Below are 144,179 nucleotides of genomic sequence, written 5' to 3'. Positions count from 1 at the left end.
GTCAGTGATTTATTTAAAATTCAAGGGACACTTAACCAGCATGGCTACCACAGCATTCTGCAGTAATAAACCATCTCATCTGGTTTGTGCTTAGTGGGACTATCATTTGTTTTTCAATAGTATAATGACCCAACACACATCCAGGCTGTGTAAGGGCTATTTGACCAAGAAGGAGAGTGATGGAGTGCTGCATCAGATGACCTGGCCTCCACAATCACCCAACCTCAACCCAATTGAGATGGTTTGGGATGAGTTGGACCGCAGAGTGAAGGAAAAGCAGCTAACAAGTGCTCAGCATATGTGGGAACTCCTTCAAGACTGTTGGAAAAGCATTCCAGGTGAAGCTGGTTGAGAGAATGCCAAGAGTGTGCAAAGCTGTCATCAAGGCAAAGGGTGGCTACTTTGAAGAATCTCAAATATACTTTGATTTGTTTACTTATTTGTTTACTAAATGATACCATATGTGTTATTTCAAAGTTTTGATGTCTTCACTATTATTCTACAATGTAGAAAATATATTTTTTTAAAGTAAAATCATTATTTATTTTTTTAAAGTGTGTCAACCTTTGACTGGTACTGTATATAATATCCATCATCTCAAAGTAAACTTGGAGTCACACGATGATATGGTGTGTGGTCTTCCCACTACCACTCAGGAAACTCCTAGGATACAGATAAAATAACAGGGTGGTGCTCAATCGGTGCTCAATCGGTGACATGTCTGGTGTGTATGCAGGCCATGAAAGAACTGGGACATTTTCAGCTTCCAGGAATTGTGTACGGATCCTTGCGACATGGGGCCGGGCATTATCATGCTGAAACATGAGGTGATGGCTGCAGATGAATAGCAGGACAATGGCCCTCAGGATCTCGTCACGGTATCTCTGTGTGTTCAAATTGCCATCGATAAAATGCAATTGTGTTCGTTGTCCGTAGTTTATGCCTACCCATACCATAACTCAACCGCCACCATGGGGCACTCGGTTCACAATGTTGACATCAGGAAACCGCTCACCCACAGAATGCCATCTGCCTGGTACAGTTGAAACTGGGATTCATCCTTGAAGAGCACACTCGAAGGTGAGCCTTTGCCCACTGAAGTCGGTTACGACGCCGACCTGCAGTCAGGTCAAGACCCTGGTGAGGACGATGAGCTTCCCTGAGACAGTTTCTGACAGTTTGTGCAGAAATTCTTTGGTTGAGCAAACCCACAGTTTCATCAGCTGTCCGGGTGACTGGTCTCAGATGATCCCGCAGGTCAAGAAACCGGATGTGGATGTCCTGGGCTGGTGTGGTTACATGTGGTCTTGTAAGGCCGGTTAGACGTACTGCCAAATTCTCTAAAACGATGTTGGGTGGACATTCCTGCAGTCAGTATGCCAAATGCATGCTCCCGCAAAACTTGAGACATCTATGGCATTGTGTTTTGTGACAAAACTGCACATTTTAGAGTGGCCTTTTATTTTCCCCAGCACAAGGTGCACCTATGTAATGATCATGCTGTTGAATCAGCTTCTTAATATGCCACACCTTTCAGGTGGATGGATTATCTTGGCAAAGGAGAAATGCTCACTAACAGGGATGAAAAAAATGGTGCACTATGTCATCACGCAGTGATTTTATCCACAACAAGTCCGTTTGGTTTGTATTGTAATTTGAACTGCTATATTAAAAATAAAATAACAAAATAATTTAAAATAAAATATATATAAAACATTTTATAAATCCGTTTGGTGGAAACACACCACTTGTTGGAAAATTCGAATATTTTCTTAATGCAGTTATTTTTACATTTGGATGAAAATCTGTTGACAGTTGGATGGAAACCTAGCGCATGTGATTAAAGGTCAGGAAATTGAAGTTTCGACTGCAACTAAAGATTATGGATAGACTGACAAGATACATGTCTCTCCACCCTAACAATGGGAGTCGTCCACAAAGTGACACGGTGTCTGTCTAGCTCCCGCCTATATTTTCTTTGGATTGGTGGATACATCTCTTTATTGTAATATTTTTGAATATTTGATGAGGGTTGTTGACGTCACCGCCTGTATTCAGTGGAAAGAGACGCTATGCTACTAGCCTCATATCATGAATATGCATAGTCATCTCAAGACTCCCATAAAATCATTTTTTTTAATTGCCGATGTCACGTGTCCTAGCTATATCAGAACGCTTAAGCATTACGAAACATATATTAGATCAAATAAACTTCACTTAGAAAATAAGCCATACTTTTGTTTGTTGACCCAATTCGACACTTTCATTGATCTCCATACAAAAACACCTTGCTTTGTTGGCGAGAATTTTTTTTAAAAACTTCACCTGCTGGAGGGAGATAGGGTTTCCGCCGAGTTAGGCCACTCTCGTCCACTCTGCCTACTTCAATTTCCTGCAGTTGCTCTTCACCAGCTGCAACTTGCACCCATCGCCTGCATTGTGGGAAGCACTATTTGCCAACCAATCATTAGTGTTTTTGTTTGACCCACGCGAACTGGACTGAAGATGTGAATGAAACAGGAAGTAACTTTGCCGCGATTCATATAGTGGATATGTACAATTGAATATGAATATTGAGGCTCCATCCTACCAATTGATAGTACAACATACACACACAGAACTCATTTATGGGTGTGTGATATGTGGGCTGGAGACATGTTTATTTCGACATTACAAAGAATAACGTTTATAAACAATGGCAACACTACTATGTTGCACAGAGCCCTGCAGTTAGAAAACCACATTAGTGTCCCACTTTCGGCTGTAGCAAATGCACGTCCTCGACTTCACTCCTCGGCTTTCGTCTGCAGTCGGTTGTTTCAGACTCAAAGGCTCTGCGTGGTCAATCCGATATCTAAAGTGGCCATACAGCATTTACTGCGATATACGGCCTCTGCAGTTAGGGCATGTTTAGGGCATGTATACTTCCTGCGCTTCGCTGAGCAGAGATGTTGTGAAGGAAGTAAGTTTGTGATTATACTGGACCTCCCGCCCCAACCTACCATCAACATTAAATAAAATGTTATTTGTCAAATGCGCCGAATACAACAGGTGTAGATACTGAGTCAATGTGCGGTGCTACAGGTTAGTCGAGGTAATTTGTACATGTAGGTAGGGTTAAAGTGACTATGCATAGATAATAAACAGTGAGTAGCAGCAGTGTAAAAACAAGTGGCCATTTGATTAATTGTTCAGTAGTCTTATGGCTTGGTTGTAATGTATTTCGTATTTATTATGATACCCATTAGCTGCTGCCAAAGCAGCAAATTTAAAGCAGTTTATACAATTTTTTCAATATTACAATACATTCACAGATTTCACAACACACTGTGTGCCCTCAGGCACCTACTCCACCACCACATATATACAGTACTAAATCCATGTGTATGTATAGTGCGTATGTTATCATGTGTGTGTATGAATGTGTCGGTGCCAATGTTTGTGTTGCTTCACAGTCCCCGCTGTTCCATAAGGTGTTTTTTATCTGTTTTTTTAAATCTAATTTTACTGCTTGCGTCAGTTACTTGATGTAGAATAGAGTTCCATGTAGTCATGGCTCACTGTAGTACTGTGTGCCTCCCATAGTCTGTTCTGGGCTTGGGGACTGTGAAGAGACCTCTGGTGGCATGTCTTGTGGGATATGTATGGGTGTCCGAGCTGTGTGCCAGTAGTTTAGACAGACAGCTCAGTGCACTCAACATGTCAATACCTCTCATAAATAAGTAGTGATGAAGTCAATCTCTCCTCCACTTTCAGCCAGGAGAGATTGACATGCATATTATTAATATTAGCTCTCTGTGTACATCCAAGGGCCAGCGGTGCTGCCCTGTTCTGAGCCAATTGCAATTTTCCTAAGTCCTTTTTTGTGGCACCTGACCACACGACTGAACAGTAGTCAAGGTGCGACAAAACTAGGGCCTGTAGGACCTGCCTTGTTGATAGTGTTGTTAAGGCAGAGCATCGCTTTATTAAAAAAGCTATACAGCTGCACATTAACAGCTGCACTGTTAAGGAGCCTTTTGGACCTAGACTTGGCGCTCCAGTACCACTTGTCGTGCGGTAGCAGAGAGAACAGTCTATGACTTAGACTGGGTGACTGCAGTCTTAGACAGTTTTTTGGGGCCTTCCTCTGACACTTAGTATATAGGTCCTGGATGGCAGTAAGCTTGGCCCCTGTGATGTACTGGGCTGTACGCACTACCCTCTGTAGCACCTTACGGTCAGATGCCGAGCAGTTGCCATTACCAGGCGGTGATGCAACCGGTCTGGATGCTCTTGATGGTGCAGCTGTAGAACTTTTTAAGGATCTGGGGACCCATATTTTCAGTCTCCTGAGAGGGGGGGAAAGTGTTGTCGTACCCTCTTCATGACTGTATTGGTGTGTTTGGACCGTAATAGTTTGTTGGTGATGTGGACAGAGATGGGTTTGGTGATGATTCAACACTGTTAAAAAGTTACAAAAGAGAGATAACCTTCAGTTTACAAAAGGCACAAATTCTGTCCTTGGTCACGTGCCCAGTTTTCGACCTTTATCATCACCTCAACCAAACTATAGGACGACGTCATACTCTATAACATCATTGATTGGACGCGACTACTAGGCGGATCTCTATCTGATAGGTGATTGGCTCAACCTCACTCTCCTGCCACTGGGGTACTCTGCTCCTTCAGCGTGCGTTATCAGTGAAAATGGCGAGCTGGTGTGTACGAGCTGTAAAACAGAGCTACTCTGTTGTAGTATCATCTCCTGCAATAATAAGGTAATAAATTACGAGGGTACATGTTAATACGGTTGTTTAGAGCATTGTCTGTAACGTTGTGCCATCGAGTTGGGTAACGTTAGCTTGTTATTAACTAACGACCTGTCATATAACGTTAGTTATTGTACTGCTTTCGTAATGACAGTTCAATAGCACATTTCTGATAGCAGAATCCCATTTCATTCAATTCCTATGCGCCTTCTTCAAAACTGTTAGCCTATCAACTAATCCAATGCTAATGCAGCTAACGTTAACTAGCTAGCTACAGTACCGCAGGTTTTAATGTTCCGCTATTTTGGGTGTAGTTTGGTGGCACACTATAGCAAAGGCATTTGGCTTCGCTACTAAAATGTCACAATGTAGTTTACCTGTATATTGGCCAAGGAGAGATTGCAGTCAGAGAGACTCGCCAAGTGGGAGATGACAACCTGAAAGATGCCAGCGGAGGAAACGTTTTAATGGCACGTTACCGTACATCATTACCTAGCCTCTTCCTGCTCTCCGGGAGACCTGTACATATAGGCGTCACTGAAAGCAAATCCGAAATGCCTGATCTGTCGGTACGGGCTAAATGTGTGAACTGTGGTTAAAAAAAACAACAACAACGTTGAAATCCACATTTTACCGACAGCAATATTCCGTAGTTTCCACATGAGATTACCACGTGATCCCAGATGGCAGCGCTATTTTATGGAGATTAGGCTATATGCTGTGAATTCTGTAAACTCCGGGCAAGTTTAATGTCAACGTTTCTTTTCACATATTGTATGGCCCGCACCGAAAGGTAAACCGTTCTTGATTACAGATTTGCCTTAGATGACTTGGAAAAAGTTGATCTGAAATGGGTAAACCCAGAGGGCTGGTAAATGTTTTTGGGGTATGGGATGTAGCCTTCAGCAACGGGATACCAGAGGCTAACCATTACCATGGTATTACCATGTTAATAAATAAATAAATAACATGTACCATATACAAATTAATCATGTTTGGATACCAGTACAGTGCACTAAAGTGACCAATGCATTAATCGCTAAACCCATGTTGTGTATCTAACCCATTTCTCTGTCTCTCTCTCTGCTCTGTTAGGGCATCCCCACGGCTCCTATGCACAGCAGCCCAGCAGAAAAGCGGCCAGGGCTCGGAGGAGGACCAGAATGCTGAGCAGAGCGCAGCAGAGAAGGTCCTTGCTGAGGAGAAGGGCCAGCTGGAGGAGCAGCTCAAAGAGGTTACGGTGAGTCTGGTTCCAGGGTGCAGTTTCCATATCAATCAATCAATCAAATGTATTTATTATAGCCCTTCTTACATCAGCTGATGTCACAAAGTGCGATACAGAAACCCAGCCTAAAACCCCAAACAGCAAGCAATGCAGGTGTAGAAGCACGGTGGCTAGGAAAAACTCCCTAGAAAGGACAGGACCTAGGAAGAAACCTAGAGAGGAACCAGGCTATGAGGGGTGGTCAGTCCTCTTCTGGCTGTGCCGGGTGGAGATTATAACAGTACATGGCCAAGATGTTAAAATGTCCATAGGTACAGATCTAGGATCACCCTCCCCTCCCCCAATCCTAACCTTAACCATTACTAGGGGAAAAAACCAAACTGACCCAAGATCAGCGTCTAGGGCAGGGGTGGGTAAACTTTTTGTCTCGAGGGCCACATCGGGATTTTGCAATTCAACGGAGGGCCACATTTTTGGGGGGACCAATTGTTTGTTAAAATACATTTTCGGGGGCTTCACAAGTGGTGCAGTGGTCTAAGGCACTGCATCGCAGTGAGTGAGGCATCACTACAGACCCGGGTTCAATCCCAGGCTGTGTCACAGCTGGCAGTGACTGGGAGACCCATGAGACGACACACAATTGGCCCAGCGTTGTCCGGGTTAAGAGAGGGTTTGGCAGGCCGAGATTTCCTTGTCCCATCGCGCTCTAGCGACTCCTGTGTCGGGCCAGGGGCATGCACGCTGGCACAGCGCCAGGTGTACTGTGTTTCCTCCGACACATTGGTGCGGCTGGCTTCTGGGTTAAGTGGGCATTGTGTCAACAAGCAGTGCGGCTTGGCTGGGTCGTGTTTCGGCTCTTGACGTTCGCCTCTTCTGAGTCCGTACGGGAGTTGCAGCGATGGGACAAGCCTGTAACTTCCAATTGGATACCATGAAATTGGGGAGAAAAAGGTCTTTATTTTTGTAAATATATATTTTTTTATAGCTCTCAGGCCGTACTTTGCCCCCCTCCCCTTGGTCTAGGGGCAACTTTACCCTAGTCCTGGATCGCCACACCAGTCACTATAAGTCTGTTCCAATATCCAAGCTAGAATACTACCTAGAATGAAACCAGTGTGTTAGGAATGGTTTCCTAGTGGTTAACCTCACCCTGTCTGAATCTCACTAGTCAGAAGAGCTTTGAGAACAGGATTGTCTCTTGGCCTCAGCTTTTCTGTCTGTGTCTACAGGACAAGTACAAGCGGGCCCTGGCAGACACGGAGAACCTGAGGACGAGGAGTCAAAAGATGGTGGAAGACACAAAGTTGTATGGTAATCTAACATTTGCATATTTGTTTGATTCTCACCAGTGAGACAGACATACTTGGTGGTATTTAAAACCATCCTTTTGGTTCATTGATGTCAAGCAACATGCAATATAAAGTTAATCTCTAGGTACAGTGAGCTCTGAAAGTATTGGGACAGTGCCATTTGTTGTTGTTTTGGCTCTGTACTCCAGCACTTTGGATTTGAAGTGATACAATGACAGACTGGGAGGTTAAAGTACAGCCTCAGCTTTAATTTGAGGGTATTTTCATCCATGTCAGGGGAACCGTTTAGAAATTACAGAACTTTTTGCACATAGTCCACCCATTTTAGGGGACAAATTTACTTATGTGTATTAAAGTAGTAAAAAAGGTAGTATTTGGTCCCATATTTCCAGCACACAATGACTACATCAAACTTGTGACTACAAACTTGTTGGATGTATTCGCTGTTTGTTTTGGTTGAGTTTCTGATTATGTTGTGGCCAATAGAAATGAATGGTAAATAATGTATTGTGATTTTGGAGTCACTTTTATTGTAAATAAGAATAGAATATGTTTCTAAACACCTCTACATTAACGATGCTACCATGATTATGGATAATCCTGAACTATGTACAAATATTGCTCTCATTTCTAAACGGTTCACCCGATATGGATAAAAATACCCTCAAATTGAAAGCTGACAGTGTGTGCTTTAACCTCAGTCATTGTGTAATTTCAAATCCAAAGTGCTTGAGGACAGAGCCAAAACAACAATACATTTGTCACTGTCCCAATACTTTTAGAACTGCATATTCGATGATGTTGTTCATTCTATGTTTTCTAACAGAATACTAACTCATCTCCTTTCTTTCCACACATTTCAGGAATCCAAGGGTTCTGCAAAGACCTGCTGGAGGTGGCGGACATCTTGGAGAAGGCGACGGAAAGCGTGCCCAGTGAGGAGGTGTCCTCTCAGAAGAACCCCCACCTGAAGAACCTGTACGACGGCCTGGTGATGACAGATAAACAGATCCAGAAGGTATTCACCAAGCACGGCCTGGTCAAGCTCAACCCAGACGGAGGGCAGAAGTTCGACCCCTATGAGCACGAGGCTCTATTTCACGCCCCTGTGGAGGGTAAAGAGCCCGGCACGGTCGCCATAGTAACCAAGGTGGGCTACAAACTCCACGGGCGCACCCTCCGGCCGGCACTGGTGGGCGTGGCCAAAGCCCCATGATTTAAAAAAAGATTCAGTATGACCGTGATGTCATTGTTGTTGCCTGGGTGACAGATCACCTTGGCTACTGCAGGCTGGTCAAAGCGCCCCACCCAACCCAACTACCCAACCACCTAACGTTGCCTCAAAGAGGCGGGAATCCAACTTGAACTAATATTATTACCATGGATGACATCACAGCCTGCATACCGATTCTCTACCCTTCTCCCGAAGTGTGCACTTGCTCACTCCCTGTCATGGATTAAAAAGCATTGGATTGGCTGGAGGGAGTTTATGGCATTGTTAAATCCATGATAGGAAGTGTGCAAGTGCATACTTTGGGGGAAGGATGTAGAATTGGGACACAACCCATGTATCTGCCAGGTGCAATTATATTTTAGCAGAAGCAACACTTGTGATGGCACGTATAGCACAGAACCAGTTTGACAAGTCATTTCTGTCATCAGGATCAGATTTCAGTCCATTCTTTGTCCAGTCATTGTAATTGTTATGGATGGGAGAATGTAATGTACCTCATGATTATATACCAAACTGCTGTCTTTGTTTTCATTGGACAAACAGTACTTTCAATGAATTGAATTGGAATATATATTTTTTTCCCAGTAAGTAATGCTGTCTTTGGCACAACCTAGCCCTGTATATTGCTGTGTTTGTATAGCTTCCAGTGACAGCTTAACATGTAGTCCAGGCCTCGCCAACCCTCTTCCTGGAGAGCTGCCCTCCTGTAGGTTTTTGCTCCAACCTCAGTTGTAACTAACCTGACTCACCTCATCAACCAGCTAATTATTATAATCAGGTGTGCTAGATTAGGATTGGAGTGAGAACCTACAGGTAGGTAGCTCTCCAGGAACAGGATTGGAGTGAGAACCTACAGGTCGGTAGCTCTCCAGGAACAGGATTGGAGTGAGAACCTACAGGTCGGTAGCTCTCCAGGAACAGGGTTGGAGTGAGAACCTACAGGTAGGTAGCTCTCCAGGAACAGGGTTGGAGTGAAAACCTACAGGATGGTAGCTCTCCAGGAACAGAGTTGGAGTGAAAACCTACAGGATGGTAGCTCTCCAGGAACAGGGTTGGAGTGAGAACCTACAGGTCGGTAGCTCTCCAGGAACAGGGTTGGAGTGAGAACCTACAGGTCGGTAGATCTCCAGGAACAGGGTTGGAGTGAGAACCTACAAGTCGGTAGCTCTCCAGGAACAGGGTTGGAGTGAGAACCTACAGGTCGGTAGCTCTCCAGGAACAGGGTTGGAGTGAGAACCTACAGGTTGGTAGCTCTCCAGGAACAGGGTTGGAGTGAGAACCTACAGGTCGGTAGATCTCCAGGAACAGGGTTGGAGTGAGAACCTACAAGTCGGTAGCTCTCCAGGAACAGGGTTGGAGTGAGAACCTACAGGTCGGTAGCTCTCCAGGAACAGGGTTGGAGTGAGAACCTACAGGTCGGTAGCTCTCCAGGAACAGGGTTGGAATGAGAACCTACAGGTCGGTAGCTCTCCAGGAACAGGGTTGGAGTGAAAACCTACAGGATGGTAGCTCTCCAGGAACGGTTGGAGTGAGAACCTACAGGTCGGTAGCTCTCCAGGAACAGCGTTGGAGTGAACCTACAGGATGGTAGCTCTCCAGGAACAGGGTTGGAGTGAGAACCTACAGGATGGTAGCTCTCCAGGAACAGGGTTGGAGAGCCCTGATGTAGTCGATGCTTCATTTTCAGAAATAGTCTGGACAGTATTAAGTGAATGGAGGTGAAATATGCAATATTACACAACACATTAATGCTGTATGTATGTAAAATACTTCAGAGGCAACCACAGACGTATTGTTCAGCTGCTGCACTACAGTAGGAGCCGGCCGGAGTATGGTTGTCAAAATGAAAATATGCTCTGGTGAAATCTACAGATTTCTCTCCAACCATGCCGTTGAGGCTCTAATGTAATCATGACAGCAGAACACTGTATCTCGCTGCTATGGCAGATGTCGCCCTAGTGGCGTGGGACATTGACAGTATAATGACGTTAATTAGTCTTTACTTAGACTGGATAGTCTGTGTGCCTGTAGCAGCTTCCGCGTCCCCAACAACCGGACGTTCTGGGTTTTCAGGGGAAGTGGAAAGCGAGCCTGTGACATGTTAACAGAGACGGTACAGTATGTTTAGAAACACTGTGTTAACCAGGAGACACTCCATAACTCCTCCACATGTACTGGATTGGTTGAACAGTGCAGAAGAGAACCTCCCCCAACAGTTAGTTTTTCGTCTCGTCCAGATCCTCTACATACTGGTCTTGTTCCAGTTTCTTTTACGACTGCTATGTCAGATTTAGTGTGCCTGTGGACAGTTGTCCTGTTCAATGCCACAGCAGCATCTAATAAACAGATTCACTTGGACTCGAAGGTCCACTGATTTTGTTTTTAATTGGCCCATTTCCCTGTATGTAGGACCATGAAGTGTATGACACTGTTGACAATATTACCACATACTGAACTCACCAAATGCTGTGAAAATAAACCAAAGAAGCCATACAGTATAAAGTATTTTCATTTTTAATACAGAACATACTAACACCCTTGAACAGTTGTTTTCGCCTTAAACCAGATAAGGAGATATGTAGTCTTTGATTGTAAACTACGCCAGTTGTTGGGACAAAAATAAAAAATCTTCAAGTAGATGATGGGAGAACCAAGGGGCCTTGTCAGTGTCCGGATACTCAGAGGCTTATGGGGAAGAAAAATATAGCATTTTTATTTCCTCTGTGGTATGGTAAATGTACTATGATGGAATGCTAATATCAAGGCCTATACGAATGCAGTCACAACATTATTTCACAGTGTCTAATGTAATACTGTTTCTATACAACCAACCCACATCTCTACTGAAGTTCACCTCAATTTTAAACAGGCTAACTGGACATCAGAGGGAGAAGATGCCCAGGGACATTTTAAAGCACCTGTGCTTAGAACAAACACATTTCACATAATGGAAAACAATGTCTAATACCAACTGCGCTTTTCTGTGGCAGTCGTCCTTTTTCTCTTCTACCAGAATATTTCTGCCCTTTGACAGTGTGCTTGCAAGGCCATATGTGAACACTAACCCAGTGTTTCTAAACACCAACAACAAAAGGTATTTTTCCCATTCAGTTTCAAAACCCCTGCTTTGAGAACCACTAGCCTTATTGAATGATGTGACTGTAAACAAACAATAAACCAGGAGGATAGATGAAGCAAATGTAGCAGGTATTCCATTTTTTTGTGTGAAAATGATGACTTAACTCCCTTTGAATAGATGGAACACTAGCAAACAAAACAGCAAGCAATGAGTCACAATACACTAATCATGCAGCCCGTATTCATTAAGAGGCTAAAACCAGTCTGGCAGGACGACACACAGTTAACGCCGCCGCCGCCACCCCCCCCAGGCAAACTTAACCGGTGGTGAAAAATCAAGATATGCAACATTTTTGATTTGTGCTTTAGGATCGCATGTCATTGGTTAATGCCGATATTTAAAGCTTTTTTTTTTCTTTAGAAGTCGAGTAGAGTGAAAAGCCTACTAGAATCAGAAAACGTGCAACAGAATAGTATGGAGGAGTTAGGCTAATCTGCTCCCCTCACAGTGCCACATTCTGAGCCTGACACACCACAAAGCTACAGCGTCATAATGGGGATTACCGCAGTGCTTTATGAAAGCGTTAGCTGCCAAATACTGACCCCTCTATGTTTAGCAGGCCATCTCTTCATGGTAAGAATGATGATAACCCCTGCTTTCCAACACAGTGCGACTGTATTGCTGTTTGAATAGGCACTAACCTGTGCTCTCCAAGACAACATCCTAACCTAAATGGAAGCTAGCCTGGTCCCAGATCTGTTTGTATCATCTTGCCAATGACCATAGGAGTTGGCACCAACTGATCTGGGACCATACTAAAAGGAAGCTGGAGACAAACTACACAACTATTTATACTTTGAGAACAGCTTTGAAAAACAGTGTTGTCTGGTTTGCCCAATAATATTAGGTGATCCTTCACTGCAATAAATCTATCATCTACCTATACATTATCATTCATATGGATTCAAATGCAAAAATATATATTTGTTCCACGTTCTCCTGTAAATGGTATCCAAACTTTTTTTTAAGAAAGGGGAAATCTTTTGCAATGTACATATTCACAAACAGTCCGGTGGTCGACGACTTGGGTCAGAACTTGACAAAAGGTGGTCAAATTCAGCTTGGTCCAATCTGGAGCTTACGACACATCTCACATTGTTTATAACAAGACACAGAGACGCAACAATCCAACAGAGAACAAGAGTCATTGTCCCTCTACAATCCTTAGTCCCCACAAACTCCATACACATTGTTAGGACGTGTCCCAGTCCCTACAAACCCAACGGATTGTTATGACCTGTCCCAGTCCCTATAAACTAAATGGATTGTTAGGACGTGTCCCAGTCCCTACAAACCCAATGGATTGTTAGGACCTGTCCCAGTCCCTACAAACCCAATGGATTGTTAGGACCTGTCCCAGTCCCTACAAACCCAATGGATTGTTAGGACCTGTCCCAGTCCCTACAAACCCAATGGATTGTTAGGACCTGTCCCAGTCCCTACAAACCCAATGGATTGTTAGGACCTGTCCCAGTCCCTACAAACCCAATGGATTGTTAGGACCTGTCCCAGTCCCTACAAACCCAATGGATTGTTAGGACCTGTCCCAGTCCCTCCAAACCCAATGGATTGTTAGGACCTGTCCCAGTCCCTCCAAACTAAATGGATTGTTAGGACGTGTCCCAGTCCCTACAAACCCAATGGATTGTTAGGACCTGTCCCAGTCCCTACAAACCCAATGGATTGTTAGGACATGTCCCAGTCCCTACAAACCCAATGGATTGTTAGGACCTGTCCCAGTCCCTCCAAACTAAATGGATTGTTAGGACCTGTCCCAGTCCCTCCAAACTAAATGGATTGTTAGGACCTGTCCCAGTCCCTCCAAACTAAATGGATTGTTAGGACGTGTCCCAGTCCCTCCAAACTAAATGGATTGTTAGGACCTGTCCCAGTCCCTCCAAACTAAATGGATTGTTAGGATGCGTCCCGGGATATCCAGCCGCTCTCTGTGAGGAAGCTGAGGATGCGTTTCTTGAGCACCTTGTCTAGGTAGCTGGGCAGCCGGCTCTTGGAGGGAATGCCCTGGCTCTTCTGCAGGTGGTCCTTGATGATGATTGTCTTGACAGTCAGGTAGCGCGTGGGGCTGAGGTTAAGTGAGTTGCACAGCACCTTCTCCCGGTCTGACAGCAGCTCGAAGCCCGCCAGGTTCTCTATGGCCGGGAACTCGCCATCCTTGCCCTCCTCTTTGATGACACCGCAGCCCACACCGCCACCTCCTGTCCCTCCGCCAAGCCCTCCTCCTGTGCCGAGCCCTCCGCCCCGGCCCGTTTTCGAGGTAGCTACGCTCTTGTTCTCCTTGCGTTTCTCCCGTTTGTGCCGCGCCGCCTCGTACTCGGCCGACTCGTCCAGTCGCGTGATGCCGTTGCGGCGGTAGCGCTGCAGCTCCCGTACTTTGGCGCGCAGCACGCGCTCCTTGTGCATGTTGTGGAACAAGTCCTCAAACTCCCGCTGAGCCATGAACTGGCACATCCCCCGTAACTTGACCCGCTGCTCCTTCTCGTCCTTGGGGATCTTACGCTTCGGCACTGTCGGGATGGCTGGAGCTCCCGGTGTCACCGCGGGAGTGGTTGGCGTCGGAAGGCTCCCCACCGCTCCGACGACGCCGCCACCACCACCACCACCTACAACTCCCAGCGTGCTTTGCTTCTCCTTCTTGTCGCGGCCTAGGAAGACGGGCACCAGGTTGTAGTCGCGGGCCACATTTTTGCGGCGCTGGCGCTCGCGGAGCTTGCGCACGTACATGTCCACATGCGCACGCTTCATCTCAATCTCCACGTCTTCATCGTCGTAGTTGACCGACAGGCCGCTGATGAGCTTCTCCGCCTCCTGGTCATACTCCATCTCATAGTCGTCGCGGAGTGGCATGTAGCCCAGCTGTTGCTGCTCGCCCAGGGTCACGTCCAGGGGAGGCAGGGGGGTGGTGAGGCTGGGGGACAGGGGGCCGCCGCTGGGGCAGGTGTGATCCGTCACCCGGTTGGGGATGCTGTCAGGAACGCAGGCCTTTCCCAGGTTGCCATGGATGTACATGCCGACGTAGTGGTCCATGACATCCTGGGGGGTCCGAGATGCCCCTACATGAGTGGCCATGTCCTCCTGAAAGACCAGCACACACACAGGCCAGTATTACTGAGAGGGGGATACCTCCCTGCAAGCATTTAGGCTACACAGACACACACATAATGCATGCATTGCTATACGTTCACTATTAGCATAGACGTGTGTTGAATTCCATTGATGGGAGATCTCAACAGATCCATTGAAACTGACTAGCCTACATTACACGAAACGTTTCCTGTATGCTCATAATGCATTGCACATTTGCAACATCGTGGATTGTAATGTGCGTTAGCATGGAAAAGTTGCATTCATCACAACTTAGCTAGCTAGCTGTATACAGGACTAAAGTACATTTCAAACATTGCAGAGTTGATCGATATGGCCAACTCTCGACAGGACCTGGCTGTCAGTCTGAAGTTGTCAAATGTATACAGGTCTATATTGTGTTATTTTTCAAGAGAACAACTTTACTCATTCACATTTAGTCTACATATTTTTATGGTCGTGTTTGTATTATATAGCTATCTGAAAAGTAGCTAGGCTATAAAGTGAAATACCCAGTTTCCAAAGCCATATTGCTCGATAGCGTCGAGGAGCGACTGCTCTTCCCTGCTAGTCCATCCTCCCTCCGCTTCGGGACCCCAGAGGGTGAAGCGCCCGCCGTCGACTTGCTGATAACCGTGCCATCGCCGGTGATTACCGATTTCTGCACCCGCGGAGAAGCACTCCGGACAAAGTTCGATATCTGGGCAGTCAGTACAGCGAAGCCGGAGATTCGTAACGTCTGCAAGGCAGTTTACGCAGTACTTCTTTCCTAGGTCGGCCATGTTGCTGGCTTCTGCTTGTTGTTGGAAGCAGCAGTGCCGCGGAGGGAGGGCTTGCGTACCGGAGTGTCTCTGGTCAGACTACTGCGTCTCATTAATATTAACGAACTTGGCGCAAACGCCTGTGATTGGCTTACATGCCCAGTTTCCAGGACAACTCAAAACACAAATGGTTTTTATTAACGAACAGTTTCTTATGTGTGAAGTTCTCGTTTATGATTTCTTGACATCGTATATCCTGTGTTGATATATTTGAATGTTGCCTTACGACCTGGGACTTAATTGACACACGTGATTTTCTAGCTTGTTTTTAGCCAGAAATACTTAAACTAAATTCCCATTCTCATGGATGGGAATGCAGAGCAGAAAGAGAATGACCCTGGGTCCAATCCCAGCACTGAAAACACAGAGCTGAAGAACGATGAGCAACTCCAGTATACACCAGCTGAAGAGCCCTCAGAAGAGGGCAAATCCACTAATGCTGATTACAGTAAGAATAAAGCTGACACTGCTGCAGATGAGGCTGAGGAGGTGGTAGCAGTGGAGCAGAGTGGGCAAGAGTCTGAAAAAGCTTCACCAGATACTGCAGGGGAACAGGCAACAGTGGGTATCTCAGCTGAGACAGAGGGAGGGAACCCAGGAGAGGGCGCTGGAGATGAGTCACCCACAGGGGCCAACCTACCAACGAGTGAGACATTCGAAGAGGTAGAGGACCCGGAGATGAAGCCTCTCTCCCGCGAGGTGAGCCTCACACTCGAAGATGACGACGACGACAACAATGATGATGAAGACGGACTGCCAAAACTAGACAAAGGGACTCCCGAAAGGGGGAGTTCCGTGCAGGTTGAGGAAGAGGGTCCCTCTCTAACCAAAGAGACGGGCCCCAGCATCGACTACAAAGAGTACATGAACTTCCTTTATGAGTTGCAGGCGGAGAAGGACAAACTGAGCCAGGTCAACGGTCAGCTCCAGATCAAGCTGGTGGAGTACTTCCGCAAGAAGACAGGTGATGACGCACGTCCTGAGAAGGAGAAAGCCGTGTCGGACCAGGAGCAGCGCTACCAGAAGTACATGGCCATCATGGAGGACTTGAAGTGGCAGCACCGGCTGGACTCGGAGGCAGCCCAGCAGCAGGCAGAGGAGCTGAGGCAGCAGAGCCAGGAGAAGCTGGGCCAGTTGGAGATCGAGTGGAGCGCCTTCATGGCACTGAAGCGCGACGTGTCCGTGACGGCGCTGAGCCGGCGCCTCGGGAAACAGGCGGCGGCGGTCGAGGTAGAGCAGATCCAGACGGCCGAGCAGCGGCGCCAGAAAGAGCTGGTCACCGTGCGCCTGGAGAATATCAAGCTAAAGAACAAGACGCGCAAGTTTGAGGCCACACTGCGTGCCAAGGAGATGCTCGCTGAGGGCTTGCACCTCATCGACTTCGAGCAGCTGAAGATAGAGAACCAGACGTATAATGAGAAGATTGAGGAGCGCAACGAGGAGCTCCTTAAACTGCGCAAGAAGATCACCAGCACAGTCCAGGTACTAACCCATGTGAAGGAGAAGCTCCAGTTCGTGCAGATGGAGAACCAGACCAAGCGGGCCCAGTTGGCTGAGGTGGAGGTGGTGGTGGCCAGGAAGAGGGATGTGCTGACCAGGACCAAGCAGGCCAGGGATGGCCTCCGCATGGACAACCTGAAGCTGCGCCAGCGCTGCGGCCTGCTGGGAAATGAGACCCTGCTGAGGGACTTTGAGGAGAAGGTGGACGCCTCAGACGACCTGGAGGAGAGGCTGGAGGGGCTGAAGAGGAGGCATGCAGAGCTCATACTGAAGTGTGCCGGGGTCAAGAAGAAACTGGAGCACACCAAATCCAAACCTTAATCCTAATCCAAACCTTAATCCTAACCCAAACCTTAATCCTAACCCAAACCTTAATCCTAACGCTAATCCTAACCCAAACCATAATCCTAAACCTAACTCAAGCCCTAATCCTAGCCCATACTGAAGTGTGCCGGGGTCAAGAAGAAAATGGAGCACATCAAACCCACAGTGCATTGAGGAGAGAAGAGGACACACACACACACACACACACACACACACACACACACACACACACACACACACACACAGGATGAACAAGTGATCACACATTTGCTGTCATAAAGGCACTCTCGTCATGCAGAATTACTTGCATGATCATTAATGCATAGATAAATGTAGGAATGATATGTTTTAACATTCATAATAAATATTCAGTTTATTCTACATGTCCTTATTTTATTATTTCTCAAAAGACAATAATAGGTTACAACTTCAGCTATGATGTGGACAGTGTTGCAGTGAATCCTTTCTGTCACCTAATTACAAAAAGACACCATTGCATTCACGTCACTCAAGTCATTTTACTATCAACTTGATGACTTGTGTTATGTGGGCTATTACAATAACTAGGGCAAGCCACCATCTATTTTTCTTATAAGAGAACCAACCATTCTCTCTAATGGTCAACAGATGGCGATATTGTAAAATAAACAATTCACACCCTGTGAGGGAGAGCGCTATGAACTTGGGGATGATCTCAATTGGTTTTACTCGTCTCCTACTGCCACTCTTCTCGACTGTTTTTGAGGAAACGTGGAAACAATGTGCTTTTAGGAAATGAGACTCCTCCACTCACGCGTCATCAGGCGAATGACATTTACAGCGGTGGATTGACAGAATGAAACGAGTAAAGTAATAGCGCTAGTTGTGAAAGACATGTTATAGATAAAAAGATAAGTAGCGTGTTTTTTTGGAATGTGTGCATGTAAACAACAGCTGATTCAAAGGGGGAGTGGCAGATTTCAACACTCTTCTCCAGAGCAAACACAGAGGATGCACTACAGTATCCTTCGCGAGAGGAGTTTAGAGGCAGGTAGGAGAGTCTTTGCGAAGTCTGGTGACGTGATAAGTGAGGGTAGTAACCAAGGGGACGGAACTCGGAGGCAGGGTTGGAGGCGGGGACTACTTGGGGGAACTTCATGTCTGGTTGGCTGGGGGTTACTCCTCGGTTCACCTACTAACAAATTGACACTCTCCTCGAACACTTATTGGTTTCCGGGTCACGGAGGAAAGAAGGACTGAGGAGTCGAGGAGAGGACAGACTTTTCCAATTGAGAATCTCCCAAGGTCTATATGATCAGTCAGAAATCACCAACTGGTCATAGAAGGAAACCATGTGTATTATAATAAGTAGTCTGTTGGGTTGTGCCGTGGCGGAGATCTTTGTGGGCTATACTCGGCCTTGTCTCAGGATGGTAAATTGGTGGATGAAGATATCCCTCTAGTGGTGTGGGGGCTGTGCTTTGGCAAAGTGGGTGGGGTTATATCCTGCCTGTTTGGCCCTGTCCGGGGGTATCATCGGATGGGGCCACAGTGTCTCCTGACCCCTCCTTTCTCATCCTCCAGTATTTATGCTGCAGTAGTTTATGTGTCGGGGGGCTAGGGTTAGTCTATTATATCTGGAGTATTTCTCCTGTCTTATCTGGTGTTCTGTGTGAATTTAAGTATGCTCTCTCTTATTCTCTCTTTCTCTCTTTCTTTCTCTCTCTCGGAGGACCTGAGCCCTAGGACCATGCCTCAGGACTACCTGGCATGATGACTCCTTGTTGTCCCCAGTCCACCTGGCCGTGCTGCTGCTCCAGTTTCAACTGTTCTGCCTGTGGATATGGAACCCTGACCTGTTCACTGTGATTACTATTATTTGACCATGCTGGTCATTTATGAACATTTGAACATCTTGGCCATGTTCTGTTATATTCCTACCTGGCACAGCCAGAAGAGGACTGGCCACCCCTCATAGCCTGGTTCCTCTCTAGGTTTCTTCCTAGGTTTTGGCCTTTCTGGGGAGTTTTTCCTAGCCACCGTGCGTCTACACCTGCATTGCTTGCTGTTTGGGGTTTTAGGCTGGGTTTCTGTATAGCACTTTGATATATAAGCTGATGTAAGAAGGGCTATATAAATACATTTGATTTGATTTAGTCTGTTACTTTATTTGCTGACATGTTTTAGTTGTTTTGCATTTACAACACCTGATAATATAATAACAGTTGTCATGAAGGAAATTCTCATACTCAAGGTTGGTGAGCAGTTTATTTGCAACGAGTTTAAGTTGTCGTTAAAATGTGAAATTCAAATTACATTAGCAAATTTCCCTTCCTTTCAGTGGTTTAGTTGTCCAAATAGCAGAAATCAGATGCCAAAAAAACATTTCCATTTCCTGTAAAATCAAGTACAGGCCAGGGTGGAAAGAATTAGTCACTTATCAAACATCTTTATCAAATAAGAAGTGTCAAACTGCTGACACATGTAACACTTTAATAATCAGCAACATCTACTTACTAACAACTGTTGGATCAAAGAAATACTGTGCTGAGCACACATCTTTCATGAAATATAACTTTATTTTCAGCCTAGCGTCATTCAGGAGGATGTGTTGAAATTAGGTTAACTCCTTCAAGGGGAGTCTGACTAAGTTGAATTTCTCCAGGATTTTGCGGACCCAGGGTGCAGTGACTTCCAAGCAAATCTCTTGACCTGACGTCTTCAGAGTTGCACTGTGCATAGAACAACAGGGGAGAGTCATAAGAAACTATGTTAACTCAAACATTCACAACAGGAAGTCAATGTTTTACCGTAAGAAGAAAATGTCCATTTGGGCATAGATTAGGTTTAGGAACGAGGGTTTGGGATAGTTTCAGATGTTAAAGGCAGGGAAAGGCATAAAAGTTAACATTGTTTAGCGTACATCTATTTTCTGCCGGTCAAATATACACTGCCTTCACAATAATGCTCTCTCTCTCTCCTCTCTCTCTCTCTCTCTCTCTCTCTCTCTCTCTCTCTCTCTCGCTCTCTCTCTCCCTCTCTTTCTCTCTCTCTCTCTCCCTCTCTCTCTCTCTCTCTCTCTCTCCCTCTCTCTCTCTCTCTCCCTCTCTCTCTCTCTCTCTCTCTCCTCTCTCTCTCTCTCCCTCTCTCTCTCTCTCTCTCCCTCTCTCTCTCTCTCTCTCCCTCCTCTCTCTCTCTCTCCCTCTCTCTCTCCCTCTCTCTCTCCCTCTCTCCTCTCTCTCCTCTCTCTCTCTTCTCTCTCTCTCTCTCTCTCCCTCTCTCCTCTCCCTCTCTCTCTCTCCTCTCTCTCTCTCTCCTCTCTCTCCTCTCTCTCTCTCTCTCTATCCCTCTCTCTCTCTCTCCCTCGCTCTCTGTGTGTGTGTGTGTCTCTCTGTGTCTCTCTGTGGGTGTGGTTGTAAAGAAAACTGTAAAAAAGTACTGTGAAACAAAGAGTGTGGTGAGTAAATTATGTCCAATAATACAGTAATGTGATGTCCAATAATACAGTATAAAGTACAACAGTGAAGCTTACATAACCTCCGCAACGTTGCAGCTTGAAGAGGGTGGGTAAAACTGTACTTTAGAGATGAGCCTTCCTATCCTTCTGCTCTCCGTCTCGATGCACATGCATCTCTGCAGACTAGGCCTGCATGAGATAGAAACAGAGAAATACACTTGATCAAAGTCACTACTGATATACACTGAGTGAACAATACATTAAGAACACCTGCTCTTTCCATGACAGACTGACCAGGTGAATCCAGGTGAAAGCTACGATCCCTTGTTGATGTCACTTGTTAAATCCACTTCAATCAGTGTAGATTAAGGGGAGGAGACAGGTTAAAGAAGGATTGTTAAGCCTTGAGACAACAGAGACATGGATTGTGTATGTGTGCCATTCAGCGGTTGAATAGGCAAGACAAAATATTTAAGTGCCTTTGAACAGGGTATGGTAGTAGCAGTGGTGGTTCTAGACCATTTCAACTGGGGGGGCCAAGCTGGGGCCAGTTGTACTGTTAGAGGGGCCAGTTACATTAGACGTTATTGTTGTCATATCGTTTTCTTCACTGCATTGCAGGCATTAGCAGGCAAAAGACCATGTTCATCATCGTTGCCACTGTGTAATAACGGATGTAAAAAAAGAACGCTAGCAAAAATTAGTTATGTAAAAATGATTTCATACTCCACATTTAGGGGGGCCATAAAGGGGTCCAAAATTGTTGTCACAGGGGCACTGCCCCCCCCCCCCCCAGAACCGCTAGTGGGTAGTAGGTGCAAAGAACTGCAATGCTGCTGGATTTTTCACACTCAACAGTTTCTCATGTGTATCAAGAATGGTCCACCAATCAAAGGACGTCCAGTCAACTTGACACAACTGTGGGAAGCATTGGAGCCAACATGGGCCAGCATCCCCATGGAACGCTTTCGACACCTTGTAGAATCCATGCCCCGACGCATTGAGGCTGTTCTGAGGGCTAAAGGGGCGTTGACATTAAAGATGTGTTTTTACAGTAAATACTTCTTCCAGTATGAAAATAAGGATAAACATTTAGACATTTAGTTTAGTCCATGTTGTTAATAGGTAGGTACAACATGGTTGGAGGTAAAATAGCTATACTCCTACCCACAACCCACCACAGTAAGACATACAAACATAGTGATTGACCACAGTAAACTGAGAATAACAACCGTAGTTAGTTACCCCTGTTGCCCAAAGCGTCCTGAGGACCCATTGGGTGCTGGAGGTCCTGGGGGTCCTGGGGGTCCTGGGGGTGCTGGGGGGGCTGGGGGTGCTGGGGATCCTGGGGGGGCTGGAGGTGCTTGGGGTCCTGGGGGTGTCATGCTTATTTGTTCCTCTATCTGTGTGGTTGGAGACGGGGATACTGCAGAGATGTTTGGGCTGGGGGTTGTGGTCCCTTCCCAGTCTTGGTCAGTTGAAGGCCTGGGGAATGCGGAAAATATCGAAATATTACGGTTTGTTACATGCTCAGTTAAAATAACCACAAGGACACAGAGGAATAGGACGTCAGATCTTTACCACTATATGCAAGCGATGTAAAACTGGAAAAGAGTAAGAAAGAAAAGTCCCCACTGATATGAGTAAGGACGCACAGCTAACTGATTTGATCAGATGAAGAAAACAATGCACAAACAAGCGTCAATGGAGAAACTAAAAATGTAACTAAGATCTCATATTGTATTATATCTAACAGACAAACTCACCCAAACAGCGGTGCAAGGTATCTTGTGAGAGAGGTATTCACACAAACCTTCCTACCATCTGCCAGTGTCTCACTAGGAGAGAATAGCAGCAGTGGTTAATGGCTGATAGATACTGACCATTCAACTGGCCTTTGACCATTAACACATTGTCATAACCCGTTCACCCACACACACACACGCACGTACGTACAGACGGACACACACACACACACACACACACACACACACACACACACACACACACACACACACACACACACACACACACACACACACACACACACACACACACACACACACTCACATGATCTCTGTGGAGTTACACACATCTGGTGCCGGGAACCTGAACTCTATGCTCATGACAAGAGACTGGTCAGTTGTGTGTTCCTGCCACGTCTTGCAGCGACATCCTTCCCTCTCTATCGGCCCCAGTTCCCCACGTCTTGGTGGGATGCCTTAACAGTAACAAAGTCAATCGGTCAGTGATAAACTGATAAACCGTTATTTGTATTGCAACTACAGTCTTAAAAGAGAAGGTGCTATCTAGAATCTAAAAGGGTTCTTCGAATAACCTTTTTTTGGTTCCAGGTAGAACCCTTTTGGGTTCCATATAGGACCCTTTCTACAGAGGGTTCTACATGGAACCCAAAAGGGTTCTCCTATGGGACCAGCCGAAGAACCCTTTTGGATCCCTTTTTTCTAAGCGTGTATACATTCAGCTTGTTGAACTGACTAACAAAGGCCTATAGACTGAAATATGTAGCTTACCCATGAAGTTCGCCACAAGTGATGAAGAATTGACAGCCGGTTGAAGAGTGGAGTTTATATTTGATAAAAGATATTAAAGCAGGATGTGATGGACTTCTCTAACCTGTATTAGCTTGTGATTTATGGATGAAGATGACTTGTGATGTCTTAGAGCTAGGGAGTGACCCTTGTCTTGCAGTGACACCCTTCCCTCTCTACCGGACCCAGTTCGCCACTGACTGGTGGGAAGCCTTCAATAAGTAAATCCGTCATTGATAAATCTCTATTTGTGATGCAACTACAAATTACGTTATTGTTGACTCACAACTGTATCACAATTCAGCATGATGAACTGATTAACATAGGCCTATAGTCTAAAATAGCTTACCCATGAGGAATTGACAGACATTTCTGACTCTGAAGGAAGAGTTGAGTTTGCAAGATACATGACTCAAATCTGTTATTAAAGTAGGATGTGATGGATTGAATGTGTATAACCTGTAATCTATACTATTGGTATGAGGTCTTGTGCTCTAAGGACGAAGATATCTTGTTCTAAGTTTCAAAGCTAGAGTGACCCACCTTCCTTGTCATCTGACGGTGAAGACATTGCCAGTTGTGTGCTCTTGTTGGTAACTGTTTGTCTGGGCTCTGGTTCAGCGGTTGTGCAGTGCGAATCATCAGAGATTTTCAGACAAAACTCTTCGAACCTCACGTCCTCCACATCTGTATCTGGGCTCTCCACTGTAGTAATGACAGTATGACAGGAACATAATGTACCAATAACTGCAAATATACACAACATATTCATATGCTGATAATTGAGAGAATATATTAGCAAATCTAATTGAAATCAACAAAGCCAGTATAACAGAAAATGTGAAGTATTATTGCAAAATTCAACGACACACTATAATATAATTTAACACCATTAGCAATGTAATGAATACAGTTGGTATTAACAACACAATCAAAAAACAAAGCAGTATATCAACTTTTTTATCCACTGAATTGTAACATTTACTCAGCTCTGAAACAGCTGACATATTTGTATAAACATAGATGGTAAACTTACTAAACATAGATGGTAACATACTAAACATAGATGGTAACATACTAAACATAGATGGTAACATACTAAACATAGATGGTGAACTTACTAAACATAGATGATAAACTTACTAAACATAGATGATAAACTTACTAAACATAGATGGTAAACTTACTAAACATAGATGGTAAACTTACTAAACATAGATGGTAAACTTACTAACATAGATGGTGAACTTACTAAACATAGATGGTAAACTTACTAAACATAGATGGTGAACTTACTAAACATAGATGGTAAACTTACTAACATAGATGGTAAACTTACTAAACATAGATGGTGAACTTACTAAACATAGATGGTAAACTTACTAAACATAGATGGTGAACTTACTAAACATAGATGGTGAACTTACTAAACATAGATGGTGAACTTACTAAACATAGATGGTAACATACTAAACATAGATGGGGAACTTACTAAACATAGATGGTGAACTTACTAAACATAGATGGTAAACATACTAACATAGATGGTGAACTTACTAAACATAGATGGTAAACTTACTAAACATAGATGGTAAACTTACTAAACATAGATGGTAAACTTACTAAACATAGATGGTAAACATACTAACATAGATGGTGAACTTACTAAACATAGATGGTAAACATACTAACATAGATGGTGAACTTACTAAACATAGATGGTAAACTTACTAAACATAGATGGTAAACTTACTAAACATAGATGGTGAACTTACTAAACATAGATGGTAACATACTAAACATAGATGATAAACTTACTAACATGGATGGTAAACTTACTAAACATAGATGGTGAACTTACTAAACATAGATGGTGAACTTACTAAACATAGATGGTGAACTTACTAAACATAGATGGTAAACTTACTAAACATAGATGGTGAACTTACTAAACATAGATGGTGAACTTACTAAACATAGATGGTAAACATACTAACATAGATGGTGAACTTACTAAACATAGATGGTAACATACTAAACATAGATGGTAAACTTACTAAACATAGATGGTAAACATACTAACATAGATGGTGAACTTACTAAACATAGATGGTAACATACTAAACATAGATGGTGAACTTACTAAACATAGATGGTAACATACTAAACATAGATGGTAACATACTAAACATAGATGGTAAACTTACTAAACATAGATGGTAACATACTAAACATAGATGGTAACATACTAAACATAGATGGTAAACTTACTAAACATAGATGGTAAACTTACTAACATAGATGGTAAACTTACTAAACATAGATGGTAACATACTAAACATAGATGGTAACATACTAAACATAGATGGTAAACTTACTAAACATAGATGGTAACATACTAAACATAGATGGTAACATACTAAACATAGATGGTAACATACTAAACATAGATGGTAAACTTACTAAACATAGATGGTAACATACTAAACATAGATGGTAACATACTAAACATAGATGGTAACATACTAAACATAGATGGTAAACTTACTAAACATAGATGGTAACATACTAAACATAGATGGTAACATACTAAACATAGATGGTAACATACTAAACATAGATGGTAAACTTACTAAACATAGATGGTAACATACTAAACATAGATGGTAAATTTACTAAACATAGATGGTGAACTTACTAAACATAGATGGTAACATACTAAACATAGATGGTAACATACTAAACATAGATGGTAAACTTACTCTGAGCTGCTGGAGGATGGAACAGTAGAATCACAAGGAGAACCCCAGTAACCATGAGACAACCCATCATCCACAGTCTCTCTGACTACAGCTTCATGGATAACTGTTGCTTGTCTGGATCCTTATAGTGAGTGATCTTCTCCTGAGAGACAGATGGTATATAGTTGTGTCTGAAGATGTGTGTGGTGTTTAATGGGCGGATCAGCTCATACGACCACTAAAGTGAAGTGAGTCAGAGGTCTGTAGTAGTGTTCATCTAAACCTGACACCCCCTAATGTTTCAATGATGATCCTACAACTGTGTGTCGTACTAGGTACTTGTTCCAGCCAAGCAGGAGTAGTGTGTGTTAAACCTGTTGGACACACTGGGGCGCTCCAAGACCGGAATTGGCCATACTTGCACTACAGACATACTGTCTGAATGTCAGAGAAGAGAAGTATGGCTAATCAAACATCACAAAAATATAAAATAAACAAAATGTGTTCTCTTTTTTTAGTGCAGTTGACCCAAACAGATATAAAGTTGCTCTGTGCTCCCGAGTGGCGCAGCGGTCTAATCCACTGCATCTCAGTGCTAGAGGTGGGACTACAGACCCTGGTTTGATTCCAGGCTGTATCACACCTGGCTATGATTGGGATTCCCATAGGGCGGTGTCCAATTGGCCCAGGTTTGGCTGGGGTAGACCATCATTGTAAATAAGAATTTGTTCTTAACTGACTTGCCTAGTGAAATAAAGGGCTATTGCAGTATTTATTGTAGAGATATAGACACAGACAACAGATGGTGCTATTTGAAGGATGTTGTTAAAAGTGCAACCTGTAGTTTCATTTCTGCTTTGAGTGTCTACGACTGCAGAGGAGGTGGGGTCTTAACCAGGGTAAGACACTGCTTAGTTCATATGGAGCTTTGATCACTTTGATTGTTTGTGCACAAGGTTATGAGCACAAAGTTACAGATTGCACCTTTAATAATGAACATTTACATAGTCTGTTTTCATTTTCTGTAATCTTTTACCAGATAAAACTTTGATGGCCCACAGGCTGCTGGAAGCAATTGTTAACTCTTTTGATGTCTACAATTCAACATTTGATGTCTAATATTATACTGAACAAAAAATAAAAAGCAACATGCAACAGTTTTAAAGATTTTGCTGAGTTGCAGTTCATATAAGGGCAGGGGCGCAGCGTGTGTGCCTGAGAGGGCATAGGCCCAGCCAATCAGAAATATTTTTTCCCCACAAAAGGGTTTCATTACAGACAGAAATACTCCTCAGCACCCAACCCCCCCTCCCTTCAGAAATCCCACAGGTGAAAAATCTGGATGTGGAGGTCCTTGGCTGGCGTGGTTACACGTGGTCTGCGGTTGTGAGGCCGGTTGGATGTACTGACAAATTCTCTAAAACGACGTTGGAGGTGGCTTATGGTAGAGAAATGAACATTGACTAATCTGGCAACAGCTCTGGTGGACATTTCTGCAGTCTTCATGACAATTGCACACTCCCTCAGAACTTGAGACATCTGTGGCATTGTGTTGTGTGACAAAACTGCAAATTCTCGAGTGGCCTTTTGTTGTCCCCAGCACAAGATGCACCTGTGTAATGATTATGCTGTTAAATCAGCCTCTTGATATGCCACACCTGTCAGGTGGATGGATTATCTTGACAAATGCTCACTAAAAGGGATGTAAACATCCCTGTAACGCACAGCATTGAGATTGCCTGCAATGACAACATGCTCAGTCTAATGATGCTGTGACACACTGCCCCAGACCATGATGGACCCTCCACCTCCAAATTGATCCTTCTCCAGAGTACAGGCCTCGGTGTAACGCTCATTCCTTCAACGATAAACACGAATCCGACCATCACCCCTGGTGAGACAAAACTGTGACCCATAGGAGACATTGTTGCCGGTGATGTCTGGTGAGGACCTGCCATACAACAGGCCTACAAGCCCTCAGTCCAGCCTCTCTCAGCCTATTGCAGACAGTCTGAGCACTGATGGAGGAATTGTGCGTTTCTGGTGTAACTCGGGTAGTTGTTGTTGTCATCCTGTTCCTGTCCCGCAGGTGTGCTGTTCGGATGTACCGATCCTGTGCAGGTGTTGTTACACGTGGTCTGCCACTGTGAGGACGATCAGCTGTCCGTCCTGTCTCCCTGTAGTACTGTCTTAGGCGTCTCACAGTACAGACATTGTAATTTATTGCCCTGGCCATATCTGCAGTCCTCATGCCTCCTTGCAGAATGCCTAAGACACATGCACGCAGATGAGCAGGGACCCTTTCCTATGACTAAAATATGTTAGAATCAATGTCAAATGAGGCCACAACAAAGTTTTATTCAACATACAGTACCAGTCAAAAGTTTGGACACACCTACTCACTTAAGGGTTTTTCTTTATTTTTACTATTTTCTACATTGTAGAATAATAGTGATGTCATAACTGTTGAAGCCGTGTTGTATGGACCAAACTGCAGACGGAATGTGGATACTCATCTTTTAATGTAAAGAATAATAAATTAAAGCAAATTATACACAGGAAAACAATAAACACGAACTCACGACATGCTAACATGCTACGTACAAACAAAAGACTAGCAGTGTTAGCACAACCACCCACAAACCCAAGTGACAAACATACTCCTAAATATATGACTCCCAATCAGGAACAACGATCCCCAGCTGTTCCTGATCAGGAGTCACAAGACTAACACAGAAACAGACATACTAGACAACACATACAGACTTCTGCCACGTCCTGACCAAAATACTACACCACTACTCCCTCTGCTGGTCAGGACGTGACAAGTGAAGACATCAAAACTATGAAATAACCCATATGGAATCATGTAGTAACCAAAAAAGTGTTAAACAAATCAAAATATATTTTAGATTCTTCAAAGTAGCCACCCTTTGCCTTGATGACAGCTTTGCACACACTTGGCAACCAGCTTCATGAGGAATGTTTTTCCAACAGTCTTGAAGGAGTTCCCACATGTGCTGAGCACTTGTTGGCTGATTTTCCTTCACTCTGCGGTCCAACCAGGGGCGGAAATCCCAGGGGGGACGGGGGGGACACGACCCCCCCATCCTGGGAAAAATATGATTTTTCCCCCCCAATATATCACTGAAACATAACTATGTAATTTAAATAATATTAATAATACGCAATGAAAGCAATTGTGCTGATTATAGACACTTAATAGCGCGTTTTTAAGTTTCAAAAGATTGCAACCCCCCCACCCTTTGCCTCACAATGGTTTGATCCACTGCCAGTTCCTTAGCTTGCTAGGTAACAGAGAGGTCGTATCTACTGTCTGAAAGGTACTCAATGCACGTAACTGACGTGAGGTTAGTCCAGTCAATCGCGCACACACACTAGCTGAATTTGCAGAGCTAGCGCACAAATATTAACTATTAAGCTAGCTAGTACCTATTCCAGTTATGTGGCGGCGTCAAAGATGGAATCAGCATGCAGATGATGTAAGTTAGTGCTTCAAAGTCCCTGTGATAAGGTTAGCGATAAACTGAAATCCAAACTGAACAGAACTACACTCTTTTCTACCATTGTCTTAAATATATTTAATGGTCTCGTTGCAAAAGCTAAATTGTCGCAAGTGAACTTTTATTTATTTATTTTATTTCACCTTTATTTAACCCGGGTAGCAAAGATTATAGCAAACACCACTGAAACTGAATTGGTGCTCGCTAGCTTTGCAAATTCAGCTATTGTTGGAAGCCAGCCAATATGAAACACTATTAAAATTACAAAAGGTTGCAGCATATGTTGTGTAAATGGTGAACTCATACAGCTGTCAACTCTTGTCATTTTAATCCGTTTCACATTTGCTAGCTGCCTTTTAGATCGAAGCCCAAATAGAATGATTGAAGATGATAGAAGCCCATCTCCTACTGTAAATAACCTACACACTGTGTGTGTGTGTAGCCAGCCAGCCAGGTAGAAAAATGGCAGAAAAATAAAAGACGGACATCTGAGTATTTTTCAGTACACCAAAACGCATAGTAAGAACCCTAGTAGGCTAATATCTCAAAGACTAGTTGATCAAATGTTCATAAGAAAGAAATGAAATTCTAATGGAAATGTTTCACAATGATGTCATTAGGCAGAGCAGGCAACAGATGGCACACAGACAGCAGAGTTGGGGACAGATATGCAGGGACAGACTGGCAGAGACAGGGAGTCTCAGGTAAGTTTGTTGAGTCTTTGTTTGGCAACATTATGAAAGGTTCTCAATTTTTTTGACTTGTAAAATAGGAACATAATTGGAAAATGCCATGGATACCCCCACTCTCAACTTAAACTGGTGACTGAACTAAGATTTGTTAAAGGCAATGGTATTGCTGTTGTGATTAGTTGTGTAGTTTTGGGTACCGGTAGTTAGGAGTACGGCAAACACCTTATTTCTTTGGTTCCTCAATATACATTTACCATATTACAATGTAGGCTATGTTTTACAGCACTACTTTTGGTGTCCCCCTCAGGAATTGCTCTTGAGAAAATGTCATGTAATTGTCCCCTCCAAAGTTGATTTCAGATTTTCGCCAATGGGTCCAACTCATCCCAAACCATCTCAATTGGGTTGAGGTCGGGTGATTGTGGAGGCCAGGTCATCTGACGCAGCACTCCATCACTCTCCTTGGTCAAATAGCCCTTACACAGCCTGGAGGTGTGTTGGGTCATTATACTGTTGAAAAGTCCCACTAAGCGCAAACAGGACGTGATGGCGTATTGCTGCAGAATGCGGTGGTAGCCATGCTTGTTAAATGTGCCTTGAATTCAAAATAAATCACAGACAGTGTTACCAGCAAAGCAACCCCACACCATCACACCTCCTCATGGTGAGAACCACACATGAGGAGATCATCCATTCACTACTCTGCGTCTCACAATTACACAGCGGTTGGAACCAAAAATCTCAAATTTGGACTCATAAGACAAAAGGGCAGATTTCCACCAGTCTAATGTCCATTGCTCTTGTTTCTCAGCCCAAGCAAGTCTCTTCTTCTTATTGGTGTCGTTTAGTAGTGGTTTCTTTGCAGCAATTTGACTGATTCACGCAGTCTCCCCTGAACAATTGATGTTGAAATGTGTCTGTTACTTGAACTCTGTGAAGAATTTATTTGGTCTGCAATTTCTGAGGCTGGTAACTCTAATGAACTTATCCTCTGCAGCAGAGGTAACTCTGGGTCTTCCTTTCCTGTGGCAGTCCTCATGAGAGCCAGTTTCATCATAGTGCCGGATGGTTTTTGCGACTGCACTTGAAGAAACTTTCAAAGTTGTTGAGATGATACGGATTTACTGACCTTCATGTCTTAAAGTAATGATTTCTGTGATTTCTCTTAGCTTATTTGAGCTGTTATTGCCATAATATGGACTTGGACTTTTACCAAATAGGGATATCTGCTGTATACCCCCCTACCTTGTCACAACACAACTGATTGGCTCAAATGCATTAAGAAGGAAAGAAATTCCACAAATTAACTTTTAACAAGACACACCTGTTAATTTAAATGCATTCCAGGTGACTACCTCCATTTTTTAAAACTTTTATTTAGCTAGGCAAGTCAGGATTGGTCGGTCCCCTGCGGGATGATTGAGCTAACGTAGGCTAATGTGATTAGCATTAAGTTGTACGTAACAAGAACATTTCCCAGGACATTGACATATCTGATATTGGCAGAAAGCTTAACTTCTTGTTAATCTAACTGCACTGTCCAATTTACAGTAGCTATTACAGTGAAATATCACCATTCTATTGTTTGAGGAGGGTGCACAGTTTTTAACATGAAAAGTTATTAATAAACAAATTAGGGCAGTCTTTTTATTTATTTATTTTACTAGGCAAGTCAGTTAAGAACATATTCTTATCTTCAATGACGGCCTAGGAACAGTGGGTTAACTGCCTTGCTCAGTGGAAAAACAACAGCTTTTTTACCTTAGCTGGGGGATTTGATCTTGCAACCGTTCAGTTACTAGTCCAACGCTCTAACCACTAGGCTACCTGCCGCCCCAAATGTTCTGAACAGAAATGCAATGGTTCATTGGATCAGTCTAAAACTGCACATACACTGCTGCCATGTAGTGGCCAAAATCTAAATGGCACCTGGGCTGGAATACTACAATATGGCCTTTCTCTTTCATTTCAAAGATGATGGTACAAAAAATACAAAGAAAACATTTTTTTCTTTCTTTGTATTACCTTTTACCAGATTTAATGTGTTATATTCACCTACATTCCTTTCACATTTCCATAATGTTCAAAGTGTTTTCTTTCAAATGGTACCAAGAATATATCCTTGCTTCAGGGCCTGAGCTACAGGCAGTTAGATTTAAGTATGTCATTTTAGGCGAAAATTGAAAATGACGGCCTACCAAAAGGCAAAACGCCTCATGCGGGGACGGGGGCCTGGGATTAATTTTGTAAAATAAATACAATATAAATATAGGCCAAAACATACATCACAACAAGAGAGACAACACAACACTACATAAAGAGAGACCTAAGACAACAACATAGCAAGGCAGCAACACATGACAACACAGCATGGTAGCAACACAACATAACAACAACATGGTAGCAACACAACATGGTAGGAACACAGCACCTCTTTTTCCTGTAGTCCACAATCATCTCCTTTGTCTTGATCATGAAGCTGGTTGAGAGAATGCCAAGAGTGTGCAACGCTATCATCAAGGCAAAGTGTGGCTACTTTGAAGAATCTCAAATCTAAAATATTTTTTGATTTGTTTAACACTTTGTTGGTTACTACATGATTCCATATGAGTTATTTCATAGTTTTGATGTCTTCATTATTATTCTACAATGTAGAAAATAGTACAAATATAGAAACACCCTGGAATGAGTAGGTGTGTCCAAACTTTTGACTGGTACTGTATGTTGTGGGTATAGAAACATAATTGTGAACGATCTGATTGTAAAAACAAGTCATGACTGACTGAGAAAATAGTGCATAGCTGCCTTCTGATGTTTATTAATCAGTCATCTTTATGTTAGAAAAATAACTGGTTAATAACTGGTTAATAACTGGTTAATAACTGGTTAAAAGACCTACACCTTCAGACATTCTGTTTAATGTACTGATAAACAGCGCCTGATTACAGACCATTTGTTCATTAATAATGTAGATAAACTCGTGTTGTATTTGTATTTAACCTTTTTCTTTGTATATTGCTGTGTTGTTGATGAACGCTGATATCAAATGGCAACGGCAAGCTACTCTACTTTCCAAATGGAAACATGGGACCTTTTGATAAGATTATGAAAAAGTACAGCAAAGGATAATGCAATGCCATTCATTGAGTACTAGGGGAGAGAGAGTGGGGTATGTTGAGCCATTTTTTTTACATTCAGCATTACTTAGTCCCAGATAGGTGCAGTGAAATATGTTGTTTTAGAGGGCCAGTCATAGTAGTACGGTGCCCCTGCAGCAAATTAGGGTTAACGACAGATTTTTCTCCTTGTCGGCTTTCGGTTATTGGCCAATGCTCTAACCGTAATAATTCTAACTAACAAAGATATCTATATATATTTCAGGATGTTGTGTATCCCTGGGAATAATCAGAATCCATGTAAACATACCCTTTTGAAAACATAGCTGGTCCAAAAAAAGTGGTCTCTTGGCACAACTTGGCCCAGGTATGAATAGAGCATGTGGACAGGGTGAACATAGGAATACATTTCTATCACTTCGTACTTAAAAAACAACACTTTTAACATCAGGCCCTGGTGTAACCTCATATCCCAGCGATAATGCTTTGCACTACGCCTGGGAAGAAAACACTGGCCTAGAGGGGGATCGATCCCAGCTGAGGAAGACATTTTTCATCATTTGAACTTGACTAAGCACACACGTGTTTATAAAGGGCCACATTTTTCCAGTACAAAGAGAGGAGAAGAAAGGTCTCTGATTATGCCTACTCTGTCAGTACGCGCTCAGACATGCTTTGTTTTCTCTAACAGTGATTGAGTTATATTACTAGCCTAAATTATGACTATGCAATCTACTTATCACATTAGGAGCGGTAGCCTATTTTACATAAGTCTGAAAATGCGATGATAAATGCATGTAATCCTTTAATAGAAAGATGCAATTTTATGGTAAAAAAATTGCTTCTACAAACGTTGAAACTCACACGCCGCCTTTGGATGCCAACATTTGAAGTCGGCCATGTTGTGACTTGATAGCCTGTATTATGCATCTATTTCGCAACTCAATATTAGGTTCCTAATGTTTTGTATATGCCGTTCCACAGACCTTTAATCCTGATATTGCGGTGGTAATTAATGGCTGAGATCTTCTTTGTTGTTGTTTTTTGCTGTTCTCCAAATAGCATTTTAGAGTTGTAAAATGGTGTATAAATGCAGTACATGAGCTTCAACTTCCCAAAAATGTTTTCTTACCCCACTTTGCCAAACCCTAGGTTTATCTGAGCTGACGCCACCATGGCACAGACTAGCATCCAGCTATACTTTGTTTCCCAAGATTAGATAATGACAGACTGTTCAATTAAAACTGTTCCAAAGCATATCTACTTTTGCTTCATAGGCATTTTGTATTTCTAACCACATCGCACTTTTCTTATCTGAAGTTGTGTTATCATCTGTGTTTCAAATGGCACTTTATCCCCTATACAGTGCACTACTTTTGACCAGAGGCATATGGGCCTTATTCAAAAGTAGTGCACTATATTGGGGATAGCATGCCATTTTGGGACACACAGATTGCTTGACATTGTATGACATGGTCGATTGGCTGTGGATTGGGTCCTGGTGTCCAGGATGACTGTATATAAGGCCTGGGTTCTCCTACTCTAACTTCACTCACTGTGTCCAAGAAGAACCAGAAGCAACCATGATGAAGTGGGCTGTCGTCCTGTGTGCCCTAGTGGCCCTCTCCGAGTGTAATACCAAGTCAGTCCTGTTCTTTTCTTCGTTTTTTGTATTTTTTTCCTTCAAATTCTGCTTATTGTTGTCAGCACCATTTCACCAGGTCAAATTCCTGGTACATGTAATTGGCGAATAAAGGTGATTGCGATTGTGTGTTTTCAGGATCTCTCTGATCAAGGGGAAGACTGCCAGAGAGACCCTGATGGAGAAGGGTTTATGGGAGGAGACCAGGCTGAAGTTCCCCTACAACCCTATGGCCAAGTTCTACCAGACTGGTGATGAGGCTATGACCAACGACGCTGATGTAAGGCACAGACAGAAGCAGTATGGTGATATATTATAGCATTAGCCTGGTGACTGGTCCCAAATCAGTTTTTTCTACATTGCCAATGAACATGGGAGTTGTCTACAGTGAATTCGGAAAGTATTTTTCTACATTTTGTGACGCTACAGCCTTATTCTTAAATGGATTATATATTTTTTATCATTATGGGGTATTGTGTGTAGATTGATGAGGGGGGAAAAAAACTATTTAATCCATTTTAGAAGAAGACTAACGTAACAAAATGTGGAAAAAGTCAAGGGGTCTGAATACTTTCCTAATGCCCTGTAGACAACGCAAACAGACCTGGGACCAGCCTAGTCTATTGGCTGTATGATTATTGTTTCAAAAATGTCATTGCATGTTGGATATTGTGACTGCATAGTTTGAACCCATTGGCTCTACTGTTTGTGTTCATGTCTTTCTTAAATGAAATGTACACCGGCATGATCAAATGAATTATGAGCTTAGAGTTGAGCATATAGCCATGCGTCTTGAAATGTAACTAGCTACGTAGTTAACCAAATACCTGTTTCTTCATAGTACTCTGAAACGTTCACTTGTGTGACCCTGACTTCCAGTACATCTCTGTTTCATCGTCTCCTTGCAGTTGTCCTACTATGGCGTGATTTCCATTGGAACCCCTCCCCAGTCCTTCAACGTCATCTTTGACACCGGCTCCTCCAACCTCTGGGTTCCCTCTGTCTACTGCTCCAGCCAGGCCTGCCGTGAGTATACTGTAGGGGTATGAAGAATACTGGTGGAATTGGAGAATAGCTATATTTCCAAATTTTTCTGAGTAGTCTCTTGTGACAGACTTGCAAAAAACAGTTTGAGTACCTAGCCAGAGAATGAGAGACTTTGTTGTGGGTTGAGGTTAGGGGCTGAGGTGAACACCTTAAGGTTTACAGCATAACGGGATTCGCTCAACACAATAAAACCATAGAGTAGGATGAATGTAGTTTTATATTGTCCCATTTAGAGCATGGATTGTAGAGAGTAGCTCAATACCAATGAATAAATGAATGTTACATTTTGCAATGGTATGGTATGTACTTAATAAACACGTTCATGTTTTGAATAGAGAACCATGCCGAATTCAACCCTGCACAGTCCAGCACCTTCTCGTGGGCCAACAAGCCTGTTTCTATTCAGTACGGAACTGGCAGCATGACTGGACAGCTGGCATACGACACTGTTTCGGTATGTAAATGTAGCTAGCTACACATTATTATAATACATACAATTACATACTGTACATTACATACAATACAACCCCCAAATAGTCTTCCACTCAGCACCCACCATCCCCTAGCAGTCCCATTTATTAACATCACATGCTAAAAAAATACACAAGTATATTAATAACTGACTCCAGTATAGTCAGCAAAGAATTATAATTACTATTTTGGGTACACTCAATATGGCTGCCGGTCCACACATCACCAATCAATTGAATGGGAAAACCTGTTCAAGTAATTCTATTTCTATGGTGCCCAGTGACTGATGCTTTGTGTTCTGTGTTTCCAGGTGGGAGGTATCTCTGTGACTCAGCAGATCTTTGGTGCCAGTCAGACCGAGGCTCCCTTCATGGCCAACATGGTTGCCGACGGTATCCTGGGCCTGGCTTTCCCCAACCTGGCGGCCTCTGGGGCCACCCCCGTCTTTGACAACATGATGACCCAGGGCCTCGTTTCCCAGAACCTCTTCTCTGTCTACCTGAGCGGGTAACATAGTAACTGCACTGTACAAATATACCTGGATGGGAGGTGGCCTTTTCTCTTAGTTGTGATATTAATAAATAACAATGTAAGAACAACCTTGTTGACCTTTCTCCTCCTCCAATAGAAACTCAGCAGAGGGTAGTGTGGTGTCTTTCGGAAACATTGAGTCTAACTACTACACCGGACAGATCACCTGGATCCCCCTGTCCTCTGAGACCTACTGGCAGATCAACATGGACAGGTAGGTACACTAGTCCACACAGAGCGCCTATATCCTGGTCCATATCCATACCAATATTCATGTATCATTCTTTCATGCAATCACCCAGAATTCATTGAAGCAGTACATCAAATGAACAAACCTACTTCAAGTCTGGAGCCTATGACTAAATCTTGCTGTGCACTTAGCAAGTTGAAGTTTATTTGCTAACAACAAAAACCCCAAAGCAAGAAATATACAAACAACCAAAGAGAGGAAGAACAGTTAAACTCAACTAGTATTTGTCCTTCCAGCGTTACCATCAACGGCAACACAGTGGCTTGCAATGGTGGGTGTCAGGCTATCATAGATACCGGCACCTCCCTGATCGTTGGGCCAACCACTGACATCAGCAACATGAACAGCTGGGTCGGAGCCACCACTGACCAGTATGGAGACGTGAGTCACACACACACACACACACACACACACACACACACACACACACACACACACACACACACACACACACACTGACTGATGTCCAACTATAAGGCTTTTCACACTACTGAGCAGAACCAAGCCGAGCCAAACCAAGCTGTACTAAGCTGCCCGGCCTTGTTAGTTGTTGGAACGACCATGTTGTTGGAACGACCGTGCTAAAACGAACAAGTGGGAAGAGCAAATATCTGAAACAGCACATTGTGGTTGGGACGGCATTGTAGTGTGAAAAGGGTATAAACCTTTTCTCTTGTTGTTGTTTTTTCTCCTCTGATTAACCACAGAATAAACTATAACATGATGTTATTGTTCCTCTCCTAGGCTGCCGTGAACTGCAACAACATCCCCAACATGCCCGATGTGACCTTCACCCTCAACGGAAACGCCTTCACCATCTCTGCCTCCGCCTACACCTCCCAGGTAGTCTACTGAAACACATGTTGTTACATACAACTTATCTGACCTATCTGATCTTTAATGCTGATGTGTTTCGGTAGCAAGCTCCTTCATCAGAGTACCTGTACATCTGAGACTTGACCTTTCTTTTAGATCCTAGGAGCAAAGGGCCACATATGCCTGATTTTCCTCCTCTCTCTCTATATCTCTGTATTTCTCTCTCTCTGTAGAACTCCAACGGCTGCATGACTGGTTTTGGTAACGGTGGAACTCAGCAGCTCTGGATCCTTGGAGATGTCTTCATCAGGCAGTACTATGCGATCTTTGACAGGCAGAACAACAATGTTGGTCTGGCCCAGGCCGCGTAAGATATCCACTGAGAGATCCACTAGATCTACAGAGATCCCAAAAGATTCTTAATGGCTAGATTTCCTCTGTATCATGAAAGTACCACGTTACAGTGGGATTGAAATGTTAAAGTAATTTCTGATTGAGCCGACAGATGCAGCATTTACCGTGATTGCAGTCTCTGTGAACAGCGGGAACATTGCCTTTAAATTTAAATTGTGCTATAGCACATATCTTCCAAAGTCTGGATTGAATCTAGGTCTAAATCTTCCAGTTATGTTATATAGGTGATTATATCACTAAAACTGACTTGGTTGGGGAAATTTTGTCAACGTACACAGCTGCCAATGAATAAAATACAATTTTAGCCTTGCAAATAAAGTGTGTTCAATTGTCAATAGCTCTTTCTCCCTGAAGTGAAACTATCCTCTTGTGGAACCTCTTAATGTAAGAAAAAGGATAGGAACAGAATAGAATATTGACCTGAACATGGTGGAGGCAGGTAGGCCGAGAGTCATAGACCTGAACATGGTGGAGGCAGGTAGGCCGAGAGTCATAGACCTGAACATGGTGGAGGCAGGTAGACCCAGAGTCATAGACCTGAACATGGTGGAGGCAGGTAGGCCCAGAGTCATAGACCTGAACATGGTGGAGGCAGGTAGGCCGAGAGTCATAGACCTGAACATGGTGGAGGCAGGTAGACCCAGAGTCATAGACCTGAACATGCTGGAGGCAGGTAGACCCAGAGTCATAGACCTGAACATGGTAGAGGCAGGTAGGCCCAGAGTCATAGACCTGAACATGCTGGAGGCAGGTAGGCCGAGAGTCATAGACCTGAACATGGTGGAGGCAGGTAGACCCAGAGTCATAGACCTGAACATGGTGGAGGCAGGTAGACCCAGAGTCATAGACCTGAACATGGTGGAGGCAGGTAGACCCAGAGTCATAGACCTGAACATGCTGGAGGCAGGTAGGCCGAGAGTCATAGACCTGAACATGGTGTAGTCAGGTAGGCCCAGAATCATAGACCTGAACATGGTAGAGGCAGGTAGACCCAGAGTCATAGACCTGAACATGCTGGAGGCAGGTAGGCCCAGAGTCATAGACCTGAACATGCTGGAGGCAGGTAGACCCAGAGTCATAGACCTGAACATGGTGTAGTCAGGTAGACCCAGAGTCATAGACCTGAACATGCTGGAGGCAGGTAGGCCCAGAGTCATAGACCTGAACATGCTGGAGGCAGGTAGACCCAGAGTCATAGACCTGAACATGGTGTAGTCAGGTAGACCCAGAGTCATAAACCTGAACATGGTGGAGGCAGGTAGGCCCAGAGTCATAGACCTGAACATGGTGTAGTCAGGTAGACCCAGAGTCATAGACCTGAACATGCTGGAGGCAGGTAGGCCCAGAGTCATAGACCTGAACATGCTGGAGGCAGGTAGACCCAGAGTCATAGACCTGAACATGCTGGAGGCAGGTAGGCCGAGAGTCATAGACCTGAACATGGTGTAGTCAGGTAGACCCAGAGTCATAGACCTGAACATGGTGGAGGCAGGTAGACCCAGAGTCATAGACCTGAACATGCTGGAGGCAGGTAGGCCGAGAGTTATAGACCTGAACATGGTGGAGGCAGGTAGGCCCAGAGTCATAGACCTGAACATGGTGGAGGCAGGTAGACCCAGAGTCATAGACCTGAACATGCTGGAGGCAGGTAGGCCCAGAGTCATAGACCTGAACATGGTAGAGGCAGGTAGGCCCAGAGTCATAGACCTGAACATGGTGGAGGCAGGTAGGCCCAGAGTCATAGACCTGAACATGGTGGAGGCAGGTAGGCCCAGAGTCATAGACCTGAACATGCTGGAGGCAGATAGGCCCAGAGTCATAGACCTGAACATGGTGGAGGCAGGTAGGCCCAGAGTCATAGACCTGAACATGCTGGAGGCAGATAGGCCCAGAGTCATAGACCTGAACATGGTGGAGTCAGGTAGGCCCAGAGTCATAGACCTGAACATGCTGGAGGCAGGTAGGCCCAGAGTCATAGACCTGAACATGCTGGAGGCAGGTAGACCCAGAGTCATAGACCTGAACATGCTGGAGGCAGGTAGGCCGAGAGTCATAGACCTGAACATGGTGGAGGCAGGTAGACCCAGAGTCATAGACCTGAACATGGTGGAGGCAGGTAGACCCAGAGTCATAGACCTGAACATGCTGGAGGCAGGTAGGCCGAGAGTTATAGACCTGAACATGGTGGAGGCAGGTAGGCCCAGAGTCATAGACCTGAACATGGTGGAGGCAGGTAGACCCAGAGTCATAGACCTGAACATGCTGGAGGCAGGTAGGCCCAGAGTCATAGACCTGAACATGGTAGAGGCAGGTAGGCCCAGAGTCATAGACCTGAACATGGTGGAGGCAGGTAGGCCCAGAGTCATAGACCTGAACATGGTGGAGGCAGGTAGGCCCAGAGTCATAGACCTGAACATGCTGGAGGCAGATAGGCCCAGAGTCATAGACCTGAACATGGTGGAGGCAGGTAGGCCCAGAGTCATAGACCTGAACATGCTGGAGGCAGATAGGCCCAGAGTCATAGACCTGAACATGGTGGAGTCAGGTAGGCCCAGAGTCATAGATAGCCATCTCTTATAGGATCCTGACTAGTTTCCCAGTCCCTGCCACTGAAAAACATCCCCACAGCATGATGCTGCCACCACCATGCTTCACCGTGTGGATGGAGCCAGGTTTCCTCCAGATGTGACGCTTGGCATTCAGGCCAAAGAGTTCATTCTTGGTTTCATCAGACCAGAGAATCTTGTTTCTCATGGTCTGAGAGTCCTTTAGATGCCTTTTGGCAAACTCTAAGCGGGCTGTCATGTGCCTTTTACTGAGGAGTGTCTTCCGTCTGGCCACTCTACCATAAATGCTTGATTGGTGGAGTGCTGCAGTGTTGTTGATCCATCCTCAGTTTTCTCCTACCACAGCCATTAAACTCAGTAACTATTTTAAAGTCACCATTGGCCTCATGGTGAAATCCCTGAGCAATTTCCTTCCTCTCCCGCAACTGAGTTAGGAAGAATGCCTGTATCTTTGTAGTGACTGGGTGTATTGATAAACCATCCAAAGTGTAATTAATAACTTCACCATGCTCAAAGGGATATTCAATGTCTGCTATTTTACCAATAGGTGACCTTTTTTGAGAGGCACTGGAAATCCTCCCTGGTCTTTGTGGTTGAATCTGTTTGAAATATACTGCTCAATTGAGGGACCTTAGAGGTAATTGTATGTATGGTGTACAGAGATGAGGTAGTCATTCCAAAATCATCTTAAGCATTATTATTACACACAGAGTTCATGCAACTTATTATGTGACTTAAGCACATTTTTACTCCTGAATTTGTTTAGGCCATTACAAAGGAGTTGGATACTTATTGAATCAAGACATTTCAGCTTTTCATTTTAAATGAATCTGTAAACATTTCTAAACACATAATTCCACTGACATTATGGGGTATTGCGTGTAGGCCAGTGACACAAAATCTCAATTGAATCCATTTTATGTTCAGGCTGTAACCAAACAAAATGTGGAAAAAGTCAGGGCGTGTGAATACTTTAAGGCACTGTTCCAAGCTAGCTAGTTGACTGCTTTGGCTAGCCAAAATTATCTAGTTTTGAAAGTTGTCCTTTGAGTGTTCTTACACTATGATTTTGAACATTCAAAGCAACTGTGAAACGTCCATAGCAGACATGGTTGTCACCTTAGCTTGCTACATAACTTCTGAGTTATAGGAAGCACGAGCGCCACCTCCAATCAGCCTACACCAAATACCCCTGCACACACACCCGTCATTACTATGACAAATTGCATAGCCATGTCAGCAAATGACTGCTGTCTGAAGACCCATACACGTCTGATTTGGTCACTTGTAACTTGCTGTTTGGACAGTCAGTATTCCTAAACTGATTTTTAAAACAAAACTGATTTGATCGTTAAGGCCAGAAGTGTGAACAAGGCTTTAGTATTTCTCCAGTAGGTTTTCTCAAGGAGAAAGCCTCCACTTCTACGTCAAAGATAATTGTTTTGTGTGGTGTTCATTCTATATAAGAGCAAGGAAATGTTGATTAGAAAGTCTCTACTTCAGCATCACTGTATAGCATGCATACAACTCAATTCAGTGCATAGTAGGTAATGCCTAACTTGGTTCACTAGTACTGTAACGTATCACACATCTTCCTTTACTCAACAAATGAAGATAACTCCTCCTCGACTCACAAACAAGAGAACTGGGGTTAGACCCTTGCCTGTGAAAACATGACACTTGTAACAAAAACATATAACTGTGTTCTTATTCAAGTACCTTCAATAAGCATCAACTTTAAAGTCAATAAGCAGACTACCCTCTTACAAAAAAATATAAAAATATATACACTCTTAGATTAAACAACATAGTCTCTGGAGTATCTCACAGGCGGCCTGCTATTTGTCCTGGTTCTGGTGTTATATTTTCAGGCAGTGGGGCTGCTTCCATATCAGCAGCCTGTTGTTCACCACCTGCTTGGATGTCAGGTTCGTTCCATGGTCCCCAGTCATCCTCATCTGTGTTTGTTTGGTGGTCGACCAGGGGGATCCTGAGTTGCTCAGTCACTGGACGAATGTCTCTTCTGTTTCAGCTGTATTTTTTACCATTCACTAGTACTTCATACGACCGGTGACTGAGTTGATCAGTGCATATGCCCAGCGTCCAAGTGCTTGCTGAGTTTTTGGGGTGGAGAAGAACCTTTACTGTTTGTCCTTAGATGATGATGTTGGGCATGTCACAGGCATGTGTGTCATAGTGGTGTTTTGCTGTCAGCCCTTTGGCTTGTTTTCTTGGAATGACATTTTGTACCACTTGGGGTTTGAGCAGTTTTTTTATGGTGGGTAGGATTGTGCGTGTGAGCCTGGACAATCGCTGTACCGGAGAACTGTTAAGTCCCTCTGTTGGAGTATTCCTCCATGCCAACACTGCTTTCCATGGGTCTTCATCATCCATCACAGCCTTCTTTAGGAGCGTTTTGGCAGTTTTCACCACTGATTCCACTTTGGCTGTGATACGGTGATGACGTCACATGTTTAAAGTCCCACTCATCGGGGGGGGGGGGGGCGGATTATCAGAAACAACAGTATGGCTCTCGCCAGTTTGTACAACGCGTTTCAAACCAGAGCATACCGGACCTATTTCTCTCTCCATATCCCCGGATTTCTACCGCAAACTCTGAACCTTTTCATCTGGATCATGGCAGCTAGCTAACCGCAACCCGGGTTGACTACTCCTGGCTAACGCTTCCGTCCCGGAGCAAATACCAACTAGCCTGGAGCTAGCCCTTGCTAGACACATCTCCCGGCTAGGGCTCCTGGGCTACTCCTGAAGCCCACTCCTTGGCTACAATATCCGGACCCCTTCTACTGCCGGTACGGGGCATGGAACCCCACCGATCCTTCATGACAGGAATACTGACATAATCTGCCCGAGGATCCCAACAGGCCCCTCAGGCGTGACATCCCCTGAAGGCCCATTCTGCTAACCGCGGCCTGCTAGCTATCTAGAGCATATTGGACTGTTAGCTGATCCATCGGCCAGTTTCTTGGACCACTATACCCATTTTCCCAATTGGACTTGGACCCCTCTGCTACTTGGAACCCTACTAATTCCACGACTGGTCTATCGTCGTCACCGCACAAGGAGGCAAAAACAAACTTTCCGCCACCGCGACGTCCCTCTAAGGCCCTTATGCTAGCTTGCTAGCCCAAACCTGCTAACTGCTAGCCCCGGCCTGCTAACTGTCTGAATCGCCATCTCCCCAGCCAGCCCAACCACTCACTGGATCCATGCGATCACTTGGCTACGCATGCCTCTCCCTAATATCAATATGCCTTGTCTATTACTGTCCTGGTTAGTGATTACTGTCTCATTTCACTGTAGAGTCTCTAGCCCTGCTCAATATGTCTTAACCAACCATGTTGTTCCACCTCCCACATATGCGATGACATTACCTGGTTTAAACATCTCTAGAGACTATATCTCTCTCATCATTACTCAATGCCTAGGTTTACCTCCAATGTACTCTCTTCCTACCATGCCTATGTCTGTACATTATGCCTTGAATCTACACTATCGTGCCCAGAAACCTGCTCCCTTTACTCTCTGTTCCGAACATGCTAGACGGCCAGTTCTTATAGCCTTTAGCCATACCCTTATCCTACTTCTCCTCTGTTCCTCTGGTGATGTAGAGGTTAATCCAGGACCTGCAGTGCCTAGCTCCACTCCTACTCCCCAGGTGCTCTCATTTGTTGACTTCTGTAACCGTAGAAGCCTTGGTTTCATGCATGTTAACATTAGAAGCCTACTCCCTAAGTTTGCTTTATTCACTGCTTTAGCACATTCTGCCAACCTGGATGTCTTAGCCGTGTCTGAAAACCCTGAAATTTCTATCCCTACCTATAACATTTTCCGCCAAGATAGAACTGCCAAAGGGGGCGGTGTTGCAATCTACTGCAGAGATAGCCTGCAGAGTTCTGTCTTACTAAATCAGGTTTGTACCAAAACAATTGCTTCTACTTCTAAAAATTCACCTTTCCAGAAACAAGTCTCTCACCGTTGCCACTTGCTATAGACCACCCTCTGCCCCCAGCTGTGCATTGGACACCATATGTGAATTGATTGCCCCCATCTATCTTCTGAGCTTGTGCTGCTAGGTGACCTAAACTGGGACATGCTTAACACCCCAGCCATCCTACAATCTAAGCTTGATGCCCTCAATCTCACACAAATTATCAATGAACCTACCAGGTACAACCCAAAATCCGTAAACACAGGCACCCTCATAGATATCATCCTAACTAACTCGCCCGCCAAATACACCTCTTCTGTTTTCAACCAAGATCTCAGCGATCACTGCCTCATTGCCTGCATCCGTAATGGATCTGCGGTCAAACAACCACCCCTCATCACTGTCAAACGCTCCCTGAAACAGTTCTAATCGACCTGGCCAGGGTATCCTGGAATGACATTGACCTCATCCCGTCAGTAGAGGATGCCTGGTTATTCTTTAAAAGTGCCTTCCTCACCATCTTAAATAAGCATGCCCCATTCAAAAAAATGTGAACTCGGAATAGATATAGCCCTTGGTTCACTCCAGACCTGTCTGCCCTTGACCAGCACAAAAACATACTGTGGCGTTCTGCATTAGCATCGAATAGCCCCCGTGATATGCAACTTTTCAGGGAAGTTAGGAACCAATATGCACAGGCAGTTAGGAAAGCTAAGGCTAGCTTTTTCAAACAGAAATCAACAAACTCAAAAAAGTTCTGGGACACTGTAAAGTCCATGGAGAATAAGAGCACCTCCTCCCAGCTGCCCACTGCACTGAGGCTAGGAAATACTGTCACTACCGATAAATCCACAATAATTGAGAATTTCAATAAGCATTTTCTACGGCTGGCCATGCTTTCCACCTGGCTACCCCTACCCCGGTCAACAGCCCTGCGCTCCCCACAGCAACTCGCCCAAACCTCCCCCACATCTCCTTCACCCAAATCCAGATAGCTGATGTTCTGAAAGAGCTGCAAAATTTGGACCCCTGCAAATCAGCCGGGCTGGACAATCTGGACCCTCTCTTTCTAAAATGATCTGCCGAAAATGTTGCAACCCCTATTACTAGCCTGTTCAACCTCTGTTTTGTATCATCTGAGATTCCCATAGATTGGAAATCTACCGCAGTCATCCCTCTCTTCAAAGGGGTAGACACTCTAGACCCAAACTTCTACAGACCTATTTCTATTCTACCCTGCCTTTCTAAGGTCATTGAAAGCCAAGTTAACAAACAGATTACCGACCATTTAGAATCCCACCGTACCTTCTCCGCTGTGCAATCCGGTTTCCGTGCTGGTCCTGGGTGCACCTAAACCACGCTCCAGGTCCTAAACGATATCATAACCACCATCAATAAGAGACATTACTGTGCAGCCGTATTCATCAACCTGGCCAAGGCCTTCGACTATGTCAATCACAACATTCTTATTGGCGAACTCAACAGCCTTGGTTTCTCAAATGATTGCCTCACTTGGTTCACCAACTACTTCTCCGACAGAGTTCAGTATGTCAAATCGGAGGGCCTGTTGTCCGGACCTCTGGCAGTCTCTATGGGGGTGTCACAGGGTTCAATTCTCGGGCCGACTCTCTTCTCTGTATACATCAATGATGTTGCTCTCGCTGCTGGTGATTCTTTGATCCACCTCTACGCAGACGACACCATTCTGTATACCTTCAATGCCATTCAACTCTCCTTCCGTGGCCTCCAACTGCTCTTAAATGCAAGTAAAACTAAATGCATGCTCTTCAACCGATCGCTGCCTGCACCTGCCCGCCCATCCAGCATCACTACTCTGGACGGTTCTGACTTAGAATATGTGGACAACTACAAATACCTAGGTGTCTGGTTAGACTGTAAACTCTCCTTCCAGACTCACATTAAACATCTCCAATCCAAAAATTAAATCTAGAATCGGCTTCCTATTTCGCAACAAGCATCCTTCACTCATGCTGCCAAACATACCCTCGTAAAACTGACCATCCTACCGATTCCCGACTTCGGCGATGTCATTTACAAAATAGCCTCCAACACTCTACTCAACAAATTGGATGCAGTCTATCACAGTGCCATCCGTTTTGTCACCAAATCCCCATATACTACCCACCACTGCGACCTGTATGCTCTCTTTGGCTGGCCCTCGCTTCATACTCGTTGCCAAACTCACTGGCTCCAGGTCATCTACAAGTCTCTGCTAGGTAAAGCCCCGCCTTATCTCAGCTCACTGGTCACCATGGCAGCACCAACCCGTAGCACGTGCTCCAGCAGGTATATCTCACTGGTCACCCCCAAAGCCAATTCTTCCTTTGGCCGCCTCTCCTTCCAGTTCTCTGCTGCCAATGACTGGAATGAACTGCAAAAATCTCTGAAGCTGGAGACTCTTACTTCCCTCACTAGCTTTAAGTACCAGCTGTCAGAGCAGCTCACAGATCACTGCACCTGTACATAGCTCATCCAATCTACCTCATCCGCATAGTGTATTTATTTATCTTGCTCTTTTGCACCCCAGTATCTCTACTTGCACATTCATCTTCTGCACATCCTACCATTCCAGTGTTTAATTGCTATATTTAATTAATTTGCCACCATAGCCCATTTATTGCCTTACCTCTCTTATCCTACCTCATTTGCACATGCTGTATATAGATTTTCTACTGTATTATTGATTGTATGTTTGTTTCTTCCATGTGTAACTCTGTGTTGTTTGTGTCGATCTGCTTTGCTTTATCTTGGCCAGGTCGCTGTTGCAAATGAGAACTTGTTCTCAACTAGCCTGCATACTGTCATCAGGCAGCCAATAGCAGACATCATAATAGGAGACAAGTCCGCAAATCACAGAGAGCCGTCCCTCCCGACTTCCATCATTCCAACAGAGGTCTCCACTTATCGCTGAAGGTGATGACATCGTACTGGATCCCCTGCTATTGTAACTGCTCCAGAGGTTCTTATGTGGTCTCCATAAACTGTCTGGGTCTACTGCAAGGCTGCGTCTGCTACCGCTGGAACAGAGATGGAGGGAGGGAGGGAGGGAGAGCAGGTCGTGTTAACCAACTGACTAGAGAACACCCATTTCTCAAGGTTCTCCACCTCCAGTTCTTGAGCGCTTTTGTTCCAGCCCATCCCCTCTAAAACTACTGTTTAAAATATTCAACAAATCCTGGTGTTACATGATAACCTGAATCAGGTGTTGCTACAGGGTTGGAAGGACTGAACCAGGCGATGCTACAGGGTTAGAAGGAGTGAACCAGGCGATGCTACAGGGTTGGAAGGAAAACCTGCACACCTAGTAACTGGCAGGAGTGGAGAACCCTGGTCAAATGTATGAAGCAGACAGTGTGTTAACATACCGCTGACAGCAGACTGTGTTTGAAGCAGACAGTGTGTTAACATACCGCTGACAGCAGACTGTGTATGAAGCAGACAGTGTGTTAACATACCGCTGACAGCAGACTGTGTATGAAGCAGACAGTGTGTTAACATACCGCTGACAGCAGACTGTGTATGAAGCAGACAGTGTGTTAACATACCGCTGACAGCAGACTGTGTTTGAAGCAGACAGTGTGTTAACATACCGCTGACAGCAGACTGTGTATGAAGCAGACAGTGTGTTAACATACCGCTGACAGCAGACTGTGTATAAAGCAGACAGTGTGTTAACATACCGCTGACAGCAGACTGTGTATGAAGCAGACAGTGTGTTAACATACCGCTGACAGCAGACTGTGTATGAAGCAGACAGTGTGTTAACATACCGCTGACAGCAGACTGTGTATAAAGCAGACAGTGTGTTAACATACCGCTGACAGCAGACTGTGTATGAAGCAGACAGTGTGTTGACATACCGCTGACAGCAGACTGTGTATGAAGCAGACAGTGTGTTAACATACCGCTGACAGCAGACTGTGTATGAAGCAGACAGTGTGTTAACATACCGCTGACAGCAGAGTGTTCAACAACCTCCAAGTCTTCAGGACTGACTGTTGTTCTGAACTGATGGGAAGATACTGGATCTGGCCGTCATGACTCGGGGCAATCTGAAAAGAGACAATGTTTTAAACAGTTAATCTAACATACTGTATTCAAACAATAGAGTTAGCAATGCAGCTATAGCACCATTCCATTACATAATTATACTGAAATACAATGTTATTCTGTATTGAGAAATTTTGAGATTGAATGTTTTTGTGATGGAGTGTTTTTGGGGGTCCTGTAACGTTTGGGCGTGTTGTATCATAATAATACATATACCTCCTGCACCAGGGTCTCGCCAGTCTCAGACACGTGAAAGGTCACAACTTTTTGTTGTGCGAGTTTCCCAACAGCAGATCCAGAGCATTCTGGGCTGACAGGTCTGAGTATCCGGCTGTGGAGATGTAGAGAGAGGCTCAGTCGTGCTTCAGTCATGCCTTACACTCAAAATACTATACATTATATGCAAATGTTCTTATTGGGTTTGGTGGAGATCAACGGATCAATTTCTGTTGAGACAATACATTTAAATTGAGCCACAAAAAGGCATGTATTTTTTCATCCATGTAATATTTGTCTGTCCTTTGTATGGCAGAAATCACTGACCCTGTTCGTAGATGATGGTGGTGCTTCTCATTGCATCTTGGGAGACTGAGGCGTTCTGCATTGTCTGCATGGCTTGTAGTGTATCAGGATCCACTTCCAGCTAAGACAGGGAAAAAAACAGAGTCACAGGCCTGCAGCTTTTCTAAATCAGAACATTCAGCTTTTCTAATTTTAATGCATAGAAATACAAGAATAGCTCTTCAAGCCTGTTTCCAGATCAGTTTGGGATGTCTTTCCAACTGCTATGGTCATTGTCTTGCCACAGATCATAGGAGTAGGCCAATCAACCCTAACAGGTCTGGGACCAGGCTATGCCTCTAATCAACCCTAACAGGTCTGAGACCAGGCTATGCCTCTAGTGAACCCTAACAGATCTGGGACCAGGCTCTCCAGACGTACGATGTAGGCCCAGTGTGTCTCCTCCTCCGTCTGACGGGCTTCTCAGGGTGCGTAGCGCTCCACTCCTCAAAGGACTCCGGGTGGCGACACCGGACCCACAGGTTCTTACGGTGCTTCGTCATGAAGTGGCACATCTCACAGGAGAACGGTTTCTCTCCTGGGAGGAAGAAATATTCACACATGAAAACACACAGCCACTGAGAGGCACAGGGTCAGTCTCAGTGCAACACCCCTGGATGGAGAGCAATTAAGGGGCTGAGTGCTGTAATCAAGGGCACGATATCAGAGACCAGCAGCTCTTTCGTTGCCAGTTCAGTTCACACTTTGTACGCCAGGCCCGCGGTTTGAACCAGTAACCTTTTGACTGCTTGCTCCGTCTCGCTAACCTCTAGGCTACCTACTGTCCCCAAATCGTTGGTGACTCACCTGTGTGTTTGATGGCCAGGTGAGAGACCAGGAAGTCCTCTTTAGAGGTGGAGTATTTACAGTAGTCACATTTAAAGGGTCGGTCGTTGGTGTGGGACAGCTGGTGGTTGAGCAGGAGCGTCTTGTTGTAAAAGTCATAGAACCCACACTTGAACCTGGAACAAAAAACATGCATTAGAATACAGGTCTTGAATCTAAACATGTTGACTGGGACGTGTACGGTAGAAAAAAAAGGTTTCGAGGTACTAGAGTTTTTTTCTTTCACGGTGCAAATGTTTTCCTACAGTGTGTACTGAACACCACCTATCACGTTTCAGGTAAGACCCAAGTGCAGACTGTGTTGAAGTAACACCGTTTATTACAACAACAGGGGCAGGCAAACGACAGGTCAAGGCAGGTAAGGGTCGATAATCCAGAGTTGTGGGGCAAAGGTACAGGACGGCAGGCAGGCACAGGGTCAGGTCAGGCAGAGATCGGTAATCCAGAGTTGTGGGGCAAAGGTACAAGGCGGCAGGCAGGTACAGGATGGCAGGCAGGCTCAGGGGCAGGCAGAGTGGTCAGGCAGGCTCAGAGTCAGGACAGGCAAGGGTCAAAAACAGGAGGGCGAGAAAAAGAGAGACTGGGAAAACCAGAAGCTGGGAACAAAAACACTGGTTGACTTGAAAAACAAGACGAACTGGCAACAGACAAACAGAGAACATAGGTATAAATACACAGGGGATAATGGCGAATATGGGCGACACCTGGATGGGGGTGGAGAGAAGCACAAGGACAGGTGAAACAGATCAGGGCGTGACACCCCCTTGGCCTTACAAGATTGATATTTATGTTCTGCTAAGATGCTATGTATGATGAAAATGGCACTACCTCCTGTACTGACCTGCTGTTGTCAACACTCTGGATGTGTGTGAGATGCATCTTGAACGTATATCTCGTCCTTCAGACTTCTCACAATGATGTCAAAGCAAAGACAGAGATTTATAAAGATGTGAAAAGAAAACCTGAGATTTAAACTGGAAACATGATTGATTGAGTAGATTATTGGAATGCTTAATGATGACAGTTATTAACCATTACAATAATACACAAGTCTCCTCCTTCACATTTAAAAACAAATAGTTGATTTGCAAATGATAATTAATAATAATTATATGAATTGACTGTCTTGTACGTGCGTGTGTATGTACACTACCGTTCAAAAGTTTTGGGTCACTTAGAAATGTTCTTGTTTCTGAAAGAAAAGCACAATTTTTGTCCATTAAAATAACATAAAATTCATCAGAAATACAGTGTAGACATTGCTAATGTTGTAAATGACTATTGTAGCTGGAAACGGCTGATCTTTAATGGAATATCTACATAGGCGTACAGAGGCCCATTATCAGCAACCATCACTCCTGTGTTCCAATGTCACATTGTGCTAGTTAATCCAAGTTGAAAGGTTAATTGATCATAAGAAAACCCTTTTGCAATTATGTTAGCACAGCTGAAAACTGTTGGGCTGATTAAAGAAGCAATAAAACTGGCCTTCTTTAGACTAGCTGAGTATCTGGAGCGTCAGTATTTGTGGGTTCGATTACAGGCTACAAATGGCCAGAAACAAAGACCTTTCTTTTGAAACTCATCAGTCTATTCTTGTTCTGAGAAATGAAGGCTATTCCATGAGAGAAATTGCCATGTAACTGAAGATCTCGTATAACGCTGTGTACTACTCCCTTCACAGAACAGCACAAACTGGCTCTAACCAGAATAGAAAGAGAAAAGTACCCAGTAGTCATACTTGAGTAAAAGTAAAGATACCTTAATAGAAAATGACTCAAGTAAGAGTGAAAGTCACCCAGTAAAATATGACTAAAAGTGTTTAAATATACTTAAGTTTCAAAAGAAAATGCAATTGCTAATATATACTTCAGTATCAAAAGTAAAAGCACAAATCATTTTCTTGTTTTTTTTAATTGACAGATTCCTAGTGGCACACTCCAACACTCAGACATCATTTACAAACAAAGCATGTGTGTTTAGTGAGTCCACCAGATCAGAGGCAGTAGGGATGACCAGGGATGTTCTCTGTTTAGTGAGTCCACCAGATCAGAGGCTGTAGGAATGACCAGGTATGTTCTGTGTTTAGTGAGTCCGCCAGATCAGAGGCAGTAGGGATGACCAGGTATGTTCTGTGTTTAGTGAGTCCGCCAGATCAGAGGCAGTAGGGATGACCAGGTATGTTCTCTGTTTAGTGAGTCCACCAGATCAGAGGCAGTAGAGATGACCAGGTATGTTCTCTGTTTAGTGCGTCCACCAGATCCAGAGGCAGTAGAGGTGACCAGGTATGTTCTCTGTTTAGTGATTCCTTCAGATCAGAGACAGTAGGGAGGACCAGGGATGTTCTCTGTTTAGTGAGTCCACCAGATCAGAGACAGTAGGGATGACCAGGGATGTTCTCTGTTTAGTGAGACCACCAGATCAGAGGCAGTAGGAATTACCAGGTATGTTCTCTGTTTAGTGAGTCCACCAGATCAGAGGCAGTAGAGATGACCAGGGATGTTCTCTGTTTAGTGCGTCCACCAGATCAGAGGCAGTAGAGATGACCAGGGATGTTCTCTGTTTAGTGAGTCCACCAGATCAGAGACAGTAGGGATGACCAGGGATGTTCTCTGTTTAGTGAGTCCACCAGATCAGAGGCAGTAGGAATTACCAGGTATGTTCTCTGTTTAGTGAGTCCACCAGATCAGAGGCAGTAGAGATGACCAGGGATGTTCTCTGTTTAGTGAGTCCACCAGATCAGAGGCAGTAGAGATGACCAGGGATGTTCTCTGTTTAGTGCGTCCACCAGATCAGAGGCAGTAGAGATGACCAGGGATGTTCTCTGTTTAGTGAGTCCACCAGATCAGAGGCAGTAGAGATGACCAGGGATGTTCTCTGTTTAGTGAGTCCACCAGATCACAGGCAGTAGAGATGACCAGGGATGTTCTTTGTTTAGTGCGTCCACCAGGTCAGAGGCAGTAGGAATGACCAGGTATGTTCTCTGTTTAGTGAGTCCACCAGATCAGAGGCAGTAGGGATGACCAGGTATGTTCTCTGTTTAGTGCGTGACTGGACCATTTTCCTGTCCTGCTAAGCATTTAAATTGTAGCGAGTACTTTTGGGTGTCCGGGAAAAAAGTAAATTGTTTTCTTTAGGAATGTAGTGAAATAAAAGTTAAAGTTGTCGAAAATCTAAATATTAAAGTAAAATACACATAACCCGAAAAATGACTGTAGGTCTGGTACTGTGCTTTATATAGAGCTCACAGGTGAATGGCCCACCTGGTGGAAGGAGAGAACATACTGGTCCTACTTGGGTACTGTGCTTTATATAGAGCTCACAGGTGAATGACCCACCTGGTGGAAGGAGAGAACATACTGGTCCTGCTTGGGTACTGTGCTTTATATAGAGCTCACAGGTGAATGACCCACCTGGTGGAAGGAGAGAACATACTGGTCCTGATTGGGTATTGCAGAGTATCAGTTCACATTCTCTGTTTGTGTGTACATACTTATCCTTGGTGTGTATTGCAAAGTGTCTGATGACATCCTGTTTGTGTGTACATACTTATGCTTGGTGTGTATTGCAGAGTATCAGTTCACATTCTCTGTTTGTGTGTACATACTTATCCTTGGTGTGTATTGCAAAGTGTCTGATGACATCCTGTTTGTGTGTAAATACTTATCCTTGGTGTGTATTGCAGAGTATCAGTTCACATTCTCTGTTTGTGTGTACTGCAGAGTGTCTGATGACGTCCTTCTTATACACACTTCTGTAGTCACACTCCTCACACTTAAAGGGCTTGTTCCCCTGGCGGTTGAACATCAAATCAAATCACATTTTATTGGTCACATACACATATGTAGAAGATGTTATTGCAGGTGTAGCGAAATGCTGGTGTTCCTATCTCCAACAGTGCAGTAGTATCTAACAATTCCCAACAATACACACATCTAAAAGTAAATGAATGAAATTAAGAAATAAATAAATATTAGGACAAGCAATGTCGGAGTGGCATTGACTAAAATACAGTAGAATAGAAAACAGCGTATACATAGCTCCTCCATTTTGTTGACGTTGAGGAAGAGGTTATTTTCCTGGCACCCCTCTGCCAGGGCCCTCACCTCCTCCCTGTAGGCTGTCTCGTTATTGTTGGTAATCAAGCCTACTACTGTTGTGTCATCTGCAAACTTGATGATTGAGTTGGAGGCGTGCGTGGCCTTGCAGTCTTGGGGGAACAGGGAGTACAGGAGGGGGCTGAGCACGCACCCTTGTGGGGCCCCTGTGTTGAGGATCAGTGGTGTTGTTTCCTACATTCACCACCTGGGGGTGGCCCGTCAGGAAGTCCAGGACCCAGTTGCACAGAGCAGGGCTCAGACCCAGTGTGCTGTGTTCCTGATAACACAGCAGAGACAACAGGCTCTCACCACTGTGGTTATTACAGACAGTACCGTTAACAGACCAGGCCTGAGATACAAGAGAACAACTGAAGACAGATTCAGTGATTGATTGAAGGAACAGTGTAATTACTTTTACAATAAAGACTAATGACCTACTGCTGTAATGAGGGCTATGTACAGCCAGCCAGCCAGTCAGCCAGCCAGCCAGCCAGCCAGCCAGTCAGCCAGCCAGTCAGCCAGCCAGCCAGCCAGCCAGTCAGCCAGTCAGCCAGCCAGCCAGCCAGTCAGCCAGCCAGCCAGCCAGCCAGCCAGTCAGCCAGTTAGCCAGCCAGCCAGCCAGCCAGCCAGTCAGTTGTACAGAGCCTAGTGAAAGTCTACAGGCCTCTTGCAGTTGTCACATTTTTCTGCCTTAAAATAAAATCTAAGTGATTACATTAGATTGTTTTACTACAGATATACACAACCTGCCCCACATTTTCAAAGTGAAAGAAAAAGTATTGAAAACTTTCTAAATACATTTTAAAAATGAAGATGTCTTTATTTTGTGTGTCAGTGTTTCCCAACTGGCGGCCCGCGGGTGGTTTTATTTGCCCCCCCCCCCCCCCAAGCAATTTTGGAAATATCAATACAATTTACAGAATAGATCAGGTTGTCACGCCCTGACCTTAGAGAGACGTTTATTTTCCTCTAGTTTGGTTAGGTCGGGGTGTGATGTGGGGTGGGCAATCTAGTTTGTCTATTTCTTTGTGTTGAGCTGAGTATGGTTCCTAATCAGAGGCAGCTGTCTATCGTTGTCTCTGATTAGGAATCATACTTAGGCATCCCTTTTTTCCACCTTTAGTTGTGGGATCTTGTTTTTGTGTAGCTGCCTTGGAGCAGCACCAGAATGTCACGGTTTCCTCCTGTTTGTTGTTTTGGTGAGTTTCATTTTCATTAAAAGATGTGGAATTCCATGCACGCTGCGCATTGGTTTATTTATGATCGGGAGTTCGAAGATAGCGATCGTGACACAGGAAGACTTAGTCTGAGCTGTTGCAGGCTGAGGGCCACTGTAACCAGTAAATATAGCCTCATCTTTTAATCTCACTGATTTACTTTTAAGCTAAAATGAAACACATGATCCAAGGTTTATTCTTGAGAACACAAAGCAGCTAAAAAGCCTATTGTGGGTTTATTGTCTTTATATGTGTGGTATGACCTAACTAAACACAACAGGATTTCATCGATACATCAGATGACATACTATGGTGGATATAAACAAGAAAAAGAGAACTAATATAACTTAGCCGCCTGTGTCCGTCAAATTGAACATAGCAGACTGTATAAAAAACAAGCCTGTAAAAGTGGTATATTTTATTGTTCCAGACAAAAGACAGCCAGTACATGCAGTATTATTCACACATGATAAATGTTTGTGAGAGAAGAAAATGACAGCTTCTAAAAAAGGGATGAAGTATAGATGAGAGATCAGGAAGGCGTCCGCGCTACAGCAAACACATAAAGGGAGAAGGGATATTTGACAATGACGAAATTCTAACAAAAAGGCTTCCAAGAAAAACTTCCAAAAGGACTCATTTGAGGCAGAAAAAATTTGGAGAACTCAACAAAAAAAGGCAGAGATTCATTTATTATTTGCTCACTTTAATCCGTTGTTCAGGATGAGTACAGGTGACTGATGTTTCGACGTCAAGCTGACATCGTCCTCAGAGTGACCTGACCGTTGCATTTAACTCCTATTTATAGCAGTCGCCTACTGAGACACAACAATGTAAAAATGAAAACAACATGTTTCAAAGATTGGGTTTTTCTAATGTAGCTGCCTTGATTTTTGGGGTCTTTGTGCCTCCCTTTTCACAGACACTCAAATACCCCCAAGGTAGATCATTGATTTTTATATATGACCTATTGGTCAACAACAAGACACCAGATTTGTATAATTATTATTTAGTGCTACTATTTTCCATTTACCTTGATTTTGACCTTATTTTTACATTGATGTGTCTCAGTAGGCTACAAATAGGAGTTAAGTGAAATTGTCAGGTCACTCTGAGGAAGACGTCAGCTTGACATTGAAACGTCAGTCACCTGTACTCATCCAAATAAGAAATTCCTCTCTGCCTTTTTTTGTGGAGTGCTCCAACTCCTTTCTGACTCAAATTAGTCCTTTTGGAAATTTCCCTCGGTAAACTCTTTTGTTGAGTGATAAAATGTATTTCATGTTCATAACATGATCATTACATCTGATACACGTGTTACACATATACTAAATGATCATGATTGCTAGCATATCAATTGACACTCTGTCACTACATGTAAAAACAGTTATTTTACACAGAGCCGAAAAGGAAGTAGGAGCAGGAGTTGACATGTTTAGACTTTAGCCTTCTTCCTGGGAAGAGGTTACTAGAATTTACTCTCATCAATGGACTTCATGATCTTCTCAATCGAAGGGTCATCTGGATTGGCACAGAAGCGGAAGTTCTTTTTTGTGACCAAGCTGGAAGAGAGCAGACAATATCCGAGTAAACATCCCTGTGTAGTGTGTGCACAGAAAAAAAATGTATGATATGTATGAAATTGTATGAAATGTATGCATTCACTACTGTAAGTCGCTCTGGATAAGAGCGTCTGCTAAATGACTAAAATGTAAATGTAAAAAAAATTGTGTGTGTGTGTGTGTGTGTGGTGTATGTGTATCGTGGTGTGTGTATGTTTAATACTATACTTACATGACTGCCCTCTTAGAGCAGTCAGATCTGGTCATTTCATATTCCCTGACGGCATGTCTGGAGAATTTTCTTGTGTAATACTTGAAACAGCATTCTACAGGAGCATTTGCATCTGTATAAAGAAACAATCTGTAATTGTTCTATCATTTTTCTGACACACTATATACCACAGGAGGTTGGTGGCACCTTCATTGGGGAGGACGGACTCGAGGTAATGGCTGGAGCGGAATGGTATGTAATACAGTACATCAAACATTTTTTCCAGGTGTTTGAAACCATTCCATTTTCTCCGTTCGTCTTTGTTATGAGCCGTCCTTCCCTCAGCAGCCTCCTGTGCTATAGACGGGTTAGCTGACAACGTCACGAAAACGATGGCCGCACTTCAAAGGGGCAAAAGGCTGTGTGTTAGGATTCTGGATGGTCAGATGGCTCGCAACAATGTCAAGAAGCTGCCATGTGGGTAATCGTAAGTGGCTCGTTTCAGCTACTTTTAGCTTGTTCTTGACTGATGTCACGTCTTTGCTAATATGGCAAAAATCATCTAGCTAGCAAGCTGACCAAAAACTGTAACAATGTATTTTTTAAATAAAGCGCAATTTTATTTGTTTTTAATAAATATTGGAGATGAAATATGGTTTACATGTTGTCAACAACCTGAGCCAACCCCAGCTGTTTTACCCCATTGTTGTGCATATGTCGGTTCTGTTGCTAAACAACCAACCCGTCTATAAGTCAGAACTTAAACATGGAATCTTTCATTTGAGTTCATAATGCAACAATTCAGAGTAGGAGTGCTGATCTAGGAGCAGTTTTACCTTTTAGATCACATAAACAAGGGGGGAACTGATCCTAGATCAGCACTCCTAATAAGTACAGCCCCATATCTCTTCCATACATCCCTAACCCTAATTACTCCTGTAAGTCACTCCGGATAAGAGCGTCTGACAAATGACTCAAATGTAAACGTAACACTCAATATTAAGACAATATTCTGAAGAGAAGGATTGATAGTAGTTAAGAATGGATTCCAAAGCAAGGATAACTTACTGTTGGCCAATGCGGCGGACCACAGGGCTGCTCCCAGGACACACAGCAGAAGGATCAGAGCAGACCGCATGATTGGTTGATGATGAGCAGAGGATGACCAACAGTGTTAACACCTCAGCAACTGTAAAGGGTTCTAAACTCAGGACAGAGTGTTTTGTCCTTTATGATCAGAGGAGGGGAGGGAGGTGTGTGGTTTTGGTGGGGAGAGGGGGCAGAGTGTGTAGGTGACAAAAGTTTCCACTTCATCTCAAAAGTAGAGAAGAAAAAAAAACTGAGCGATAGCGGTGTGTTCACAGGAAATGCACGTGTGGTTAGCCCACCACAGAGGATAACTTGCACAGGTCTTTGTAGCACGCATTAACTAAAAACTAAGCATCAGTGTGAAACAAAGTCTGATGTTATTGACCCCCTACTCCCTCTTCTTGGGCTATAAAGCAGTTTCCTGGAAATCATTTGTTCTGCAACTATGGAAAAACAATTGTGACGTTGAACAGATAAAGAGGCATTCACACTGTTCATCAAGTTGTATATGTACACATCTTTATTTAATAAAACAGTAGCTATACACTGAGTATACAAAACATTAAGAACACCTGCTCCTTCCATGACAGACTGACCAGGTGAAAGCTATGATCCCTTATTGATGTCACCTGTTAAATCCACTTCAATCAGTGTAGGTGAAGGGGAGGAGACAGGTTAAAGAAGGATTTTTAAGCCTTGAGACATGAATTGTGTATGTGTGCCATTCAGAGGGTGAATGGGCAAGACACAATATTTAAGTGCCCTTGAACGGGGTATGGTAATAGGTAGTAGGTGCCAGGCGCACCGCTTTGTGGCAAGAACTGCAACACTGCTGGGTTTGTCACGCTCAACAGTTTCCTGTGTGTATCAAGAATGTTCCACCACCCAAAGGACATCCTGACAACTCGGAAAAACTGTGGGACGTATTGGAGTCAACATGGGCCAGCATCCCTGTGGAAAGCTTGACACTCCGACTAATTCTAAGGGAAACGGGGAGAAATTAAAAAATTAGGTGTACTCAGTGTTCACTTCAAGTGATTGTACACCTCCAGTTCCATTTTTGACCCTGCTGCCCATGTTCCACTCCAGTTCTCTACAACCAGAAAGGGTTACTTGGACATGTCACATATAAAAACAATGAGACAATCAAACTGACAAAACAAAGCTTAAAGAAAATGAGATAACGTGGAAAGATATCATATGGCCTTCATTATTACATTTAATGGATCTACAACAGACCAATGACATACAGTCATTTATTCTTCCCAGGATGCACTTCTGTGATTAAGGGGTGTCTACTTCCAGTAGTTCTTACTGATTGATTATTGGGGTTGGGTAAGGCCATGTCGGACACACATGCCTCAGCCCTGTAACATTCACACAGTCACTAACAAGGGATGTCTTTTTGTCCTTTAGAAATGTCACTTCAAATCACATACAACACACACAAGGGTCCTCAATCAGATGTGAGGGACACCAATATAGTGAGAGAATGTACTCAAGACAACAAAAAAACGGTGTGAAACTACAGATGGTGACAAACAAAAGGAACATGATTGTGCAGAATGCTTTATTGCAGTACTGTGGTATTCACCACATAGGCAGAGCAGGGGAAGGAGTGCGTCTGTCTTCATAACGTGATCAGAATGTCTATGTGCACAGGGGGGTGAGGAGGTGAAACGACGAGGGGGAGGGGGGGGGATTGTCTGACATCCTGTTGCTATGGCTGGCTGAATATCGCCCACTTCTCAATATGCACTTTGTGTTTCAAACAGCCATAGGGGTCACTAAATGCTTGGGGGCTCTGGAGTATGGAGGGTTTAGTACGGTACCTACTTTGAAACGAGCCTCACATTCAGGATCATCTACTGAGGAGTTCTCTTTTTGGCAGGTGATGGTGGCCGGCAGACATGAAAGAAGTAGTAGAATCTGAACTGAACACCAAACCAAAGCCTCTTTCTGAACGACACCCTCCCATTGATCTCACACATCTAAACCAAGGCTGGTGTGTTCAGAAACAGGGAAACCAGAGCAAACATGACTCAGGTCCTTTATCTACATTAACAAATGCTCATCACCATGAAGTAAGACAGCTTCTGATTGGGTTACAGCACTTACTAAGTGAGCACATCCAATAGGGAAAGGGCATACTGAGGACAACAGGGATTGCAGCAATGCCTCACCCATAAAATCATCAACAATCTGTTTTCCTTTCTGGAGTCTTCTAAACAGCTTCTCAATCAAACCGGTACACATGGGTTGGGGGGGTGACTGAAGTGGGTTATATCAAATGGGCCGATACCAGTGAGGTTTGTTGTGTTAGAATAACCTGTTTTTCTTCATTATAACGTAACCACAAATAAAGAGATGACACTTAAATGACAAACAAAGACGACAGAAATTCATTACCATGACAAATGAAATGTGCAGAAAACAGGAAAAAGGATGCAGGTGATATACTGTAGTATATTGATCCTCCTAATCCACCTTAGCTGTTCCACTTTAACCACCTTAGGAGATGTATAAGACATTAAATATCACCTCATTTCTTTTTCCAGGCAGCTCATTTCCTCTTGAAGAGGGTTAGTGAAACATCTATTTAAGAAGTGAATCTTTAACGGCACAACACACAACAATTACATCTGTTGTATTTCAGTTGAATCTTCATAAGAATACAAATTCATTGACTACGCCCTCCTTTCAAGTCAATGAACCATTCTCCCTAAATCAACAAATGCCCACGTCTTCTCCTTGAGAGCCTTTCCTTCATGGAATGGTACAGAAACAAATGGAACCAACTAGGACTCGGCAAACAAATTAAAAACACATGGAAACCACATCAGTCCAAACAAAACATAAAAGGCTAATGATGAAAATCGCAGCTGACTTGCAGGAATGACAATGACAACGGAGGCTTGGAGTAGAGGTAGAAGAGAGAGAGAGAGCAAGAGAGAGAGAGGTAGAAGAGAGAGAGAGAGGTAGAAGAGAGAGAGAGGTAGAAGAGAGAGAGGTAGAAGAGAGAGAGAGAGGTAGAAGAGAGAGAGAGAGAGGTTGGAGAGCAAGAGAGAGAGAGGTAGGAGAGCAAGAGAGAGAGAGGTAGAAGAGAGAGAGAGAGAGAGAGAGGTAGAAGAGAGAGAGAGAGAGAGAGAGGTAGAAGAGAGAGAGAGAGAGAGAGAGAGGTAGAAGAGAGAGAGAGAGAGAGAGAGGTAGAAGAGAGAGAGAGAGAGAGAGAGGTAGAAGAGAGAGAGAGAGAGAGAGAGGTAGAAGAGAGAGAGAGAGAGAGAGAGGTAGAAGAGAGAGAGAGAGAGAGAGGTAGAAGAGAGAGAGAGGTAGAAGAGAGAGAGAGGTAGAAGAGAGAGAGAGGTAGAGAGAGAGAGGTAGAAGAGAGAGAGAGAGGTTGGAGAGCAAGAGAGAGGTTGGAGAGCAAGAGAGAGAGAGGTAGAAGAGAGAGAGAGAGAGGTAGAAGAGAGAGAGAGAGGTAGAAGAGAGAGGTAGAAGAGAGAGAGAGAGAGAGGTAGAAGAGAGAGAGAGAGAGAGGTAGAAGAGAGAGAGAGAGAGAGGTAGAAGAGAGAGAGAGAGAGGTAGAAGAGAGAGAGAGGTAGAAGAGAGAGAGGGAAAGTTATAAAGAGAAAAAGAGGAGTGAGAAAGAGATCAGGTCCAGTTGGGTAACTCGTATCCCTGCTATAGACATGTGGCAGAATACAGTACATTCGAGAGCATCTTTCTGCCTGGTTTCATTCTGGGACAGGGGGCACAGCATGTATAAAAAGGCCTAGTCACCCCTCACCCCAGTCTGTTCCAGACCTCCAGGGTCTCTGCTCCATGACTCACATCTAGGGGGGACCACAGTGGCTGGTTGTCCCCAGCCCAGAGCGCTCTGAGCCTGGGGTAGCTCCGTCCCAGGGAGGGCAGCTCCCTCACACAGCCTGGCCCGGGTCCAGTGTTTCATGGGGTCAGGAAGAGTACTGGGTTGGAGAATGAGCTATTGTCTGTTGTTTTGCTCCTGGATGACCGTTGTACTCAGCGCTTTAGGACTGGACTGATCCGCTCCTGCTCCTTCTGTAAGGCCTGAAGAACCTGAGGAGAAACAAGGGACCATGGTATGAAACACAGCATGATCATTGGAGTTATATAGTTATACTGTACACATAAAGGACCAGGCCAAGATTCTAGTAGTTCCATCACTTCAGCCTTAAAACTTAAGTTGAAAAACCACTGATGCCAACTCTGTTTCCCTCTAACTGAAGAAATGTCTGTTTTCCAAAAGGTGATGTCAGTTGACTTTGGGGGGGGGGACCGGTTACATCCAAACAGTCTCATCTCACCTGTGCCCATTTCCTGTTCTTGCTGGTCATGTGGACAGCGTGGATGTGCGAGAACAGCTGATCGGGGGGGATGTGATCGGGTAAGCGGGTGAGGAACTGGGCGTTGTGGATGAAGTCCATGCGGGTCAACACGTCCTCGTACAGGCGCAGGATTCCCAGGGCCACCCGGAACAGGAACTCATCTCCGTCACGACAGAACACATCCCACACCCGACACGCCAGGTCCAACGGCAGTGACTTACTGTAGAGGGTGAAGATCCTACAGAGATGAAATGAGAGAGAGAGCGAGAGGAGACACACACAAAAACATCTTCATTTGGATACAACTTTCCATACTGAAACATTGAGGTTGAAAGGAGTGAAATGTTTGGGAGATTCCAGACGCCTGGTGTTATTTTCACACATCATGGACGTGCGTAGTCCAAGGAGACAAACACACCAAGCATACACAGATAAGCAGTTATATGCAAAACACTTAACAATGAGCTATAGAGTCTGGTCTGAGAAACAGACTAAGGACAAAGACATATGAACAGATAATGACCGTAAATCAGCACATTTCCAAAGTAACTGCAATTGTCTTCTCCTGGTACACTTTAGTTTGTTTTTGGGTCACTAGATTCTGAGATGTGCAGGGCTGCTATCTTGACTTTCATCTCCCCATCAGTGTATAAATAACTGATGTGTGAAAACAGGGTGCTCTTCACTGCACTGTGGTGAGAGTAGGGGGTCGTGGTGACCATCTATACCACCCCCTTACACATCCTGTCTTCTCAGTAACACAGCAACAATCTAAAGAGCAAAACTACAACAGAAAAAAAAGCACCTACAAAAGTGTCAATATTGTAATCCACATTCGTAATTGGTACCAGACCTTTGATTTCATTCCGTCTATACCCATTAGTTACCTGAGAAAAACAATTGAGGGAGAGAAAGAGAGGGAGAGAAAGAGGGAGAAAGCGAGGGAGTCTCACCAGTCGATTAAATAAATATCGGGGGTCAAGTTGTTTTCCTTGAAATGTGCAAACAGCTTAGGTAGGTTTTCATCAAAGAACACTTCAAAAGCCGCAAAGTAGGTCAACATCTGAGGAGAGAGAGAAGAAACAACAGAGTCAGATATATAGACCACACCGCCCTGACACCACTATCAGCCAGATATATAGACCACACCGCCCTGACACCACTATCAGCCAGATATATAGACCACACCGCCCTGACACCACTATCAGCCAGATATATAGACCACACCGCCCTGACACCGCTATCAGTCAGATATATAGACCACACCGCCCTGACACCACTATCAGCCAGATATATAGACCACACTGCCCTGACACCACTATCAGCCAGATATATAGACCACACCGCCCTGACACCGCTATCAGTCAGATATATAGACCACACTGCCCTGACACCACTATCAGCCAGATATATAGACCACACCGCCCTGACACCACTATCAGCCAGATATATAGACCACACCGCCCTGACACCACTATCAGCCAGATATATAGACCACACCGCCCTGACACCACTATCAGCCAGATATATAGACCACACCGCCCTGACACCACTATCAGCCAGATATATAGACCACACCGCCCTGACACCACTATCAGCCAGATATATAGACCACACCGCCCTGACACCACTATCAGCCAGATATATAGACCACACCGCCCTGACACCACTATCAGCCAGATATATAGACCACACCGCCCTGACACCACTATCAGTCAGATATATAGACCACACCGCCCTGACACCACTATCAGCCAGATATATAGACCACACCGCCCTGACACCACTATCAGCCAGATATATAGACCACACCGCCCTGACACCACTATCAGCCAGATATATAGACCACACCGCCCTGACACCACTATCAGTCAGATATATAGACCACACTGCCCTGACACCACTATCAGCCAGATATATAGACCACACTGCCCTGACACCACTATCAGCCAGATATATAGACCACACTGCCCTGACACCACTATCAGTCAGATATATAGACCACACTGCCCTGACACCACTATCAGCCAGATATATAGACCACACCGCCCTGACACCACTATCAGCCAGATATATAGACCACACCGCCCTGACACCACTATCAGCCAGATATATAAACCACACCGCCCTGACACCACTATCAGCCAGATATATAGACCACACCGCCCTGACACCACTATCAGCCAGATATATAGACCACACCGCCCTGACACCACTATCAGCCAGATATATAGACCACCCCTCTGACACCACTATCAGTCAGATATATAGACCACACCGCCCTGACACCACTATCAGCCAGATATATAGACCACACAGCCCTGACACCACTATAACACCTTCAGTCAGATATATAGACCACACCTCCCTGACACCACTATCAGCCAGATATATAGACCACACCGCCCTGACACCACTATCAGTCAGATATATAGACCACACCGCCCTGACACCACTATCAGCCAGATACATAGACCACACCGCCCTGACACCACTATAACACCATCAGTCAGATATATAGACCACACCGCCCTGACACCACTATAACACCATCAGTCAGATATATAGACCACACCTCCCTGACACCACTATCAGCCAGATATATAGACCACACCGACCTGACACCACTATCAGCCAGATATATAGACCACACCGACCTGACACCACTATCAGCCAGATATATAGACCACACTGCCCTGACACCACTATCAGCCAGATATATAGACCACACCGCCCTGACACCACTATCAGCCAGATATATAGACCACACCCCCCTGACACCACTATCAGCCAGATATATAGACCACACCGTCCTGACACCACTATCAGCCAGATATATAGACCACACCGCCCTGACACCACTATCAGCCAGATATATAGACCACACCGCCCTGACACCACTATCAGCCAGATATATAGACCACACCGCCCTGACACCACTATCAGCCAGATATATAGACCTCACAGCCCTGACACCACTATCAGCCAGATATATAGACCACACCGCCCTGACACCACTATCAGCCAGATATATAGACCACACCGCCCTGACACCACCATCAGCCAGATATATAGACCACACCGCCCTGACACCACTATCAGCCAGATATATAGACCTCACAGCCCTGACACCACTATAACACCATCAGTCAGATGTTGTAGCAACATAAAAACACATGGTAACAGTTGTGAACAGGGTGCTAAGTGCTATGAGTGCAGTGGTGTATTGTGCAAATCCCTGCTAACAGGGTGTGCAGGCTTTTATTCCAGCCCAGCACAAACACAAAAGACTGTCAGTCTGTCTGTGTCTGTGCGTGTGTGTGTCTGTCTGCACTGTACTCACAAGGCTGTGGTCCACTCTGAAGAAGGCCATCTGACAGGGCTTGTTCAGCAGGTTGGCGAAAGCTATGAAGGCGTCTGCCGTGTCCAGGTTGAGGATCAGCACCGCCGCGATGAACGACATACCCTGAACCTGAACACAACGGGACCGATGTTAAATATGAAAGTAGCCCCGTCGACTCCTGCCACAGTAGCCGAGCCCCGTCGACTCCTGCCACAGTAGCCGAGCCCCGTCGACTCCTGCCACAGTAGCCGAGCCCCGTCGACTCCTGCCACAGTAGCCGAGCCCCGTCGACTCCTGCCACAGTAGCCGAGCCCCGTCGACTCCTGCCACAGTAGCCGAGCCCCGTCGACTCCTGCCACAGTAGCCGAGCCCCGTCGACTCCTGCCACAGTAGCCGAGCCCCGTCGACTCCTGCCACAGTAGCCGAGCCCCGTCGACTCCTGCCACAGTAGCCGAGCCCCGTCGACTCCTGCCACAGTAGCCGAGCCCCGTCGACTCCTGCCACAGTAGCCGAGCCCCGTCGACTCCTGCCACAGTAGCCGAGCCCCGTCGACTCCTGCCACAGTAGCCGAGCCCCGTCGACTCCTGCCACAGTAGCCGAGCCCCGTCGACTCCTGCCACAGTAGCCGAGCCCCGTCGACTCCTGCCACAGTAGCCGAGCCCCGTCGACTCCTGCCACAGTAGCCGAGCCCCGTCGACTCCTGCCACAGTAGCCGAGCCCCGTCGACTCCTGCCACAGTAGCCGAGCCCCGTCGACTCCTGCCACAGTAGCCGAGCCACGTCGACTCCTGCCACAGTAGCCTAGCCACGTCGACTCCTGCCACAGTAGCCTAGCCACGTCGACTCCTGCCACAGTAGCCTAGCCACGTCGACTCCTGCCACAGTAGCCTAGGCACGTCGACTCCTGCCACAGTAGCCTAGCCACGTCGACTCCTGCCACAGTAGCCTAGCCACGTCGACTCCTGCCACAGTAGCCTAGCCACGTCGACTCCTGCCACAGTAGCCTAGCCACGTCGACTCCTGCCACAGTAGCCTAGCCACGTCGACTCCTGCCACAGTAGCCTAGCCACGTCGACTCCTGCTACAGTAGCCTAGCCACGTCGACTCCTGCCTACAGTAGCCTAGCCACGTCGACTCCTGCTACAGTAGCCTAGCCACGTCGACTCCTGCTACAGTAGCCTAGCCACGTCGACTCCTGCTACAGTAGCCTAGCCACGTCGACTCCTGCTACAGTAGCCTAGCCACGTCGACTCCTGCTACAGTAGCCGAGCCACGTCGACTCCTGCTACAGTAGCCGAGCCATGTCGACTCCTGCTACAGTAGCCGAGCCCTGTTGATCAACTGCATGTCAGTACTGTGAACACAGAGGGAGGAGAGAGAGTGAGGTTTATTATTAGTAGTGGGGTGGTGTTGGGGGCATTTACTGGTTACCGGCTGGTGCTACAATATCATTTAGCAGAGTTATCCTTTAACTTAAATTCTCCATCTTTCAGTATTCCTTGGAGACGGTCATATTGACATAAGGTTAGTCCAGGAAGTGGAGACATGTCTCTACATGTTTCTCAGCATGGCTGTGGTGAGGTGGAGGTGTAAAAGCCACAGTACATCTCCAGCAGAGCATACTGGAAACTCATTTCATCAGACAAACCAGCCACAGCGGATCTTAGTAATGCGGTAGTTCTACTGTGTTCAAGGTTTAGAGAGAATGAGGACTTATTGATGACAGATGGAATCAAAAGAGAAAACCGGTTACGTCAGTGCTGCATTGGAATACACAGATGTTAGCACACAAACACCCACAAACACACAAACACCCACAAACACACAAACACCCACAAACACACAAACACCCACAAACACCCACACACCAGGGAAAGTACCAGGTGGGGTGGTCAAATGTATCAGAGGTAAAAGTTACTCATGATGGAGTAATGGAAGCCTGCCGCCCGTCTCTCTCCCCCTCCCTGGAGGCCTGCCGCCCGTCTCTCTCCCCCTCCCTGGAGGCCTGCCGCCCGTCTCTCTCCCCCTCCCTGGAGGCCTGCCGCCCGTCTCTCTCCCCCTCCCTGGAGGCCTGCCGCCCGTCTCTCTCCCCCTCCCTGGAGGCCTGCCGCCCGTCTCTCTCCCCCTCCCTGGAGGCCTGCCGCCCGTCTCTCTCCCCCTCCCTGGAGGCCTGCCGCCCGTCTCTCTCCCCCTCCCTGGAGGCCTGCCGCCCGTCTCTCTCCCCCTCCCTGGAGGCCTGCCGCCCGTCTCTCTCCCCCTCCCTGGAGGCCTGCCGCCCGTCTCTCTCCCCCTCCCTGGAGGCCTGCCGCCCGTCTCTCTCCCCCTCCCTGGAGGCCTGCCGCCCGTCTCTCTCCCCCTCCCTGGAGGCCTGCCGCCCGTCTCTCCCCCTCCCTGGAGGCCTGCCGCCCGTCTCTCCCCCTCCCTATGGAGGCCTGCCGCCCGTCTCTCCCCCTCCCTATGGAGGCCTGCCGCCCGTCTCTCCCCCTCCCTATGGAGGCCTGCCGCCCGTCTCTCTCCCTCTCTATGGAGGCCTGCCGCCCGTCTCTCTCCCCCTCCCTATGGAGGCCTGCCGCCCGTCTCTCTCCCCCTCCCTATGGAGGCCTGCCGCCCGTCTCTCTCCCCCTCCATGGAGGCCTGCCGCCCGTCTCCCCCTCTTTATGGTGTCCTGCTGCTCGCCTCTCCCACACTACACATACTGGCTGTTTACATAGAGCAGTGTCCCAAATGGTATTCTATTCCCTAGATAGTGTAATACTTTGACCAGTACCCATATGGCTCTAGTGGAAAGTAGTGCACTGTCTAGGGAATAGGGCACCATTCGGATCTCACCCGTAGGCTAACGTTGGACTCCGAGCCAGTCTGTTTATAGCCTAAGGTCCAATGTGTTTCTATCACCTTCCACCATAGGAAAGAGAGAAGCAATGGTTTCTGATAAAACGGTCATCATTTGGCCTTAAGGACCCTTGTGCTTCCAAAGAAAAGCACCAATATACATCACTGTTCAGGGCCATTACCACTGATACACTATGCAGATACACACGAAGGCCGACGAGGAATTCATCAAGTGTGTGAGCTTATGTTATGAAGTAGGAACGTACGTGTGTGTGTGTGTGTGTGTGTGCTACTACTACTTACGTAGCCCACGTCTGGCCTATAGCAGGTGTATGCTCCTAGAATGCTGTGCAGCACGTCGTAGTACGGACCTCCCTGTCAAAACACAGGTGATATTTTAACTATTACAACACATACACTTACATTTTAGTCATTTAGCAGACGCTCTTATCCAGAGCCACTTACAGTTGGTGCATCTTAAGACAGCTAGGTGAGACAACCACATATCAGTCATAGAAAGTACATGTTCCCTCTAAGTAGCTATTAGCAAAGTCAGTGCAAGTAGGAAAAGTGCATATATATTTATAAACTCAGCAAAAAAAGAAAAGTCCCCCTTTTCAGTACCCTGTCTTTCAAAGATACAGTTGAAGTCGGAAGTTTACATACACTTAGGTTGGAGTCATTAAAACTCGTTTTTCAACCACTCCACACATTTCTTGTTAACAAACTATAGTTTTGGCAGGTCGGTTAGGACATCTACTTTGTGCATGACACAAGTCATTTTTCCAACAATTGTTTACAGACAGATTATTTCACTGTATCACAATTCCAGTGGGTCAGAAGTTTACACACACTAGTTGACTGTGCCTTCAAACAGCTTGAAAAATTCTAGAAAATGATGTCACGGCTTTAAAAGCTTCTGATAGGATAATTGACATCATTTGAGTCAATTGGAGGTGTATCTGTGGATGTATTTCAAGGCCTACCTTGAACCTCAGTGCCTCTTTGCTTGACATCATGGGAAAATCAAAAGAAATCAGCCAAGACTTCAGAAAAAAGATTGTAGACCCCCACAAGCCTGGTTCATCCTTCGGAGCAATTTCCAAACGCCTGAAGGTACCATGTTCATCTGTACAAACAATAGTACGCAAGTATAAACACCATGGGACCACGCAGCCATCATACTGCTCAGGAAGGAGACACGTTCTGTCTCCTAGAGATGAACGTACCTTGGTGCAAAATGCGCAAATCAATCCCAGAACAACAGCAAAAGACCTTGTGAAGACGCTGGAGGAAACAGGCACAAGTCTATCGACATAACCTGAACAGCTGATCGTCCTCGCAGTGGCAGACCACGTCTAACAACACCTGCACAGGATTGGTACATCCGAACATCACACCTGCAGGACAGGTACAGGATGACAACAACAACTGCCCAAGTTACACCAGAAACGCACAATCCCTTCATCAGTGCTCAGACTGTCTGCAATAGGCTGAGAGAGGCTGGACTGAGGGCTTGTAGGCCTGTTGTATGGCAGGTCCTCACCAGACATCACCGGCAACAATGTCGCCTATGGGCACAAACCCATCGTCTCTGGACCAGACAGGACTGGCAAAAAGTGCTCTTCACTGATGAGTCGAGATTTTGTCTCACCAGGGGTGATAGTCGGATTCGCGTTTATCGTCGAAGGAATGAGCGTTATACCGAGGCCTGTACTCTGGAGCGGGATCGATTTGGAGGTGGAGTGTCCGTCATGGTCTGGAGCGGTGTGCATCATCGGACTGAGCTTGTTGTCATTGCAGGCAATCTCGACGCTGTGGATTACAGGGAAGACACCCTCCTCCCTCATGTGGTACCCTTCCTGCAGGCTCATCCAGACATGACCCTCCAGCATGACAATGCCACCAGCCATACTGCTCGATCTATGCGTGATTTCCTGCAAGACAGGAATGTCAATGTTCTGCCATGGCCAGCGAAGAGCCCGGATCACAATCCCATTGAGCACGTCTGGGACCTGTTGGATCGGAGGGTGAGGGCCAGAGCCATTCCCCCCTGAAATGTCCGGGAACTTGCAGGTGCCTTGGTGGAAGAGTGGGGTAACATCTCACAGCAAGAACTGTCAAATCTGGTGCAGTCCATGAGGGAGAGATGCACTGCAGTACTTAATGCAGCTGGTGGCCACACCAGATACTGACTGTTACTTTTGATTTTGACCCGCCTTTCGTTCAGAGACACATTATTTAATTTCTGTTAGTCACATGTCTGTGGAACTTCTTCAGTTTTCCGTCTGTTGTTGAATCTTATGTTCATACAAATATTTACACACGTTAAGTTTGCTGAAAATAAACGCAGTTGACAATGAGAGGATGTTTATTTTTTTGCTGAGTTTACATAGGCGTACAGAGGCCCATTATCAGCAACCGCCACTCCTGTGTTCCAATGGCACGTTGTGTTAGCTAATCCAAGTTGATCATTTTAAAAAGGCTAATTGATCATTAGAAAACCCTTTTGGAATTATGTTAGAACAGCTGAAAACTGTTGGGCTGATTAAAGAAGCAATAAAACTGGCCTTCTTCAGACTAGTTGAGTATCTGGAGCATCAGCATTTGTGGGTTGGATTACAGGCTCAAAATGGCCAGAAACAAAGAATTTTCTTCTGAAACTCATCAGTCTATTCTTGTTCTGAGAAACTAAGGCTATTCCATGCGAGAAATTGCCAAGAAACTGAAAATCTTATACAACGCTGTGGACTACTCACTTCACAGAACAGCGCAAACTGGCACTAACCAGAATAGAAAGAGGAGTGGGAGGCCCCGGTGCACAACTGAGCAAGAGGACAAGTACATTAGAGTGTCTAGTTTGAGAGACAGACGCCTCACAAGTTCTCAACTGGCAGCTTCATTAAATAGTACCCGCAAAACACCAGTCTCAACGTCAACAGTGAAGAGGCGACTCCGGGATGCTGGCCTTCCGCTTGAATTCTAAATAAATCAATCACAGACAGTGTCACCAGAAATGCACCCCCACACCATAACACCACCTCCTCCATGCTTCACGATGGGAACCACGCATGCAGAGATCATCCGTTCAACTACTCTGTGTCGAACAAAGACATGGCAGTTGGAACCAAAAAATATCAAATTTGGACTCATCAGACCAGCGGACATATTTCTACTGATCTAATGTCCACTGCTCGTGTTTCTTGGCCCAAGCAAGTCTCTTCTTATTATTGGTGTCCTTTAGTAGTGGTTTCTTTGCAGCAATTCGACCATGAAGGCCTGATTCACACAGTCTACTCTGAACAGTTGATGATGAGATGTGTCTGTTACTTGAACTCTGTGAAGAATTTATTTGGCCTGCAATCTTAGGTGCAGCTTATCCTCAGAGACAACTCTGGGTCTTCCTTTCCTGTGGCAGTCCTCATGAGAGCCAGTTTCATCATCACTTGATGGTTTTTGCAACTGCATTTGAAGAAACTTTTAAAGTTGTTAATGTTCTGGATTGACTGACCTTCATGTCTAAAAGTAATGGTGACTGTTATTTCTCTTTGTTAATTTGAGCTGTTCTTGCCATAATGTGAACTTGGTCTTTTACCAAATAAGGCTATCTTCTGTATAACACCTCTACCTTGTCCCAACACAATTGATCAGCTCAAACACATTAAGAAGGGGGGGAAAAATCCACAAATTAACTTTTAACAAGGCACACCTGTTAATTGAAATGCATTCCAGGTGACTACCTCATGAAGCTGGTTGAGAGAATGTCAAGAGTGTGCAAAGCTGTCAAGGCAAAGGGTGGCTACTTTGAATAATTTTTGTAATACTTTTTTGGTTACTACATTATTTCATAGTTTTGATGTCTTCACTATTATTCTACAATGTAGAAAATAGTAAAAATAAAGAAAAACCTTTGAATGATTAGGTGAGTTCAAACTTTTGACTGGTACTTTTTTTGAGATACCGGAGGTAGCAGAACGGAGTACTCTGGTTGGGATGTAGGGTTTGAGCATAGCCTGAAGGTGAGGACGGGAAGTTCCCCAACATTGACTGTCGCAACACAACAACAATCTCACCCACACACCGAGATAGGTGACGTTCACATAACCACTAACGAGAGCAAGGTATACTGACCAAAAATATAAAACGCAATAATTTTACTGAATTACAGTTTCTATAAGGAAATCAGTCAATTGAAATCAATTAATTTGGCCTTATCTTAATTCACTGTATATCGATTTTTCTATTGTTATTGACTGTACTTTTGTTTATCCCATGTGTAACTCTGTTGTTTTTTGTCGCACTGCTTTGCTTTATCTTGGCCAGGTCGCAGTTGTAAATGACAACTTGTTCTCAACTGACCTACCTGGTTAAATAAAGGTGAAATAAAAAATAAAAAAAGATTTGGATTTCACATGATTGGGCAGGGGTGCAGCCTGGGAGGGCATAGGCCCACCCACTTGGGAGCCAGGCCCAGCCAATCAGAATGAGTTTGAGTTTTTCCCCTACAAAAGGACATTATTACAGACAAAAATACTCCTCAGTTTCATCAGCTGTCCGGATGGCTGGTCTCAGACGATCCCGCAGGTGAAGAATCTGGATGTGGTGTCCTGGGCTGGCATGGTTACATGCGGTCTGCGGTTGTGAGGCCGTTAGACGTACTGCCAAATTCTCTAAAACGGATGCGGCTTATAGTAGAGAAATGAACATTCAATTCTCTAGCAACAGTTCTGGAGGACATCCCTGCAGTCAGCATGCCATAGGAATGCCCCCTCAAAATTTGAGATGTCTGTGGCATTGTGTTGTGACAAAAAACTGCACATTTTAGCCTTTTATTGTCCCCAGCACAAGGTGGACCTGTGTAATGATCATGCTGTTTAACCAGCTTCTTGATATGCCAAACCTGTCACGTGGATGGATTTTCTTGGCAAAGGAGAAATGCTCACTAACAGGGATGCAAACAAATTTGTGCACAAAAATTAAAAGAAATAAGCTTTTTTTTCTGGGATCGTTGATTTGAGCTCATGGACCAACACTTCACATGTTGCATTTATATTTTTTGTTCAGTATAGAGATAGATTAATTTAGTCGACTAATATCTTAATAATAAAAACCATTTAGCCAACGCTTTTATCCAAAGCAACTTACAGTTATGCGTGCATACAGTTTATGTACAGGTGGTCACGGGAATTGAACTCACTGTCCTGGTGTTGCAAGCGCCATGCTCACCAACTGAGCTATAGAGGACCACAACTGAATACAGAGTGGACACAGAGAAACTCGATGATGTCATTAACAGTTGTGGTTGTTGTCCAACCACTGACCTGTTGGAAGATACAGAGATGGGGAAATGTTCTGGAGATGTCCAGCTTGATCAGCTCCAGACTGTCCTCTCTGTCCGCCAGAGATGAACCTGCATCTACACCCACACACCCACACACACACACACACACACACACACATTAGAAACACATTGAAACATTCAACAATCACACACTTCCTTTAACCAACTCTTATATTTCCCAAACCTTCTGTAGGATTTTTTTTAGATTCAATGCGATTCAGATTTAAATTCTCAGTCCTTTGTGAGGGAGGTCAAACGTTTCCAATAGCACTTCAGAGAAAGAAGGGGATAAAGATGGAGAGACGAAGGGAGATGAAAGAGAAAAGAGTCTGTCCTTATCTACCTTCAGTCACTGGTTCTGTAGGCATAGACTTCCACTTGTCCCTGGCCCTGGCCAGACAGATGTTGTACAGCTCTGTGGAAGAATACATCACAACATTGATCACTATGTGCATACACACACTCTAAAACCTGCCATTGAACACCCTGTTGCTACAATTAACATGGAAGTAAACCACAGCATTACTGTCATAGTCCCTCTATCTAAAAGCCTTCCGCTGCAGCACATCAGGTCTGAACAGCCTCGAGGTCTTCTCTCCAGTACCAACGAGCTATTCAGTCTGAGTGGTGCTGTGCTTATCTACTGGACTTGTCCTAGACCCTACTGCTCTCTAGTGAGAATAACTGAGGAGAGAGAGAGGTGTGTGTGTGTGTGTGTGATATATGATCCCATTTGGTTTGGATGTAACAGACAAATGGGCCACCAGAGGGGGTGGTTTTTCAATGAGTCATGCTGAAATTGAGACCTCTGGTATCTTCAGTATTCTAAGTCCTCTTTTTCCACACACACACACAAAGGCGATATGGGTTGTGTATAATTCAGTAGCCACTCTCAGGCCTACAGTGAGGTGTGTGTCCTACCGTGAGTGATGTTGAGCTCGTTGCCCACCGCCAGGCTCCAGACCTTGCCCCTGACACTAGGGGGCACGCCCTGCCACCAGAGGTCCCTGACCCGCCGAGAGTTACACATGGTGCTCCAGTTGGGTAAAATCTCCTGGTTCCAGGTCTGGGCAGCGTTGCCGATGCTCTCTTCCACCTTACACCTGAGCTCCAGCTGCTTCCTCCTCTTCTGGGCCTCCTTGAGCTCTACGGAGGCAGGGAGGGGAGCGAGGCAGGGAGGGGAACGAGGCAGAGAGGGGAACGAGGCAGAGAGGGGAACGAGGCAGAGAGGGGAACGAGGCAGAGAGGGGAACGAGGCAGAGAGGGGAACGAGGCAGAGAGGGGAACGAGGCAGAGAGAGGAGCGAGGCAGAGAGAGGAGCAAGGCAGAGAGGGGAACGAGGCAGAGAGGGGAACAAGGCAGAGAGAGGAGCGAGGCAGAGAGAGGAGCGAGGCAGAGAGAGGAGCGAGGCAGAGAGGGGAACGAGGCAGAGAGGGGAACGAGGCAGAGAGGGGAACGAGGCAGAGAGGGGAACGAGGCAGAGAGGGGAACGAGGCAGAGAGGGGAACGAGGCAGAGAGAAGAGCGAGGCAGAGAGGGGAACGAGGCAGAGAGAGGAGCGAGGCAGAGAGGGGAACGAGGCAGAGAGGGGAGCGAGGCAGAGAGAGGAGCGAGGCAGAGAGGGGAACGAGGCAGAGAGAGGAGCGAGGCAGAGAGAGGAGCGAGGCAGAGAGAGGAGCGAGGCAGAGAGAGGAGCGAGGCAGAGAGAAGAGACAGATGACATTATCTATTACATTACCATGATATACTGTCCTTCTAGGACCACTGATCTGCAGGGATGTCATGGCTGTGAAACAGTACAGTGGGAACCAATCCAGTCAGTTTTCATGACGGAGCGAGGACAAGAAATGGCAGCTATTATAAAAGTATCGAAGGCTGCTTTTACACAGGCAGCCCAATTCGGATACTGTTTCCACTTTTTTTCCCCCAATCACATCAGCTCTTTTGGCAAAAGATCAGAATTGGGCTGCCTGTGTAAACGTAGCCTAAAGAGCTGGAGAAGTGGAAAGGCATCCATGTTCCTTTTGACTATGAGTGGTCATGACAGATAGGAGCACTTCGAGCCCTGGGAGAGGGAATGTCCCTATGAAAGAGGTATGATCCAGATGAATTAATAAATCATGAACAGTCACCTCTTTTCTTGGCCTGGGCCACCATCTCCTCATACTGTTGTCTGTGTTTCTGGGCCTCCTCCGCAGGCTTGGCTGGCAGATTACTGCAACACACACACACACACACATTGTAGTGAGTGATTGTGTGCGTGGTTTGAACTTGGTGCCTTGCATTATTCATGGGGTTTGAGCTGCTGGTGTATTGGTGGAAAAGGCAGGTAATGGAAAGAATGAGTGAGTGAGTGAGTGAGTGAGTGAGGGATGGATGGAGAGGGGAGGGGGTGGAGAGAGACCTTGAGTGACCTTGGCCTGGTCTCAGATGATTGCTTCACTAAGCCAACCCTCCTGTTGATCTGACACATCCTAACCCACACCTTACACTTGAACCTCTAAATACTCTATATGTTTACCATTTGTTTGCATGACATGCTTTCACTCAGAAAATGTGTGTACACAGCAGAGGAGAGACAGAGAGCGAGCGAGAGACAGAGAGCGAGAGAGACAGAGCGAGAGAAGAGAGGAGAGACAGAAGAGAGAGAGAGAGCGAGTGAGCGAGACAGAGCGAGAGAGAGACAGAAGAGACAGAATAGAGAGAGAGAGAGAGAGAGAGAGAGAATAGAGGAGAGAGAAGAGAGAGAGAGAGAGAGAAGAGAGGAGAGAGACTAGAGAGAGAGAGAAGAGAGAGAGAGAAGAGAGGAGAGAGAATAGAGAGAGAAAAGAGAGGAGAGACAGAATAGAGAGAGAGAGAAGAGAGGAGAGACAGAATAGAGAGAGGAGAGAGAGAGAGAGACACTAAACTCTCCGCAGCCTCTAACTAAACTACCTCTCATATGAGTTAGGAAACCACATGGGTTAGTTCGTCTGGCATGAAGGAGACAGAATGATACAGGGAAGACAGACGAGAGAAGAGAGAGACAGAGACAGACAGAGAGAGAAAGAGGGAGACAGAGACAGACAGAGACAAAGTACAGGCTCAGTGAGCACAGCCTTGCCACTGAGAAGGGTAGACACAGGAAAACCTGGCTCCCTGTAGAGGAAAGGCTGTGCAACCACTGCACAACAGCAGAACCTGAGACGGAGCTGAATTTCCTGACAAAATGTCAAAAATATAAAACAATTACAGTGTAATTTCCCCAAATGTGAAACCCTTATTCAAGGTTTCAAAGACCTCTCTGATGACAATAGGCTACCCGTCCTGTTGGGGGAGGACGCAGAGCACTGTGGGTTGGCAGCGCACTACATTGCTGCCTGCCATAAGATGAGGGACAGTGTCTGACAGACCAACCAACCTGCACATGTCCTCTATGCTTATTGTTATTGTTCAATGTGTGGTTATTTTGATCCTTGATTATTGCTGTTACTGTAGTCCCACTGACAATATTGATTCTTATTATTTTCATATTGTAAATATCCAAAGTAAGCTTTGGCAATATGTTCAGTCGTGGCCAACAGTTGAGAATAACACAAATATTAATTTTCAAAGTGTGCTGCCTCAGTTTGTATGATGACAATTTGCATATACTCCAGAATGTTATGAAGAGTGATCATATGAATTGCAATTAATTGCAAAGTTCCTCTTTGCCATGCAAATGAACTGAATCCCCCCAAAAACATTTCTACTGCATTTCAGCCCTGCCACAAAAGGACCAGCTGACATCATGTCAGTGTTTCTCTCGTTAACACAGGTGTGAGTGTTGACAAGGACAAGGCTAGAGATCACTCTGTCATGCTGATTGAGTTCGAATAACAGACTGGAAGCTTCAAAAGGAGGGTTGTGCTTGGAATCATTGTTCTTCCTCTGTCAACCATGGTTACCTGCAAGGAAACACGTGCCGTCATCATTGTTTTGCACAAAAAGGGCTTCACAGGCAAGCATATTGCTGCCAGTAAGATTGCACCTAAATCAACCATTTATTGGATAATCAAGAACTTCAAGGAGAGCGGTTCAATTGTTGACCAGGTGAAGGCTTCAGGGCGCCCAAGAAAGTCCAGCAAGCGCCAGGACCATCTCCTTTTCTCTGATGAATCCCCTTTCCAATTGTTTGGGGCATCTGGAAAAAGCTTGTCCGGAAAAGACACGGTGAGCGCTACCATCAGTCCTGTATCATGCCAACAGTAAAGCATCCTGAGACCATTCATGTGTGGGGTTGCTTCTCAGCCAAGGGAGTGGGATCACTCACAATTTTGCCTAAGAACACAGCCATGAATAAAGAATGGTACCAACACATCCTCTGAGGGCAACTTCCCCAACCATCCAGGAACAGTTTGGTGACGAACAATGCCTTTTCCAGCATGATGGAGCACCTTGCCATAAGGCAAAAGTGATAACTAAGTGGCTCGGGGAACAAAACATAAATATTTTGGGTCCATGGCCAGGAAACTCCCCAGACCTTAATCCCATTGAGAACTTGTGGTCAATCCTCAAGAGGCGGGTGGACAAACAAAAACCCACAAATTCTGACAAACTCCAAGCATTGATTATGCAAGAATGGGCTGCCATCAGTCAGGATGTGGCCCAGAAGTTAATTGACAGCATGCCAGGGCAGATTGCAGAGGTCTTGAAAAAGAAGGGTCAACACTGCAAATATTGACTCTTTGCATCAACTTCATGTAATTGTCAATTAAAGCATTTGACACTTATGAAATGCTTGTAATTATACTTCAGTATGCCATAGTAACATCTGACAAAAATATCTAAAGACACTGAGGCAGCAGACTTTGTGAAAATTAATATTTGTGTCATTCTCAAAACTTTTGGCCACGACTGTACATTGTTAGTCATGCCAATAAAGCAAAATGAATTGAGACAGACAGACAGACAGACAGACAGACAGACAGACAGACAGACAGACAGACAGACAGACAGACAGACAGACAGACAGACAGACAGACAGACATACACGGAGTATACCAAACATTAGGATGCGACTCTAATGATGACTTGGAAAAAGTTGCATGAAAGGCATGAGCTCTGCTTTGTGCAGGGTTGCACACGCCTTCGAATTTCCCGGCAGCATCCTCTTTGTGTGGCCGTAATGCCCACTAAAAAAATCCATGCCTTTTGCGGACAGTGGTCCTTGTGCCGAATATAATCATTATAATTCTCTTCTCCCGGCTGCGTGCTCCGAAGCATCTCTTACTCACATGGCTCTCTCTCATATCTCAATTCTTATTAGCCAATGCCCGTCACGTGATCGGGTTCTTCTCACAGGCTACAAGTGAAGACAGACACGTCGGGGACGCAACTGCCACATCCTTATCGAAATCCGAGGGGCAAATTGAAGATATTGGAAGAACTGTCCACATGCACTTTATCAGCCAACAAGATGAGTAGGCCTAACAAACAGAAAAAGCACTAGCCTATGTCAATCTACTATCCCCCATAGTACAAAAGTCGACGTATTCTGTGTGAGAAAGAAATATTCCAAGCATAGTCTGGGACAGTTGTGGGAGGCGACAGATCCCAAATTAATACAAACACCAGCATCAAAAAAACTTTTAAAAGCAATGAGGCTGATGCAACAGATCTAAACTTTTAGCTTAAAATGTTAAACTATTAGGCTATTTCTTCACATCGTAAGCGCAGCAATCGCACACGGCAGTAGGCTATAAGAGCTAATGTTCCAAAATGCAATCAATGATTAGAGGGACAACAGAGTGCTGAGTACCAGGCAGTTAGCAAGTTTGGTAGGCTACTAATGACCAGCAGCAGCATCAGAGCTTGGAGAAGCCTAATTACCATGACTAAACGGTCACATGGAATGAGACTGCCGTCATGACTACCGGTTACCGTAACAGCCCTACACCTGGCACCCTACTACCATACGCCGTTCAAAGGTCCTTCAATCTTGTCCATTCACCCTTTGAATGGTGCACACACACACACACACACACACAGACACAAAATCCATGTCTCAATTGTCTCAAGGCTTAAAAATCCTTCTTTAACCTGTCTCCTCCCCTTCATCTACACTGATTGAAGTGGATTTAACAAGTGACATCAACAAGGGATCACAGCTTTCACCTGGTCAGTTGTACCTCATGGAAAACTCAGTGAATACTCCTGCTGTGGTTTTATGACTGTACAGAATCAATAAACAGTTTGTTTGAAAGCCCCCATCTTTCCTTCAATAATGCCCAGAGCCAGGTAATACCAGAGGACATGAGACTGTATAAGAGGGTCCTATGTGTGTGTGTCTGTGTGTGTGAAACATGTCTAGTATAAGTGTGTGTGTGTGTGTGTGTGTGAGAACCATGTCTAGTATAAGTGTGTGTGTGTGTGTACCATGTCTAGTATAAGTGTGTGTGTGTGTGTGTGTGTGTGAGAACCATGTCTAGTATAAGTGTGTGTGTGTGTGTGTGTGTGTGTGTACCATGTCTAGTATAAGTGTGTGTGTGTGTGTGTACCATGTCTAGTATAAGTGTGTGTGTACCATGTCTAGTATAAGTGTGTGTGTGTGTGTGTGTGTGTGTGTGTACCATGTCTAGTATAAGTGTGTGTGTGTGTGTGTACCATGTCTAGTATAAGTGTGTGTGTGTGTGTGTGTGTGTACCATGTCTAGTATAAGTGTGTGTGTGTGTGTGTGTGTGTGTGTGTGTACCATGTCTAGTATAAGTGTGTGTGTGTGTGTGTGTGTGTGTGTGTGTGTGTGTGTGAACCCTGTCTAGTATGTGTGTGTGTGTGTGTGTGTATGTGTGTGAGAACCCTGTCTAGTGTGTGTGTGAGTGTGAGAACCCTGTCTAGTGTGTGTGTGTGTGTGAACCCTGTCTAGTGTAAGTGTGTGTGTGTGTTACGTACACAGGGCGAGCCTCCAGTATAAGTGTGTGTGTGTGTGTGTGTGTGTGTGTGTGTGTGTGTGTGTGTGTGTGTGTGTGTGTGTGTGTGTGTGACGTACGCAGGGCGAGCCTCCAGTATAAGTGTGTGTGTGTGTGTGTGTGTGTGTGTGTTACGTACGCAGGGCGAGCCTCCAGTATAAGTGTGTGTGTGTGTGTGTGTTACGTACGCAGGGCGAGCCTCCAGTATAAGTGTGTGTGTGTGTGTGTGTGTTAACTACGCAGGGCGAGCCTCCAGTATAAGTGTGTGTGTGTGTGTGTGTGTTACGTACGCAGGGCGAGCCTCCAGTATAAGTGCTGTGGTGGAGTTGGGCTCAAAGTCCAGGTTCTTCCTGACACTCTGTCTAGGAGACGGGGGACTGTGTCCAGGTCCAGCTCTGCTAGTCTTACTTTCATATTCCTAGAACAGACACAAAAACACACACTCAACACATAATACACACACAAACACACTTACCTCACGCGTACAATGCAATTATCAGATTTCAGGAGAGAAACTGGTTTTATTTGCCAAGGCCCTACATGTCAATTTTAGTCTCATATTCCTTTAGACAAAAACTGCACGGACACCCAAAGAATATAGTTAAAAGATACAACGAAATATCAAGACAACTGGCTTTCTTCACCCGACTGAACGACCAGGAAAGTCTAATCTAACAGCTCCGTAGTTAGACATGATGAACTGAATCCTCAATGGGATCCATGGTCTGGTAAAACTACATTTAAAAAACTAGGATGTGTTGGCAGATCCATGGTCTGGTAAAATTACATTTAAAAAACTAGGATGTGTTGGCAGATCCATGGTCTGGTAAAATTACATTTAAAAAACTAAAAACTAGGATGTGTTGGCAGATCCATGGTCTGGTAAAACTGCATTTAAAAAACTAAAAACTGGGAGCATCTTATTAAACCTCAATCTGGATCAGACTCGGCTCAGAGAGAAAAGCAAAGGGGTCTGACATTTCATTTCCCCTAAAGACTTATTTTATCCCTTGGTCCACTCTTTTTCACACACACACACACACACACACACACACACACACACACACACATACACACACACACACACACACACACACACACACACACACACACACACACACAGTACAGCCCCTGGACCTTAGTGTCCCCTATCTAATGAGTGTGTCACAGAGTGGGGCGCGTGACGCCATGGCCGTTAGACCTCCGGCCACGGGAGCAGTTAAACAATGACAGAGAGTTGACTCACTCACAGGGTTGTGTGTGTGTGTGTGTGTGTGTGCGGCACAAAGAGGCCACAGCCTGAGGCAACAGAGAGATGGGCCTGTACTGTAAGATGTAAGGGCAGAGTGATCAGTGTGTGATGAGGTGTCAGTACACTGGCTGGTGAGAGATGGGGCTGGGCCATATGGCCATAACATGTGATATCACCATATTGTTATTATGAGCAGTGCATGACTCTGAGATGGGAATATTCATTCTAAGTAGTTTTACATGGGTTTTCTCCACTCTGACGGTTTTACACTCAACCAAACTAGGACAAAACTGACAGTTATTGATCATGTCTATTTATGTTGTCTGAAAAGGTCACGCTCAGGCCAGCTACTATTCTATGAATGCTTAATGAACAAGAAGAAACTGATTGTAGTATAAATACGTGTTTGTAGTAACAGTTTCCAAGGTCGGCGTAGTGTCGTTGTAAAAGGCCCTACTGGGCAATATGTACAGTGAGGTCATCTTAAAGGAGGAAGTCAGGCGTGAGGCTCAACCTACTGCGGTGGATCCCTCTGGGACTGCACTGGGGAAATTAGGAGGAGGTGAGATTCTCTGAGTGCTGTCTCCTATGAGGTAGAGGAGAGAGGTTAGAGGACAGAGAGACAGAGAGACAGAGAGACAGAGAGACAGAGAGACAGAGAGACAGAGAGAGAGCAAGAAAGAGAGACAGAGAGCAAGAAAGAAAAAGAAAAAGAGACAGAGAGAGACAGAGAGCGAGAGAGGAAGCGATGGATAACAAAAGTGAGTGGATTGGTGGAGGAGGAAGAGGTCAGGGACACTATTGAGTGATGGAAACCCTGACTCCATGTGATGTATGATGGAGACATGTGAGCTGGTGATTCAGAGAGACAAGCCTGTGGCTGCAGACAGGCCGGGCTAGGCAGGGCTGCTGCTCAGAGCACAGGGCTGAAAGACACAGAGCTGTTACTACAAAGTGGTGAGTCACTGATTGGAGCGAGAGAGACTTTTTTACAATTATTTAAAAAAAAATTCAAGTCAGTTAAGAACAAATTCTTACTTATAATTGTTTTATTTAACCTTTATTTAACTAGGCAAGTCAGTTAAGAACAAATTCTTATTTACAATGATGACCTACACCGGCCAAACCTGGATGACGCTGTGCGCTGCCCGATGGGACTACCAATCACGGCCGGTTGTGATACAGCCTGGAATCGAACCTGGGTGTCTGTAGTGACGCCTCTAGCACTGAGAGGCCTTAGACCGCTGCGCCACTCGGGAGCCCCCACACTGCAGGATCAGAGCTACTACTCTCACTCCTTCCATGCTCACTTTCTCACCATTTGTCCCTCACTCCACCCCCCCATCCCATCCCTTTTGCTCAGTACTTTATGTAGCCTTATGTAAAGCATTATCACCCCACTGCAGAAACCCAGATTCAGCAGACAGTACTTAGAGCTTACTAAGCCAGAGTTGGCATACCATTCAGATTCTTTCAGGGCCTGTTTCCTTGCTACACACGCAGTACTTTCCCGTGCTGAAATGATGCTTTTACAGATACTCCATTACAACTATGGAACAACAGTTTAACTTAAACCAGAGTCCAGAGCCGGATATAACCATATATCAAACTGCTCTGGCTGAGTCCTGTCAGCATATAGGTGAACTAAAGGTGACTGGTGACAGCAGATATGGGCTCGTTGTGAAAGACAGTACAATGTTATAAGGACTGTAGTGAATGGGGGTGAGCAACCAGGGAGGAAGCCAGGGGATGGGGGGGAGGGGAGCAGAAATCTGGCACCTCTGCAGCGACATTGCAGGTGCCTCTAGCAAGGTGAAAGGAAACACAGGCTGTCTGCACGTGAGAGAGAAAACAAGAGAGGGAAGAGAAAAATGAGTGTGTGTGTTACATAAATGGTAAGGGATGTTCTGTCCTACCAAGCAAAAAGGGTTCACCCATTCTGCCCCACCAAGCAAAAAGGGTTCACCCATTCTGCCCCACCAAGCAAAAAGGGTTCTCCCATTCTGCCCCACCAAGCAAAACGGTTTCTCCCATTCTGCCCCACCAAGCAAAAAGGGTTCCCCCATTCTGCCTCACCAAGCAAAACGGGTTCTCCCATTCTGCCCCACCAAGCAGAAAGGGTTCCCCTATTCTGTCCTACCGAGCAAAAAGGTTTCTCATACTCTGTCCTACCAAGCAAAACGGGTTTCGCCTATTCTGTCCTACCAACCAAGAAGGCAGTAACTGCTCATAGCGTGGAACTGAGAACTGGCTTTTATTTACCTTGGTTTCACAGTAACTTCATGCAGTTACTGCTAACATGACCCCCATTTTCTCCAAAACACAATAGAGGCAGGATACTTGTCCACATGATTAAGCATGTATTTAATGTCGCAAAAATGACAACTCATTTTCGACCAAATGAGCAGTTGATGCCTTTTTGCCTTTTTGCCCTTCCTCACTAGTCACAGGCTGAGAGAGCAGTTTATCGCACGGCCTTGGATTAGTACCGTAGTAAACACATTTACCAAACAGACGGTTGGCGTCACACCAATCCCCTCACCCCGACGTCGGAATCCTATTTCAGCGACCACAATCACATGGAACTAACAGCCTCTGCTCTGTGTGAATTAGCCTTTCACTGCTACCGCTAGGACATCATAACATTGACTTTGTGTTTGTTCGGCGTCGAGGCTGGTCATGTAATCAAATAGGGAGATGGGCTTTAGTGCTTTTAGCGACTCCAGTGGCAACGGTATCCCAGGGTTACCTGTCTCGAGGGGAACATGCATAGTTACGACAAGGCCAGTGTTTCATTAACTTACTCTCATTTCCTGGTGATGTAAGCGGTTCTCTTTGGGCCTGTCTGTCTGCCTCCGTTGGCACAGCGTTCTGATGGCGTTGGAGAGGACAAACATGCTTAGCAATAAGCAAAGCGACAGTACAGGGTATAGTCTAGGGGTTACCTGTAGAAGCAATGCCTTACTGACACTAAAAGAGGTTGATAAAGTTGTATTGTAATAGTCTACTGCTAGACAGGGCAGACAGACAACAAAATGGAAGAAATTCCTTTTTGTTCTTCTATGAACCATGTGAAGACCACTAGCAGGGGGACAATACCACTGCAGAGCATAGCTCCTTCCAATCCACTACTTTTAACTGAGTTGAAGATACACTAGTCTAGTGCACATCCAGGAAATGTTTGGAAAGTCCATTTACCGCACTGGGTCGGGATGGAGCACTCCACATCTCGTTCCTTCTCTCCCGCAATGAGAGGTTAGAGAGACCCAGAGGGGGTGTGTGTGAGAGAGAGAGAGAGAGATAGAGGACAAACACCAAACACTTCCACAGGGAAAACATTAGGGCAGGGAACTGCCAGGGAACTGCCAGGGACCTCGCGATACGATATTGTCATGATACTTAGGTGCCGATACGATACGCATTGTGATTCTCATGATCCTATATGTACTGCAATTCCATACTGTGATTTTATTGTGATTCTCATGATCCTATATGTACTGCAATTCCATACTGTGATTTTATTGTGATTCTCATGATCCTATATGTACTGCAATTCCATACTGTGATTTTATTGTGATTCTCATGATCCTATATGTACTGCAATTCCATACTGTGATTTTATTGTGATTCTCATGATCCTATATGTACTGCAATTCCATACTGTGATTTTATTGTGATTCTCATGATCCTATATGTACTGCAATTCGATACTGTGATTTTATTGTGATTCTCATGATCCTATATGTACTGCAATTCCATACTGTGATTTTATTGTGATTCTCATGATCCTATATGTACTGCAATTCGATACTGTGATTTTATTGTGATTCTCATGATCCTATATGTACTGCAATTCGATACTGTGATTTTATTGTGATTCTCATGATCCTATATGTACTGCAATTCCATACTGTGATTTTATTGCGATTCGATGTTCCAAACATATTGCTCACCGTATGTCTGCATCAGTCATGGAAATAAAAGTGCTGAAAACAAAATTGTCTTCCTATTTAAAAAGAAGAGGAGAACAAGCTATGAAGGAAGAATACTGGAGTTTGTTCAGGTACAGCCATCTAGGGCAAAAATAATATGAAAATATTGTCAAAACGATACGATATATTGTCAAAAATAATATCCCGATATTTAACTGTATTCATTCCCCCCCATTACTAGAAAGCATGAGTCTACCGCAAACAACACTTCTACAGGGGAAACAGGAGCCTGTTGTGTTTCATAGACAGCTTGTATTACAACAGATACACTGCTGGACAAATCTAATACAAGTACACCGGTCATCAGAAGCTGGCAAAATACCTTTAAAAATAAACATTTCACACACTCACACACTTCACCTCAGAGAGATGAGCTGAAAGAGGATGACGTGTAAAGGCTAAGCCCTCCTGTCCTCTACCTCACTCTCTCTCTCTCTCTCTCTCTCTCTCTCTCTCTCTCTCTCTCCATCATTCCTTCTCTTTCTACTCCCTAATTTGTCCTTCTGTCAGACGGGGGGGAGAGAGAGAACGAGAGAGGAGAGACTGTAGACTGCTGTGCTCGCACCCTCATCTTCATCGCATCGAGCTGACAAACACACACACAGACAAAACACACACAAGCTCACTCACCATGAAGGCTACAGTTTCCGTACAGACACCCAGACCAACCGAGAGGGTTTAAACTCCACAAACCGTCATGGCTGCTCCCGTTGGTCCAGCTACAGCCCACACAGAGGACGAGGTGGTCAGGGTGACAGCGGGCCTGTCGATAGGACACACCCCCAGCTGGAGGTGATGCATGATACCGCCTTCTCTCCCTCTGTCACTCTCTCTCCCCCCTCTCAGCATGCAGACGCTACACTGAGGCCCTGAATCAGTGAAGAACCCAGAGGATCAGTGTGTGTGTGAGCGCGTCCGCAGCGCCTTGCTCTATTAGTCGCTGCGCTGAAAAAGGAGCCAGCCACTCTAATCAACCCCAGAGTGATGAATACAGCATCCATTTCTCATCCACTCCTCTCCGCTATAATAATCCATCTTCTCGGCACACTCTGACAGCGATGCCTTGGGGTCAGCTTTTTATTCTCTCCCTACATTTCCCTTCCCGTCTCTCTGAATTATAGCCTGCTTGGTCTTGAAGACGGTGACGTCAGTGAGTCTTTGCTCTTCCGTGTCCAGCAACTCTGTTTAGCCTCAGAGGGGGAGGGCCCAAGCTAACGGGGAAACAGGGATTGGTTGACTTCCAGGTGATTGACGGGTAAGTACCGGTGGGACAAGGGGGGCTATGAAATAACTACATTTCCTGCAGGCAATGGTGGAGGGGGGGGGGGGCAGAAAATGTGAAAAATGTAGCTCGACAATTGAATTACGGCCGAGCATTCTCAAAGGGCTAAAAGTTATTGACGAAAGAAAAGGGCCTCATAGTGTTATGGTGAAATAAAGCAGGAGAAAAACAGCAGTAGACTAAGAAAACAGAAAACACAGACTCATTGCCCACAGGACATTGGCCCCACCTCCCTGCCATCAGCCAGCGGTTGCCATGGCGAGACAATAGTGTCCAGACATATGCTGAGAATCTAGCCTTGCCATCCGAGCCCAGCCACCTGGGATAGGGTTACGCTAGACCAAAGGGCTAGGTGTTGTAGCCCTAGAGAGCTCATCCGGGTTAGAAAAACGACACTGTCCACACTGAAAGGATAAAATGGTAGAGAAAGGCCTACACGTGACATGTTGGACTCTTTAAATCGGAGGACCCTATGTAATGTAATCACGTCATGGTTCACACTATCACTGTAGTCGGATACAACGACGGCACATGTATGATGGTTATATAGGCAGGTTATATACACACAGTACCAGTCAAAAGTTTGGACACAAACTCATAATGGTATTTCTTTATTTTAAACGATTTTCTACATTGTAGAATAATCCTGAACACATCAATACTATGAAATAACACATAGAATCATGTAGTAACCAAAAAAAAGTGTTAAACAAACCTAAATATATTTCGAGATTCTTCTGTAAATTAAGTAGCCACCATTTGGTTGATGACAGCTTTGCACACTCTTGGCATTCTCTCAACCAGCTTCACCTGGAATGCTTTTTGATATGCTAAGCACTTGTTGGCTTCTTTTCCTGCACTCTGCGGTCCAACCCATCCCAAACCATCTCAATTGGGTTGAGGTCAGGTGATTGTGGAGGCCAGGTCATCTGATGCAGCACTCCATCACTCTCCTTGGTCAAATAGTCCTTACACAGCCTAGAGGTGTGTTTTGGGTCATTGTCCTGATGAAAAACAAAATGATAGTGGGACAAGGCGCAAACCAGATGGGATGGCGTATCACTGCAGAATGCTGTGATATTTAAGTGTGACTTGAATTCTAAATAAATGTACGAAAAGTGTCACCAGCAAAGCACCCCCACACCACCTCTTCCACGCTTCACAGTGGGAACTACACATGTGGAGATCATCCATTTACCTAATCTGTGTCTCACAAAAACACGGCGGTTGGAAACAAAAATCTGAAATTTGGACTCATCAGACCAAAAGACAGATTACTCGTGTTTCTTGGCCCAAGCAAGTCTCTTCTTATTATTGGTGTAATTTAGTAGTGGTTTCTTCGCAGCAATTCAACCATAAAGGCCTGATTTCACGCAGTCTCACCAGAACAGTTGATGTTGAGATGTGTCTGTTACTTGAACTCTGTGAAGCATTTATTTGGGCTGCAATGTCTGAGGCTGGTAACTCTAATGAACTTATCCTCTGCAGCAGAGGTAACTCTGGGACTTCCTTTCCTGTGGCATTCCTCATGAGAGCCAGTTTCATCATAGTGCTTGATGGTTTTTGCAACTGCATTTGTTAATTGAAATGCATTCCAGGTGACTCCCTCATAAAGCTGGTTGACAGAATGCCAAGAGTGTGCAAAGCTGTCAAGGCAAAGGGTGACTACTTTGAAGAATCTCAAATATAATACACTTTTTGATAACTACATGATTCAATGTTTTGATGTCTTCACTATTATTCGACAATGTAGAAAATAGTAAAAGAGAAATCCTTGAATGAGTAGGTGTGTCCAAACTTTTGACTGGTACTGTGAGTATGTACAGTTGAAGTTTACATATATCTTAGCCAAATACATTTAAACTCAGTTTTCACAATTCCTGACAATTCCTAATCCAAGTAAAAATTCCCTGTCTTAGATCAGTTAGGATCACCACTTTATTTTAAGAATGTGAAATGTCAGAATAATAGTAGAGAGAATTATTTATTTCAGCTTTTATTTCTTTCATCACATTCCCAGTGGGTCAGAAGTTTACATACACTTGAAATACATCCACAGGTACAGCTCCAATTCACACAAATTATGTCAATTAGCCTATCAGAAGCTTCTACAGCCATGACATCATTTTCTGGAATTTTCCAAGCTGTTTGAAGACAGTCAACTTAGTGTATGTAAACTTATGACCCACTGGAATTGTGATACAGTGAATTATAAAGTGAAATAATCTTTCTAAACAATTGTTGGAAAAATTACTTGTGTCATGCACAAAGTAGATGTCCTAACCGACTTGCCAAAACTAGTTTGTTAACAAGAAATTTGCGGAGTGGGTGAAAAACGAGTTTTAATGACTCCAACCTAAATGAATGTAAACTTCCGACTTCAACTGTATGTAAGTACAGTACAAACGTTTTATGCAGGTGTGAAAAAATGCTGTAAAGTAAGAATGCTTGTTAATAGATTATATTTATCAATTAACAAAATGCAAAGTGTGTGAACAGAAGAAAAATCTACATCAAATCCATATTTGGTGTGACCACTTTTTGCCTTCAAAACAGCATCAATTCTTCTAGGTACACTTGCACAGTTTGAAGGAACTCGGCAGGTAGGATGGCCCAAACATCTTGGAGAACTAACCGCAGTTCTTCTATGGATTTAGGCAGCCTCAGGTGCTTCTTTCTCTTCATGTAATCCCAGACAGACTTGATGATTCTGAGATCAGGGCTCTGTGGGGGCCATACCATCACTTCCGGGACTCCTTGTTCTTCTTTACGCTGTAGTTCTTAATGACTTTCACTAAATGTTTGGGGTCGTTGTCATGCTGCAGAATAAATTTGGGGCCAATCAGATGCCTCCCTGATGGTGTTGCATGATGGATAAGTATCTGCCTGTACTTCTCAGCATTGAGGAGACCATTCATTCTGACCAAATACCCAACTCGATTTGCAGAAATGCAGCCCCAAACTTGCAAGGAACATCCACCATGCTTCACTGGTGCCTGCAGACAATCATTCGTGTACCGCTCCCCAGCCCTTCGGCAAACAAACTGCCTTCTGCTACAGCCAAATATTTGACTCATCAGCCCAGAGCACCTGCTGCCATTTTTCTGCACCCCAGCTCCTGTGTTTTCGTGCATAGTTGAGTCGCTTGGCCTTGTTTCCACGTCGGAGGTATGGCCTTTTGGCCGCAAGTCTTCTTCTGACCAGACTTCTCCGGACAGTAGATGGGTGTACCAGGGTCCCACTGTTTTCTGACAATTCTGAGCTGATGGCACTGTTGGACATATTCCGGTTGTGAAGAGAAGTAAGCATGATGGTCTTTCATCTGCTGCAATAAGTTTCCTTAGCCACTGCGTCTACGGTCCTCAACGTTGCCCGTTTCTCTGTGCTTCTTCAAAACAGCTTGGACAGCACATCTGGAAACTCCTTTCTGCCTTGAAATTTCTGCCTGGGAAAGACCTTGATGCAGTATAACTACCTTGTGTCTTGTTGCTGTGCTCAATCTTGCCATGGTGTATGAATTTTGACAGTAAACTGTCTTCAGCAACCTCACCTTGTTAGCTGAGTTTGGCTGTTCCTCATCCAGTTTTATTCCTCCTACACAGCTGTTTCTGTTTCAGTTAATGATTGTGTTTCAATCTACATATTGAATTGATGCTCATTAGCACCTATTTGGTATAATTGTTTAATCATACACCTCACTATATGCCTACAAAATCCATGACTTTGTGCAAGTGTATCTAGAAGATGCTGTTTTCAAGACAAAGGGTGGTCACACCAAATATGGATTTGATTTAGATTTTTCTTCTGTTCACTCACTTTGCATTTTGTTAATTGATAAAAAAGTATCTACCGTAATTTCCGGACTATTGAGCACACCTGAATATAAGCCGCACCCACTGAATTAAAAAAAAGATATTATTTGGAACATAAATAAGCCGCACATGGTGCACCACACATGGTGGTGTGGGGGCTATGCTTTGGTAAAGTGGGTGGGGTTATATCCTGCCTGTTTGGCCCTGTCCGGGGGTTTCATCGGATGGGGCCACAGTGTCTTCTGATCCCTCCTGTCTCAGCCTCCAGTATTTATGCTGCAGTAGTTTATGTGTCGGGGGGCTAGGGTCAGTCTGTTACATCTGGAGTATTTCTCTTGTCTTATCCGGTGTCCTGTGTGAATTTAAATATGCTCCCTCTAATTCTCTCTTTCTTTCTCTCAGAGGACCTGAGCCCTAGGACCATGCCTCAGGACTACCTGGCATGATGACTCCTTGCTGTCCCCAGTCCACCTGGCCGTGCTGCTGCTCCAGTTTCAACTGTTCTGCCTATGGAACCCTGACCTGTTCACCGGACGTGCTACCTGTCCCAGACTTGCTGTCCCAGACCTGCTGGAACCCTGACCTGTTCACCGGACGTGCTACCTGTCCCAGACCTGCTGTTTTCAACTCTCTAAGAGACAGCAGGAGCGGTAGAGATACTCTCAAAGATCGGCTATGAAAAAGCCAACTGACACTTACTCTTGTGTTACTGACTTTGCACCCTCGACAACTACTATGATTATTATTATTTGACCATGCTGGTCATTTATGAACATTTGAACATCTTGGCCATGTGCTGTTATAATCTCCACCCGGCACAGCCAGAAGAGGACTGGCCACCCCTCATAGCCTGGTTCCTCTCTAGGTTTCTTCCTAGGTTTTGGCCTTTCTAGGGAGTTTTTCCTAGCCACCGTGCTTCTACACCTGCATTGCTTGCCGTTTGGGGTTTTAAGCTGGGTTTCTGTACAGAACTTTGAGATATCAGCTGATGTAAGAAGGGCTATACAAATAAATTTGACATGTCTATAAGCCGCAGGTGCCTACCGGTACTTGAAACAAATTATCTTTACAAGGGTTTAACGAAACACGGCTTGTAACAAAAAATAAAAAATTAGCAGTAAGCTTTAGTTGTCTTTTTCAATTCCTCACGCTGCTGTTTCCAACGTCTTATCATCGACTCATTAAGACCAAGCTCCCGTGCAGCAGCTCTATTTCCTTTTCCAACAGCCAGATCAATCGCCTTCAACTTGAAAGCTGCATCATATGCATTTCTCCGTGTCTTTGCCATGATGAGGGTGACAAAATGACTACCGTAATCAGAATGATGGGAAGTTTGAGAGCGCTCGATTTAATCTAAACAGTAAACAAAAAAGTTGTTTGACCTTAACCCGGTCGGCAATTTCATTGGTCTAATGAAAGCTTCATGCCGCCAAAAAACTGAGCAAGTCACAGAATGTGTTTTTTTAATTTTTTTAAATTGAAAGCAGGAAAAATCCATATATTAGCCGCGTCATTGTTTAAGCCGCGAGGTTCAAAGCGTGGGAAAAAAGTTGCGGCTTATAGTCCGGAAATTACGGTATTAACATGTCTATTTTTGAAAGCATTTATACGTTATAGCATTTTTTCACACCTGCCTAAAACTGTTGTAAGGTACTGTATATAAATAAATAAATAAATAAAAATAGGCCCTTTAGCAGACGCTTTTATCCAAAGCGACTTACAGTCATACATTTTAGAATTGGTGGTCCTGGGAATTGAACCCATTATCCTGGTGTTGCAAGTGCCATGCCCTACCAACTGAGCTACAGAGGTAAGTAGGTATAAGGGCAGACCTGGGTCATCTCGGACCCCACTGTCTATAGTCAAGCGGTGTTCCTGAAGGGCTTCTAATCCAAGCTAACAATCAACCCTAGAAGTAGCAGGTAAAGTTAAGCTTCCGACTGATAAAGAGGTCCAGAAAAGACACCATTTCAATCCTTCTAGCTATATATAGAGTGAAGCTACTGCTAGTCCAGTTGTAGTCAGACATAATGTCAGGGCTCTGAGGAAGTATAGGCCTTCCCTGTGGCTCAGTTGGTAGAGCATGATGTTTGCAATGCCAGCATGGTGTGTGCAACACCAGGGTTGTGGGTTCGATTCCCACGGGGGCCCAGTACAAAAATAAAAATACACAAAAAAAATGCATGCATGCATGAAATTAAATGAAATGTATGAAATGTATGCATTCACTACTGTAAGTCGCTCTGGATAAGAGCGTCTGCTAAATGACTAAAATGTATAGGCCTTTTGTTAGGCTTTCTAGCATGGATTAAATTTGCTATATTTTAACATCTCGGCCTCCTTGTTTTTTTTCCTTTTTATGGGTTGAGTGCGAGTACCTATGTAATTGTACCACAGGAAGTCGGTGGCACCTTAATTGGGGAGGATGGGCTCGTGGTAATGACTGGAGCGGAATCAGTGGAATGGTATCAAATACATCACACATGGTTTCCATGCCGTTCCATTCGCTCCGTTCCAGCCATTATTATGAGCTGTTCTCCCCTCAGCAGCCTCCACTGAATTGTACAGATATTTGTTCTTCCATACACCAGACACCATTCACAGTAGCCTGAGAACAAACCCGCATACTGCCATTCTATGTAAAGGCCTGCCACAGGTATGTCAACACCGTGAGGAGGATGTCTTCAGACACAGGGCAGACCCTCATACTGCCGTTCTAAGTAAAGTCAATATTTCTGTGTTTTATCTAAGCAATCCGACGCTTGATTGACTTCATGATATTTATGGGTCTAAAACACATGCATTTAGCTCGATAACATTACCGCTTGACCTTTGAACCACAGCTGTGTAGATCACTTTAGTACACTAACGCTTTGTGTGTGTGTGTGTGTGTGTGTGTGTGTGTGTGTGTGTGAGACACACAGGGGAACAGGATGCGAGTCCAGCTGCAAACAGAGACAAAATTCCTCCCTGACCAGCCCAAAGCGTCACCGGGGGGCACACTGCCTGCCCTCCAGGACATCTACAGCACCCGGTGTCACAAGAAAGCCAAGAAGATCGACCTCAGCCGCCCAGGCCACCGTCTGCTCACGCTGATACCATCTGGAAGGCTGAAATAGTACAGGTGCATAAAAGCTGGGACTGAGAAACAGCTTCTATCTCCAGGCCACCAGACTGTTAAGCAGTCACCACTAGCTGGTCTCCACCCAGTACCCTGCCCAGAACCTTAGAGGCTGCTGCCCTATGTACATAGAGTCAATGAACACTGGTCACTTTAATAATGTTTACATACTGTTTCACCCACTTTATATGTAGGGTGTTCACTCACTGCTCTAGAATGTAGTGAAATACTAGTCAATTCAAGAGGGTGATAATAAACATGTCTAAACCTAGTTTTGTTTAGCCTATGCAATTATGAATCACATTCAACTAATCATTAGATTGTACTTTATAATAATATAACATTAATATTCTTGTTGTTAACAGTGTTGGGTCAACGGTAGTTTGTTGTGACCGTTGCTAGTTTAAACTGCCCAGCTCTTGGTTATTTTTATACACACACACACACACACACACACACACACACACACACACACACACACACACACACACACACACACACACACATTCCAGTCTCTGACATTGCTCGTTCTGATATTTATTTCTATTTCATTTTTTATTGTTAGGTATTACTGCAATGTTGGACCTAGAAACACAAGAATTCCTCAGCGATAATATCTGCAAATCTGTGAATGCGACCAGGTCATGATTTGATTTTGACCCTCAGGTCACAGGTCCCCATTAGGTTACATATACCAAAGCTCTTGGAAGATTAGAGATCCTAATCAAATCTAATCAACGCTGACCTTTTGCCCCCAGCTGTCTCAGCTGAGCCACAGTGTCAGTGTGATGCATATTACTGAGGGTAGTGGCTTGTATTGGGAACCAAGGGCAACTTACAGATAACATGGATTAACAAATGAGGTAATGTTGTGAAGTAGGACACAATGAAGAGTGTAACTGTTCATTTCATGGTGTGCTTGCTCTCTCATTTGCAATATCACAATATGGGAAATTAGACACATTTAATGGAAGTGCCCTGCAGAAAATATTCAGTATATTATGGTCCAGCAAGAATAAAATCCAACAAAGTCCTTCTGCAAGCACTACCACTCCAACCAATGGCGGTATGTGAGCCTCTCTCTGTGTAATATGTTATATCCTAGAGGCCCTTTTCATGGTGTGTTTTCTCTCTCTGTGTGTGTGTGTGTGTTTTCTCTCTCTGTGTGTGTGTGTGTGTGTGTACCTTGTCTATTTTCTGAGGGTCCTTCACCGAGCCATCTCTAGGGGGGACCCTACCAAACAGCTTCCAGCCTGTGTCCTTCTGCTCCACTGGCACAGTGTCTTTCACTTTCTTAGCAAACAGACTCCTGAGAGAGAAAGAACATAGAAATTAGGACATAAAACCCAGAGCCAAAGCTGCGCACAAACACACACACTCCCTCCACTACTAGGTCAACCCTGAGGCTAAGAACAACGACAATACAATGGCTGGTGCGTGTGTGTGTGGGTGGTGTATGAGTGAGACAAGCACACTAGCGGAATTCATGGATTTAAACAAAGCCACACAACGAACCAGTGGACTGTTAAAGACCCAGCTAAACCACATGAGGACTGGAGCAGGACAGGGTCAGCGGCAGAGCAGGACAGGGTCAGCGACAGAGCAGGACAGGGCCAGCGACAGAGCAGGACAGGGCCAGGGTCAGAGCAGGACAGGGTCAGCGACAGAGCAGGGTCAGCGACAGAGCAGGACAGGGTCAGCGACAGAGCAGGACAGGGTCAGCGACAGAGCAGGACAGGGTCAGCGACAGAGCAGGACAGGGTCAGCGACAGAGCAGGACAGGGTCAGCGACAGAGGACTAGGATACACCTCCATTTAAAATAACGTCTTGACTTAAAGTAGGTAAGCTAGAGTACAGCGTAAGGAAGATAATCTGTGGGGTTGGCATTAAAGAGGCAATCCACAGCTGAAATAATAAAGTAGGCACCCTCCCACTGTTTGGTAAAAAGCTGAGGGATAGGGCTGGAGAAATGTAACCACTCAAATTCATAGACAGGGCTATAGATGCAATGACTACTATCCATGGTATCAACATTATCGTTTCAACCATGTTGAGGCTTCTACATTGTAGTAAAACAAGCTTATATTTTGGGTTCTGAAGGGGTACAACTGATGATCTAAGATGGAGAGGCATTTCTCAAGGTATAACCTTCAAGAATCAATGGGTACATATCATTCATTTATTTATAAGTCCGGCTAATCATTTACTAGAAATTAAGTCTGGCAATTAAGTCTTATTCAATAAAGGAAAATGTTCTCACGTGTTCCATTGGACACAATAGTTTGTAGTAGAGGTCGACCGATTAATCGGAATGGCCAACAATCGGTAATCGGCATTTTTGTACACCGATTATGGCCGAATACATTGCACTGCACAAGGAGACTGCGTGGCAGGCTGACTACCTGTTATGCGAGCGCAGCAAGGAGCCAAGGTAAGGTTCTAGCTAGCATTAAACGCATCTTATAAAAAACAATCAATCAATCACTAGTTAACTACACATGGTTGATGATATTACTAATTTATCTAGCTTGTCCTGGGTTGCATATAAATCGATGCGGTGCCTGTTAATTTATCATTGAATCATAGCCTATTTCGCCAAACGGCAAGCACATTCGCGAAAAAAAGCACTGTCGTTGCACCAATGTGTACCTAACCATAAACATCAACGCCTTTCTTAAAATCAATACACAAGTATATATACTGCTCAAAATAAATACTTTTTTCTTTACATAGTTGAATGTGCTGACAACAAAATCACACAAAAATAATCAATGGAAATCCAATTTATCAACCCATGGAGGTCTGGATATGGAGTTACACTCAAAATTAAAGTGGAAAACCACACTACAGGCTGATCCAACTTTGATGTAATGTCCTTAAAACAATTCAAAATGAGGCTCAGTAGTGTGTGTGGCCTCCACGTGCCTGTATGACCTCCCTACAACGCCTGGGCATGCTCCTGATGAGGTGGCGGATGGTCTCCTGAGGGATCTCCTCCCAGACCTGGACTAAAGCATCCGCCAACTCCTGGACAGTCTGTGGTGCAACGTGGCGTTGGTGGATGGAGTGAGACATGATGTCCCAGATGTGCACAATTGGATTCAGGTCTGGGGAACGGGCGGGCCAGTCCATAGCATCAATGCCTTCCTCTTGCAGGAACTGCTGACACATTCCAGCCACATGAGGTCTAGCATTGTCTTGCATTAGGAGGAACCCAGGGCCAACCGCACCAGCATATGGTCTCACAAGGGGTCTGAGGATCTCATCTCGGTACCTAATAGCAGTCAGGCTACCTCTGGCGAGCACATGGAGGGCTGTGCGGCCCCCCAAAGAAATGCCACCCCACACCATGACTGTCCCACCGCCAAACCGGTCATGCTGGAGGATGTTGCAGGCAGCAGAACGTTCTCCACGGCGTCTCCAGACTCTGTCACGTCTGTCACGTGCTCAGTGTGAACCTGCTTTCATCTGTGAAGAGCACAGGGCACCAGTGGCGAATTTGCCAATCTTGGTGTTCTCTGGCAAATGCCAAACGTCCTGCACGGTGTTGGGCTGTAAGCACAACCCCCACCTGTGGACGTCGGGCCCTCATACCACCCTCATGGAGTCTGTTTCTGACCGTTTGAGCAGACACATGCACATTTGTGGCCTGCTGGAGGTCATTTTGCAGGGCTCTGGCAGTGCTCCTCCTGCTCCTCCTTGCACAAAGATGGAGGTAGCGGTCCTGCTGCTGGGTTGTTGCCCTCCTACGGCCTCCTCCACGTCTCCTGATGTACTGGCCTGTCTCCTGGTAGCGCCTCCATGCTCTGGACACTACGCTGACAGACACAGCAAACCTTCTTGCCACAGCTCGCATTGATGTGCCATCCTGGATGAGCTGCACTACCTGAGCCACTTGTGTGGGTTGTAGACTCCGTCTCATGCTACCACTAGAGTGAAAGTACCGCCAGCATTCAAAAGTGACCAAAACATCAGCCAGGAAGCATAGAAACTGAGAAGTGGTCTGTGGTCCCCACCTGCAGAACCACTCCTTTATTGGGGGTGTCTTGCTAATTGCCTATAATTTCCACCTGTTGTCTATTCCAGTTGCACAACAGCATGTGAAATGTATTGTCAATCAGTGTTGCTTCCTAAGTGGACAGTTTGATTTCACAGAAGTGTGATTGACTTGGAGTTACATTGTGTTGTTTAAGTGTTCCCTTTATTTTTTTGAGCAGTGTATTTTTAAACCTGCATATTTAGTTAATATTGCCTGCTAAGATGAATTTATTTTAACTAGGGAAATTGTGTCACTTCTCCTGCGTTCTGTGCAACAGAGTCAGGCTATATGCAGCAGTTTGGGCCGCCTGGCTCATTGCGAACTGTGTGAAGACCAACTTCGCCAAACGGGGGATGACTTAAAAGCGCATTTGCGAAAAAAGCACAATCGTTGCACGAATGTACCTAACCATAAACATCAATGCCTTTCTTAAAATCAATACAGAGTTATATTTTTTTAAACCTGCATATTTAGTTAAAAGATATCCAGGTTAGCAGGCAATATTAAACTAGGGAAATTGTGTCACTTCTCTTGCACGCAGAGTCAGGGTATATGCAACAGTTTGGGCCGCCTGGCTCGTTGCGAACTAATTTGCCAGAATTTTACGTAATTATGACATAACATTGAAGTTTGTGCAATGTAACAGCAATATTTAGACTTATGGATGCCACCCGTTAGATAAAATACAGAATGGTTCCGTATTTCACTGAAAGAATAAACTTTTTGTTTTCGAAATGATAGTTTCCGGATTTCACCATATTAATGACCTAAGGCTCGTATTTCTGTGTGTTATTATGTTATAATTAAGTCTATGATTTGATATTTGATGGAGCAGTCTGACTGAGCGGTGATAGGCAGCAGCAGGCTCGTAAGTATTCATTCAAACAGCACTATCGTGCGTTTGCCAGCAGCTCTTCACTATGCTTCAAGCATTGAGCTGTTTATGACTTCAAGCCTATCAACTCCCGAGATTAGGCTGGTGTAACCGATGTGAAATGGCTAGCTAGTTAGCCGGGTGCGCGCTAATAGCTTTTCAATCGGTGACGTCACTCGCTCTGAGACCTTGAAGTAGTTGTTCCCCTTGCTCTGCAAGGGCCGCGGCTTTTGTGGAGCGATGGGTAACGATGCTTCGAGGGTGGCTGTTGTCGATGTGTTCCTGGTTCAAGCCCAGGTAGGGGCAAGGAAAGGGACGGAAGCTATACTGTTACACTGGCAATACTAAAGTGCCTATAAGAACATCCAATAGTCAAAGGTATATGAAATACAAATGGTATAGAGAGAAATAGTCCTATAATTCCTACAACCTAAAACTTCTTACCTGGGAATATTGAAAACTCATGTTAAAAAGGTACCACCAGCTTTCATATGTTCTCATGTTCTGAGCAAGGAACATAAACGTTAACTTTCTTACATGGCACATATTGCACTTTTACTTTCTTCTCCAACACTTTGTTTTTGCATTATTTAAACCAAATTGAACATGTTTCATTATTTATTTGAGGCTAAATTGATTTATTGATGTATTACATTAAGTTAAAATAAAAGTGTTCATTCAGTATTGTTGTAATTGTCATTATTACAAATAAAAATATATATATATATATATATATATATATATATATATATATATATATATATATATATATATATATATATATATTTTTTTTTTTTTTTTTTTTTTTTTTTTTTTTTTTTTTTTAAATCGGACGATTAAATCGGTCTCGGTTTTTTGGTCCTCCAATAATCGGTATATCGACCTCTAGTTTGTAGTACTGGTACTGCCGACTGGATAAAACGTTCTAATAAGCTAAGAGAAGGACAGTCAGAACAGTATGTTTAGCTGGGCTAGATGACGTTTAGAACCAAAAACGCAAATCTCTATAATAACGGTTCACTTTCAAGTGGTCTTCATATCCTTTAGTAATACTGCACTTAGCTTTTTCATTTCACCATCAACATAGTGCTTCAGGATACACAAAGAGACAATGGCTGGCTTCAATTAAAAACTGGAACCGAGAGTGAAAAGAGCCAATTTCCTTGTTGTTAATAGAGGTGAGATAACAGCCTATAAAATGGCATGATGCCATCCAGTTCATTTCCTGTTGAGTGAGCTTCTCTTTTCTGCTAGCCAAAGTGCTATCAGACCGGTAAGTTACTACCAAAGGTTAGAAAGCAGAACCTTTAGAATCATCACTGGAGTCAGAGTGAAAAGCAATGCCGGATAAAACACTGGAATTTAAATTTTTTTTTTTTTTAATTGTTTAGTTCGTGACATAAGTCCTTTTAAGTGAAATTGATGACTAAGTTACTATGAGCACAAATGACCAACCCAGAAAGTATATTATGAATAAGGAATATTAGGGCGGTAGGTAGCCTAGTGGTTAGAGCGTGGGGCCAGTAACCAAAAGGTTGCTAGATCAAATCCCTGAGCCGATAAGGTAAAAATATGTTGTTCTGTCCCTGAACAAGGCAGTTAACCCACTGTTCCCTGGTAGGCCGTCATTGTAAATAAGAATTTGTTCTTAACTGACCTGCCTAGTTAAATAAAATGAATAATGAATCCACTAGTCATACAGCACCCTAACTCTGGAAAGGTAATGTTAGGACACACTCAAATTCACTGTAACAAAGCATTACTTTGTGGCACGTCATTGACCACATAGCCAATAATCATGACCTGCTCCCTGACACTCACACAGAGAGCAACAGACAGCTGGCAAACTGTGTCGATGATTGAATCAAAACCGCAGAGTGAGGTACACCATAACCTGTTGGTCAGTATATCAACCGAGAGACTCTGGAGGATACCGGTGAGAGAAAGAAGGCGGTTTGATATGACCGGTTTTACCCCTGACCCCCCCTAATGGAACCAGTCTCAAATGGCTTCAAACGTAGAGATACAGGACAGGGGCTTGCTTCTTCCCGTTGTGAAATGTCTCCCTACTTTTCCGGCCTATCGAAGTGTCTAGATGTGTACCCTTGAACCTGCCTAATGGTTGCCAAGACCAACAAGACCGCGGCCAGGAACTAGCCAATGAGTAGTTGGTCTGGCTTCAAACAATCTCAGTCTACTTCAAAGCACACTGCAAAAAAAAAAAAAACTGCACTAGACAAACAGAACTTATAGCCAGTTCAAAGTAACCTACATTGACATTCAGATGTCCTTCATCGTTACATAAAAGAAGAGGGACCTGCTACTTCTTAAAAAGGCAGGAGAGAAAAGGCAATGAAATGGATGAGAGGCAAAGACGTGGATTATCATTGGCACCGGTCATTCTGGACTTTCACAACTAACTCAAAACTGTAGTCTATATCTGAAACGAGTCTCTAAAAGCTAGCTTGGTTAGCTTAACTAGACCTACCAGTGGTCACCATTGTTTGACTTCCCAGTCTGGTTAGTTAACCAGGCTATATAGAGAAGAAAAATAGAAAGAAACCTCTGAATCAGGGAGGTGCGAAGGGCTGCCTTAATAGATATCTATGTCGTCGGCGCTGGGGGGTTTAACTGCCTTGCTCAAGGGCAGAACGGCATATGTTGATCACCTTGCCAGCTTGGGGATTCGAACCAGGGACCTTTTGGTTACTGGCCAACACTCTTAACCCCTAGACTACCTGCTGCCAGGCATTGTTTGAACATGAACATTCTGCACTTTTGTGAAATAGGTAACTCCAGTTGCCCAAGTGAAGGTTCATGACCATTATCGGTGATCTGTCTGACCTTTCGATTAATCTGGGGCCAGGGAAAATTGCAACAAACATGCAACAATTTCAAAGATTTTACTGAGTTACAGTTCATATAAAGGAAATCAGTCAATAGAAATAAATTAGGCCCTAATCTATGGATTTCACATGACTGGGCAGGGGCTCAGCCGTGGATGGGCCTGGGAGGGCATAGGCCAACCCACCAGCTAATCAGAATGAGTTGTTCCCCACAAAAGGGCTTTATTACAGACGGAAATACTCCTCAGCACTCCCACCCCGACGGACGATCCCGCAGGTGAAGATGCCGGATGTGGAGGTCCTGGGGTGGCATGGTTACACGTGGTCTACGGTTGTGAGGCTGGTTGGATGTACTGCCAAATTCTCTAAAATGACGTTGGAGGTGATTTATGGTAGAGAAATTAAGATACAATTCTCTGGCAACAGCTCTGGTGGACATTCCTACAGTCAGCATGCCAATTGCACGCTCCCTCAAAACTTGAGACATCTCTGTTATTGTGTGACAAAATTGCGAATTTTAGAGTGGCCTTTTATTGTCCCCAGCACAAGGTACACCTGTGTTACAATCATGTGGTTGAATTTAATCAGCTTCTTGATATGCCACACCGGTCAGGTGGATGGATTATCTTGGCAAAGGAGAAATGTTCACTTACATGGATGTAAACAAAATTTGTACCAAATATTTGAGAGAAATAAGCTTTTTGGAAATTTTCTGGGATCTTATATTTCAGGTCATGAAACATGGGACCAACACCTTACATGTTGCGCTAATATTATTTCAGTGTAGATAAAAGGCAGGTGAGGTGCCTATGTATCGCCAGTATGCAAAAAAATGTTCCTCCAAACTGATCATGCCTTATCATGAAACATGTTTTGTGACGCACGAACGCACCTTCGCAATGAGGGCACGTGTCACCTTCATGCCAAATACTTCAAACATGTTTTCCATTCTGCCTCAGTGACAGCAACTGAAGTAATGCAAGCAAGCAATAGAAGAAATTTGACAAGGTGGTCGATGTGATGACAAAAAGGTGGCAGTAAAAACATTTCAAAACAATATATTCACAAGAATGAAGAAAGCCTAATGGCTGTGTACATTGGATCTGTCTAACTTTTATTTTTGTTTCTCATCTTGAACAATATTATTACACAACCTTCTTTTCCTCGCTGGACCTCATCCTGGTTAAATGTCAGAAAGAGGTGTGGACGGAACGGCAACGTGCACCAGGAGCTGTGTGGACGGAACAGCAACGTGCACCAGGAGCTGTGTGGACGGAACAGCAACGTGCACCAGGAGCTGTGTGGACGGAACAGCAACGTGCACCAGGGGCTGTGTGGACGGAACAGCAACGTGGGTCTTGGTGGTGGGTCTTACAGCAGCATGCCCACTTGTTCCCAAACATAAGGCCACTGATACAGTAACAACGCACCAGGCCCTGCAGCCACTGATACAGTAACAACGCACCGGGCCCTGCAGCCACTGATACAGTAACAACGCACCGGGCCCTGCAGCTACTGATACAGTAACAACGCACCAGGCCCTGCAGCCACTGATACAGTAACAACGCACCGGGCCCTGCAGCCACTGATACAGTAACAACACACCGGGCCCTGCAGCCACTGATACAGTAACAACGCACCAGGCAGCTCCTCAGTGATTACTTGACCAGAGAGAGAGAGAGAGAGAGAACACCAGAAGAACACTATCCACTACTGGTCAAAAGTTATAGAACACCTACTCATCCATGGGGTTTTTCTTTATTTGTACTATTACCTACATTGTATAATAATAGTGAAGACATCAAAACTATGAAATAACACACATGGAATCATGTAGTAACTTTAAAAAGTATTACAAAAAAAAATGTTATATATTTTATTTGAGATTCTTCAAATTAGCCACAGCTTTGCACACTCCTGGCATTCTCTCAACCAGCTTCATGAGGTAGTCACCTGGAATGCATTTCAATTAACAGGTGTGCCTAGTTAAAAATGTATTTGTGGAATTTTTATGCGTTTGAGCCAATCAGTTGTGTTGTGACAAGGTAGGGGTGTTATACAGAAGATAGCCCTATTTGGTAAAAGACCAAGTCCATATTATGGCAAGAACAGCTCAAATAAGAAGAGAAACGACAGTCCATCATTACTTCAAGACATGAAGGTCAGTCAATACGAATAATTTCAAGAACTTTGAAAGTTTCTTCAAGTACAGTCGCAAAAACCATCAATGGTGAAACTGGCTCTCATGAGGACCGTCACAGGAAAGGAAGACCCAGAGTTACCTCTGCTGCAGAGGATAAGTTCATTAGAGTTACCAGCCTCAGACATTGCAGCCCAAATAAATGCTTGACAGAGTTCAAGTAACTGACATCTCAACATCAATTGTTCAGAGGAGACTGTGTGAATCAGGCCTTTATGGTCGAATTGCTGCAAAGAAACCACTATTAAAAGGACACCAATAATAAGAAGAGACTTGCTTGGGCCAAGAAACACGAGCAATGGACATTAGACTGGTGGAAATCTGTCCTTTGGTCTAATGAGTCCATATTTGAGATTTTGGGTTGCAACCGCCGTGTCTTTGTGAGACGCCGAGTAGGTGAACGGATGATCTCCGCATGTATGGTTCCAACCGTGAAGCACGGAGGAGGTGGTGTGATGGTGCTTTGCTGGTGACACTGTCGGTGATTTATTTAGAATTCAAGGCACACTTAACCAGCATGGCTACCACAGCATTCTGCTGCGATACGACATCCCATCTGGTTTGCGCTAAGAGGGACTATTATTTGATTTTCGCCTGGACAATGACCCAATACCTCCAGGCTGCGTAAGGGCTATTTGACCAAGAAGGAGCGTGATGGAGTGCTGCATTAAATGACCTGGCCTCCACAATCACCCAACCTAGTCTAGTATACTTCAATGTAGAAAATTGTAAAAAATAAAAACCCTTGAGTAGGTGTGTCAAAACTTTTGACTGGTACTGTGTAAATGTATATAATATTGTGTATCATATCACTTGTATATAGTACCTTCGGAAAGTATTCAGACCCCTTGACTTTTTCCACATTGTTATGTTACAGCTTTAATCTAAAATGAATTAAATACAAAATCCTCGGCAATCTACACACAATACCCCATAATAACAAAGTGAAAACAGGTTTTTAGAAATGTATTAAAACTACAAAAAGAGAAATACCTTATTTACATAAGTATTCAGACCCTTTGCAAAGAGACTCAAATTGAGCTCAGGTGCTTCAGGTTTCCATTGATCATCATTGAGATGTTTCTACAACTTCATTGGAGTCCACCTGTGGTACATTTAATTGATTGGACATGATTTGGAAAGGCACACACAGTGTGACAGTGCATGTCAGAGCAACAACCAAGCCATGAGGTCAAAGGAATTGTCTGTAGAGCTCCGAGACAGGATTGGGTCAAGGCATAGATCTGGGGAAGGGTACCAAAACATTTCTGCAGCATTGAAGGTCCCCAAGAACACAGTGGCCTCCATCATTCTTATACGGAAGAAGTTTGGAACTACCAACACTCTTCCTAGAGCTGGCCGCCCAGCCAAACTGAGCAATCGGGGGAGAAGGGCCTTGATCAGGGAGGTGACCAAGAACCCGATGGTCACTCTGACAGAGCTACAAAGTTCCTCTGTGGAGATGGGAGAACCATGTCTGCACCACTACACCAATTAGGCCTTTATGGTAGAGTGGCCAGACAGAAGCCACTCCTCAGTAAAAGGCACATGACAGCCATCTTGGAGTTTGCCAAAAGGCACCTAAAAGACTCAGACCATTAGAAACAAGATTCTCTGGTCTGATGAAACCAAGATTGAACTCTTTGGCCTGAATGCCAAGCATCACGTCTGGATGAAACCTGGCACCATCCGTATGGTAAAGCATGGTTTTGGCAGAATGATGCTGTGGGAATGTTATTCAGCGGCAGGGACGGGGAGACTAGTCAGGATCGAGGCAAAGATGAACTGAGCAAAGTACAGAAAGATCCTTGATGAAAACCTGCTCCAGAGCGCACAGGACCTCAGACTGGGGCGAAGATTCACCTTCCAACAGGACAACGACCCTAAGCACACAGCCAAGACAGCGCAGGAGTGGCTTCTGGACAAGTCTCTGAATGTCCTTGAATGGCCCAGCCAGAACCCGGACTTGAACATCTCTGGAGAGACCTGAGCAGAGAAGAATGGGAGAAACTCCCTAAATACAGGTGTGCCAAGCTTGTAGCGTCATACCCAAGAAGACTCAAGGCTGTAATCGCTGCCAAAGGTTCTTCAACAAAGTACTGAGTAAAGCGTCTGAATACTTATGTAAATGTGATATCAGTTGTTGTTTTATTTTTTGTTAAATGTAAAACACTTTTTGCTTTGTCACTCATTTTAGATGAGTATAGCTCTAGACCCCATTTCCTCAGCTGTTAGGGAACCTGTATGACAACGTGATGCAGGAACTCTCTCAAATCAACCCAAACACTGCGACCGGCAAACAAACACACACACACACACACACACAAAACCCCGTCATTTGAATAAGGAAATATCTACCATATGGGAATTTGATTATTGACACAACAACAAAACAAGGATAAAAACAAAAAAAATTGCCCGGGCTTGCTGCATGTAAGGCTAGATTAGATTCGAATCCAGGCTGCATCACATCCGGCCGTGATTGGGAGTCCCATAGGGCAGCGCACAATTGACCCAGCGTCGTCCGGGTTTGGCCGAAGTAGGCCGTCACTGTAAATAAGAATATGTTCTTAATTGACTTGCCTAGTTAAATAAAGGTTACATTTAAAAATATCTATATTTTTATTTTAAATATAATTTGTTCTCAATCACCTACCTACCTTCCTGAAGGGAAAATGAATCAATTAGTAAAGAAGGGAGCTAAGCACTACACCAAGTCTTGAACTGCAGTAACCCCATGATACTACTGCTGTGATGAAAGAACTTGACAGGTGAGGGGCTGGAGTGCAGAGCTGGGTGCTGATGGGAAACCTTCATAGAGCATGTTCCTGGAGTGCCCCGCAGGTACTGCAGGGTTTTGTTCCAACTAGGCACCACACCTGACCAACTGGGCTAATTGATCAGTTTAGTGATTTCCTAAATTCTACACCCCTGGTCTTCCTGGTTGGTTCAATCCAAAACATGACGTGGCTGTGGCCCTCCAGGACCAGGGCTGCCTGCCTACCCCTCCGGGACCAGGGCTGGCTGCCTACCCCTCCGGGACCAGGGCTGGCTGCCTACCCCTCCGGGACCAGGGCTGGCTGCCTGCCTACCCCTCCGGGACCAGGGCTGGCTGCCTGCCTACCCCTCCGGGACCAGGGCTGGCTGCCTGCCTACCCCTCCGGGACCAGGGCTGGCTGCCTGCCTACCCCTCCGGGACCAGGGCTGGCTGCCTGCCTACCCCTCCGGGACCAGGGCTGGCTGCCTGCCTACCCCTCCGGGACCAGGGCTGGCTGCCTGCCTACCCCTCCGGGACCAGGGCTGCCTGCCTACCCCTCCGGGACCAGGGCTGCCTGCCTACCCCTCCGGGACCAGGGCTGCCTGCCTACCCCTCCGGGACCAGGGCTGCCTGCCTACCCCTCCGGGACCAGGGCTGCCTGCCTACCCCTCCGGGACCAGGGCTGCCTGCCTACCCCTCCGGGACCAGGGCTGCCTGCCTACCCCTCCGGGACCAGGGCTGCCTGCCTACCCCTCCGGGACCAGGGCTGCCTGCCTACCCCTCCGGGACCAGGGCTGCCTGCCTACCCCTCCGGGACCAGGGCTGCCTGCCTACCCCTCCGGGACCAGGGCTGCCTGCCTACCCCTCCGGGACCAGGGCTGCCTGCCTACCCCTCCGGGACCAGGGCTGCCTGCCTACCCCTCCGGGACCAGGGCTGCCTGCCTACCCCTCCGGGACCAGGGCTGCCTGCCTACCCCTCCGGGACCAGGGCTGCCTGCCTACCCCTCCGGGACCAGGGCTGCCTGCCTACCCCTCCGGGACCAGGGCTCCCTACCCCTCCAGGACCAGGGCTCCCTACCCCTCCAGGACCAGGGCTGCCTACCCCTCCAGGACCAGGGCTGCCTACCCCTCCAGGACCAGGGCTGCCTACCCCTCCAGGACCAGGGCTGCCTACCCCTCCAGGACCAGGGCTGCCTACCCCTCCAGGACCAGGGCTGCCTACCCCTCCAGGACCAGGGCTGCCTACCCCTCCAGGACCAGGGCTGCCTACCCCTCCAGGATTAGGGCTGCCTACCCCTCCAGGACCAGGGCTGCCTACCCCTCCAGGACCAGGGCTGCCTACCCCTCCAGGACCAGGGCTCCCTACCCCTCCAGGACCAGGGCTGCCTACCCCTCCAGGACCAGGGCTGCCTACCCCTCCAGGACCAGGGCTGCCTACCCCTCCAGGACCAGGGATACCTACCCCTCCAGGACCAGGGCTGCCTACCCCTCCAGGACCAGGGTTCCCTACCCCTCCAGGACCAGGGCTGCCTACACCTCCAGGACCAGGGATACCTACCCCTCCAGGACCAGGGCTGCCTACCCCTCCAGGACCAGGGCTGCCTACCCCTCCAGGACCAGGGTTCCCTACCCCTCCAGGACCAGGGCTGCCTACACCTCCAGGACCAGGGCTGCCTACCCCTCCAGGACCAGGGCTCCCTACCCCTCCAGGACCAGGGCTCCCTACCCCTCCAGGACCAGGGCTCCCTACCCCTCCAGGACCAGGGCTCCCTACCCCTCCAGGACCAGGGCTCCCTACCCCTCCAGGACCAGGGTTACCTACCCCTCCAGGACCAGGGTTACCTACCCCTCCAGGACCAGGGCTGCCTACCCCTCCAGGACCAGGTCTGCCTACCCCTCCAGGACCAGGTCTGTCTACCCCTCCAGGACCAGGGCTGCCTACCCCTCCAGGACCAGGGCTGCCTACCCCTCCAGGACCAGGGTTCCCTACCCCTCCAGGACCAGGGCTGCCTACCCCTCCAGGACCAGGGCTGCCTACCCCTCCAGGACCAGGGCTGCCTACCCCTCCAGGACCAGGGCTGCCTACCCCTCCAGGACCAGGGCTGCCTACCCCTCCAGGACCAGGGCTGCCTACCCCTCCAGGACCAGGGCTGCCTACCCCTCCAGGACCAGGGTTCCCTACCCCTCCAGGACCAGGGTTCCCTACCCCTCCAGGACCAGGGCTGCCTACCCCTCCAGGACCAGGGCTGCCTACCCCTGCACTAGAGTTTCAGAATATTACTTTTGACATTATATCGATTCTATGACTCCAAGTATCGATTCTCAAAAAAATATGTTATTTTTGCTAGGTAGTTAACGTTAGCTAGTGATAGTGGGCTGTACCTGCGCCAATACTTCAGTATTTCTCCTCCTATAGCTTGGCCACAATCTTCTTCTTTAAATGGTGAGCCAACAACAGCACTTATGCTGTACCACGTTAAAGCCAATATGTATACACTATAGACAAGCAGGGAAGGTCATAAAAACCCTTTCATACATACAGACCTGTCAATGAAGAGAAGCAGTGAAGGGGTAGCCATCCTGTCAGTGGGTTTATCCACAACAAACACAATCCTCAATGCCAAAGCAGAACAACCTGTCCACTGTCCAGTGAGAAGCTGTTCAGATCCTCAGTGAGGGCAGGACAGTTCTCTCTCAGAAACCCAGAGAGAAAGACAACTCTTTGATATGAAGTAGTTCCTCTCATTCAGTCAAGCCCGACGTTCATAGTTGTATCCAGCAGAATAAAGCGAGAGGGATAGAGACAGCCACATCTGAGACGTAACCCGTGTTGAGCCTGTTCTGTGTCAGAGATCCTTAACCACAGCCCACTCTTAACCACAGCCCACTCTGCCACCACCCTGCCTTCAGAGTAAAGGAGTTTGACTGAGCAAAGGGGAGGGATAAGAAAGAATGTGCCAGCGTAAACAGAGAGTTTATTATTTATTTCACTTGTTTTGGCAATGTGACCATATGTTTCCCATGCCAACAAAGCCCTTTGAATTGAGAGAGAGAGAGAAAACACAGAGTAAACGATCCGAGGGAGCAGCAGAACAAGGGACATCTCCCCAGTAGAGAGAACAGGGCTACTCAGAGAGTTGAGGAAAACAGGTCTGTGGAGAGAAGGGGAACTAGCAACAGAGTGAGAGGAAGTGAAAATACCAAACTGGCTGTTGTGATCGAGAGGGGTGTGAAACCAGCCGTTTAACACTTCAGACTAGGTTATGATGATAATGCTATCAATGGCCATAGGACCATACACTGAGTCATTTTAAATAGGCCTGAAACCCATTATTACACTACAGGGGAAGGCATACAAAACAAACTGTGTGTAAATTGATCTGTTCACACTTGGAAGGCAGCTATTGTTGGCACATGGGGAGATCTCATTTAAATGTGCTGAATGGATTAGAGTGGGATAGGCTGGGATACAGCTGGGTGTGTGTGTCTCTCAATTCAAACGGGCCTTATTGGCTGGGGAAACATATGTTTACATTGCCAAAGCAAGTGAAATAGATAATAAAAATGACTCAAAAGTTTAAGGAATTAGAGACATGTCAAATGTCATTATGGCTATATACACAGTGTTGTAATGACGTTCAAATAGTTTAAGTAAAAAAGGGAAAATAAACAAATATAGTCTAGGTCCAAAAGTCTTAACAGCTTCTACCCCCAAGGTATGACTCCTGAACAGCTATTCAAATGGCTACCCAGACTATTTGCATTCTCCCCCCTCTTTTACACTGCTGCTACTCTCTTGTTACCATCTATGCATAGTCACTTTAACTCTACCTACATATTACCTCGACAAACCGCACATTGACTCTGTACCGGTACCCCCTGTATATAGCCTCCACATTGACTCTGTACCGGTACCCCCTGTATATAGCCTGCACATTGACTCTGTACCGGTACCCCCTGTATATAGCCTCCACATTGACTCTGTACCGGTACCCCCTGTATATAGCCTCCACATTGACTCTGTACCGGTACCCCCTGTATATTGCCTCCACATTGACTCTGTACCGGTACCCCCTGTATATAGCCTCCACATTGACTCTGTACCGGTACCCCCTGTACATAGCCTCCACATTGACTCTGTACCAGTACCCCCTGTATATAGCCTCACAACTGTTATTTTACTGCTGATCTTTAATTATTTGTTATTTTTATTTACTTATCTATTTTTTACTTAACACTTTTATTTTTTTTACTGCATTGTTGGCACGTGACAAATAAAATTAGATTTCATATCTACAAATGGTGTTTGTTCTTCACTGATTGCCCTTTTCTTGTGGCAACAGGTCATAAATCTTGCTGCTGTGATGTCACACTGTGGTATTTCACCCAGTAGATATGTGAGTTTATAAAAATTGGATTTGTTGTCTGTGTGTAATCTTGAGGGAAATATGTCTCTAATATGGTCGTACATTTGGCAGGAGGTTAGGAAGTGCAGCTCAGTTTCCACCTCATTTTAGGGGCAGTGTGTACATAGCCTGTCTTCTCGAGAGCCAGGTCTGCCTACGGCAGCCTCTCTCAATGGTCCGTACATAGTCAAAGCTTTCCTTAAATTTTGAGTCCGTCACCGTGGTCATATATTCTGCCACTGTACTCTCTGTTTAGGGCCAAATAGAATTCTAGTTTGCTCAGTTTTTTTGTTAATTCTTTCCAATGTGTCAAGTAGTTATCTTTTTGTTTTCTCATGATTTGGTTGGGTCTAATTGTGTGCTGTCCTGGGGCTCTGTGGGGTCTGTTTGTGAACAGAGCCCCAGGATCAGCTTGCTTAGGGGACTCTTCTCGAGGTTCATCTCTCTATAGGTAATGGCTTTATGGTTTGGGAATCGCTTCCTTTTAGGTGGTTGTAGAATTTAAAGTCTATTCTGGATTTTCATAATTAGCGGGTATCGGCCTAATTCTGTTCTGTATGCATTATTTGGCGTTTTACGTTGTACATGGAGGATATTTTTTGCAGAATTATGCATGCAGACTCAATTTGGAGAATACAGTGAATTCTGGTAGTATTTAATAGTTGATTCTAAGATTAGTATTTGATAATGTATATGTTTTTGCTGTTCGTTATAGAGCCAAAAAGATTGGAGAAGTGGTTTATCCATACATCTACATTTTGGATAGATAACTCTCCGTGTTGTTTGTTTAGAGTTTTCCAATTTTCCCAGAAGCGATTGATTCTATTCTTGATTCTATTCTTGATTGTTGAATTACATTGAGCTGATTTCTGACGTGCTGTTCCATAGCGTATTTCTCTCTCTCTCCTTCTATTGAGAGAGAGAATCACAGGATGAAGTGTGAGATGTGATGAATGGGAGAGAGTTTGAGTACAGAGGAAACTACCTTTTCCCCTCTGAGCTCCCGAAATAGATGAAGCCAAAACCCACACACTCCGTTCATCTGAGCCTAACGCACCTGCTGAGTGTCTGATGCCTGCGATTTGGAAGGGAAGCAGTGAGGTGACTGGGGTATAGTGGAGGGAGCTAAACGTGGGACCTGTGTAGTTTAACCAGATTAATTAATCAAATCCTACTGTGTGATCTAAATTAGTATTTTATTTCTCAGTGCAATTCCCGCACTGTAACAAGTAGGTTTGCAAAGCTACCGGTAATTTACCAAAATCTTCAGTAATCTATGGCAATACATGGTAGCTTTGGAAATGTATACTTGAAAAAAATATATATATCGATCGATATATATTTTATTCATTTTTTTATATCTGTGTCCAGATTGTCCATGAGTTTGTAGTAGATAGAAGCACTTATCCAGAGCGACTTATAGGTAGTTTACTGGTAACCATAGTCACACGTATCATCACAGTGTGCAGGCTTTTAATCCAACCCTACCAACATACCTGGTACAATGAACGGTTTGTACAGGTACACTTAAGGTCCTTCAAACATTAACAGAGGACTATGTAGATATTGGGTGTGTGTGTGTGTGTGTGTGTTCGCTTCTATGCTTGGAGTGCCTAGCTACGATATTTTCTTTTTAAACGTGACTGACCAATTACGGGGTGTGTTTAGGTAAACAGGTGGCTCCAATGCCATCACCTGTCAAGCACAATTTCACAGGGCGTACGGGAATAAGTTATTCATAGTAAAGCTGAACCAGCTCTGCTTTTAACCAGTTCCCATTGGAGGCTTCAAGCCTGAATGCATTCAACCATCAAATGTTACATAGGTCATATACACTTTACACAGGACAAGTTCACTGTACTGGACTCTGGGAGTGTGGAGAGGTATGTACTCGTTTTGTGAGTTTTTCACAGTAATCTTGAGCAATGTCTTCTTTTGTCATAGTGTGGTATAGTGTGGTATAGCTGTAGAGAAAAGATGAGGCGTGTGTTTACTGTAAGCACTGAATCCTATGTACACGTGCAACTAAAATCTCTCCTAAATCGAGCCTTATGACAATGGGAGACCTGAGCTTAAAATTCAGTTATGCACACAGACCTAAATAGACTGTCAAAGAGCACACAGAGTGATAACTTCCATCGTACCTGTTGAAGAAGCTAGCCAGTGGCCCCAGCCTCTTGGGCCTGCCCTCCTCTGACCCCAGCTGTCTCCCTCGTGGGCTCCACAGATCCCCTCCAATGTCACCGCCTGGCGACGACGACAGAGTGACGTCCGAGAATTGAGCGGCGTCGCCCTCGTCCGTCTCCAGGGTGACGATGGCGCTGGAGTCGGAGGTGACCATGAAGTCCGGGATGTCCTCGTTGGACGCAGACAGCGTGGCTGAGAGCTCCGTGCTCAAGCTCGACACGCTGCACACCGAAATGTCGTCACTGCGGTTAAGGTTTCCCCCTCCTACGCCGCCCATCCCCGTGGTGACGACTCCCACGCCGCCAGCGCCGGACCTTGGGGCGGGGCTGAAGAGGCGCACCGAGTCATAGCCACTGCGGGGGAAGGTGGAGGACTTGCGGAGGCCAGCGCTGTCTCCAGACTCGTCTAGAGAGAGGGTAGCAGGGCCCTGGTCGTTGTGGTTGGAACCCAGGGTAAGGCCACAGTCTCCTGGTTGGGCGTGGATGTGCTCGGGGTGGTTGATCTCCAGGGTAGGGATGCCAGAGTCCTGGGAGGCTAGGCTGTGTTGGTCCAGGTCCTGCTCATCGGATCCCTGCTGGGGGTTGCCATAGTGCAGGGAGTGCTGGATGAGTGGGGGCTTGCTGTGCTCATGGTGGTGGTTATGGTTGTCCGAGCGGACCGTGCCGTTCTCCATTAAGTTACCTCCAGCTGCACCTGAAAGCAACAAGGAATTATAGACGAGAGTCACTACTAGTAGTGATAATAGTATTATGTGATATGGTACAGTGATAGTTGATGGCCTGTAACAAATATTTTTACATTTCAAAAATTCCATTAATATCCACATATTCTCTTTCAGTACAACATTTTCGAATAACATTTGCCATGGATATTCAACTCTTACCCTACAAAGACCGGACCGTGCTGGTTCTCTGTTCTACATGATAATTAATTGCACACACCTGGTGTCCCAAGTCTAAATCAGTCCCTGATTAGAGGGGAACAATGAAAAAAATGCAGTGGAACTGGCTTAGAGGTCCAAGTTAAGTTTGAGGGCTTTGGTTTGACAGGTCAGTAGAGCTAAAAAGTCAAGCTCCATTAACCAAACTACTGAGAAAAAGTAGGAGTCTAAGACAGGGATTAGGTTGTCCACAGACCAATCACTGACCCAGAACAGTATATTACCCATGAAAGTAGGAGACACCTCCCACTCCCCTCCCTCACCACCACCTCCTCCCCACCACCACCACCACCACCACCACCTCCTCCCTCACCACCACCACCCTCACCTCCCCCCCTCCCTCACCACCTCCTCCCCCACCTCCAACTCCTCCCCCCTCCCTCACCACCACCTCCCTCACCACCTCCTCCCCCCTCACCACCACCTCCTCCTCCCTCACCACCACCTCCTTCCCTCACCACCACCTCCTCCTCCCTCCACCTCCTCCTCCTCCTCCCCCACCACCACCACCACCTCCTCCCCCACCACCACCACCACATCCTCCTCCTCCTCCCCCTCACCACCACATCAGATAACAGGAACAATGGAGCAGAAACATATAGGGAGGTGAGAGAGGATCCGGTCAGTAACCAGGCTGAAAATGAATCCACAAACGTAGCCTAAAACGTGAACGAGCCTCCTGTACCGTGTGCCTGCCTGGGCCCCTGCAATTAGGCTAAGGCCGTATGGGAGTCAAGGGTACAAGGGACCTCACTGTTGAGGTCCAGGAGAGGGAAATAAAGGGTGAAATGAAGACCCCTGGGGAGGGAGACTGTCAGAAACCCATGCATCATCGCATTTAATGGGAGTCTTAGAAATAATCCAAAATTGCATTTGCCCAAAAAATGTAAATCAGTAAGTGAGTGAATTTGTTCTGACAGTGCTTTGCTTGTATTGCATTGACACAAGCTTCTAGAAACCCTTTGACTTGACCACAGTAAAACTACAATTACATTGGAAAGAGCTTTAAGTAAGCATTCCACTCTAAGGTCTACACCGGTTGTATTCGGCGCATGTGACAAATAAAATGATTTGATTTTTAAGAGGCACAGACATGCAAAGTTCCAGTGCTTCCGAGTCAGTGTGTGGAGCTTCCCGACTGGCTGCACCACATGCTGCTTGGAGATGGATCTGATGGAAACTGTCTGTGTGATAAAATATCTCAGTTCAGAGGAGAGTTCAAGGTCTCTGGGCAGAACTGAAAGAGATACTATGCTGCTGCCGCCAGTGTGTGTGTGTGTGTGTGTGTGTGTGTGGAAAGAGAGCATGTGTAGATAGATACACTGCCCCTGGCACAAAGCAATAGTCACCAAGTGCTACCAGAGAAGAGGAAAAACATGGGAGAATACTGAACAAAAAATATTAAAACGCAACATGTAAAGTGTTGGTCCCATGATTCATGAGCAGAAATAAAAGATCCCAGAAATGTTCCATACACACAAAAAGCTTATTCCTTTCAAATGTTGAGCACACATGTTTACATCCCTGTTAGTGAGCATTTCTCCTTTGCCAAGATAATCCATCCACCTGACAGGTTTATAATATCAAGAAGCTGATTAAACCGCATGATCATTACACAGGTGCACCTTGTGCTGGGGACAATAAAAAGCCACTCTAAAATGTGCAGTTTTGTCACACAACACAATGCCACAGATGTCTCAAGTTGAGGGATGCATGAAATTGGCATGCTGACTGCAGGAATGTCCACCAGTGTTGTTGCCAGAGATTTGTCGCAATGATCTGTACACAATTACTGGAAGCTGAAAATGTCCCAGTTCTTCCATGGCCTGCATACTCACCAGACATGTCACTCATGTTTGGGATGCTCTGGATCGACATGTTCGATAGCGTGTTCCAGTTCCCACCAATATCCATCAACTTCGCACAGTCATTGAAGAGGAGTAGGACAACATTCCACAGGCCACAATCAACAGCCTGATCAACTCTATGTGAAGGAGATGTGTCACGCTGCATGAGGCAAATGGTGGTCACAACAGATACTGACTGGTTTTCTGATCCACACCCCTACTTTTCTTTTTTTAAAGGTATCTGTGACCAACAGACGCATATCTGTGTTCCCAGTCATGTGAAATCCATAGATTAGGACCTAATGAATTTATTTCAATTGACTGATTTCCTTATATGAACTGTAACTCAGTAAAATCTTAGAAATGATTGCATATTGTGTTTATTTTACTTCAGTACATGTATAAAATCCAATTTAACAGTGATTTCCCACAGACTAAACCCACCTAAAGCCCCAGTCACAGTCCCCATGCAGCTGTAACCTGATCCAGACGTTGTCATGTGAGTCACACACAGGTTGTTGCTGTGCTACTGAAGCATGTGCTTATTTTAATATCTAAATAAATAAAAAAATAATAAAAAAATGCATCCGTTGCCATGACAACATTGATCATCATTAATCACGATAACGGTTTGTTTAGCCAGCCGGACGTTCACCGAGAGGTCGAGCGGTAATTCATTTTTATATGTATGAAAATTACACCATATCATTCTTATTCTCTATTTTGGTAAGAAACTGAAATGACATTGCACTTCTTCGTCATTTCCTCACGGTGTTTTTTTTTTATTTTTTTTAAATATGTGTTTGGTGAGGCCTCCCAAGTGGCGCAGTGGTCTAAGGCACTAGAGATTCTTGGTTCGAGTCCAGGCTTTGTCGCAGCCGACCACAACTGAGAGACCCATGGGGCGGCGCACAATTGGTCCAGCGTCCGGGTTAGGGGAGGGTTTGGCCGGCAAGTACGTCCTCGTCCCATCACGCACTAGCAACTCCTGTGGTGGGCCGGGCGCAGTGCACGCTGACATGGTCGCCAGGTGTACAGTGTTTCAACACATTGGTGCTGCTGGCTTCCAGGTTAAGTGGGCATTGTGTCAAGAAGCATGCGGCTTGGTTGGCTCGACCTTCACCTCTCCGGAGTCCGTACGGGAGTTGCAGCAATGAGACAAGACTGTAACTACCAATTGGATACCATGAAATTGGGGAGAAAAAGCGGTAAAAGTAACAACAACAAAAAAAAACGATGTCTTTGGTAATTTCTACTACTGGTGGCCTGCATGTGAATGATTGCGACAGTTCCTGAAAGTTGTACGAGCATGTTTCCTGTGTTGGTTATAGCTTCACAGTAAGACATTGACATTGCATACTTATGAATAGGAAAATCCTTTATCGCTCAGTTGGTAGAGCATGTCACTTGTAATGACAGGGTAGTGGGTTTGATTCCCGGGACCACCCATACGTAAAATGGATGCGCGCATGACTAAGTCACTTTAGATAAAAAGCTTCTGCTAAATGGCATATATGTGAACACTATCAATGACCAGGCTACACAAATAACAATGCTTGAGATAGAATACACAGACTAGATGCTACACTTCCTCGTCACCATGCAAAATTATGCAAATCTACTAGAGAACAAAATACTGTAATTATAATACATACCCATGAAACAGGGATCTCTGGTACACACAACACTGACAGTGTGACTGCACTGAAGACGACAACCCTGGACAGTCTGAAGACTAACATCTCTCAGTGAAACTGAATGAGTCAAGGCCTGTTCATTTTGACAAGTGTGAATCCTCAACACACCCTGAACACACCTAGTGCAAAATGTTCTTTCATCTCATTATCAATGGAGATGTAATGAGTAGAGACTAGACAATCCTGTTCAGTAACACAGTGACTGTAGGCAGCAGGCTATGCAAAATTAGGCTGGTCCAAACACATTTTATTCATTTGAATGCATGCTTCACTAGAGTGTCAAGGAGTGGCAATCATTATGAATTTCAGATCATTTACAACTACACTGTCATTGCCTAGTTCAGCATTGTGCGTCATAGGCAATAATAATGCCTATTTATTAAATATGCTACTCATTTGCATAGCCCGCTACGTCAGCCACCTGTTGCTCAACCTCCACTTCCAGCCTAAATAAAATTCCAACAACAGCCTACGTACCACTTTCGCTTCCTCTCCGGTCTTTGGTCCCCTCGGTGGAATGTGCCATGTTGATGCTACAGATGGGCTGTCGACGCGGCTGGTTGCTGTTGGCTCCTCGGGTGGTCCATGATGATGATGATGATGATGATGCGCTGCTGCAACCCACCCTCACCTCCGCTCTCAGCGTAGCTTGGCGTTCACAGAGGAAATGGTCTCCGTTAAGTACGCTTTTAGAGGACTCAATGGCACACACACAAAACATCTCATTCGGCATTAACAGGTCAAAATACGAGCGGTACGAGTGTGTCATTTTTGTGGCTTAAAAGTGTCACAAATGTAAACTTGACTACCGACTCGCTAGCGCACTTGCCAAAGTCTCGGTTTCATATGCTTCCCTTTTCCTATACTCAAGCAAAATGGAACAGTTGATCATTTCGTTAAAATGTTAGTGTACTAAAGAACTACACAAATTGTATAGGTAAAAATTAAATAAATACACTAGGCAAGTTTATCCAGTCTTTGTAATAACATACCTGTCTTGGTGCTTCAGCCGCCATTTTAAAATAACTCACCGACTAGAGTGCAACGTAATCGAGCCAAGAAAGACTACAGCATCGATGGATTCACCTGTCAGTCGTCAAGGCGTAAATAATCGTTTCCATCCAATGTCCGTATCGATCCATGAAACAGTACAAGAGTTTCAAAGTGGCCTGGTCAACTCGTCCAGTAACCTTGTCGCATGACTCTTGTTAGAATTATACTAGGAAGCCAGGTGACAATGAAACAGGTTTGTTAAGATGTGTTCTCTGCATGAGTATTGTTTGATTACAGTTGGCTGCTATTCTGTAATCAAAAATACCATAACACACGTTTTCCATTCACTTAATCTTTTAGATACCCATAATTTAAGAGTCAGCATCACTTCATGACCAAATCATGTGTCTATTTCAGTTCATAAATTCAAGAACATGTACATTTTCTAAATATATTTGACCATACAGTAAGCAAGGCTGTAACATTGGGACTACTGTATCGGTCAGCCCTCTATTGTAAATGTGGAACCAGGAAGGACTTTTATTTCTGCAGAATACTGCCTCCTTGAGAAAAGTGTCTGTCTTTACACCAATTTCAAATCCCCTAGATAAGGGTTACTCAACTCTAACCCTGCGAGGTCCGGAGCCTGCTGCTTCTGTTCCAGCTGATAATTGCAGTCTAAAATCAGTCTCTGATTAGAGGGGAACTGGCTTTGAGGTCCAGAGTTGTGTTTGATGGCCTAGATAGTTATTCTCAACAACTTACTTCAGTATTATGCCCATTGAAAACGCTGAACTCTTGGCAGAGCCCTCTGATGCACAGTGAACATGGTGCAAATACATAAGAAACCAGAACCTGGGGTGATTTGGTTTATTCCTTTATTAGATGTTAAGAAACTCCACAACAAAACAAAATAATTTACTCAGGGTGTATATGAAATTAGAACAATACAACCACTTGAGACAGATGGGAGTTGAGGATGAGGGATAAAGGGATGGGAGGGTGTCATCTAGCAGGAATGAAAAGACTAGGAAAACTCTGGTTTTCAGTGCCGGATATAATATGTCCTTCAGACCAATCAAAACTCAATGTTAAACTTCGTCAATGTAGTTTCAAAATGCATAGTCGCTCTCGATGCATTCTCAAAATTTTCCCTCAATATATAAACAGAAAAACAAATGAATGCATTTCCTTCAAACTCCCATGTAGGGGCTGCGACTCGGTCTCTCACATCTACACACAAAGTAAAAATGAAATAAAAAAAATAAAGTCACTGCTTTACCCTGGCCTGTACTTATTGTCATATACAAAACCGGTTTTATTTAACTTCGATGGAGTGTGGTGTTGACATGCTGCTCTTATTTGTAAAAGACACTCCATAACAGTTCAATCTTTATTTTCTCAGCTCTCCCATACTGAAAAATAAGTCATGCTAAATAAACAGTGACTTTCCTCCACTTGAATGTTTAAAAGTTTGCATGCGCCAAGATTGCATATGACCGAGGACCAAGAAAAAGTCCCTCAAATTGCTTAGGCAATCTCAAAACGGCTCGGTCGGGCTCAGCTCTAAAACTATGTGCTGTACAATTAACTCTGTAGGAAGCTTGGGATTAATAAAAGCCTGTTTAGTTTTTCCTCAAATAAAGTTTCAGTAATAAATTAATGCTTGAATGAAAGTACTGATGCACTGCCACAGAATTAAGTGTTTTCCACCTACTTTGAAAAAACATTTAGTATTTAAGTATTCCTGAGTGACTGATAACTGTCTAAATAAAATACAATTGAAAGTAGCCTGACATTTTTCAGAGCAGTCTTTCATTCAAGTTTTGATTGGTTGAACACAAGTTAAGAACAAACACCACAATTACAGGGCAGACTGAGGCCTGGCATATTGAAATGGATTGTTATTTGACTTTGCCATTTTCCAAACCAACTCAAGATACGACTGTCCATTAAGAGGTCGATGAATAATAATTTAAAAAAAAAAAACTTAGGCTCAATGACTGTGCTCACAATGGAGACCCTGTGCTTTGTGACAGTGCATTAGAACCAGTATGCACACATTGTTGGCGGACATATTTTGGACTGCACAGCGGATGCGTCACAAGAGAACATGGAGGGATGGTAACTGTGCTTCAATTCCTCGGTTTTCTGAGGACGAAAACAAATATTTTGAAGTGGAAGGAGAGAACCAAAAACCGAAATAAACCACTGCAGTGATAAAGACACACAACGCACATAGAAATCAAAATGCATTTCGTCTAAACATGTGTGTTAACTCAGGATTTAATAGTCAATGCACAGGCGACAGAAACAATCACTCAAACATCGTCGGGCCTCTGATTAAACTTAGTTTGTGCACGTCAACTTCGAGGGGTTGTGGGGCACAAATGTATTTGCATTCTTGTGAATGTGTATTACATTTCTTTTGATAAAATTCGAACACAATGTCATTTAAACCAACATCTAGACGTGTTCAATGCAGACACGTACTCACACAAAAGTGAGACATTTCTGGATACTTGAAAAGGATAAAAAAAAGTTGTACGGTGGAATTTTGTTATTTTTGGTTGATCAACTTTTCCGTGAATGTTTTATATTGCGCTCTTTTAAGTTAAGTAGTGTCTGGGTAGAAATACATTGCCTTTAAAATCCTGCTTCTGCTGGAGACCTTACAGTAGGATGAACACTGACACTATATTATCTGTAATAGACTGTCAATCTGATAACAAGATTTAAATCAAATAACTATTTATTTCCATTGTTATTACAGGCCAGTTAACTTACTAGTTTAAAGTTCTTAAAAACTTAACTCTTCTTTAAAATAAAAACCAAGTCAAAGCGAGGACCATCAAATCACGATTATTTTCTCCAAAAGATCAACCGATTCTTCCACTCTGCCGCGACAAACAAAAACTACAGGATCTACATTACACAGCCACAATATCGAAACGGCTACAGAACTGTCAACATATTCATAGCACCAATTGTTTGGACTATGGAATTCACAAAAAAAAAAAAAAACTTTCAATTGCAGCAAATCGGAGCCTCTGTAGAAATGGCTATAATTAAATATTTTTGTAAAGGGCCATTACACCCCAAATTGAGCTCAACCATGCTTTTTTTTTCTCTTCTTGCTTTTTGCATTGAACAGCAGTTTTGTACATTTAACATAGATTTTTTGGGGGGATTTATACTTTACAAACCATTTCTACTGTGTCTACTAAGGTTCTGAAAAACTGACAATCACCCAAAATCACTCATTTAGAGCAACTTTGCACACTTGAGGGGGGGGGGTCTTTGATACAGATTTGAGAGGCAAGGTGCACACATTTCAGTCAGAAAAGGCACCCATGCTACTCAAATCTCCACACTTTCTAAATGATAGGGATTAAGAAAAAGGGATGCAAACGCAGTGCTTTCAGACTACGTTATGAAGAGCGGCATCCCAGTCAGATGAAGGAAATTGCAGCAGTTACACTAGAAAAGAAGGAGTGAGACTAGTAGGACAGGCACATGCTCAACCAATCGGAAACCATAACTACCAGTATCCTAGGTCAAAAGCAAAAAAAATAAAACCCATTGAGAAAAACAGATGGAGGGAAAAAACACAAGACTGTCCCTAATATCTAACTGACTCTTTAATTAAGATGGAATTATGTCTGGAAGAATCAACTAAAACCAAATCTAAAATGCATACGCCTTCAGATATGGCATCACATGAAGACATGTAGAACATATTCCAGTTTTTCCTACTTGCGGCCTTTTTTTGTTGTTGTTGATTACACAAGACTCAAGTTAGTAAAATGAAAATCAGCAGAGTTAAGGGTGGGATGTGGAGGAAAGGTTCCTCTGTCCAGAAGCCTATTGTTTTCCAAGTTGCGAGGTCCCCCCCCCATATCTTTGCAAGAAGAGGTGCAGTCAAAGGAGAAGAGGTCATATCTTCCTGACGATAGGCTTCCTCGCCACAGAGCTGGACTTCTCAGATGTTGCTGCTCCCTGCGAGAATAAAAACAGTGGCTGAGAAACACGAGTTGGTAAACAGGGCATGTGTTCATTTATCCTGAGTTCAAAACAAAAGTTTGTATTTGATTACTGATTAAAATGTGTGTTAACTGGAAACTGTTTCAAGATCGTGTCACTGGCACGTAGGGCAGTATACAGACCAGCATTTCTCAAAGGAAAGGGAACACCCCTACGGGCTGGGTCAGAGTATGTATGAGAGGGAGAGAGATAGAGCCGCCGCCCCCCCATGCTCTATGGCGTTAGCATTTATTCTAAAGCATTGTTATCCTAAACTCAGTCCTGGGGCCCCCTCCCTGGGTGAACCTTCTGGTTTTTGCCCTAGCCCTACACAGCTGAATCAAATATACAAAGCTCAATGAGTTGGTTTGATTCAGTTGTGTAGCGCTAGGGCAACATTTTAAACTTGCACCAGGGCACCTGTTCTAAAGCAATCTGAACAGCTGACACTTATAGGAATGACTGTGCTGACTGAATGCTGCAGAGTTGTGACTAAGACGATTAAATATTTGTAATTCAGTTTAAAACTAAGTAGACTTGGTTATATATAAACAATATATGACCAAATTAAGACCCATCTGCATGTCAGGAACAAACAAACTTCAAAAAGTTTCCAGCTGTATATTAAACCAATACTTCTGAAGTAATTTTAGCCGTAGGCCAAAGCTATATAGATTTAATATAACTTTGATCTTACCTGTACACTGAGGTCCAGGGAAAAGGGGGGAACAGATTGTGTTCTGCCACCAGCACTCATCTTGCTGGATGCCAGTTAGTCCCTGTCCACTAATATTTAATAGAGGGAACTATAAATGAGTTTTAAAAAAATGGAAGGTATTAGTCTAATGGAGGGAAAACAGTTTCATAGTCAAAAAGGTAGAGTAACTTCTGATCCAACCCACCTAGACATTCCTATAACATTCTTACCTCATGCAAATCTTCAACAAAGTCATAGGTTTTCCCATATGTGGGACTCTGACCAGCTGCTGCACATTTACAGGTTTCCTTTTCTCTGCAAGATTCTTCCTCCTGAATCTTGTCGACTGGGACATCCACCTGTCCGCTCGCTGCTTCGCAGTCCAAGCAAGTCCCTTGCTCAGCGATTGGCAGGAGGGTGCTGGAGCCCTCCTGAGAATCCAGTGAGGTCTGGGCACTCTTCTCCATGCCAGACTTCTTTAATCTGGGCAGGAATTTCCCAGATTCCAGTTCTGACTTCCCGTAGCATGGGCCCTCGTTTTCTGCATCCTCCTCAAGCGGTTTGAGGTCGGCCTGAGGGTCGTCGGAGACATCCGGTGGGGCCAGGATGGGAACACTCATCTCTTCTTTCTCAGACTCAACCTCCGACTCACTCCCTCCGCCGGGCGACAGCTCCGAGGCTGATATGGGTCGGAAGTGAGTCCTGGGGGAGATGCGGATGGCCCTGTACTGGGTGGTCCGGTTGATGCCGTATAGCCGTGGATGGAAAGCTTCATTCTCTGAGTCCGAGCACAATATAGATTTGGGCTTGAACCCCGGGCTGAACGAAGCCATGTCCTCAGGCTCGAAGGAGCACTCTACCTGGAGTACTTGCGAGAACGGATTGTTCAGATCAAAGGACGCAAACGGGTAGTCGATCCCCGGCTCCTCACCACGGAAGCCTGCACAGGATCCGAGTAAATCTTCATGGAAGATAAAAGAAAATCCCTTATTCAATCCATCTTCACCTCCTTTAGTAGCCTGCTCACTCTGCCCGAAGGAGACCAGGGGCCTCCAGAGGGGCTTGTGGCTGGAGGCAAAGCAGCTGCCGGTGTTCATGAACACACGGTCTGTACCAGCAATGGTTACCACGTCTGAGCCAGAGGACGAGGCAGCAGCAGTGGCACACTGTAGAAGGCTGCCTCTTGCGTCGCCTGGCGGCACCACGGCCCAGTCCTGGTCACTGCTGAACGTCTTCAGCTCTCCATACACACCTCCCAGGATGAACGATGTGTTGTCCTTCTCAGGGTTCACGTCCCAGGGCTTGGACGGCGTCATGTAATCCCCGGAAGCATTCATCTTTGAGAGCTGGTTTTTATCCAGGAGGGCCTGCTCTTCATTCTTGCCTTCTTCCCACAGGTGGTACTCCGAGCGCTGCACTGCCTTCGGAGGCCCTTGGATGAGACCAACTTCCTTTGTCTGCAAGTCGAGACAGCCGCAGTGGTAGCTGCTCGACTCCTGGGAAAACAAGCCCTCGTCTGGGTTCTCTTCTCCTAGTGATAATACGAGATCCCCATCTCCGATAGCTGTCCAAATGTCCTTTATTATCCCTGAGCTGTAGTTGTCACTCTGTTGGTTTGAGTCATCTGAAAACAAGCCAGCGTCATACTGCTTGCTCTCGTCCCGTTCTAACGCTATTCCACAAATGGACTCCAATTTAGATTTCTTTGCGATGGTCGGATTGGACACTGTGCCTACATTGGCTTCCTCGCACTGGTGACCATTGTTTTCTTGTAAAAAGTCCAGGATTTCTTCCTCTAGGTATGTACCAGAGATGGGAGGGATTATACAATTAATCTCTTCATTGCCAATTAGAGCAGACTCCTCTGTTTGAACGTTTATTTGCTCATTGTCTGAACGCGTTTCTTCCGAATGCGACCATGGACTGCAGGTTCGCGTTGAAAGGTTTGAACAGTGTTCAGTTTCATCAAAGGCACTATTTTTGGTCCATATTAACAAACGAGACTGCTTGTTACAATGTGGATCTAGACAGCTACTTGAATCTGTGTTGTTTTCATGACCAACAGTGAGAAAAGGAAGAGTTGGGCTATCGTACTGCAGCTCAAAAAGAGACAAGCAGGAGGAGTTCAGACGAGGAGCTTCACTGGTGGCTTCTGGGAGATGAGGCTCCTCCAGGTTTCCAGGCAGCGTGCCGATGGTGAATGGAACGCCATCCAAAGCAGGGGAGAGCTGAACAGGAGAGTCCCCTGCAAAGCTTTCTCCATCTAGATCTTCAGAGCTGGAGGATGAATAACATGCCCAGACCTGAGCCATGTATTCCAAATCCTGCATGAAGAACCCATCATCTCCCAAAGCATCCAGACAGCCCACCCTTATTGCACTTTCCCCTTGCAGCTCAAGTCCATCTAACACTAAACAACATTCTGCCTCAAAGTCTCTTTGCTCTTCACTCTTCTGTCGAATCATGCTCAAGATTCGACTCTCTTGTACCAAGTCTGAGGCACTAGGATCCAATATGGATTGATAAATATCAACTTCATAGAAGTGAGTGAATTCGGACAGATACTCGTCATCTAACTCTCTACTATCCTCAGGCGGAGGGCAGCTTGAGGTCCCATTGAGTTCGGTAGCCTCCTCATCTGCGTCACCTGGCACCTCAACAAAGTGCCCGTCTACAAAGGTGCCTGCTGCCAGATACGCCCTCTGGAAGCTTGTGTTGGCAATGCAGATGCCTTGCATTCTCTCAGACAGCCTTCCAAAGTCGGTGGACATAGTTGAATCGTCTGGAGAGTCCACCTTGCTCCGGTACTTTGTTTCCAGTTTGCTCCTTCTGCTACTGAAAGGTACTAAATACTCTGTGATGGGCTCTGTGTACCACAGGGGCTCCTCCATGTACTCCTTGTTGCTGGCCTCTGCGCCGGACTCCTTTTCTTCCCACCAGCCTGGATCTTTTCGAATTTCCTTCAGCGGTCTTTTCCCCTTTTTGTAGAGTTGTGTTTGCCTCACAGGGCCTCCAGTGGCACTGCTGCCTCCAGCATTCCGCCGTTCCTCTTTATCGATGGCCTTCAGAGCCAGCTTCACTTGTCCACTGTGGCACCCCCTCTTACTCCTACTGAACACCTCCTTGGACTTGTGCCTGATCCTGCCCGCCTTGCTGCTGGAAGTCTTGGAGTCGCCCTGGTTCCCGCTGGAGCTCGAGCCAGCCTCACTAGAACCAGAGGACCAGGAGCGAGGGCGATATTTGCCCTCTGACCTGTGCCTCACCTGCTTCTTGCCATGGACGGAGGCTCGGTCCTCTGCTGTTGCGCCACCATGGAATCGTTTCCCTTTCTCCTTCTTGCTGAGTCGCTGCTGGGTTCTCTGGCTGGATGGGTTAGTGGTAGTGCTGCATGCCTCAGGGGTTTTCTCCTTAGCAGCTTCACCATCACTGTTGCAATCTTTTGGGGAGGAGGTGTCGGTGCTGGTCTGCGGGGCAGCGGAAGACGATGAACCGGAGTAAGCAATGGCTTTAGCCTTGTTCCACACCGTCATGATCTCTTGGAGACAAACAGATTTCTCTGACAAAAGAGGAAAGGCTTCATAATACCTGCAACAATGAGAAAACATTGTCAATTAAGATCAATACATAAAATACAACAAAGCACACAATTAATTACCACATTTGAATGAGCATACAACAAAAATCAAATATGAAGAGTTGTGCCAGCTGGTCAGGACATTATTATGTTGCGGTTTTGGGTAAAACTTACATTTCAACCTGGTCCTTTGAGGAAGGGGACTCAACTCCTTCAGGAGACTGAGATCCATCAGATTTCTTGAGCTGTTTTTCTTCTGTGAAGAGATAATTAATTATGATAAGGCATGTCATATTCACTAGTTTGTTATAAAAATGGCAGAAAAAGTATAAAACCCAAGACACAAACCTTTTTGTTTGTTTTGGATGTCCTTGAGTTTGGAGCAAAGCTCCTCAACCAGGCTCTCAATTCCAGAGTTCTTTGGGGGGGGAAAAGAAGGGAGAATGGTAACATCTAAGAATGAATCTAGCAAAGAATCCATTGAAGAGAATCTAAACAGAATAATCAAACAAATGAACCCCAATAAAACATTTGCTTCTTTCAGACCATTCATGAAGTGATTGGATGTATCCAACATTATAAAAACAGATGGTTCGAGCCCTGAATGCTGATTAGCTGACAGCCATGGTATACCACAGGTATGACAAAACATTTATTTTTACTGCTCTAATTACTTTGGTAACCAGTTTATAATAGCAATAAGGCACCTCTGGGGTTTGTGGTATATGGCCAATATACCACAGCTAAGGGCTGTATCCAGGCGCCCCGCGTTGCAGATAAGAACAGCCCTTAACCTGGTATATTGATCATGTTATATCGTGCCTTTTTGCCCAAATAACATTTGAGGGTTGGAACTATTTTTTTGAAGGCAACTTTATAACACTGACTAGAGGGTATTAACATGGGCCTGACAAAAGACAAACCAGCTGACTGTCAGAGGCCAGACCTCCTGTAACATGACTGTTCAATTTAGCTATGAGGGAGAAATGACTAAGCAGAGCCAAAACAACCACCGTCTTTCCATCTAAACACTTACAAAACATCAGACATCGGCCAACATAGGATCTCTCAGTCACCCACTTCTTCCTTATACCCACCAATATCCTACTCTGTCAACAAAGATTAAGTAATCTGTTTTCTGTAAACAAGGCCTGCAACGAGCCGGTCTATATAAAAAGACAGCCATGTCAACAGACCAGTAGGCAATAGGCACCGTCAGAAAAGCAACAGCATTTAGTGAGGACAGAAATAGCCACCACAATAAACAGGGTCGAACTAGTCCAAATCTTTTTAACTCACACACTCTAACAGAAAGTAACATTCCTTACCATGCCGACCCAAGTTTCTACCCTGGCCGTGTGTATCTTCTTGCATCATTGTGCTAACGCCGGTCAGCTGACAGGCAACGCACTCTCTGCTTTCTATGCTGCAATCCCGTGCAGTGTGTGCTGGTTAAAAAAATACATTTAAAAAAAAAAATGGACTGCAGAGTCCAGTACCTAGAGAGCAGCTCACTCAGCCTTGCAGACCCTTCCCCCAACACACCCTCACGCTCCCTCTCCACTACTGGCTACCTCCGATACTATACTACTGCCAAACGAACCGACCAGTAAAGAAAAACAGCAGCAAATAGTCAGATTTTGCTTCTTTTTTTTTTTAAATGAATAAAACAGCACAGAAAGAATATAATGCAGGCTTATTAAAACTGTGAACGTAGATGTAAGGACACCTCTGCAAGGTCACCCATAATATAATCTCAATACTGTGTTTTAAAGTGTGAGAGGAAATGGAGTCTTTCACCGTGTCACAATTCTTTCCTCTACTGAAATCAATTCAACCTTTTGCCAGTAAACTCACATTATATCACACGGACTGTGAAAAATCCAAGAGAGTGATCACAAAATGAGCCTGGCCAATGCCAAGTATCACATGATGATAGTGACGGTTGTTCAATGGTGTACCCCTCACAGGGAATTTGCTTTATGCAATGATCGTTCACCATGATTTACGCAATTAATATATGCATGACTGAAGTTCAACAGGCAAAGGCGCAGAATTACAGTAATAAATTCCTGACAGACACGGATCATTAAACAATTTACACACATACATGGTTCCTGCTTTCTTCATTGATTCAACATGTTCAGCTTTGTAGCTTACAGGCTGGTGTATTTAAAAAGAACCACTGAACTGCTGTACCAACTATCAGTCTATGTTCTGCTCCTGAACACTGAAGTTTCAAAGAGCGCATGAGCAATGCTGGGAGAAGACCACATGCGCGCACAAAAACAGGGTGAAGAGAACCAATTTGTTGCTACACCAGGGTGGAACAGGCACTTACTTCATCAGATGCTGAACGCAGGCATTGCACAGCGGCTTGTTTCTTTATCTCCTCCAGACTCAGATCTGTCCCTCCTCCTTTCTTCTTACACTTGGCCCATTTCTTCCCAGTTCCCTTCTCCCAGCCCAACAAGATGTCATTCTCCTGCACACATAACATCCACATCAGTTATTTAACCGGACAGCTCGTCTACACAGGATAGGGAAACGCATGTTTTAAAATATTGAAAGACCAAGAAATAAAATAGGTGGATTTAATCATTAGGTTCGCTTAAACCACAAAACAAACTGACTCAAATCATTACTAAACAGAGCCTCTTCTTCATTGACTAGGTGTATGCTTAACTAGGTGGGGGAACTAGATACCATCATGTTCGTAAGACAAGACATTGTTACTGCTGGACACCTACCTGATCCTGCAGGTCGTAATTATCATGCAGGAGCAGGCTGAGGACGTAGCGGGTGTAGATCATGGCATCGATCCCGCACTTCTCCAGCTCCTGGCCCAGCCAGCTCTGCACTGGGCCGAGCGAGTGAAGCAGGGACATCTCTGCGGCAGGCAGGGGGCCCACTGGGGTTAGGGGGCACGAGAAGCTTTCAAGAGGAGCAGGACCGTCCGACTCGTCGCTCACTGGACGCATGGGAATCTTTAGGTGTTGGCCATTCTGAGGTGGAGCGGCATTGTGACAGGCGGATATGGAGGGGCGGTGGTGTGGAGAGGGGACAGGGCAGTAGAGCCTATCTGGAAGGGGTGGGGGGGGGGGGGGGGGGTTACTCCAGCAGGATGCACAGAGAGGAAGCTACATGGAGAGACATGTAGGGTGCTGGTTTTTTTTCTGTGAGCAAATAGGTAACTTCACTCGTCAGGCATGGCTTTAACTGATGAAAGCTATCAGCAGTTTGGCAAAACACTAGATGTGTTTGCGTCTCAGTCAGAGGGGCTCATGCTGGGCTACGGCTTACTTCACCGGCACAACCTGAAAGATAGGAAACAAACTTGTCACATCTCTGTGATGCATTTAAATGATACAAGGTAGGCCTATTTTTCTACACCATGATATACGGAGTGTACAAAACATTAGTAACATAATATTGAGTTGCACCCCTTTTGCCCCCAGAACAGCCTCAATTCGTCGGGGAATGGATGGAGGTGTCAAAAGCATACCACAAGGATGCTGGCCCATGCTTCACAGTTGTGTCAAGTTGGCTGGATGTCCTTTGGGTGGTGGACTATTTTTGATACACAGGGGAAACTGTTGAGTGTGAAGAACCCCGTTCAAAGCCACCTAAATCTTTTGTCTTGCCCAGTCACCCTCTGAATGGCACACATGCATAATCCATGTCTCAATTGTCTCAAGGCTTAAAATCCTTCTTTAACCTGTCTCCTCCCCTTCATCTACACTGATTGAAGTAGATTTAACAAGTGACATCAATAAGGGATAACAGTTTTCACCTGGTCAGTCTATGTCATGGAAAGACCAGGGGTTCCTAAAGTTTTGTACACTCTAAGCCCTAGGTTTAGAAGAATGACAAAGAACACAAAGCAATTCCTTGCAACACAGCTGATAAAATTAGCATAATACGGCTTGTTGACCTTGTTCAATCTGATTTCAAAAATCTGACCTAGGTGACTTGAGTTGCATTGAGACCCCATTCATTTAAAAGAATGTTAAGCCAAACAGAAAATAGTATTCATATTTCAAATTTAACGGAATAGATTAGCTCGCTGTGAAAACGTATAGGAATAATGAGGATTATAAATCGACATGAGGGTGTGCTGAAGTGAACACCTTGTAATGAACCAAAGCAAATTATTTCTTGGTTACTATGGGCTGCCTCAGCCCCCACCCTGCCCAAGAGTAGATCTACAGCCTGTCTGTCCCCACGGATGGTTTTTAATGGCTGTTGATAGTCCTGGTCTCAGACACCAGCTTGTTAATAGGCTCCTAAGAGAGCCCGCACTCTTAACCCATGCAGACAGCAACCTAGGGAATGACAAGAACCTAAATGAGTTACATTATGGGCATCCTGTAATGGGTGTGAGCTTTTTAAGCTCCCATATGGCCTCCTACCATCACACTTAAGGGCAGTCAGTCAGGTCTACTGAATAATCTGCTGAGTAAACTTAAAGCAAGGAATTTACACCTAGGTTATACTCCTGACCCAAGGGTCAATGGTTCTAATGCATCTTGATTTTAGGCTAGTCAATGAGTAAGCGAATTCCACGATGTGTGTCTGAGTAATATGCATAACATGCACGCTATGCGAGTCTTCCTATGTAAGGGCGTCTGCTAGGAACATTGATGTCAAACAGGGTGGTTAAGGTGAGATGTTGTGGAACAGGTCCCACTGTGGAGTGACTCAGGCCAGGCTGACTTTAACCCTATGATCAAGGCAATTCGTCTGTATTCAACACCAGCCAGAGTTCTGGCCACAGAGAAAGTCTCTCACATGACAGTGATCACCCCCACAACTGTTAAGCATGTAAGACCACAACAGCACCAAGTTATAAAGAATGACCTAACACCCTTTGAAATGATAATAAATCCTATACTAACAGTATACTCGGAGAAGTGATTTAATTTGTACGGCAGGAAAGCAAACTGGTCAAGCATATGAATTGATATCAAATTATAATCTGCCATACTATGTGTGTTTTGTCCTATATTTATTTGTGTCTTTATTCCCAGCCCTCATCCCTGCAGGAGGCCTTTTGGTAGGCCTGTAAATAAGAATTTGTTCTTATTAACTGACTTGCCTAGTTAAATAAAAAGGTTAAATAAAAATAAATGAAGATCTAAACGTTTCAGTAGCCTTGTTATGCAGTCAGGCGCTCAAAAAAGGAAGCCCAGCCACTGTCAAATGCATCTGTTTCATATGGCAGCATACACACCGGCTCTCACCACTCGTTTTTGTGGCCTGATAGTGGATTAGCCCGGGGAATGACGAAGAGCAAATGGAAGCTGAACCGATATGATAGGTTGGCCTTCTTGTCACTCAATAACAGAGGCGTGTTATGGGTTACCCGTTATAGGCATCAAAAGGGCAAGAGATAAGAAGCTTTACAGTAGGTGGCCATAGTAGGCATTCCCATACAAATATTTCATCCAGCAACAAAATTGGTAAACTGGGTACAAAGAGTTAGCAGTCAACACAAACTTAACTATAACAGCAATATAGTTGTCGAAAATATCACGCTAACGTTTGCAACATATTGCTATGGCCAACACAGCTGATCAAATAAAATGTGGTCGAACGTCGGGCTTGCACCATATAATATACATCCCTGTAGATTACAATCTAGCTAGTTAGCTAGCTTACAGATGCCAGGAGACGCTACGGTGGCTTGAGCAAACTTCCTTGACACTGGCAGCTGCCTGGCAGGCTAGCCAACGAACGGTAGTCATGGATTCTTCTCCATGATAGATAACGTTAGTTAGCTAACTAACCAGCGTTCACATTAGCCAATGTGAGACAGTCAGTCAATAAGTACAACTACCGCTTAGCTAGCGGTGTATCGCTTCTCTTTACGAGCTAACCATTTCATATTCGACACTAGCTAACGTTAGCTAACCCTAGCTAGCAGGATCACACACACTTTCGACTAGCCAGGGTTATGGCAAACAGTCAAAATTCAACTAGTGTTAGTTAACGTTACGTTTGTAAGTTATTAGCTTACTAAATGAAATTAACGTTTCATTAAACGAGGAAATGTTATCATAGCCTGTTTAACAGCAAGTGCCGACCTTTCACTGGAATAGCGACAGCTAACGTTAGCTAGCGCACTAAAGGTTAACGTTAGCTAGGACGATAACTACTATTATCTTAGTCGTTTACATCTGGTAATAAAACACCTATAAACGATTGATCTGCTGCCTAGGATATATACACTGGGGAAACTATAATATTAAACATATTATTGAATGACATTGTGAGTATGAGCCTGACGCAGTTCTACCGTTAGCTAGCTAGCAGTAGGCGTGTGGGCAGGTGACCGTTGACTGTTGGTGGAATTACAGAACCCGGTTTTCCGATCAACGGCAAGTAATTTCCCTAAAGTTAAAACGAAACATTCGTAATCCATACAATTTCGGGAATTCGGTGGAGGAAACAAATGAAACTGAGAAGTCCCCATCAAAATCAGCGCAAAGTACAACAACATTCCGACAAAGTTGTTGTGAAACGATAGAGGAGGCTGACCTAACCGGGAGCGGAGACGTTTTAAAATAAAAAATAAAAAACATGCGCCACGAATTCTCACTAACAGGAACGCAAGTTAAAAAAACGCTGCATTACGCTTTTTTTTTGTAAACAATATTATTAAAGTACACGGCAAAATATTGTTTTACTTTACCTGCCGTTACTTGAAGTGTAGAGGGGGAGCATTTACTTCTCTCCCGCTGCCGTTCCGAGCTCGAGCTCCGGAATCCTCTGCAGATGCATCACATAATATCATGGACGCCGAGCGGCAAACGCGACGCACGACTGCGCTGTTTTCAAAAGAGCGCAATAGTCATGGCGTCTTTTTGTAGGCACTAACTCTGCCATGGATCGTTGTACAAAAGCCTATCGGGAAATTTATTTAGTTTTTGCAGGGGGGGGTTGGATAAATGTCGAAAAATAAGGTGTGGTTTAGGAGATCATCTTCGTCAGCTAGTCACTTTTTGTGATTTCTGAGACATTTATGTAATCACATAAAACACTTATGTAAGCGCATAAAGGCTTCATAATTCACAAAGGTCATGTTAACTGACTGATATTATCCCATAGAACAAAATGTATAAAAATCTCCTAAACCTGTGTTAACCTCGGACCTTATTTTTGGCATGTATCCCAAAACTCAATTATTTCCCCATAGGAACGGCTGAACAAACCAGAGGTAACTAATTTCCGGTTTTTATGACTACAGGCTGGCGAGCTGAAGATTTTCACAAATGAACCAAGATAGACCAGAGCGTGTCGTTTTATTTGTATTAACTAGGCAAGCCAGTTAAGAACAAATTCTTATTTACAATAATGGCCTACCCCGGCCAAACCTTAACGGCGCTGGGCCAATTGTGCGCAGCCCCATAGGACTCCCAATCACAGCCAGTTGTGATACCGCTTGGAATCGAACCAGGGTCTGTAGTGAAGCCTCTAGCACTGAGATGCAGTGCCTTAGACCGCTGTGCCACTCGGGAGCACATCATTTTTCTTATTGTGTTATTGACTGTACATTTGTTTATTCCATGTGTAACTCTGTGTTGTTGTTTTTGTCGCACTGCTTTGCTTTATCTTTGCTTTAACTTGTTCTCAACTGGCCTACCTGGTTAAATAAAGGTGAAATTAAAATAAATAAACATTTCCAATGCGAGCAAATTAATCAGAGGGCAGAAAAAGCAATGTGGGCAGAGCCAAGCACGAGTTAGTGAGATCCTATTGGCGCGTTTTAGCATTTATTTGCACATTTCCGTTAGGGAACGCCTACGAGTGTGCATTAACTCAATTCGCCCTTGCACTCCTAAACAAAGCCATTTTTAGAAACTTTGGCAAAGGGCAAAGTCTACAAAACGTAGTCCACTCTGGGGTTTTTTCTCTCTTCATATTCTAGTTTTGTTTACAGAAAACTGTATGGATATCAAATATTTCATCAATGAGAAAATTAGCAGAATATCGGCCAACGTCCATTTCGTTCCATCTTCTCCCACTGCCGGCCACTTGGCTTCCTCTCATCACCATATTTGGTATTGAACAGAAACGCCAACCGGATGCTTCACATTTATACATCCGGTGAAATATCTGGCTCGTTGTTCTAGCTGTGGGCGAGCTCTGTCACTCGTCTCCAGGCAACAAGGCGAATCTCTACCGCCCTACTACTATTAGGATTTATTCATCCGCTCACGATTGCATCAGATGGCCAAATAGTCTCTCAAAATGTGAGGTTAAATTCTTGTAAACCAGAAATAAGCCAATATCCAACAGGACAAATCCAATCCACTGCTTTTGTTTGTATTTGTAAAAGTTTGTTTTGTTTAAGATGGTATTCTTACCAGTCTAATCGGTTATGGGTCCAACTTAATTGCTTTAACATTTAAAGTAGGTGTGCTTAATAGTTTGTAGTAGACTATTTCTCTGTAAACCAGACATGCTGAAAACAAAGTCATTATGTTGCAAATTTCATTCTCATATTAGTTTTTTTAAATGTATTTTTGGCATTTTATATTAAAACTTGGCCGAAATGTTCATCCATATTCTGCTGTCTCCACCCATAAATGATTGGGTTCAGCTCATTTTTTAGTATAAAATGATTTTCTCATTCTGAATCATATTCAACATTATGACAAATGTATTGCTCCAACTGTGACTAGAGTACTTTCTCCAACCCAGTAATAAAGCTAAGCTTATAGTCAAATGGACATATACTGCCAATACTCCAGAGATTCTTCACATCTGTTACTGTTCTGCTGTGGGGTGGAGGATTAGGCAGCTGGCAGGTGTAAGACATAGCATACCCCTCCCCAACACACACACACACACACACACACACACACACACACACACACACACACACACACACACTATCCACTGTTTCATGCTTGGGTAGCTGGATCCATTCTGTCGTACACTTCATCTGCTCTCTGACCCCCAGGGTCGTGATCTTTGGGAATGAGGTGATGACAGGCCTGTTATCCCACAGGTCACTGCCTCATACTGCTACACCTGCTGTGTTAGAGGGGTAACTCACGCTGACAACCTGCTGTGTTAGAGGGTTAACTCACACTGCCAACCTGCTGTGTTAGAGGGTTAACTCACACTGCCAACCTGCTGTGTTAGAGGGGTAACTCACACTGCCAACCTGCTGTGTTAGAGGGTTAACTCACACTGCCAACCTGCTGTGTTAGAGGGTTAACTCACACTGCCAACCTGCTGTGTTAGAGGGTTAACTCACACTGCCAACCTGCTGTGTTAGAGGGGTAACTCACACTGCCAACCTGCTGTGTTAGAGGATTAACTCACGGGCTAACTCACACTGCCAACCTGCTGTGTTAGAGGGTTAACTCACACTGCCAACCTGCTGTGTTAGAGGTTAACTCACACTGCCAACCTGCTGTGTTAGAGGGGTAACTCACACTGCCAACCTGCTGTGTTAGAGGGTTAACTCACACTGCCAATCTGCTGTGTTAGAGGGTTAACTCACACTGCCAACCTGCTGTGTTAGAGGTTAACTCACACTGCCAACCTGGTGTGTTAGAGGGTTAACTCACACTGCCAACCTGCTGTGTTAGAGGGTTAACTCACACTGACAACCTGCTGTGTTAGAGGGTTAACTCACACTGCCAACCTGCTGTGTTAGAGGGGTAACTCACACTGACAACCTGCTGTGTTAGAGGGTTAACTCACACTGCCAACCTGCTGTGTTAGAGGGGTAACTCACACTGCCAACCTGCTGTGTTAGAGGGTTAACTCACACTGCCAACCTGCTGTATTAGAGGGTTAACTCACACTGCCAACCTGCTGTGTTAGAGGGGTAATTATCTTATTGATGACCAAGGTCTTAAAGGTAGATTCAGCGATATGACGTAGGTGCACAAAGTAAACAGCATAGTGGGTCAATTTCCCCAACAACAAAGAGCATTGAAGCGCAAGACTAAACTTCTCAGCTGTTTTGGGCCATACCTACCACACTGTAACAGCGTAAAGCAAACCTGTGCACATGCACAGATACTGTGTGTGACTGTGTGAGAGCGAAGTCTTTCATCTCTCTCATCGTAATATCTGCGGTGCTGCTCGTGGCAACCTCATTAGATATTGACTGTACAAGGGGTCAATGAGGCTAATCGATGAGGAAGTTGTGGCTTTTCTGCATCGATGAACAGATTTTTCTCTCCCCCTGCCCTGCAGTGAAAGAAAAGTGTTGTATGTATGTACTGTCCTGATCACTTGAATCACAATCTGCCGTTCGTTACAAGAGCAAACTTGTATCAATCAAACTACTACATTATTGAGCCACCATAATGACATTGATAGAAGACACAGTCTATTTGCAATGTTAAAGCTGATCCACCCAGTACAAAAATTAAATAATATGTACCCACACATTTTAGAATATTCCTGTTGAAGGAGAATACTATAATTGTTCCTATGTATTTCAAAATAAAACATACATTGAAATGTTTTCCCCCCTGTCACTACAGTAATTCACTAGTAATTGGGAGACAATTTGTAAAATAGATGGCATAGTTTAAAGATCCCTTATAATCCTGGAGGCCCGATAGTATCTCCTCTGAAGACTCAGTACCAAAACGGCAACAGCCAACATGTCCCAGACCCATGATGTCTAAATCAATGTTTCACTTTCAACACCCTCACATCACTGCATGTTCTTGTTCTTCTTGCTCTCTCTCATTTCATGCATATTTGTCGGGTTTCCCCGGGCAAACATCGTTATCGTCAGCTGAACTGCTTGACGTGTGAACCCACCTGTTCGCATCATTTGTTGTTGGGTTTTAATGAAGGTTTTGTCCAGGCCATTAATCACATGTATCGCCCTAAATAAAGAGCAATCCTTGCCATTATGTCATAGGTGTGTTTATATTATGACATCACAGGTCCTACTCTATTTACAGTAAGTGTTGGTTCCGGCAGACAAGCTGCAGGTGGCTTGTAACCATGCACATGTTTATGTGACACGTTTAAGTGACACTAATCCATCCACAGCATTTAAAATGACTGCCACTCTCAAATGACCAATGGGAGACCCGAGCTTCTCGTCATTATGACTACAGTCAACCAATCCCGACGTCCCCTTGAAAGGTCTCTGGAGAAAGATCCCTCCTCCCCACAAATCCATATGTTGTGCTGCTGTCCTAACTGCTGTGGGCGAAGTGGTTTTAATGGTTTGAAGTTTCTCTCTTTCATTTAGCGTGTTGTATTATCTCTTCCCTCTCTCTTTTAGCACCCCCAGCCTTTATAAACAATCAATGACATGTAGGTATTCATATTTAATTAACTATTATGTAAGAGTAAAATTAGACTAGGTGATAATTACCTCTTTAGTACCTCACCGAAATGGCATGATTTTGTTAAAAACAAGAGCATTTCAACATAACCAAATGATGGTATATGTATAGTCGGAAATGATTCAGTTGTTGCTGTTGCACATGGACTTGCTTAGCACGTCTCCTACCTAGCAGACAGGGTGTATTTTAAAACTGTACCTCGGGGCATTAAGGAAGAAATGCACACGCTAACTCACCCTTCCACATTCTTTTTTTATATTCAAGCTATGGCTTGCTGAGGTGTACCTGGTTCCTGATGCATAAACACATACTCTCAAATACACAGGAAGGCAGAAAACCCTGCGGTCTGCCATAAGACAGTCGACTCCTGATTTCAGTGCAATACAATTTACTATTATATAAATGTACAATTTAATGCCAATTGACAAGGCCCAATTCAAATACGTTCCCTAAATATGTACACGCATGCGCTGGTTTAATGTATACATTCACAACAATCTCAAGCCCCTCAGTAGTTGTGTTTCTTCTGGCCCCTTTGATATGAATGATGTTTCATTCTGCTCTGTTTGTCTTCAGAGGTCCTCACTGACACCCATAGAAAAGCAAGCAATCCCACTGTGTGTGCTGGAAAGGGTGCCACTGTGCTCCGTCCCGTTCCTCATCATGTGACCCTCTTATAAGAATGCTCCACAGGGATCCGTCCATCACCGCGAGTCCCCACAGATGCCAGATCTGTGTTAATCCATTCTAGGCCAATAGGGAGCTGTTGCCTATAGGCCATTGAGGTCATCAAGTGCATTGAGAACAACAACAATACCTCGGGACATTAAATAAACTTGAGTTCCAAATGTTTTGATTCATTCGTATGACTTAGAGAGCATTGAGATGTTGGTCATTGACATCCTGTACACAGGACTGGGCAAATATGGCTAGGATACAGTATCATATCACAATATTAACCTTTTTTTTTAATGGTATTTGACAGTATTTTATGTTTGTGAGTAATAAAAGGTTTAAATATGTTTTGTGACTAGTGCATGAAACTAGCATGGCAACAAATGAATTCTAAGTGCCTGTAATGGGTTTTCTCCCTTCTGATGGTTATACACTCAACCAAACTAGGTGACAGTGAAGTAGTCAATTTTATTGAACTTTTAATTTAGATCTGTATCAAAATATTGTTATATTGTAAAAATCCATACCGGTTCATGATATATCGCCCATCCTAGCTGTAATTACTAGAACAGATAGATAATTAATGCATCTCATCTAAGGTTTCAACTGAGATTGTCATAGCATGCCCTCTCCTCACACAGTGCCCACAGTACCCTTGCCTTGGTCAATGTGGCGCTTTCTCAACATAAATGCAATTTTAACCACACTCACCCTAACCCTTAACCGAACCCTAAACCTAAACTAAGCACAAATTATACACAACAGTTTTGTCCTTTCGAGGATTGCCATCTGATGCCATCTGTGTGAACATGCCCCTCCTCACCCTTGAGACTCTAGCATACCGTAGCCATATCCCAAATAACAAAATATCTCACTCAGACATTACACACAACCTCTTTGGCCTGTCACAGCTGTGAACTATCGCAGTCATTAGGAAGCCAAATGGTTTTGACAAGCTGCTCACAACTACACGTGAAAAGTTACCTACATGGCCTCATTTTTATTTAACCTTTATTTTAACTAGGCAAGTCAGTTAAGAACAAATTCTCATTTACAATGACAGCCTAGAAACAGTGGGTTGTTCAGGGGCAGAACGACAGATTTTTACCATGTCAGCTCGGGGATTCGATCCAGCAACCTTTATAGTTACTGGCCCACCACACTAACCACTAGGCTACCTGTCGCCCCTAACGATTATACCCCAGGGTTAGAATGGAGGGCTTTTCACATGTAGTTTCAACTTCAAAAGTATTTCTTTTTTTAACCCAAAGGTAATCAGACATAGAGATATGGACTTTCCCCTGTACAACGCTGTGACTAAATTGAAATAATGATGTCATGATGGCTGTGTTATCTTGGACATGTAAATGTCGTCTGTTTGTAAAGGTCTGATAAAGGAGGCCAAAGTCTCTACTATTGTCACATGTTGTTTCTCTTTGTTTCTCTCTCGATTACGTCACAACGCAGAACAGTGAGTTGGATTACATCATAACGCAGAACAGTGAGTTGGATTACATCACAACGCAGAAGAGTGAGTTGGATTACATCACAATGCAGAACAGTGAGTTGGATTACATCACAACGCAGAAGAGTGAGTTGGATTACATCACAATGCAGAACAGTGAGTTGGATTACGTCACAATGCAGAACAGTGAGTTGGATTACATCACAACGCAGAACAGTAAATTGGATTACATCACAACGCAGAACAGTGAGTTGGATTACATCACAATGCAGAACAGTGAGTTGGATTACATCACAATGCAGAACAGTGAGTTGGATTACGTCACAACGCAGAACAGTGAGTTGGATTACGTCACAATGCAGAACAGTGAGTTGGATTACATCACAACGCAGAACAGTGAGTTGGATTACATCACAATGCAGAACAGTGAGTTGGATTACGTCACAACGCAGAACAGTGAGTTGGATTACGTCACAATGCGGAAGAGTGAGTTGGATTACGTCACAATGCAGAACAGTGAGTTGGATTACGTCACAACGCAGAACAGTGAGTTGGATTACATCACAACGCAGAACAGTGAGTTGGATTACATCACAATGCAGAACAGTGAGTTGGATTACATCACAACGCAGAACAGTGAGTTGGATTACATCACAACGCAGAACAGTGAGTTGGATTACATCACAACGCAGAACAGTGAGTTGGATTACATCACAACGCAGAACAGTGAGTTGGATTACATCACAACGCAGAAGAGTGAGTTGGATTACATCACAACGCAGAACAGTGAGTTGGATTACATCACAACGCAGAAGAGTGAGTTGGATTACATCACAATGCAGAACAGTGAGTTGGATTACATCACAACGCAGAACAGTGAGTTGGATTACATCACAACGCAGAAGAGTGAGTTGGATTACGTCACAACGCAGAACAGTGAGTTGGATTACATCACAACGCAGAAGAGTGAGTTGGATTACGTCACAACGCAGAAGAGTGAGTTGGATTACATCACAACGCAGAAGAGTGAGTTGGATTACATCACAATGCAGAACAGTGAATTGGATTACATCACAACGCAGAAGAGTGAGTTGGATTACATCACAATGCGGAACAGTGAGTTGGATTACGTCACAACGCAGAACAGTGAGTTGGATTACATCACAACGCAGAACAGTGAGTTGGATTACGTCACAATGCAGAACAGTGAGTTGGATTACGTCACAATGCGGAACAGTGAGTTGGATTACATCACAACGCAGAACAGTCTGTTGGATTACGTCACAATGCAGAACAGTGAGTTGGATTACGTCACAATGCGGAACAGTGAGTTGGATTACATCACAACGCAGAAGAGTGAGTTGGATTACGTCACAGCGCAGAACAGTGAGTTGGATTACATCACAATGCAGAACAGTGAGTTGGATTACATCACAACGCAGAACAGTGAGTTGGATTACATCACAACGCAGAAGAGTGAGTTGGATTACATCACAACGCAGAACAGTGAGTTGGATTACATCACAACGCAGAAGAGTGAGTTGGATTACATCACAATGCAGAACAGTGAGTTGGATTACATCACAACGCAGAACAGTGAGTTGGATTACATCACAACGCAGAAGAGTGAGTTGGATTACGTCACAATGCGGAACAGTGAGTTGGATTACATCGCAATGCAGAACAGTGAGTTGGATTACATCACAACGCAGAACAGTGAGTTGGATTACATCACAACGCAGAAGAGTGAGTTGGATTACGTCACAACGCAGAACAGTGAGTTGGATTACGTCACAATGCAGAACAGTGAGTTGGATTACATCACAACGCAGAAGAGTGAGTTGGATTAAATCACAACGCAGAACAGTGAGTTGGATTACGTCACAATGCAGAACAGTGAGTTGGATTACATCACAACGCAGAAGAGTGAGTTGGATTACATCACAACGCAGAACAGTGAGTTGGATTACGTCACAATGCAGAAGAGTGAGTTGGATTACATCACAACGCAGAAGAGTGAGTTGGATTACATCACAATGCGGAACAGTGAGTTGGATTACGTCACAACGCAGAACAGTGAGTTGGATTGCTTCACAATGCAGAAGAGTGAGTTGGATTACGTCACAACGCAGAAGAGTGAGTTGGATTACATCACAGCGCAGAACAGTGAGTTGGATTACATCACAACGCAGAACAGTGAGTTGGATTACGTCACAATGCAGAAGAGTGAGTTGGATTACGTCACAATGCAGAACAGTGAGTTGGATTACGTCACAGCGCAGAACAGTGAGTTGGATTACGTCACAATGCAGAACATTGAGTTGGATTACATCACAACGCAGAACAGTGAGTTGGATTACGTCACAATGCAGGACAGTGAGTTGGTTTACATCACAACGCAGAACAGTCTGTTGGATTACGTCACAATGCAGAACAGTGAGTTGGATTACGTCACAATGCGGAACAGTGAGTTGGATTACATCACAACGCAGAAGAGTGAGTTGGATTACGTCACAGCGCAGAACAGTAAAATCATGGAAGTGAGTTGGATTAAATCAC

At 44.8% G+C, this 144,179-nt stretch overlaps 7 protein-coding genes and 1 long non-coding RNA gene across 12 annotated transcripts; 3 read left to right on the top strand and 5 right to left on the bottom strand.

Moving 5' to 3' along the window:
* The first annotated feature begins 4,629 nt into the window (after positions 1 to 4,629).
* LOC115198124 (grpE protein homolog 1, mitochondrial) lies at positions 4,630 to 9,033 on the top strand. The gene is made up of 4 exons (XM_029759821.1): positions 4,630 to 4,760; positions 5,847 to 5,991; positions 7,206 to 7,287; positions 8,150 to 9,033. Exons 1-4 carry the CDS (start codon positions 4,690 to 4,692, stop codon positions 8,500 to 8,502), a joined length of 651 nt encoding a protein of 216 aa, XP_029615681.1. The 5' UTR covers positions 4,630 to 4,689; the 3' UTR covers positions 8,503 to 9,033.
* A 1,985-nt stretch (positions 9,034 to 11,018) lies between these two features.
* On the bottom strand, positions 11,019 to 15,601 carry tada2b (transcriptional adaptor 2B). Its single transcript, XM_029759820.1, has 2 exons — positions 15,274 to 15,601; positions 11,019 to 14,752 (listed from the first exon to the last, which is right to left on the bottom strand). Exons 1-2 carry the CDS (start codon positions 15,541 to 15,543, stop codon positions 13,574 to 13,576), a joined length of 1,449 nt encoding a protein of 482 aa, XP_029615680.1. The 5' UTR covers positions 15,544 to 15,601; the 3' UTR covers positions 11,019 to 13,573.
* On the top strand, positions 15,572 to 17,785 carry cfap184 (cilia and flagella associated protein 184). Its single transcript, XM_029759819.1, has one exon. The coding sequence runs from the start codon at positions 15,886 to 15,888 to the stop codon at positions 17,401 to 17,403; it is 1,518 nt and encodes a 505-aa protein (XP_029615679.1). The 5' UTR covers positions 15,572 to 15,885; the 3' UTR covers positions 17,404 to 17,785.
* Positions 17,786 to 19,634: 1,849 nt separating this feature from the next.
* LOC115198120 (uncharacterized) lies at positions 19,635 to 22,174 on the bottom strand. Its single transcript, XR_003879178.1, has 3 exons — positions 22,088 to 22,174; positions 20,918 to 21,031; positions 19,635 to 20,117 (listed from the first exon to the last, which is right to left on the bottom strand). It is a non-coding gene; the product is annotated as an uncharacterized LOC115198120 (long non-coding RNA).
* Positions 22,175 to 35,012: 12,838 nt separating this feature from the next.
* LOC115198119 (pepsin A-like) lies at positions 35,013 to 38,956 on the top strand. The gene is made up of 9 exons (XM_029759818.1): positions 35,013 to 35,109; positions 35,248 to 35,389; positions 36,018 to 36,135; positions 36,492 to 36,610; positions 36,938 to 37,134; positions 37,256 to 37,372; positions 37,645 to 37,789; positions 38,153 to 38,251; positions 38,458 to 38,956. Exons 1-9 carry the CDS (start codon positions 35,051 to 35,053, stop codon positions 38,593 to 38,595), a joined length of 1,134 nt encoding a protein of 377 aa, XP_029615678.1. The 5' UTR covers positions 35,013 to 35,050; the 3' UTR covers positions 38,596 to 38,956.
* A 17,397-nt stretch (positions 38,957 to 56,353) lies between these two features.
* Positions 56,354 to 58,947, bottom strand: LOC115198118 (C-C motif chemokine 3). Its single transcript, XM_029759817.1, has 3 exons — positions 58,794 to 58,947; positions 57,747 to 57,858; positions 56,354 to 57,514 (listed from the first exon to the last, which is right to left on the bottom strand). Exons 1-3 carry the CDS (start codon positions 58,861 to 58,863, stop codon positions 57,421 to 57,423), a joined length of 276 nt encoding a protein of 91 aa, XP_029615677.1. The 5' UTR covers positions 58,864 to 58,947; the 3' UTR covers positions 56,354 to 57,420.
* A 3,470-nt stretch (positions 58,948 to 62,417) lies between these two features.
* On the bottom strand, positions 62,418 to 119,975 carry LOC115198117 (TBC1 domain family member 14). Of its 5 annotated transcripts, XM_029759811.1 has the most exons (14): positions 119,847 to 119,975; positions 119,332 to 119,502; positions 114,328 to 115,063; positions 96,245 to 96,368; positions 81,891 to 82,018; positions 76,807 to 76,889; positions 75,597 to 75,821; positions 75,019 to 75,090; positions 74,656 to 74,750; positions 69,638 to 69,709; positions 66,504 to 66,632; positions 64,114 to 64,223; positions 63,140 to 63,398; positions 62,418 to 62,891 (listed from the first exon to the last, which is right to left on the bottom strand). In XM_029759811.1, exons 2-14 carry the CDS (start codon positions 119,378 to 119,380, stop codon positions 62,835 to 62,837), a joined length of 2,139 nt encoding a protein of 712 aa, XP_029615671.1. In that variant the 5' UTR covers positions 119,381 to 119,502; positions 119,847 to 119,975; the 3' UTR covers positions 62,418 to 62,834. The 5 variants fall into 5 exon arrangements, with proteins under 5 accessions (XP_029615671.1, XP_029615673.1, XP_029615675.1 ...); XM_029759813.1 differs by lacking the exons at positions 114,328 to 115,063; positions 119,332 to 119,502; positions 119,847 to 119,975 and adding an exon at positions 110,322 to 110,668; XM_029759815.1 differs by lacking the exons at positions 96,245 to 96,368; positions 114,328 to 115,063; positions 119,332 to 119,502; positions 119,847 to 119,975 and adding an exon at positions 87,475 to 88,117.
* A 733-nt stretch (positions 119,976 to 120,708) lies between these two features.
* kiaa0232 (KIAA0232 ortholog) lies at positions 120,709 to 135,033 on the bottom strand. The gene is made up of 8 exons (XM_029759810.1): positions 134,836 to 135,033; positions 130,892 to 131,458; positions 130,483 to 130,626; positions 128,490 to 128,559; positions 128,316 to 128,397; positions 124,798 to 128,152; positions 124,568 to 124,676; positions 120,709 to 123,846 (listed from the first exon to the last, which is right to left on the bottom strand). The coding sequence occupies exons 2-8, from the start codon at positions 131,120 to 131,122 to the stop codon at positions 123,830 to 123,832; spliced, it is 4,008 nt and encodes a 1,335-aa protein (XP_029615670.1). The 5' UTR covers positions 131,123 to 131,458; positions 134,836 to 135,033; the 3' UTR covers positions 120,709 to 123,829.
* Positions 135,034 to 144,179: the final 9,146 nt, after the last annotated feature.

This window comes from Salmo trutta, chromosome 8 (genome assembly GCF_901001165.1).
Source record: "Salmo trutta chromosome 8, fSalTru1.1, whole genome shotgun sequence".
Taxonomy (NCBI): domain Eukaryota; kingdom Metazoa; phylum Chordata; class Actinopteri; order Salmoniformes; family Salmonidae; genus Salmo; species Salmo trutta.
The sequence above is the reverse complement of the archived record's forward strand: the minus strand, read 5'-3'. Positions and strand labels throughout refer to the sequence as shown.

Excerpts from the sequence above, each read along its gene's own strand:
- LOC115198124 (XM_029759821.1), top strand. The coding sequence starts at position 4,690 with ATGGCGAGCTGGTGTGTACGAGCTGTAAAACAGAGCTACTCTGTTGTA. Across the intron at positions 4,761-5,846 it reads TCATCTCCTGCAATAATAAG|GGCATCCCCACGGCTCCTAT; the intron begins GTAATAAATTAC and ends CTGCTCTGTTAG. Across the intron at positions 7,288-8,149 it reads GGAAGACACAAAGTTGTATG|GAATCCAAGGGTTCTGCAAA; the intron begins GTAATCTAACAT and ends CACACATTTCAG.
- tada2b (XM_029759820.1), bottom strand. The coding sequence starts at position 15,543 with ATGGCCGACCTAGGAAAGAAGTACTGCGTAAACTGCCTTGCAGACGTT. Across the intron at positions 14,753-15,273 it reads AATATGGCTTTGGAAACTGG|GAGGACATGGCCACTCATGT; the intron begins GTATTTCACTTT and ends CTGGTCTTTCAG.
- cfap184 (XM_029759819.1), top strand. The coding sequence starts at position 15,886 with ATGGATGGGAATGCAGAGCAGAAAGAGAATGACCCTGGGTCCAATCCC.
- LOC115198119 (XM_029759818.1), top strand. The coding sequence starts at position 35,051 with ATGATGAAGTGGGCTGTCGTCCTGTGTGCCCTAGTGGCCCTCTCCGAG. Across the intron at positions 35,390-36,017 it reads CTATGACCAACGACGCTGAT|TTGTCCTACTATGGCGTGAT; the intron begins GTAAGGCACAGA and ends GTCTCCTTGCAG. Across the intron at positions 36,136-36,491 it reads CTGCTCCAGCCAGGCCTGCC|AGAACCATGCCGAATTCAAC; the intron begins GTGAGTATACTG and ends TGTTTTGAATAG.
- LOC115198118 (XM_029759817.1), bottom strand. The coding sequence starts at position 58,863 with ATGCGGTCTGCTCTGATCCTTCTGCTGTGTGTCCTGGGAGCAGCCCTG. Across the intron at positions 57,859-58,793 it reads GTCCGCCGCATTGGCCAACA|ATGCAAATGCTCCTGTAGAA; the intron begins GTAAGTTATCCT and ends TTCTTTATACAG. Across the intron at positions 57,515-57,746 it reads TGCTCTAAGAGGGCAGTCAT|CTTGGTCACAAAAAAGAACT; the intron begins GTAAGTATAGTA and ends GCTCTCTTCCAG.
- LOC115198117 (XM_029759811.1), bottom strand. The coding sequence starts at position 119,380 with ATGGCACATTCCACCGAGGGGACCAAAGACCGGAGAGGAAGCGAAAGT. Across the intron at positions 115,064-119,331 it reads CCGGAGAGGAAGCGAAAGTG|GTGCAGCTGGAGGTAACTTA; the intron begins GTACGTAGGCTG and ends TGTTGCTTTCAG. Across the intron at positions 69,710-74,655 it reads ATCTCTGTATCTTCCAACAG|GGAGGTCCGTACTACGACGT; the intron begins GTCAGTGGTTGG and ends GTGTTTTGACAG.
- kiaa0232 (XM_029759810.1), bottom strand. The coding sequence starts at position 131,122 with ATGCGTCCAGTGAGCGACGAGTCGGACGGTCCTGCTCCTCTTGAAAGC. Across the intron at positions 128,153-128,315 it reads TCAAAGGACCAGGTTGAAAT|GTATTATGAAGCCTTTCCTC; the intron begins GTAAGTTTTACC and ends TCATTGTTGCAG. Across the intron at positions 124,677-124,797 it reads TTGTTGAAGATTTGCATGAG|TTCCCTCTATTAAATATTAG; the intron begins GTAAGAATGTTA and ends ACTCATTTATAG.